General features: G+C 45.0%; 10 protein-coding genes, 2 long non-coding RNA genes, 2 other non-coding genes and 1 pseudogene across 20 annotated transcripts; 5 read left to right on the top strand and 10 right to left on the bottom strand.

Annotated features, from left to right (window-relative positions):
• Window positions 1-6,257: 6,257 nt before the first annotated feature.
• Window positions 6,258-8,145, bottom strand: LOC100822562 (protein PHLOEM PROTEIN 2-LIKE A10). Its single transcript, XM_003573707.4, has one exon. The coding sequence runs from the start codon at window positions 7,944-7,946 to the stop codon at window positions 6,855-6,857; it is 1,092 nt and encodes a 363-aa protein (XP_003573755.1). The 5' UTR covers window positions 7,947-8,145; the 3' UTR covers window positions 6,258-6,854.
• A 3,868-nt stretch (window positions 8,146-12,013) lies between these two features.
• On the bottom strand, window positions 12,014-13,668 carry LOC112271653 (annotated as a pseudogene).
• An 861-nt stretch (window positions 13,669-14,529) lies between these two features.
• On the top strand, window positions 14,530-21,152 carry LOC100822252 (uncharacterized protein KIAA0930 homolog). Of its 2 annotated transcripts, none has more exons than XM_010236312.2 (11): window positions 14,530-14,726; window positions 15,124-15,316; window positions 15,416-15,472; window positions 16,291-16,397; window positions 16,883-17,000; window positions 17,074-17,148; window positions 17,319-17,465; window positions 19,382-19,436; window positions 19,746-19,784; window positions 20,195-20,406; window positions 20,820-21,152. In XM_010236312.2, exons 1-11 carry the CDS (start codon window positions 14,629-14,631, stop codon window positions 20,841-20,843), a joined length of 1,125 nt encoding a protein of 374 aa, XP_010234614.1. In that variant the 5' UTR covers window positions 14,530-14,628; the 3' UTR covers window positions 20,844-21,152. The 2 variants fall into 2 exon arrangements, with proteins under 2 accessions (XP_010234614.1, XP_003573754.1); XM_003573706.3 differs by having other exon boundaries at window positions 14,531-14,726; window positions 19,662-19,784.
• A 6,166-nt stretch (window positions 21,153-27,318) lies between these two features.
• LOC112271451 lies at window positions 27,319-47,927 on the top strand. 3 transcript variants are annotated; one of them, XR_002964421.1, is made up of 2 exons: window positions 27,319-27,949; window positions 34,852-37,558. XR_002964421.1 is itself a non-coding variant. In XM_024460544.1 (2 exons), the coding sequence occupies exons 1-2, from the start codon at window positions 27,472-27,474 to the stop codon at window positions 47,437-47,439; spliced, it is 504 nt and encodes a 167-aa protein (XP_024316312.1). In that variant the 5' UTR covers window positions 27,319-27,471; the 3' UTR covers window positions 47,440-47,927. The 3 variants fall into 3 exon arrangements, 2 of the variants coding, with proteins under 2 accessions (XP_024316312.1, XP_024316311.1); XM_024460544.1 differs by lacking the exon at window positions 34,852-37,558 and adding an exon at window positions 47,414-47,927; XM_024460543.1 differs by having other exon boundaries at window positions 37,289-37,560.
• Window positions 32,104-38,546, bottom strand: LOC100822876 (NADPH-dependent diflavin oxidoreductase 1). Its single transcript, XM_024460545.1, is given in 13 exon segments — window positions 32,104-34,239; window positions 34,416-34,632; window positions 34,757-34,873; window positions 35,009-35,143; window positions 35,522-35,632; window positions 35,727-35,801; window positions 36,686-36,774; window positions 36,863-37,035; window positions 37,201-37,292; window positions 38,033-38,137; window positions 38,224-38,302; window positions 38,393-38,411; window positions 38,414-38,546. Coding segments are annotated over 13 exon segments (1,878 nt in total). The 3' UTR covers window positions 32,104-33,706.
• A 441-nt stretch (window positions 47,928-48,368) lies between the features above and the next one.
• Window positions 48,369-50,217, bottom strand: LOC100821511 (homeobox-leucine zipper protein HOX15). Its single transcript, XM_003571634.4, has 3 exons — window positions 49,695-50,217; window positions 49,446-49,525; window positions 48,369-49,285 (listed from the first exon to the last, which is right to left on the bottom strand). The coding sequence occupies exons 1-3, from the start codon at window positions 50,058-50,060 to the stop codon at window positions 49,012-49,014; spliced, it is 720 nt and encodes a 239-aa protein (XP_003571682.1). The 5' UTR covers window positions 50,061-50,217; the 3' UTR covers window positions 48,369-49,011.
• A 10,066-nt stretch (window positions 50,218-60,283) lies between these two features.
• LOC100821944 (inositol-tetrakisphosphate 1-kinase 1) lies at window positions 60,284-67,363 on the bottom strand. The gene is made up of 10 exons (XM_003573705.4): window positions 66,894-67,363; window positions 64,169-64,250; window positions 63,937-63,969; window positions 63,644-63,764; window positions 62,790-62,882; window positions 61,936-62,055; window positions 61,653-61,829; window positions 61,315-61,370; window positions 61,159-61,243; window positions 60,284-60,686 (listed from the first exon to the last, which is right to left on the bottom strand). The coding sequence occupies exons 1-10, from the start codon at window positions 67,079-67,081 to the stop codon at window positions 60,592-60,594; spliced, it is 1,050 nt and encodes a 349-aa protein (XP_003573753.1). The 5' UTR covers window positions 67,082-67,363; the 3' UTR covers window positions 60,284-60,591.
• A 24,760-nt stretch (window positions 67,364-92,123) lies between these two features.
• LOC104583612 lies at window positions 92,124-92,911 on the top strand. Its single transcript, XR_731465.3, has 2 exons — window positions 92,124-92,478; window positions 92,563-92,911. It is a non-coding gene; the product is annotated as an uncharacterized LOC104583612 (long non-coding RNA).
• A 1,803-nt stretch (window positions 92,912-94,714) lies between these two features.
• On the bottom strand, window positions 94,715-97,963 carry LOC104584099. The gene is made up of 3 exons (XM_024460462.1): window positions 96,186-97,963; window positions 95,977-96,091; window positions 94,715-95,154 (listed from the first exon to the last, which is right to left on the bottom strand). The coding sequence occupies exon 1, from the start codon at window positions 97,891-97,893 to the stop codon at window positions 97,282-97,284; it is 612 nt and encodes a 203-aa protein (XP_024316230.1). The 5' UTR covers window positions 97,894-97,963; the 3' UTR covers window positions 94,715-95,154; window positions 95,977-96,091; window positions 96,186-97,281.
• An 8,452-nt stretch (window positions 97,964-106,415) lies between these two features.
• Window positions 106,416-109,468, bottom strand: LOC104583611. The gene is made up of 4 exons (XR_731464.2): window positions 108,989-109,468; window positions 108,557-108,784; window positions 107,022-107,076; window positions 106,416-106,770 (listed from the first exon to the last, which is right to left on the bottom strand). It is a non-coding gene; the product is annotated as an uncharacterized LOC104583611 (long non-coding RNA).
• Window positions 109,469-112,423: 2,955 nt separating this feature from the next.
• On the bottom strand, window positions 112,424-114,127 carry LOC100846724. The gene is made up of 6 exons (XM_024461388.1): window positions 113,870-114,127; window positions 113,712-113,762; window positions 113,426-113,529; window positions 113,264-113,305; window positions 112,972-113,033; window positions 112,424-112,884 (listed from the first exon to the last, which is right to left on the bottom strand). The coding sequence occupies exons 1-6, from the start codon at window positions 114,125-114,127 to the stop codon at window positions 112,424-112,426; spliced, it is 978 nt and encodes a 325-aa protein (XP_024317156.1).
• A 9,566-nt stretch (window positions 114,128-123,693) lies between these two features.
• On the bottom strand, window positions 123,694-123,832 carry LOC112272089. Its single transcript, XR_002965786.1, has one exon. It is a non-coding gene; the product is annotated as a small nucleolar RNA Z247 (small nucleolar RNA).
• A 5,095-nt stretch (window positions 123,833-128,927) lies between these two features.
• On the bottom strand, window positions 128,928-132,085 carry LOC104583609. The gene is made up of 3 exons (XM_010236309.3): window positions 130,280-132,085; window positions 130,067-130,185; window positions 128,928-129,371 (listed from the first exon to the last, which is right to left on the bottom strand). The coding sequence occupies exon 1, from the start codon at window positions 131,986-131,988 to the stop codon at window positions 131,374-131,376; it is 615 nt and encodes a 204-aa protein (XP_010234611.1). The 5' UTR covers window positions 131,989-132,085; the 3' UTR covers window positions 128,928-129,371; window positions 130,067-130,185; window positions 130,280-131,373.
• A 1,299-nt stretch (window positions 132,086-133,384) lies between these two features.
• LOC100821626 (transcription factor bHLH18) lies at window positions 133,385-138,587 on the top strand. 4 transcript variants are annotated; one of them, XM_024462472.1, is made up of 5 exons: window positions 133,386-133,564; window positions 134,118-136,857; window positions 137,005-137,439; window positions 137,566-137,949; window positions 138,291-138,587. In XM_024462472.1, exons 2-5 carry the CDS (start codon window positions 136,822-136,824, stop codon window positions 138,357-138,359), a joined length of 924 nt encoding a protein of 307 aa, XP_024318240.1. In that variant the 5' UTR covers window positions 133,386-133,564; window positions 134,118-136,821; the 3' UTR covers window positions 138,360-138,587. The 4 variants fall into 4 exon arrangements, with proteins under 4 accessions (XP_014755614.1, XP_024318240.1, XP_024318242.1 ...); XM_024462474.1 differs by having other exon boundaries at window positions 133,386-136,639; window positions 136,795-136,857; XM_024462473.1 differs by having other exon boundaries at window positions 133,386-136,639; window positions 136,706-136,857.
• Window positions 138,588-140,047: 1,460 nt separating this feature from the next.
• Window positions 140,048-140,120, top strand: TRNAR-CCU. Its single transcript has one exon. It is a non-coding gene; the product is annotated as a tRNA-Arg (tRNA).
• Window positions 140,121-141,434: the final 1,314 nt, after the last annotated feature.

Genomic DNA, 141,434 nt, shown 5'->3' with positions numbered 1-141,434 from the left:
GAATCGATTACAACGAGACATTTTCTCCTGTGTCATCCAAGGATTCCTTTAGAATCGTTATGGCATTAGTGGCTCATTATGATCTAGAGCTACATCAAATGGACATTAAAACATCATTCCTAAATGGCGTTTTAAATGAAGATGTATACATGACTCAACGGGAAGGTTTTGTGGTGGAAGGAAAAGAACATTTAGCATGTCGTCTAAAGAAGTCAATTTATGGCTTGAAGCAAGCTTCAAGACAATGGTTCCTCAAGTTCGATAAGGTTATCGAAACATTTGGTTTTACGGAAAATGTTGTGGACAACTGCATATACGTCAAATTTAAAGGCAGTTGCTTCACAATTTTGGTCCTATATATGGATGACATATTGTTGGCATGTAGCGATAAGGATATGCTATATGAAACCAAGAATATTCTGTTATCTTATTTTGATATGAAAGATCTCAGTGAAGCCTCATATGTCTTTGGCATTGAGATTCATCGAGATAGGTCTAAATGCACATTAGGACTATCACAGAAAGCATACTTTGAGAGGGTACTGAAGAAATACAATATGCACAAGTGCTCCTCCTCACCTGCTCCTGTAGTCAAGGGCGATAAGTTTGGGACATTTCAATGCCCCAGAAACCAAATTAAAACTGATCAAATGAAGCATGTTCCTTACGCTTCAGCTGTCGGAAGCATTATGTATGCACAAGTATGTACACGCTCTGACTTATCTTATGTTACCGGGATGCTTGGCAGATACCAATCGAATCCAGGACCAGACCACTGGAAGGCCGCAAAGAAAGTCTTGCGTTATATGCAAGGTACTAAAGATTACATGCTAACGTATCAAAAATCTGATAACGTGGAAGTTGTTGGTTATTCAGATGATGATTTTGCCAGGTGTGTGGATAGTAAGAAATTCACGTCAGGTTATATATTCAGACTCGCTGGGGGAGCCATATCGTGGAAAAGCTCCAAGCAAACTTTGACTGCTTCATCTACGATGCAAGCATAATTTGTAGCATGTTATGAGGCCACTGGGCAGGCTGTATGGCTAAAGAATTTTATTCCCGGAATTAAAGTGGTACTCAGCATTTCTAAACCACTGGTGTTGCACTGCGATAATGAACCCGCAGTTTTCTATACGAGTAACAAAAACTCAAGTGCTGCTGCCAAGCACATTGACATAAAGTATCATGTTGTGAAAGATAAAATCCCGGATCAAACCATTGATGTCAAGCATATAAGCACTACTCATATGCTTGCGGATCCGCTAACCAAAGGCTTACCACCCAGTATTTTTCATGATCATGTTGCCGGCATGGGACTACTGGAAGCCAAATGATCCTGGAAATTTAAGGGACCACTAAAAGGAACCACTCCCAATAAGAAAAATGTTATCTTTTGAAACAGGCTGGTATAGTATAAGTATTGAGTTTCAAAGACATCTTATCGGTCATTGTAACACCTTCCTTTGGTACGATATTCCTGTGGAAAAGGATGAATGTAATTATGTAAATAAGCCTAACGATCAAGGGGAGAATGTTGGTTGATCTCGGCTTAGACCGAGTAAGAAGGGATTAGGATTAGGGTGGGGCCCACGAACCAACGTTCGTGGCCTTATCCAACTAAACGCACCCTGATCAGGGTTGCCAAAACCAATCGATGGTTCTGGTCCCCTATCGTGCAGTGCTATATAAGAAAGGGGGTATCGGCAGCAAACGGATTTGAAAGATTCGTTCTCGTTTTGCCTACGAACTCCCGAAACCCTAACAAACCCAAACCGATATGGGGAGCACTGACCACGACGGGAAGACCCGAGCTTGCTGCTCCCGTCCCGGGGCAGTGCAGGTGGAGGCCGGAAGGAAGGAGGAGCTTCACCAGAACACCTGCATCGACTACTTCCCCTACTTCCTCTACGCTTCAACTCTGCACCAACCCTACGACAATGGCATCCTCCTCCATCGCACGTATGAATCTCCCCTAATCCCTCTACTGTTAGTGCTCTATTGATGGCCAGTACATGTTTAAGTTTAATCTAATGAACATTAAGTTTTAACAAGTACAAGATGCGGCCAGGCGGAACGCCACGCACATGAGCAGCAGCATGCGGAGGAGAAAGGCGATTACGAGAGCGCGGCACGCACGGAGGAGTCTTGGTCGCGGACACGGCGGAGCACGGCAGCGAGGATCCGCGGGACGAGGAGCGTAACGGCGTCCAGCGGGTGGGATGTAGCGAGGAGCGCGAGGAGGCGGAGCGCGGCCTTTTCGGTCAGGCGCGCATCGGAGACGGCGGAGGCGAAGGCCGGGAGCTCATCGGCCGCGAGCGTTCCCGCGATGGCGTCGAGCTCGGCTGCCGCCATGGCCTCCTTTGTCAGAATAGCCCAAATGGATGGAGACTAAACGGGCTATTGGGTCAGTTTGGGTTGGTCCGAGGTGTCACCTTACAAGTGGGCCCGATTTGTAAGAAAAACTGTTAAATTGTCTAAACACCTCATTTCGGGCTTGTTGTTACATTGTGACTAAAAAACTGTGGTTTTCCGGAAAAATTAGCAAAAGTGGGTGCTGCGTTAGAACATTGCCCTGAAATGTGTGGTTTTGTGAAATTTACTCAAATTTTTATGGTAGTTTGTTCACTAACTTGCCTTGACTAGTTTAAGAAAGGGAGTGTCTTTCTTCAGTCGAATAAGAAGTAGTTATTTCTCAGTCGACAATGATAGTCATCCAATGAAGATTTTCTTATCCATCAGACTTACATTAATCTTACACGAATCTCAATGATTAAATCAAAAGGTTGTTATCGATTTAGAAATAGTTATTTCTCAGTCGTCTAAGAAATGGCAAATTAAACCGTTTAAGAAAACGTTTAAGTTTTTTTGAACATGACAAGTGAAACCAAAAATTATGGTAGAAAGTGAATTGGTATGAAATCAAAACATGCCTAACCCAATTTTTTAGATCAAAAGGGCTCCCAGCCCCTGTTCCATTCATCTCTGATGAACAAAACAAAAGTTGTGTCCATCTGCCTCAGTAGGGACCATTTTCAGTTCAGTTCTGGCCTTACAGGCCCTAATGCCACTTAGACAGCACAAACATCTCAGAAGCCCCTAACCCAGATCTATTACATATGATCTAAAGATTGAAGCACAAAAATAGGGGGTAAACACGTTGCAGTTATCAATCGGAGGAGAGTCTTTCATCCAGCACCATCCTGGAGGGTCATTGACGTGATTCCTTGACAAGCGGCGAACGTCAACATCGAAATGGTCTTGCATTTCTTCAGCCCGGGGGAAGTCTTGGAATTCCATGATCGAAGGTGTCACAGGGCCATATACCAAAGTACCTGCACCCCAAGAGGAAGGACGAAAAAATAGATTATTTCGACACTTTCAAATAGACCAAAGGACAGCAGCTGCAGACATACTGATCACTTCAAAACGTTTGTTCCTCTTCCAAAAGGATGCAATCTGTTCCAGATTTGATCCCATGGGTTTGTGAAACAGATCACTTAGATGGGCGCTGCTAACCCAATTAATTTCTCCAGAAATTTCTAGGTAGGGGAGTTTTTTTTAACGGCCAGGTCGAATATAGATGTTTAGAGCGATATATGCCACAACTATACACATTCATTTCAGCATGTAAGTAAATATGTCAGAAATATCAAATCCGGAAGAAGATTCTAGTAGTGCACCTGCAGTAATGCACTAGAGAATTTGGTAGACCGAGGTAAGGAACGGTCGAGGTAGGCGCGCGCGCTCTTAGCTTGGACGCCGGACGGTGCACGGTGATCGAACCGGAGATGGAGCCTCTGCAGAATAAGCCGGCGGCCAGCAGGTACTAATAGCTGAGGTCATCTCCTGCGTGCACCACCTACGTCGGTACGTGTCTCCCGACGACCCGGCCGCGGCATATATATGCACGCTCACGCACGCCTACACGACATTCATTGACTGCTCGTTGACTGAGCCAAATTTAGTCCTAGATCGACTGGTTGTAAGTCGTTGGCAAGCCCTTTCTGAGTACCAACCGATGGATCGACACACGACGCCGCAGCACGGGTTAACCGATGAGCAGCAGCGGCGGCGGCGGCAGGGCCCGCCGGCGCCGCCGAGGAGGAGCAGGACGAGGCGAGACCCCGGCGAGGATCACGTCCACCGCGTGCCGCCGCAGGACTTCGCCCGCACCGTGCAGACGCTCACCGGTTTGCGTGGTACGAGCACACAGCAGCAGACACCGGCGCCGGCATTGTCCGTGTCCGTGTCCATGTCCGCCGGCACGTCGTCGGCGGCGCCCAGGTCCATAGGCACGCAGATGCAGGAGGCCTACTTGGCCTGGTGCGACGCCAACGCTGTTCTTCTCAGCCCCGGGACGATGGCCGAAATGGACCACGCCGCCCGATTTGACTCGGATAATTCTCGGAATAATAACGATTAGCGCAGCTTAATCGATTGTTACTGAACGTGTAGACTACCCAGAACCAAGTGTTACGACTTACGAGAGGAAAAAGAAGCCAACTCCAGCGGCCAGGGCTTCCATCCCATCGGACGACGTTGCCCGGCCCGGCCCATCCCTGATGGCCTTCGGGGCTAATTGATGCGGCAGATCCTGGCCGCTCACCGTCGAAAGAATCTTCTTTTTTTTTTCAGTGTCCTCTTCAAGATGGTAAGACGGCAGCAACTTCTTGCAGTCAAAATAAGGTCTTCCCATCCAGTTCTCGTTCCGGTGGTGCGTCTAGCATCGGCGGAGGATGCTTGGAACTGCATGTCCAATGAACGCTTTGTGATCCAACCGGTTTTCGGTATTTCCGGCGTATCCCTTGGGATCCGGTTGATTTTCGTGTTCGTTGGTGTGGTTTCAGGTATGTCTTTTCCAATCTACGATTCTCATCTTGCCAATTGTTGGTGCTTTGGTCTTTTAGGGCTTTAGCACAACAACTTCCCAACCGTCTGCCACAGCGAGCTCTTAATTATTGGGCAAGCTTTGCCTGGCTCCGGTGATGGAGCCATGGAGGGACGAGAACGGTGACTTGCCTTCGGCTCATTCCAGTTCGTGTTACCGTAGCTAGGTGATACAAAGAACTACTTGTAATTTTTATTAGTTTTGTGTCGGTTTTACTACTGTTGATGATTATAATACATCTGTCTAGCTACAAAGAACTACTTGTAATTTTTATTAGTTTTGTGTCGGTTTTACTACTGTTGATGATTATAATACATCCGTTGATCTTTTCACAAATTTTCTTGTTACTGAACATGCATTTCAACTTTCAAGTACTCCATGTATGGCACGTGCCCCTTCCAGTCACGGAAGAAGGACGGTATACTACTCTTGTTCTAAACTATGTCAAAAAGCTCGATCATGTTTATGAAAAAATCCATTGCGATATGAAATTATTATTATTATTCTCAAAAACTGAATCAATACCAATAAATCCACCAATGAAATATGTATTTCTCGAAAACGGAATAACCACCGGCCTCTGCATCAATTAATACACACAATCATTTATTATTACTGAATATCATGTTTGACTACCAAAAAATTATGGTTATGGGTAGTGGGAAGGGTATGCTGTTCGAGTGGGTTTTTCCACCAATTTTTAAGTAGCTACCCCAAATATGTATAAACTGTTTTTTGTTTGTTTTGGCCATGTATAAACCGTTAGAGATGCTGTTAGTAGCCCTCTGACTCCACCGTGGAAGCTTTTATCATGCACGCATCCAAATATTGACGTGGGATCGGCTACAAGTTTCAGGTTTTTCCACATGTTTATTTCATCATTCCAAAACATTACAAGCCCCTACAAAGATCCTCACAACTTACCAGAAAAACATTCTCAAAACCTAAAATACCAGCCTCTTGACTCTGGCGAAGTATTGAATTGATGTATTTAACCAGTTTCATCCAAAGACTCCAACTGTTAGCCGCTAGCTATTGCGGCATTTCATTGAAATCCAGAGTTTCAGCAGTGATAGCTACTTCATTGCACGCATCAGTGTGACAGGTGTTCCTGCACCGTGGATGGTTCGGACTGAATTTAAATGTGTGTTCAAGAACACATTCCATAGATGCTTCCAGCGGGGCTAGTAAGTCAAATGGCAGACCATATGCTCTAGTGAATATTTTTCTCTAATAGTGGATCACATACGGCTTTGTTTTGTGGGTATAGCCGAATTGAATAAACAGAAGATGGACAAAAAACCTTCACTGTTGTCTGTGAAGCAGTGATAAGAGGCAAGTGGCGACAGATAGCTCAGAGCGATCATATCAATGGACTCATGAATTAGTCTCCCTGTCTTTTACAAGGCGCATTACATTCAACAAAATTGAATGAGATGAAAAAAAAATAGTCAGAAAAATGCAAGAAAACAGCAAGCACAATCCTCTCAATCTCCCTTTTCTACAAATCATAGCAAGAGAGCGCAAGCATAACTGCATAAGCACAGATGTTTCCTCCTGCTGCTACTGCTGCCCTAGATGGTATCCGTTAACACAGAATGCTGAAGAACATCACCAGCCAGCATCAATGAGATACGACAGCTACTTCCTCAAAAGAAAACATGGTGACAGCTACTAGGAAAGAACAACCCTTGTTGCATCAAACCTTAACACTACAATTGCCGAACTGGCCATTGTTGTTTTAACCACATATACAGCCCCAATCAGACAATCACCAACAACAAACCAACTACAAATCTCACTGATCTCTACTTCTTAATGCGTGTCAACAACACACAAAAGCCTAGTTGTAGTATAGGATCAACTTCCAATCTACACAATTTCACTCTGCAACTACAATCAGGACAAATGGAACGAGATCACCTGGAATCCCCCAAGCTAGCTTTCAGCCAAAAAGCCAGGCCTACGCCGGCAACAGGAATCTCATTCCGACCGAGATGTGCATGCACATTGCAAGGCAAATGGTGAAAATGGCCATGGACTTGGTGCTGAGGTACTTCACGGCGACGAGGCCCCTCTCGGTAACCTCATCCCGGGCAACGACAATGCTCTTCCGAGCACCATCGGACATCCGCTGCGCCGAGAACTCGAGGAACGAACGGACTGTCTCGGCGGTGACCCTGCCCGTTACATCCAGCACGAACCTCCGGTTGCTTGGCATGGCCAGGGTGCTCGACACTCTCTCCATCACGCAGCTGGGATCTGAATTGCGCACCTTTCGAAGCATGGAGTCCTCGTTTCTAGAAATGGAGGCCTCCTTGGCGACCTGCCGTGAGGTCCGGACATAGGACTCGACGGCCCCATTGCACATGGACACCAGCAGGTCCTTGAGCTTGGCCTCGTGCTTGGGGTTGGTGATGCCGGCGAGCACCTGGCCGGAGGAGCGCACGGTCACGGTCCGGTCGAGGTAGGCCGCGACGGCGGTGGCGACGAAGACCCGGACGAGCTCCGCGGCCGCCTCCTTTCCCCTGTCGCTGCACAGCGCGGCGAGCCACTCCGGCTCGCGGCCTGCCTGGGGCTGGGTGGAGGAGGGATCGTGGCATGAGAACAAGACGAGGTTCCTGGCGAAGCTTCCGAGCACGGCGGAAGCGAATCCGGTGCCGGCGGGGGAAAAGAGGCGGTCCAAGATCCGGTCGTGGAGCGGCGGGGCAGAAGGATCCCGGGCTGCTCCGCGGGAGGAGGAGGAAGAGAGCGCGCGGAGGATCCCGGAGGCGACGGACTCGGAGATGGTGGAAGCGACGGAGGAGACGTGGTCGGAGGCGGCGAGCTTGGAGAGCTGGAGGAGGCTGCGGGGGACCTGGTCGGAGTCGGAGCGGAGGAAGTCGGAGAGGTCGGATCCGACCTGGGAGAGCGCGTCGGCGAGGGACAGCACCGCGGCGACGCGGCGGCGGTGGTGGAGGTAGAGGCGGTAGAGCCCGTAGCCGGAGGCGGCGGCGGCCGCAGCGGCCAGGAGAAGGCGGCGCGAGCGGCGGGTGGGTGCAGCGAGCGCGTCCATGGAGTGGAGTAGAGTGGCGGGGGTGCGGCGCGAGAGGCGGGGGTGTGGAAAGTAGGCGTAGGCTATCTCGCCCTTGCCCGCTGGCTCTCGCGCCGCGCCATTGATTCGATCAGGTCAGCCCTGTGCTGCGCGTGAGGTGAGGTGGGGAAAGAGCAGAGAAGAGCAGAGAACCGGAGCCGACCGAGCAGAGTCGTGCTCGCCACTAGCTTTCTTACCTTGCTAGTATACTGCTAGTATTTGCTATACCCACGCCAATTCTATCCCCAGTTTAGTTCTTTGCACTTTTGTTTTTTAAATATATTTTTGAGCAGCATGGTACAAACACAGACGCTCGCAACACACGCGTACACTCACCCATGAACACACACGCGCATTCTACCCCTACGAGCTCTCCAGAGAGACTGATGCTGAGAGATTGATGAAGTCCCCACACGTGCCTCGCTGTTGATGAGTAAATCACCTACCACTGAAAAAATAGCGCGGATTAAATCCTAAAATAATCTAGAAAATGTGAGCACTGAAAAAATAGCGCCGATTAAATCCTAAAATAATCTAGAAAATGTGAGCACATGTGTCAACTCTATGACTTGAACCTGAGTGGGATGGTTTCACCACAAGAAACCAGACCACCTAAGATAGACTCAGTTCACTACTTTTTAGAATATTTGTGATATACTAGCATGCAACTTTTCCGCATGAATGCACATGTCAGGTATAAGTAGAAATAAAATTTATGTGAAAGTTTTAAATTTTTCTTAAGTTATTCTAGTATGGGCCAAACATTAAAAAGTAAATCACTTTCGTTGCAAAGAAGCAAACTAGTAGTAGCATTTATAAATCAATAAAATGTTATCCTATATGTTGTTGTTCTCGACAACAATTAGAGTAAGGAGCGCCAATGCTCGATGACACAAGTGCGGGTATAAAAGTAGGGCGTGTACGCCGGCCTTATAACGAAGGTTGCCGTACACTTGGACAAGTTGACACGTCGATATTTTTGAATAGGTTCGGTCAACCCTGCGGGTACGACTTAATCCTATGTTATGAAAGGCTTCGAGGGGGGTTGTTAGCCAAGTGTTTGGGCCGAGTGGATCTTCCCAAAACACCTTTAGCGAGAGATTCGTCGGGGCCGTCTCGTACTTGGACCGAACGCGTCTTTCCAAGTATCGAGGTTAGGATATCCTGAGAACTCTAACCCAACACTTTCTCCTTCGAGCCCGTGCTAACCAAGGTTAGCTCGGAACCTCGAAACTAGAGTCCCCGAGAAGGCTTCCTCGAGACCGGTCGACTTTTAGTCAAAGCGGCGCTCGAGAGCGAACCTTAGAGGAAGCACTCTAGCCCTCTCCCCTTGAGTTTATTCAAGTTGAGAGTGAATGATACATGCCCTCATGGGGATATTTATAGCCTAGGGGTCCATGACAAAAGGCCATGGCTACCCTTCAGAGAGAGAGAAAAGTGTGGGCAAAATGATAAAAAGTAGCTTTTTGGTCCATAACTTTTGTGTGCACCATGCGGGGAAAGTGAGGGTTGGTCCATGATCACCATGGACCAAAAGCCTCATCCCTACACCTTCCGTGCCCCCTACTCTAGCTCATTTCTCCCTTTGATCATGGCATGAGAGACTTGACTTGTTGACTTGTCTTCCTTCACCACGTAGGATTGACCACGCCACATGGGCATCTTGACTCATGTTTGGGAAATGTTGACTTAGTCGTCGCCACGTAGAATTTACGGCCCGGCCCATATAAGGGTTTTATTTTACTACAACACTATAGAACAAAAAAAGATAAATTATTTAATGAAAACCATTTTACACAAAAAACTCGGTGTAAACCACATAAAGAATTTTCTGAAAAAGTTATATCAAGGTCTTGAAATTTGTAGCACTAGCATCGATGATGATGCCAAATAAAAAAGAGAAATGTGGAGTACAAAGTGCACACACATAAATAGTACGGAGTAAAAATCATGATCAACCGATACAACTGAACGACCACCCCAGGAATGAATGCATCGACCGCCAACAAACGCAGAACGACAGTAAGCCGAAGCAAAACAAGCAAACAAGAACAAACACGACCCGAGAGACGAACCAACGACGGCACGGCAGGATCAAGAGACACGTCAACCTAGCTGAACCGCCATAAGCCCAAACACGACGAAAAGAGAACTAGCGAAGCAGGAACCAGAACCAGCACATCGCAAATACGAAACACCACGAGAGACCACAACGCAACCGGCCTTTTATATAGGCAAATGCAGACAGGGGAAACACGTACGCGAGACCAACGTGGAAAGAGCACGACGCCGCCCTCGGGCACGTGAAAAGCAGGTAAACCACGGATCGGGTGGCCACCCTGGGCAAGGTCGCTAACAGCGGGCCACCGAAAAAACCTACACTGTTGAGAAAACGCAAATATATGGGCACCTGCTGATGTGGTGTGCTGTGAGGACAAGAAATCCTCCCCCTTTCGGATTGAGAGTTATACGAACAAACAATGACAATATATTTGGCGGACATACAAAGTATTCAAAAATCAGAATCAACTGATGCAATCGTCAAATGATACAAGACAATAGTGGTGAAGATCAACGAGTAAAATACAAATATGTAAAAACAAATCAATTAACTACACTTTGGATGACGAACACACGGGTGATTAACATGTACTCCCTCCATTCCTTAAAGAATGGCATATTAGCTTAAATTTAAGACAAGGCTTTGACCACAAATTACTATGCCAAGGTGTGGTTTATATGACATGAAATTAGTATAGCTAGATTCGTTATTAAAAGTACTTCATCATACTTGTGGTTTCATGTCATATAAACTACACTTTAACATAGTATTTGTGATCAAAGCCTTGTCTTAATGAAATCTAATATGTCATTTTTTAAAGAACGGGGGGAGTAATATATAAGGTATATTTAATAATAATAGTCATGCGAACATCTAAAGTAAAACTAAGTTCGCAGTTAGGAACTAAATTTGGCATAACAATTGCTTAAGATAAAATTCAGAACATTGTCTAAAAATATAGATATTATAATGATGAAAAAAAATGCAAGAAACAATGCATCTTTTTTTGAAAGGAGGGAAATTACCCCCGGCCTCTGCATTGACTTGCTTTAAAAAATATATTTTACACAAGGTAGTAAGAACAAAACAATTTAGACTAAATAAGAAATACATAGTCTTAAACACCAAAATAAATACCTATCATATATAGGGTCTATAGCCTAAAGTAAAATCAACATTGTGTACTAAAATAACCTAAAGTAAAATGGTGTGTACTAAAAGAGACAATGAATGTGCAAGCAATCGCACTAGAATTCTCAAAAGGAAAATACTAATGGACCTGTTTTTAACAGCAACGAAACGACTTGATATATGGGCTGTGAATAAAACGTTAGGATTTATTGTTGTGTGACTTGTGTCTTGTGTGCCTAGCAATCTAGCATGCAGTTGCTGTGAATTGGGGCAGGAAAGGGTAGGGAATTAAAGACGGAACCAGTTGTTTGTTGGGAACTCCGGCCAGGGCAGAGCCAGAAATTTTGGCCAATGGGTTCGTTCAAAATTTGAGCATAAACTAACGATAATATTTATGATCTTAGACCATCTCAAAACAAAAGTATACCACTCAAAAGGAGCACAAAAAACAAAAATAACACATCGTGTATAATCATCACATTAAAACTAAAGGACAAAGACATACCGGTTGAATGAAATTCTATAACCATCTTTTTACGTATATGAGAAGTAGTGAAAAACAACTTTGTAGCTTTATGGGCAGCTTTGCTCTTCCTGAAAAATCAAACAAAAGTCAAAAACGATATTGTTAATTTCACAAGTATTAAAATAAATACAGTTAGGTGAAATATATGAAGTCACGCTGGTGTAAAGCACTCACATCTCAAAGTTTTTCTTGTCGATTTTTTGGCTTCGTTCTTTTCGGCTTCTAGTACCGGCTTCTCCTAGAAGCTGCCCTCACCCAGCTTCCTAGAAAAGCCGCATCATAGATTTAGCTAGACTTTCAAAATAGTTTAGGCCAAACTAGTTTGGTAGACTAATCAAATTTAGGTGGCGGCTTCTCCGTTAAGCTGGGGGAGGGCAGCTTCTCGGAGAAGCCGGCACAGCAAGCCGAAAAGAACTGGCTCTTTATCTTCTTGAAGACAGTAAGCACTTCTTCATCGGTAATGGTAGAAAACATGTCTTTCTCCACATAGCAAATTAGACAATCACTCATGAATTGGTCACCCATTTTATTATGCAATTTTTTCTTGACAACATTCATAGCTGAAAAGCATCTCTCCACTGATGATGTAGCAACCGGCAATATGAGTACTAACTTCAGAAGTTGATAGACCAAAGGAAAAGTATTATGCTTATTTGTTTGCACCATTAATTTAGCAAGGCCGGCAATACCATCCAAATTGGCAAACCGTTCATCTGCTCTTACATTGTCAATGTAAGTGCGAAGCTCGGGGACAAGATCATCCTTTATTGTTTCTGAACCAAACTCATTGGGATAAAAGTCAGCTAGCTTCACCAAGCTCTCCAAATTAAAAGAAGCAAATGAGTCTTTTGGATTGAAAGAAGCCATGTGACCAAGCAATGCAGAATTTGCCTCACCAAAACGGTCAATAAACTCTTGAAGTTGCCAATCAGTAACAGAATTAAGGCACTCTATTTGGTAGTGCTGGAGGTTTGTCTTATTGGTCTTTTGTCGTGGTTTATGCCAATTGACATATTGCTCATGCATATCTTCATTCTCAATGTGATGTTCTTCACTGAATGTATTTGCCTTCTCTAGAAGTGTGTCCCATCCATCCTCCCGTAGTTCTTGCAGCTCATTCCCGGTTGACTTCACACATGACATGGCATTCAGGATGTCTTGATCCTTCTTTTGTAAAGACTGTGACAAAGTATTTGCACTTCCTAATATATGCAGCATCATGTGCAAATAAAACACAAAATTAAAGGTCTCAAAGTATGCCACAAGACCACGTGCCTAGCTTTTCTTGTCACTCTTTCCTTCCTTCTCAACATATTTCAAAACTGAACCCCAACGCGTGTCACCAGCTCTTTGAAGAGTTTGCTCTTGATTTAACCCTGTGCCAGTGCTAATCCGTCCACTTCCTATGGCTTTTTGTACCTCCTCTCGATGTTTCTCCCTAATCATATCTTTTCTTTTACAAGAAGCTCCAACCACATTAAATAAAAGGGAGATCATATAGAAATCTGCAATATCTTCATGCTTCTTTGCTACTATCACAATAACTAATTGGAGCTGGTGAGCAAAACAATGCACATAATATGCTGATCTGTTTTCTTGCAATATCTTGGCTTTCAAGTCATTGAACTCACCACGCATGTTGCTTGCTCCATCGTAGCATTGGCCTCTGACCTGTTTTATGCTTAAGCCAATATCAGCGAATAATTTTTGGAGAGCATTCTTAAGACATATTGCTGATGTTTTTTTGGAGCATTTCTAATGGCCTTTTGAATAGCATCATTTTGTTTTCCTAAAGTCTGTACCAACTCTCGAAAGTTCCCCTTATTTTTTGACTCTTTTGATTCATCGTGGCCTCAAAAAGTTAATCCTTGCCGTAACAAGTATCTAACTGAATCAATTGAAGCATTAAGCCGAATTCGATTTTGTTTCTTTGTAAAATCAGTTTGCTTATCAAGAGCAGCCTGAATTGATTGATCTTGATTCATCGAAGCATCACATCTTTTTACTGCTACGTTATGAAAGCTGTTAACTTTACCATCACCCACATAGGTGACTAGTCTGTCTTTTTTGTTCCAACCGTTCCAGCCGTTAATTGCAAATGCATCATTCCCCGTCTGCCCCTCGTGTCTCCGGCACTTCCGCGCAAAGACCGACCGTGCTTGGAGTGGCTGTGAATGACGTGTGTACCCCACGAAAACAGCTTTAGCGCGCGTCATCAACGTGGATCCGATCCAGACTTGCGACACAAAAGAATTCACACCAAGCAATTGCACCGTAAGTGCATGTTTATGCCATGGAAAAAGACCATGCCACTGATTACCCGTCGGTCTAGTTCATACGGGATTACCGAATTAGGTAATGCCAGGCGTGGTGGGTGCTGTCAAGAAAAAGGTAATGCCTGCATAGGCCCGCTGTGTCAGCCCACAGCACAGTAACTAGCTAGGCCCTATAACCAGCGGGGAAAGGTGAGATGGACCGACAAGCTCGATTAGAAAAACATTAACCAAAGTGGCTCCACGCGCATGTTACAACACCAGCTCGTTACAAACAAGACCAAGAAAAAAACAACAACACGTAAGCTCATCCAAGACATGTTACAACATGTCACCTGCAAAAAAAAAATGTCACCTGCGATTTGTCACTGCCAGCCACAAAAGTAATTTACTCTGTTTTATGGAGTAAGAACAAGGTACAGGCCTTCTGCCTTGTGGTAAAAAAAAGGTACAGGCCTTCTGCAGCGGCAAATTTTGACCATAATGGGCCAAATGGGCACAGAAGCCCAGCCCATGCCAGAGAGCCGACGCGAGGGGATCTTCTTCCGGCCCATCCATTGGAATCCCATCACTCTCCGCTAGTTTCCCTTCCCAGGCCGGCTGCTGAGCTGGGCAACCGCTGTGCCGTGCCGTGCGGTTGCTTCCCACGCGCGTCGCCTCCGATCCCCATCCATGGCGGCGCCGCCTTCTACCTCCTCCTCGCCGTCCGGGGAGATCGCCGTCGAGAGGTCACCATCCAGCTTCGGTGGCGGCGACGCGGCGCCCTCTAGGTATGTCCCCACCCTCTTCCTCTTCCATGTAGTGGAATCTCGCGCCTGTCTCTCGATTGCTCCCACACCTGAGCAAAATTAGCAATAACTGTCCCTCAGTAACTCTGCTTTCAACTGCTGTCTTCAATTTAGGCTTAGCAGGTGCAATTCCATCTTAGATAAGCGAAAATCAGAGAGGCTAAGCTGACAATTTAAGAGTTAAGATGTGGAATTCGACCGGAGCATAGCTTCGTTGAACGCTGTGGTTCAGTTGACTTCTCAAAATATGGTTGTATCCTGCATTAGCTGTTTTGCAATGCTAATGCCATCATCCAGATTTATGAGGGCATCAGTTTAGTGTACCTATATGTTTCAGAGGGTATCCAATCTGAGGAGGTCTGCCTGTTTCTGTTTTCAGGCTCGAATTGCTTAGCATGGTGAAGAAACACTCGCATTTGATTGGATGGACGGTCGTTGAGGCTGAAGATGATGCATCCGATGTGGAAATGGACGATAAATTCTGGCATGAAATGCTTGATCTTTTCTTTGTGCGTGGTAGGGTGTCAAAGAGCAGAGAAGAGGACGACCTCGTCTTCTTTGTCAATAGCATGGTACTCTTGGTCCTGCTCATTTCCCTTATATTTGCCTGTCAAGTCTCTATTGTATGCAAAATGCATCTCACCCTTTGATGGTACTGGGTGTTAATGCAGAAAACACATGGTTTCGAAGATCCACCTCCATTTTTTGTGCGGAGATGGGCTCCTAAGGTAAATGAAGTTACACTAAATTTTCTTTACTACAGATCAGCTAGTGCATTGTGAGGCTTTCTTCATACTAGATTATAGTAAAATTTATACATTACACATTCTTTTGGCACTCCTTTTTTTGCATTTATATGACTGTACTGTTATTCAGTTGTAACCATAACAAAGTGTGCTTTTTATTCTGTTCTGAAGTTTTTGCACTGAATATTGGAACATGTGCTCTGTTATCCATAATGTTTCTCGTCTTCATTTTATTTAGCTGATGCAGCGTTTTTAGTTGTTTTCTTGCACTGACATGATAAATCATTGTGTGGAATAACTAAATGTGTACTATTACCCAGATAAGCCAATACCTTTCGCTCTTACTGTTGAAGCGGACTTGTTTTGACAGAAAAACATACATGTTATTCGAGTAACCCTCTGTGTATGGGAAGCTTATTCAATTCGTTTTTGTTCTTAACTTCTGTAGGAGATGGTACACACTTTGCGTGCATAACTATATGAACATGCAGTACTGCATCTTTTATATTTGTGAGTTGCATGACAACAATGTCAGAACCTATTGCGGTTTATGCTATGTATGTTTAACATTTATGAATGCTAGTTATGTTTATAATTCTGTATTCATGAATAAATGAATATACAGTACTGCAAAGTTTATGCTTATGAGGTGTAATTTGTAAGACAACTGTCAGTGCCCAAATCCTAACCATAGTTTCTTTATTTCTTATTTGTTTAACATAGTGTTGGAGAATCTCTGATAAGAAAAATAACTTTGTGTTGAGTTTAGTGGGCTAATATGTTCCTTTTGCAATTACCAGCTTGAAAAGCTCATCAATGTTAGTGCGTCTGAGATTGATTGGGAACGTTCCTTCTATTTGAATTTAGTCGCTCACACATCATATACTGTCACAGTTGCAATATGCAGGTATGTTTCTCTAACATTTTTGCTAAGAGTTTACAAGTTTTGTATACTCTGAGCAATTGGTTGTAATATGTATATGAACAACTAAAAACCTTCTTTTTGGGGTGATCTAATGAGGTAAATGTTCTGGTATTAATACAGCACTTCTGGCATGTTAGCCAGTAAAAACCTTTGGAGATTTCGCTTCCTGGTTTCTTATCCTTTGTTGATTACTCTGTTATTCAAGTTAGGGTCGACACTATTATGATTATTATCTCTTCAGAGAAGTGGTTGAGAAATGAGAAATGTGTTTGCTTTAGTGGTACATTCACAGTTTGCTCATTAGCTGACTGAATAATTTAGCATACCTTTGCGCTGGAATGTTAGGGGTCTCACGAATTTTAGGGCCAGTAGTCTCTACTGTCGTTATATAATGCAAAGCAAAACCAACTTTACCTCATTAAATATATTGTGGCCAGTTATCTGCTTCTTATAATCTACTTCCGCAGCATTGGGGATCTTCGCAATCGTGCAGAGAAAAGCAAGCGGTTGCCTCCAGTTTATAAGGTTTCCAAAACTGTATATGCATCCCCTACCCGTGTAAATTTCCGACTTGATCGAAGGAAGGTAATTTTTTCTGGTATAATCTTTGAAAGAAACAACCTTTTAGTATAAATAATCTTTCATATCTTGTTGACAGGCTGTAGAAACAGTACCTGCATATCCCAACATTTGTTTCTCAGTTGATGACTTCGATGACCCTTTTGATGCTGTGGTGAGTTCTTATTCCTAAATATATGATAATGTCTTCTGGCAATACTTCACAAATGTTGTAGATACTTATGGTTGTACCTCTGATGCCACATAGTATTTCCTTAGATGCCTTTTACCATGTACCTTCTAAGTTGACCCTAAATAGTAAAATGAGTTTCTAAATTGGAGCAGGTTTTATCAGATCCTGAACACTGCTATTGTGTGATTCTGAATGCGCATGATGGGGCAGCCTTTCCTGAAGAAACTAAGTCAAAAAATGACAGTTCAAATATACAATGCGGAGCAAACTCCGGGAGCAACCAAGTGAACCCACCAAAGGTTTACTCTCCATATGAAAGATTTATTTGCAACAATTTTTCATTCACTACTTTAGATCATCCTTTTCAACAATTGTCTCCGCTCTGTTGCCCGAAACAGCTCACCGGTCTGCCAGTCCTCACCCCCTTCCCTCTGTCTCTCCTCTGTCCTTCCTCTGTTTCTCCAACCTTTTGCATCAGTGGTTGTTCCGCCACGTGGTAGTGGGTCGAGCATGTGGGAGGTGAGGAAGATGCTTTCATTTACTAGGGATATGGAGTAGGTGACTGCTGTTCTTGTTGCAAGGAGGAGTGGATAGTATTATCCGGCTGAACTTGACAGTGCAGATCGAGGCCAGTGGCAGAGAAAATCAGAAAAACAAGCAGGATAGCCTTGTAAGAGCAAGTTGATGTTTATTGTTTGTCGTTATGTTAGCTGATGGTGGTGGTGGCTGTGTTGTGGGAGCTGGAGTGGTGGGCGCAGATGAAAAGGATGATGACAGTGGCGACCGGCAAGGAAGTGGATGGCAGTGACGATCACCCAGCTGGGTTGGCTTGGTCGCCGGTTGGAGTCAGGCACAAATCGTTCTTTGTGGTGTGTGGTGTAGAGAGAATAAATGAGGAGACGGCTTAGGTGTGAATGCCAGGTGGTTCCAAACGATGTCCACACTACGTCCATGTGGAAAACTGCTAACACTGTTCGTGTGCAAGTATGAAAACAACGACGATACTGCCTCAGGGTTAAGTAGACAGAATTGAGATATTTGGGTAGTCGTTATTAGACGATATTCTGGCGGTCAATTGGTCTTTTCCTGTTTTTATAGAGTGCTAATGCTGTCCAAGTGTCCATTTTACTAAAACCCTTTTTCCCTCTATTTGGAAATATAAATTTATCGAGCCTCACAGTTAAATATCTGCAATTTTAATTATGTCGATAAGATTATACTCCCTCCGTCCCATATTAAGTCACTTTCTATTACATGTATCTAGACACTTTTTAGATATAGATACATCCATATTTGGGCAAATTTGAGTCACTTAATATGGGACGGAGGGAGTATGATATTGATCTGAGGAATATGTATTACTCCCTCCGATCCATAATAACTGTCGCTGATTTAGTACAAAGTATTAAAGTTTGTTGAACCTACAGTAGTTTCTTGTTTTTAGTGGTGTTTTTTGTGTGGGGTGTTTTCAGTGGTGGGTAAATGCCAAATTTGTCATGTATGTGAAACTCTGAGATAAGTTGCATATCAAGATTTCGTAAATGCACCAATGCCATGATTGCCTCATTGGTGCATTTACCCAAGTCCCTTTTGTCTGCGGACTGGAGAATGTGCAAACAGCTTCGGCACTTCTTTTCATTAAAGAGGAGAAGAAACATATATACAAATTTAGTGGCAGGGCAAAACAAGTGGCCACTTTCTCCGCATGCACATAAACACAAACCAAACAAGTAACAATACAGCAACACTAAGAAAAGACCTAGTCTACTTCTCCTGGCTGTTGTAGCAACCCAGAATGACCTATCTCCACCAAACTGCCTGCACTTTTATGGTGTTTTGTTAGCACTGAATTCTGTTAAAGATGGAGTTTTTCTGATGCTGCGGAGGGCTTGCAGGTGGACACTTCTTTCTGTCTGCCCCTTCATTTTTTTTAGTTTTGTTAATCTATAATTCTAAATTTAAACTACTCTTAGCACACACACATTACTTTCTCCTTTAAATCGATATACTTCAGAATCAATCTGCTTCTGGGAGATCTGACTATTAGTATTTGCCAGCCACTCTTTTTAGAAGAAATCTTAAGCCATGCTGTACCTTCTCAAAATCCGCTTTACGCTATGCATTCAAATTAAACTAGTATATTTCTCATCTTTTTTTCAAAAACAATCCTGGCTTTCATGCTTATTTGTGGAGCTTACTATGATTGCCTTTGCAGAGAACTCTCTTCTCAGGCTATGTCAGCTACCAAAATGTCCGTGAAGCTTATGATGGTGAGTCTTCCATCTGTTTACTTTATTTACACAGCAGCTATTGGGCTCATGGTCCTATTATCTAGCGTTATATCTGCAAGTGTTATTTACATAGTATTCCAATACTGCCATGGCAAAGCAATATTACACAGTATCCTGATAACCCTTGTTAGATGGGTGATGGACACCTAACGTCTTTTCCAACTGGATATTATCTCCGAATATCTACTTCTCCTAATGTTATAGCTGGCAAATCCAAATTTGGGAGCTTCCTATCACTTGGGCAAGACAATACTAAACCTGATAAACTTTTTATGCGGGGCCCTGAAGGACGTGGTGAAGTTGAAGTTGCTGTTTCTGGGATTGCAGGTCTGTTATGTTATCCTTAGAGTGCTACTTTTATGTCTGGATATTTCACAAGCATTTTAATGATCCTATTGTAGTATTGTTACATGTTCTATTTATACTGTTTGATTTGAAAGAGTATCTCAGGTAAGCCAACGAGTGCATCTAACTCTGCTAATATCTGGCCCATCACTCCATTGATATATTATTTGCTCAGTATTTTGTTTGCAAACTGGACAACTTTTAACTCGTATCACATATTTCCATTTCGAATGATGAGAAACTACACATTCAGAAAGCTGTAACGGAGATAATTGATAATCTACAGGATATTAGTTCCCTTACAGAACCCTCAAAGTTGCTGTCCACTTTCTCTGAAACTGCAGTACATGTTGTTGACTTCTCAAACTGAAAATGATTGTTGTTTTAATTAGATCAGAGCCATGAGAGATCGAAGAAAGATCCAGGAGACAATTTCCGAGTCCTTGTTCATAGGGCGGCTTCTGCTGCATCAAAGCTAGCAAAGCATGCCTATGAAGCTGCATCTGCCAACAAACGATTGGATGATGAGCTTCTGCCACTGAAGTGTTGCTTGATGTCAGTTTCTCTTCCCTGGGACTATATCGCTCACGACCTGTTGCACAAGGTGAGGTCCTTGCATACATCATTACTCCTGAATAATGGGAAGTTGTGTTGATTTTCATAATTGGTTGGAAATAGTTTTACTTCTTTGCTTAATTAAGCATATTGCATTTTATGTTGTGACAACCATAACCTGTTCAAACAGTGTGCTTAACGGAATTAATTTACTTTTTTCATGTTATTGATGCAATTAAGCTTTCAAAACAACTGTTGTATACGTAAAAACTGACATGGCAGCCTTGGTGCCTCACATGCAGACATAGGTTGTATTAGCATCTGATTGAACGACTAGTGTATTAGTTTCTGCTCATATTGCATTGGATCTAATTTGCTCAAATAACTGTTAAGGTCAAATAAGATTCAGATTTTGAAACATGAGATTTGCTGCAGACCTGACAGATTTTGCTAATGCACCAGGAAACGCCTCCACTGGACTTCTGAAACTACCATTCCATTGGTCTGCTTTCATAATGATCGTGCAAAGTTTGTGGCTGGGTATCAGATGCTAGCAGAGGGAAGCTGAGTTATGATGTATATGTGTACTTTAATAGACCAAAAACCTGTAGAGTTTGCACTTCCCTGTGTGCAGATCTAGTAGAGCTAGGGAATGTAAATATACTAGATGCGGCGGTGCACCCCTGACGCAAGCTCCTTGTCTTCTCCTGGATTTGTTGGACCCCATCGTTACCAAAGTATTAGCGTTCTAAATATAAAAGTGACTGTTGGATTTCCATTAACCAAAATCCAAAACGAGCTCCTCGCCTGTCATATGGCCTTTATTTTCAAAGTAGTAAAGAGAGATGACTACAATCAGCTACCGTTAACAATTTATCCTTGATAAGTAGCCTAAAATATATAGGAAGTGTTCATCTCAAATAGCCTGCAATTACTGCGTGCAGAAAGGGCATAACTATTTTTTTTAGGGAAAGCCATCATGGCTACTTTATTGATTAGTGAATAAACTTACATCATCCACTAACAAATGACTAATAAAATCTGGTGGATCATCCAGCCAAACAATTCGCTGAGATCCCATTGCATGACTAGTTAGAGTATGAGCCACATCATTGCTCGTTCTAGGGGAATGCTCAAAAACAACATGAGTAAAACCACGAGTTAAAAGAGTACTCTCTTCGTACCGAAATTCTTGTCGCAAGGCATTCAGAAAGACCATTTTACAAAAATGTCCTCAGATTTACAATAATTACAGGTCCACTAATATTAACAATTTGAAATTCAAATCTCCACCATCTCCTCTCCAGGTCGCTTCCGCCTCCTCCTCCTCTCTCCTCTCTCCAGGCGCAGGTCGCCTCCCCCTTCATCTCTCCTCTCTCCAGGCGCAGGTCCCCTCCCCCTCCCCCTCTCCTCTCTCCAGGCGCAGATCCCCTCCCCCTCCCCATCTCCAGTTCGCCTCCTTCCTCTCTCCAGCCCTGCGCCTTCCTTTCTCCAGACTCCAGCTTTGAACTCCAGAAAGCAGCAAGATGCACACACCAGATTTTAACTTCAGCCCTCCTGAAGATGATGCTAGAGCAGCAGGTAACTGATCAGTGCCTTTGCAACTCCTGCAACAGAACAAGCCAAAATTAGATTGAGTATCCCTACAGATTTTTGTACTCTTGTTCGGCAAAATACTCCAAATACAGAACAAAGAATGTGCAGAATAGGTGTTCTTGTTCAGAATATATAGTTGTAACCATCACATGCTTAAATTGTTGAGAACATTGCATTTTCATTAAATAAAGAACACATCATGTTGAGATCACATCATGCTCCGTACTCCATGCATTTGGTTCAGAATTGTCTATGTGCAGAATAGAGCATGCACACACAGTTTCAGAATTGATAACACATCATGTTCAGTACCCCATGCATTTGGTTCAGATTTGTCTATGTGCAGAGTCTATGGTTTAGTAGCCATTACTCACATAAATCAGACTAGAGCAGTTGTATGTGTGGATTTAAATCTCTAATCTCATAAATCGCTCAAATCACAGGAGCAACAACCACAAGTTAAACTTACAGTGGTCATCCGACAGGAGCAAGATGCCGTCGTACGCCGCCGTCACCTCTTGCCTGCCGTCGCCCGCAGACGAGCTGCCGCCCGGCATCTCCATCGCCCCCCTGCAGGCATCTCGGCCCCTGCCTTCACGGGCTCATCCGCCACACCCTATCTCCGGCAGAGCTCTGCCTCTGCCTTTGCTTGGCGTGCCGCAATCTTCCATCTGTGGCAGAGCTCCACCTCTGCCTTCGCTTGGCCTACCGCCATCCCCCATCTGCAACAGAGACAAGTAGAAAAAGAAAGAAGTGGAGGAACAAGAAGTGAAGCAATGGAGGAAGAAACTGTACATGAAGCAGATTTTCAAGCAGATGCTCAGCAAGAACAACAAGTAGATGTGCAAGTCAATGAACATATAGCTCAGCAAGAACAACAAGTGGATGTGCAAGTCAATGAACATATAGTTCAGCAAGAACAACAAGTGGATGAGCAAGTTAATGAAGATATAACTCAGCAAGAACAACAAGTGGATGAGCAAGTTAATGAAGATATAACTGAGTAAGAACATCAAGTGGATGAGCAAGTCAATGAAGATATAACTCAGCAAAACATCAAGTAGATGAAGATATGCCCATAGAAGATGCAGATGTTGAAGAAGCAGGTAACTCAAATAAACTGTTGTTTCTTAACCATCACATGTTTGTGCATGGAGTACTATAGATTTGTTTCTTAAAGCTGAAAATGTAGGAGTAAATCACAACATGTACATGTTCAAAACAGCACGTACCATGAGTAACCACTACGGCAAGTTCTCCATGTATAGACATCAAATTAACACATGCATGTTTTCTTAAATGGAGTACAATACTGAAAATAGAGTTGTTATATGGAGAATAACTTATCTTTCAGTATTTTGCAGGTGCTCAACAACAACGACGAAGGGACCTGCCAAATGAACACAGATTTGGTGCTTATATTGCATTGAAGGCACTAAGCATAAATGGACAGATACTATTGAAGGACAAGGTGCATGTTGCCAATCTTTTGGATACAACTGTTAGAACGGTGGAGAGAATATGGAAACTCGCACACGAGTAGATTGCACAAGGCCTACCTCTTGACCTTTCTAACAAAAAAAGGGTAGAGTAGGCTGCAAGTGAGCTGATCTCTCTCTAGGATTGCTACAATACCGCTAAACAGAAGGAGAACAGTAAGAGCACTAGCTAGAGCTCTGAGTGTTAGTTGTACAACGCTGCACAGAAGGTTCCAATGGGGAGATATAAAGCGATGCACTAGCACCTTAAAGCCCACACTTAAGCCATCAAACAGAATATCAAGATTGAAATTCTGCGTTTCCATGTTGGATGAAGAAACACTAGGAAATGCAAGGCCAACCTTTAAAGATATGACCAACATAGTGCATATTGATGAAAAGTGGTTTGATATGACTAAGAAGAAAGCCACCTATTACCTCTACCCTTTAGAAACATGCCCCTTGCGCACTGTTCATAATAAGAACAGCATTGGGAAAGTGATGTTTCTAACGGCAGTGGCAAGACCTAGGTATGACGAAAATGGTTCTATAATCTTTGATGGCAAAATAGGGGTGTGGCCACTTGTGAAGGAAACTCCAGTAGCTAGGAGTAGTCAGAATAGAGAGAGGGGGACATTAGAAATTAAGTCAATTAATGTGAACCGGGAAGTCATGAGGCAGTTTATGTGTGGTAAAGTTGTTCTAGCTATACAGGACATGTGGCCTGATGAAGATATTGGGAGAACAGTTTTTATACAGCAGGACAATGCAAGAACTCATGTGCTACCTAATGATGAAGCTTTCCTACAAGTTGTAGCAAAAACTGACCTAGACATTCAATTGATGCAGTAGTCGACAAACTCTCCGGATATGAATGTGCTAGACTTAGGATTCTTCAGATCTATTCAATCCTTAACAGATTGCAGAGTACCTACAACTATTAAGGAACTCATAGAAAATGTGGAGGAAGAATTTGATAATTATGACGCGAACAAGTTAGCTAGAGTTTTCATAACACTACAATCATGCATGCTAGAGGTTATGAAAGAAGGTGGTGGCAATGGATACAAGATGCAGCACCTCAACAAGGATAGAATGAAGAGGGAAGGAAACTTATCTGCTTCTCTAGATTGTGACGCTGAACTGTACCAGAACACTTTAGCACTGTTCAACCAATGATGAGAAGAGAGATGAGATGAGAAGCTGCTGGACTTAATGATGAGAAGAGTAGATATGGTTCAGTTAATGATGAGATGAGACACCACTTGTATTGTTATTTTCATATGATCTTGTCATATGTACTGCTATTTCCATATGATCCATGTGCATGGCAGATTCAGAAGAGAATGCGAGAAGAGAAGAGATTAAGAGAGAAGAGGAGAGAGAAGAGAGTATAAGAAGAGAAGAGAGAAGAGAGATTGAGAGGAGAGAAGAGGAGAGAGAATTATGATACAGTACAATATAGGTCTTGTATGCAAAGGAGCTCTAACAGACAAGAAAAGATCATGGAGTACTACTCATGCTAATCTAGACAAGGACATCATGGTATACAAAGACAAGAACACTGTATAGATCTTGTATGCAAAAAAAATGCCATTCACATCATGGCCCTCAATCAGACAAGTTCAGGTTTAATTAAGCATGTATGGAGACAAAACATGTGTAGAGACAAAACTAAACATCATGGTATACCGAGTAAAAATCAGAAGAACATCATGCTTATCTACTCCACTCACATCAAACAAGATCGGAGAGCATAGCAAAAACAGAAACAAGACAGAGTATCTGAAAAAAAATACTCCATCTGTAGTCATGCAAAATCAACACATGACCAAGGAGTACTTAATCTAAGTGTACAGTACTCCTACTCGAACAAGAACAAGAGCATAGTACAGCTAAACAAGAACAGAGCCATCGCAAAAAAAAAGAACAATAACAGAGCACAATACACCTTGAGCCACTCCTCCTCGTCGTCGTGGCCGCCTTGAGGAGCTGCTCGTCGTCTCCGCCGCCTTGAGGAGCTGCTCCTACTCGTCGCCAAGAATAAAACATCAATCTACCGCCGTCGCCGCAACATGACTACAGCTAGCCAACCGAACAGAGAAACGGAGTAAAAAACCTAACCTGAGTACTCCTCGTCGCGCCGCCGTGAGTAGTGGCTGCTGCTCCAAGTCGCGTCGCCGTGAGGAGCAGCTGCTCCTCCCCTTCTATCGCTACTGTTGCTCCTCCTCGGGCTGTGGCGGCGGGCCACCGGATCTGGCCTCGGAAACACCGGATCCGGCCTTGAAGCCACCGGATCCGGCCTCGAAGCCACCGGATCTGACCAAAGGTGCCTCCTTTTTGGTCGGAGAAACCATCTTGGCCAGCGCCGACGTAGAAGAGAGGGGAAGGTGGAGGGAGCAACGTGGAGAAAGGAGGGGAAGGTGGAGGGGAGGGGGGTGGAGGCGACCGGAGCGCTGCGGGGGCAAGAGGGAGAGCGGCGACGGGGCTAGAGGGAGAGGGAGAGCAGCATTGGGGGTGAGAGGGAGAGCAGAGGGGGACGGGGACGAGGCCGAGAGGGAGGGGGGGGGGGTGCGGCGGCGGAGGTGGCCGAAGCGCGGCGGGGGGAGGGGGAGAGACGGAGAGGGGAGCTCAATGGGGAAGAGACGGGGAGGGGAGCGCGATGGCGAAGATACGGGAGTGTTCTGAGAGGGAGAGGACAGAGGGGTACATCATGCAGGGGACGGCGGAGCTCAAGTGTGAAAAATAGAGGGGGGGTTTTGCAAAATTTCCGTCACGTCAAGAATTTCGGTACAGAGGAAGTACATTCTTCGTGTATAGCAGCAGCTGGACCAATCGAGTTTCCGCCGTCTTGCATCGTCAACACCACGTCCAGGCAGTCACTGTTAACAACCAATCTGGAGCAACCCAACTCGCCAGCCAAAATGAGACCATCCTTGAGCGCTCGGGCTCCAGCGGAAGACGCGTCATAAATATTATCAATCCCAAAACAATTCCTAGCGAGGAAAACACCATGATGGTCGCGAAGCACCGCGCCAGTCGCACCCCTTTTCTCATCCGATTTGAAACTCACGTCGGCATTTAACTTAATATAATCTTCCTTCGGCCGTTCCCAACCATGTCGTCCGATACCAGCACTTTTCAGTTGTGCACGGAAAAAATTAGCAGTGAAGGCCAAGATCGCTTGAGAAGTTCTGCCGGCTTCGCAATTTGAAGAAGACATGCAGTGTATCTTCACCAAAAAACTTTACATAAAGGACATGTGCTGCTTGTCATGATATGCCGATTTGCCAAAATACAATTGCATGGGATTGTACCGTGAAGCAGCCGCCAACTGAAAATTTTGACCTTTGCCAGAGAAAGCTATACAACCTGCATTCATAAGTGGTTTGCACATCATTCAACCAAGCAAGTTTTGCTTTGGTCGTTCAAACACAGGTCGAGAAAATCATCCACAAAAATGATCAACCTTCGCAGATCAATTGCATCCGAGTTTATGGTTTCTTAAGTGTGTTGTGCTCAACTTATTTAAGTTGGTATCCAAACAATAAAATAAACAAATAAAGATGGAGCAAACGGCATTGTAAGAATCCACCGTAACTTCAAACTCAGCCTCGCTCATCTAATTTTGTTATACAGGGTATGCAAATCAGTACATATCAATAAACCACAAATCAACAAAATTAAGTGATCTGTCAAACTAAACGTCCAGTGTTCACCTGGGAGAGAGAGAAAATCAATCAGTCACCGCCGCATAACACCACCACGCTCAAGAGCAAACAGTACATTCATATCGTGGACATCTTTGGAAGCTTTAGATATTCCAACACATCTATGACAATCTACCCAGAAAGAAGGGACCACGGCAATAGCAGTTTCTCTCCCAAGTGGGCAACCGAAATGAAGCTAAATTTACAGAAGCTGAAGCCTGAGAGGCGACCCAAACCCTAGCACCGCCCGCCACTCCGGCGCCGGCGCCCACCTTCCTGGACGCCCCTCCGCTCTGGCTGGCGGTCGGTCTCACCCCCCTCTCTTCCTCCATGGCGCCTCCCTCCCCGGCGTTTCTTTCCTCTAGCCCCCCCAGCCGCGTAGATCTGAGCCCTTCCTCCTCCGATGAGGGGGGCTCGGCTTGTTCCTTCTGCGAGGTGGTTCGCGACGGCGCCCCTGCCTCCCGTGCTCTGGAGGTGGCTGGTGGCTCGCGTCTCTTTGGCGCGACCAGTGGTTCCAGCAAGGCGCCGCCGGTGGTGGGTTCCCTCCCCTCGCGACTTGCTTCTATGGTGGTTCGCCCGAATGCTCCGGCGAGGATTCCGGTCGCGGAGCGTCTGGAGCCGGTGGTGAGGACTGAGGAGGAGTGGCATGTGACGGGCAAGAAGCGCCCTCGTCAGCGCCGCAAGGTGAATCCGGTCCTTCCCTCCCGTGCGGTGCCCAAGGAGATGGCTCCGCTGATGGCCGACAGGTGCTTCAATTGCCTCGGGGAGGACCATGTCGCTGCCCTCTGCCCCAACGAGACGCGTTGCCGTAAGTATTTCTCCTCTGGCCATCGGGGTAGTGAGTGCAGGAACGCCTACGCCTCCCCTCCGCGGATTCTTGCTCCTTGTTCGAGGGTGTCTCGGGCGGCAGTGGCGGCCCCTCCTGCGCCTGCGGCGCCCGTGGTGGTGGCGAGGACCCCGCCCAAGCCTGCTACTTCGGCGGAGGTGTCGGCACCGGTCTCGGTTCCGGTGGTGTTGGCGCCGGCAGCGAGGGTGTGGCCCTTGGCTCCGGCTCCTCTAGCTGCTCCTTTGGTCAGTGGGCCACTGGCGCGGCCTAGCTCTGGGCACTGCATCCTTCCCCGCTCGCCGGCTCTCAATGAGGCGGAAGCTTCCGTCTCGTGGAGCCTGGTCGTCAATGTTGTGGCTGGTCGCGGTCGTGTGCCGGTTTCAGCTGCTTCGGCGCTCATTGCGCGTTCTGTCCCCGAGGCGGCGGAGCGTTTCTCCCTGCATAGTTTCTTGCCGGCGGAGTTCTTATGTGTTTGCTCTTCGGAGGCGGCGAAGTCAGCGATTCTAGAGGCGTGAGTGCTGCAAGGCAGCGGCTTTTCGCTCAGGTTCAGCCGATGGAACCGGCAACTCCAGGCCACGCTCCGTCCTCTGTGATTCAGAATTCATGTCGAGATTGAGAGCATTCCTCTGCATGCTTGGAGCATGGCGGCGGCCGAGACCATTCTGGGATCGGCGTGCAAGATTGAGCGGCTGGGGACTTCGGCTGCTCTTCGTGAGGACATGGGAAGTTTCTCAGTGGTGGCGTGGACCGATAATCCGGATTTCGTGGTTAGGGCGACGGTTTGGGCATTCCAGAGCCACCGGCGCCCTATGATCCTGAGGAGGACGGCCTCTTCCTTACGGCAGATGATCTAATTCCTGAGGCGGTGAGTGCTGGACTACCCCATCTTGGTGCACTTGCTTCAGATTGAGGACAAGGAGGCGTTCTCTTCGGGTGGCGATTCCTTGTCGAGTGATGGTGACGGTGGGCCGGCCAGGGATTGGAGTCGTGGCCCTTCCCGTCATCGATTCCACACTTTTCCATATCGTCAGTGTGATGGATGGCTCTGCCCCGGGTGGTCCGAGTGGTGTGGCTACTTCTTGGTCGCACACCGTGCTTCAGCCAATGGTTCAGGTGGTGGACTGGCCGTGTCCTCAGGTGGTTCTGCCGACTTTGGTTTCCAAGGTGTTACCTGTGGATCCAATTGTTTCTTCATTCCATCTGGTGGATTCCTCTCCTTCGCTGGATTCCCTTGATCCTATGCGCTGGGAGGCGGGTCTGCAATTGCAAGGGTCGCGTCCGAAGTTGGTGGTCTATCAGGCCCGGGGGAGGCGCTCTACTTCTGACAGAGTGATTTCGGGTTTCTCTCACTGTGTGGAAGCGTTCTCACCGCCGTCTGCGGCGGAGGATCTGATGCTGGGGGTGGGTTCTCTGTGTTCGGATTTACCCATTCATGCTTCTCCTGTGGTTGAGGTGGATGGGGGGATTGCCTCTGATTTCTCGGGGATGAGGTTAGACACGTTTTGTGTCTCCGTCTCGGCGGCATCCTCCATTCCGGCTGTGGCGGCTTCTTCCCTTCTCTCGGCTGCGGCGATTCCTTTCTCCCCTGCGTCCCCTGCGTCGGTGAGCCGGGAGGAGTAGTCCATCCCACGCGATCTTGGTGAATTCCGAGTTGCTTGTCAGTGCTCGTTGGCGGCGGTGCTGCCGATCCCCCCTCCCTGCTCCCCGGTGGTTCGTAAAGGAGGTCGTCTGCAGCGGCCGGCGCCCAAGCCGGTTTGTCGTAGCGCTAGGGTGGCTCAAAGGCGTCGGGCTGGTTCTTCTGTCAGCAGGCAGCAAAAGCTCCTTATTTCGCGCCTCAGTCTGGCCAACGAGGGTGAAACCATTGGGGACGAGGCGCTGGCGGCTTACATTCGCCTCTTCGAGAAGCCTCTGTCCAGTGAGCACATGGCGGCCATTGTTGCCTTGTTTGGTTGGGAGCCGGACTTGCTGCCTCTTTTTGGGGAGGATCAGCCGACGTTGCTGGTGGTTTAGACGCCTTCGCACGTTCGGTGGGGGCCGGTTGTGGAAAATTTTCATGTCTAGTCTTAAAATTCTTGTGTGGAATGCCCGTGGCCTGAACTCGCCGGCTAAACGGAGTGTGGTGTCTCAGGTGGTGGGGGCGTCAGGTGCCAATTTGGTGTGTATCCAGGAGACGAAACTCCAATGTATCTCTTTGGATGTGGTGCGACAATGTCTTGGGAATGAATTTCTTAGTTTTTACTTCTTGCCGGCCGTTGGAACTAGGGGTGGTATTTTGTTGGCGTAGAAGGGGTCCGGGATTTCTGCTTCGAACCCGCACCTCACGGCCCATTCGATCACTGTCCGTATTGCTGTGGAGGGCCACTCTTGGTGGCACACGGGGGTCTATGGGCCTCATCGGGCTGTGGAGAAACCCGACTTCCTGCGGGAGTTGGAGGAGGTTCGGGACTGGCATGTCGGCCCTTGGGCAGTGATGGGAGATTTTAATCTCATTGTCAATCCAGAGGATAAAAATAACTCGAGACTTCACCGTGGTTTGATGAACCATTTCCGCCGTCTGCTCTCGGTCTTGGAGCTTAAGGAACTTTATCTCAATGGGCGGAGGTTCACCTGGTCAAGCGAACGCTCGACTCCCACCTTGGAACGTTTGGACCGGGTGTTCTCTTCGGTGGACTGGGATTCCATGTTCCCTAATGCTTACTTAGCTGCTTCCAGTTCGGCTACTTCGGACCATGCCCCGTTGATCCTGGACCTGGATGCGGATCTTCGGGTGGGGAGACGGTTTCATTTTGAGACGTTTTGGCCTAAAGTGGAGGGGTTCTTCTAGGTGGTTGAGGATGCTTGGTTGGCTGATGAACGTGTGATTGTTAACCCTTTCCAACGTGTGGCTTCACGGCTGCGCCGTACGGCGAAGCGTTTGCGAAGCTGGAGTGATCGTTTCATTGGTAACAACAAGCTCCAAATTCTTGTGGCCACAGGGGTGATTTTCCGTTTCGATGTGGCGATGGAGTCTCGTTCTCTTTCGGTGGAGGAGCGTGGTCTCCGAGCACTTCTTAAGAAGCTCCTTGGCTGGAACGGACTATCGACAGGCAGTGGTCACGGCTCATTTGGCATAAGGAGGGCGATGCCAACACTCGCTTCTTCCATCTTAATGCCAGTCATCGCAAGAGAAAAAACTTTGTGGCGGCCGTGGAGAGGGACGGCATTCGTTTCTCTTATCACAATTCGATGTCCTTGATTGCTGATGACTTCTATCATTCGCTTTTGGGCTCGGGAGTGGATCGTGAGTTTGGCCTTGATCTTGACTTCTTGCAAGTGGGCTCGTTTCAGTTATTGGGCCTCGAGGAGGCCTTTTCAGCGGAAGAAATCTGGCAGGTGGTCAAGGAGATCCCACCGGACAAGAGCCCTGGGCCGGATGGGTTCACGGGCCGTTTCTACACTTCCTGTTGGGGGATTATTAAGGATGACATTGTGGATTACTTTCGTTCGTTCTCGACACTTGACTCTCGTGGTCTTGAGGCGGTGAATCAAGCGGCCATCTGTCTACTCCCCAAAACTCAGGACGCAGTGGCCATGCAGGATTTTCGCCCTATTAGTCTTGTTCATGGGGTTGGTAGGATCTTGGCGAAGGCCTTGGCTAACCGCCTGGCACCGGAGCTGCCTCGTGGGTCTTCATCAGGGGGCTTTCATTAGGAGGAGGTGCTTACATGACAATTTCCAGCTTGTCCAGGGTATTGCCTGACGTCTGCACTCTCTGCGCACGTCAGTGGTGTTGCTCAAATTGGATATCTCAAAGGCTTTTGATTCCTTGCATTGGTCCTTCGTGTTTGATGTGCTGCGACGTCTTGGATTTGGCAACAGGTGGATTGGTTGGGTGGGAGCACTGTTGGGAACATCCTCCATTCGAGTTCTTCTCAATGGTGTTCCCGGTCGGATCATTGCTCATCGTCGAGGAATTCGCCAGGGCGACCCGCTGTCGCCGATGCTCTTTATCTTTGCTATGGATGTCCTTAATTCTCTTTTCGTCAAGGCGAAGAATTGTGGTCTTCTTGGAAGATTGGCGCCCAGAGGGTTAGCTCACCGAACCTCTCATTTTACTGACGACACAGTGGTCTTCCTCCGGCCGTGGCTGCAGGATCTTAGGGTGTGTGCAGCACTGTGAGGCTTCCGGTCTTCGGGTGAATGTCGCTAAAACCTTCGCCCATCTGATTCGGTGCTCGGAGGCTCAAGGTGTGGAAGTGGGTCGTGAGCTGGGTTGTGCGGTTAAGACTTTTCCTTGCACATATTTGGGGCTCCCTCTTGGGTTGCGCAAGCCGTCGGCCCCGCAATTGCAGTTCTTGGTGGATAAGGTGGCCAACAAGCTGCAAACCTGGTCGGCGCCCATGCTCTCTTCGGGCGGCCGTCTCGTTCTGATCAAGTCCACTCTTTCGGCCATGCCTATTTACGCCATGTTCTCTCTCGACATCCCGGCTAAGGTTGTCGGCGGCATCGACAAGATCTGTAGGGGCTTCCTTTGGAGGGGTTGGAAAGAGGCGCGTGGTGGTCATTGCTTGGTTGCTTGGGACAGGGTCTGCTCCTCGGTGGAATTTGGTGGTCTTGGTCTGCCTAACCTCCGCCTCCTGAACATCGCGCTCAGGGCGAGATGGTGTTGGTTGCGCAAGGTCAAACCTCGCACGGGCCTGGGGTGAATTCCGGCTGCGAATCCTGACTGCGGCACAAGAGATTGTGGATGCGGCGATTACCGTGGAGGTCGTGTGTGGCACGAAGGTTTCTTTTTGGTCCGATCGGTGGTTGCCGGGTAGCTGTCTAGCAAAACAAGCGCCGCTTTTGTTTCAGCATCTTACACCGACGGCTGCTCGCCTGTCTATGGCTGCGGCTCTGTGCGATCATGCTTGGGTCCATCTTATTAACCCTAATCTCCCGGAGCAGGCTATTCTTGAGTTTCTGGAGGTCTGGTCTTTGGTCAACCAGGTGGTGCTCTCTGATAGTGTGGATACCTTCCGATGGAGCTGGAGCCCTAATGGAAGATATTCCGCTACCTCGGCTTATGCGGCATTTTTTGGTGGTCGCGAGGTGGTCCCTTGTTCGAAGGATCTGTGGAGTTCGAGGGCCCCCATGTGCTGCCGTTTCTTTGTCTGGTTGGTTCTTCAGAATCGATGCTGGACCGCCGATAGACTTGCCAGAAGAGGACTGCCACATCCGGCTCGTTGCCCCTTGTGCAATCAGGAGCCGAAGACCATTGCTCACTTGATGCTTGGTTGTGTGTTTTCGCGTCAGGTCTGGGCGGTTATTCTCAAGCGTTGGGGTAAATCCGAGTGGATTCCTTCTCAAGATAGTCTGCCTGCGGACCGGTGGTCCACCAGATTGGTGCCTTCATCGAAGTGGCATGATTTGTCTACGGGCATCATCTTGGTCTGGTGGACTATTTGGAAACACCGCAATGCCATTGTCTTTGATGGGGCTCGACCGGACGTGGCCTCGGTTACCCATCTGATCGAGGCGGAGGGTAGGCTTTGGTGGAAAGCGGGGCTCTTTAAGGGTCTCGGGTTAGTTTTTTTAGTGGGTAACATGGAGTAGGTGTAAGTAATCGTTTTGTATCCACGCCTCTTGGCGGTGTAACTGCTCTGCAGTCTTTTTCTTCAATATATGATACATCCGCCTGGATGTATTCTAGAAAAAAAAAGCCTAGAAAATCTCTCAAGGTTCTCGTAAACCTTTTTATGATAGAAACCTGATACTCGATTATGACCAGGTCTCAGCGATAAACTTACCAGCCCTTTTCATATCCATCACCCATCTGGAGACATCCTTTTCTGGAACACCACCCCGTTGGCAAAAAACTTCTTCCAGTGCAGCTGTAACGTCAGCAGGCATTCTGGTTGAAGACACAGCAACGTATATTGCAGCCTCAGAGCATACCATGTTGAACACCCTTGCACCCTGCCCCCTTATTTTGTCTTGAACATACACCTTTTGAGGTTGATCCCTACAAAAAGCAACAAAGAAACCACCACCACCCTTTTCATGGGACAGCACCCCCTGATCCTGCGCATGATTTAGCCAGAAGTCCTTGTACAAAAAATCACTATCTTCATTTGTACAGCCAAAGAAGAATAGAACAGGAGCAGTTGGTTCGGCCACCCTCTGTGCAGCCCTTTCCTCCACAAATGCACGGAATGGTGCGCATCCTGTTCCTGGTCCAATAAGCACGAGAGGAATTGATGGTCGAGGACGAGGCAGGGATCCTCGGTGTATCCAACATGGTATAATATTCTCTGCACGTAAGTACACTGTGAGAGAATATTGATGGTTGTCTTTCTAGTGTGATTATATGTGAAGTGGAGTACATATTATTATTAGAGAAGCAGGAGTGTCGTCCAGGAAAAGAACATAAGGAAGACAAGATAATATAGAGAGGTTCCCAACTTTAGCTAAAAGAGGCATTGCATACCTTTGTTTGGACAGAGCCCCGCTAGCCATGTAGAGCAGAGACCATGCCGTGTCCTCTTCAAAGGAGTACGCCATGATACAATACTAACAGTCAAGTGTATCTGATTTGGATGGACTAATGAGGATGACGATATGGAAAAGGCTCTTTTCTTCAATGGAGGCGTTAGTTGCACCAACCATTCAAAAGGCATCTGCACCGAAGGAAACTCAACCAATACCTAAAACAAGTACAAATATATGTCACTTTCGGACCACAAAAGTTGAAGTCAAAGGGCAATAGCATGCAAACGTATGTACCACAAAAGCTTTGTTATTAAATTCAATGGTAAAGACATTACTTACTTCCAAAACAGACCGGTTCTCCTTTTGATTGTACCAGTAAAGGCTGTCTCTTCCTTCAGGAGAAGTAAGCTGCTGAAGTTTTTTCTTTTCTTCAGCTTTTGCAAAATAGCTCATGATCTACAGAACAACAATGGAGTTGTGTGAGCAGAGGTGGCATATCAGTCAGACATAAGGATATCAGAGGCCAATATACGATATCAAACCACTACAAAATGTGTATGAGATGAAGCATTCAGGATAGTTTGCTCTTGCCTCAAAGAAATATCGCCGGGGAGAAGCTGATGCCACATCCATTGCCAACGCAACAAAGGTCTTTAGCTTGATGGGATCCATCGAACTGTTCATAGGCGAACCTTTGGAAACTTTGTCCCCACCCTTTGCTCGAATCTGGGCAGAGAAAATATTGTTTCCTCTTTGGTTAGCTAGATAACTGCAACAAGTTGACTAGTTGAAAAGATATATAGAAAGGCACAACTAAATCTAGATGTAACCCTTTTAATGGATAAACTCAAGAACCATGCATTGAGAAAGACAATGGTGTATTCTCTAAACCATGATAAACTGGTAGCTATAAAGCAAATAATCCTGCTGAAGGCAGTTATATTTGATTTTCCAACAATGGGCACATAGCTACCAATGTGTGCCGCAAAAGTGTTGAGCTGCCTCTGTAGCAGAGAAACAGCACGCACACACAGTGTTGAGCTGCCTCTGTAGCAGAGAGAGAGAGAAGCTAAATCCACAAGGCAACAAAACAGATCCACATACCATTATATAACATTCTGGATCCAAGTTACAACGTTTAATGAAAGCATCGACAGCTGATGGATTCTGGCTTGGTAGAATTTCTAGGGCATCACCAACTTGATAACTGATGGGCTAAAATCACAAAAATGAAACAACCTTTTAGTCTCTTCCATGTGTTCAGAAGATGATTGCAAGCGAATGTGATCTTATGGATCATAGAACATACAGAACATAGATCTTCCAGTTCAAAATGCCGGACATCTCTGTCAGAATCTCCCTTAGTCAAACGTTGATTTGTTACCTAAAATGGTTAGCAATATCATCAACAACAAAAATAAGTAAATAACAATGAATAAAATAAATTATAATGCAATTATTACATCATTATTATATTTTATAGTCACAATACAGATGAAGCTCCCCATAATGAACCATGACTAATTTACTATCCCTGGTCGGAGTTTGTTACACCACAGCCCAGCTATTATTTGTTTAGGGAAATCCCAGCAATGATGTAGAGATTCCTCAATGGTACACTTTCTTTGAGAATGTTAAACATCTGTCCATGCCAATTGAACTTCGGAGCAAAAGAACATGACAATCACAACAACAAAAGAAAATTTAAGTTGAGCTCGATCATGCATAGTTAGGGGTAGAATGGACTGCTTAGTTGTCTACAGAACAAGCAAATGTGCATCAATTAGTGCTGCGTAGGCTAGCTTTGCATTCAAAGCTTGCATATATTGTTTGCCTGTTCAAAGGAAAAATGGCAAAATAAGCCAAATCCAGCATAAGGTGCCGCACGCGATCGCGCCTCACCAGTCAACATAAAATCTACTATGCAGGGGGCTTGTGCATAATACTACTGTACAGCAAGATCGTACAAAAATAGCACACTAAAGTATAGCCTAGAGATTAGGAAATCTACTTCTATACAAATAAGTTCAAGCCCTTTCAACCACTAAAGAATTCGGGGTGAGTACAGTAAATAAAAAGTTTCTGACGAGCAAATAATTCGGCCGCCTAATACACAAGATAGAGCAATATCTTATATGTGAATGCATAAGATTTCCTAAAGATGAATGTAATATCCACATATACAATTGCTGGATCAGCTAAAGATTCATAAGAGTAAAATAATTACTGATTCAACTGTTAAGCTCTTACAGAGGGTACAGAACATACCATTTGTAACATGTACTGTGGCTCTCCTTCGTTATGGCACTTTAGAGCAGGGGACATTGAGCGTGTTCTCTCAACTAATAATTTGGAGTCTGGGGAAGAAGACATACAGAATCTATAAGAAATATTACATGCACCTTATAGATTACTGGTAAACAATAGCAAATTGAGATCTCCTACCTGAAATGGTGATATCTTGTGTAGCCGAGTAATAGATGACTTCTACCTTTGCATCCCCCAAAATATTCAAATTAGGATGAATGGCATCAGATATTCTTGGTAACAGTGATGGATTTGTTTGATTCAGGTATTTCCACAAAGACAGCAACCACGGATCTAGCGCTCCTTTGTATCTGGTATACAATAACAGAACAATTCCTTGGTAACTTTGAGGAATTGCTTTAGAACGCCCCACAAAAGGTGCTGTTGGGAAAAAACATGTCATTTGATTTCTCCAAAGCTCACATATGAATATAAAAACAACAGCAAATAAAAAGAGGATGATATTAAAAGCATACCCTGAAGGATGTTGATCATCCCCCAAGCCTTTTTCTATGATTCGTTCTGCACCAAGACCTAAAAGCCTTTGATCAAGCTTCTTTGCAGGAAACTGCAGTGCAAACACGGCTGTGAAGAGGAAAACAGAAACAAGAAGCATGCACGATTTTAAAAACCATAACGGTCATGATTTATGAGTAACAGAGGACAATCTACTAGCTGAGAGTAATGAGAAATCGGCATTGTTGATGATGCAGCCAAAAATGTACAGTACGTTTAGAACATACAGAAAAAGTGACCTCCTTATTGTGTAAAACTGAAAGTGCCAGCATGAACTTGTTATTTTAATGATGTTTCCAGCTAAGCATTTGAATATGTCATAACTCTAGCAAGCTCTGCAACATTTTCTGAATGTGCTATAGTAACTGAAAAAAAACACTGATTAATGATAAAAATACAGGTAAGGCTCAATCAAGTTGTATCTCGCAAATCATTCTTTGCAACTGCCACCACAACAGGTGAACAGAGTGTTGTTATAGGCACATACTTCTTTCAGTAACCCTGCGCACCATCACGTGTTGCTAGAACCATGGAATGGTATATCCATAATTCCCCAAAACTAACGAGATACAGATCATTTCCACAAATCAGCATAAATTATTGTACTCCTTCCGTCCAACAAAAGATGTCTCAACTTTGTCAAAACTTGGATGTATCTAGATATGACTTAGTGTATAGATGCATTCAAATTTAGTCAAATTTGAGACATCCTTTATTGGACGGAGGAATATTAAAATTTAAAAGCAGCACATGGCGCAGTAGCAGGCTGTAAAATCTAGTGCGAAGACTCACATTGTACTTCGCATAGCTTGAATCTCCGAGCCCAAACACAGCATAATGTAACCCTTCCAGCCATCGTGCGCCCAGATGCTTTCTGGGAAGGTATTTCCAAAAATCCTGTCACCCAAAACCCAAACAAAAAATGGCAATTAGAAAATCAACATTCTAAAAACTACTGGTACCAAGCCCTTCAATCTCCCTACCTTCATGGAATCTGGGGGATCGCCCTGCCCCATGGTGGACACAACGAAGACCACATACCTTTCGCCTGGCAAGCAACTCCGCACAAACAAGTAGAATCAGCAGGTCATGTTCACAAGACGTCAGACAGAAGGGTTTTGGGGCGGGTTTTTTTAGGGTTCCCAGCTTACAGGATTGAAGCTATCCATGAGAGAACTTCGACAGCCGGGCAGCCTCCACGGTCCGCCTCTCGGCCTACACGTTCGGCAGCATCGATGGCGTTGCCGGTTTGCGATGCATAGAGTACGACGAGACGGCTGGGCAGCGGTGATGGCGAGAGCGCCATGAACAGCAGGGAAGGCGAGCGGGGAAGGCGGCGCGCCGTGACAGTAGGTCGGGTCGGGCGCAAGCGCAAGGAGAGCGAACCGAGGAGTCGGGGCCTCGGGGGACGTTTGATCTGGGCAACGGTTTTAAATAACGCTGATTCTGGGCTCTGGCCCAACTCTTTCCTTGTCCTCACGACGTTTGATCTGGGCCCAGGCCGGCCCAGGACATCCGCCCCTAAATCTTCTTCTTCCTCTGCGATTTTTCCCCCAATCCCTCGCCGATCTCGCGGACGTCGGAGTTTTCGTTAGTTGCCGACTCGTAATGCGGCCGCCGCGGGCACGGCGTCGGCGCCGCCAACGCCAACGCTCCCCCGCATCCGCGAACAAAGGCTGGCTCTCCGTCCGCCGCAGGCCGTCCAAGGGGCGACCGAGACGTGAGCACGGCGACCAAGCGGTGCCCTTCGGGGACGAGACCCTCCTCCTCGTCTTCTCCAACCTCATCGACGCCAGGGACCTCGTCCGCTGCGCCGCCACCTGCAGGCGGTGGCGCCGCCTCGTCTCCTCCGACGCGGCCTACATCTGCCGCCGCGGGCCCCCGCGCTGCGACCGCTTCATCCGCCGCCTCGCCCTCGGCGTCTTCATCCACACCGAAGAATCCCACGGCAGCGACGGATTCATCCCCTTCGCAGCCTCGAAGAAGAAGCTATCGCTCGCGGGGCTCGTGGGCGGCGAGTGCCTGCGCGTGGTGGCGTCGCGCGGCGGCCGCGTCGTCCTGGACCTCCGCCGCGCCAAGACGGCCTTCGCCCTGCGGCTCTGCGTCTGCGACCCCATGACCGGCGACGCCCACCACCTCCCGCCCCTCCGCGGCAAGGACTCCCCGGGCCCCTACGCCTGCACCCTCCTCACGCCCGGCGACGGCCTCCTCCTCTGCAACACCAACCCCGCGTCGTACCGCGTGCTCCTCCTCTACAACCACCGCAGCTACTCGGCGCTCCGTTTCTACGACTCCGTCTCAGCCGCCTGGGGTCCCGAGGTCCGGGTGAAGGGCGCCAGGATCGGCAGGAACCGGAAGCTGGGGATCAGGGCGCACGCGGCGCTGGCGCGCGGCGGCGTGGTCTGCTGGCCGGGGCTCGGCATCGGCGTCCACCTCGGCACGCTGCACACCTCCAGCGCGCCCTACACCGTCCAGGGCTTCGACTCGCCGAGCCGCGACAACAGGCCGCCGGCGTTCAGCATGCATCTGGAGCGGCTGCTGGGGCTGATGCCCGACGGGAGGCTGTGTGTTGTGGAGTCCAACTCCAAGGACCACACGGTGCGCGCCTACGTGGTGGTCTACGCCGACGTCGTGGACGACGGCGGCACGTCGGGGAGGAAGGCGTGGCGGTGGACGCTCGAGCTGAGGCCCATGGGCCTGCGATGCGTCAGCCTGAGGTGGTTCTGCGAGAGGAGCGGCGTGGTGCTGTTCACGGCGTGGAATGTTGAGGAGGACAGGACGCTGGTGTACGCGGTGGACCTGGAGACGAAGGAGGTGGGCAGGGTGGACTGGTCTGGACACCATGACGACCACTTCACGTACATCGACGTGTGTGGATACGAGATGGACCGGGTCTCCATGCTCGCCGAGCTATGACGACCGCACTCCATCTTGCTCATCCATCGGCCAGCCGCTGTGGTTCCTCATTCGTCTGACTCTTAATTTCGTTGTTCAAAACGCCATGGATTCGAGTTCAGTGACTTTTTCTGATTTAGCAGGTTAGTAACTTTTTTTTAGTTACCAGCTCAATGGCTCCAAAGATTAAGTACTGAGTACTATGGTTTGAAACTTTTCTCTCCACCGCGCACTCTCTCTTTTTCCTGAAAATTCTAATTTACCAGGTCTGGAATTTACCGGAGTTTTATCGTCCGTTGGTTTGCTCGTGCGACATTCGTGCATCTGTTTTCAGGTTATGTGAATTTTGTTGTACAAATCTAGAAGTGGGTCCGGCAACAGCGAGCGGCAGGCGGACAAGGTTGCAGAACCTCACGTGGTGTTGGTTGGGAAGGCAATGATACACTAACGCAGTTTGATTTTGTACAAAAATTTTGAGGGTCGAAACGAACTCAGAATTTGGTGAAATTTTGAGGGTTTGTCTAAGATGGTGTTATCCATCTACAGTAAAAGTTTCAAAAAGTTTCGAGCAAGTTCAAAATCTCGGCCGATCTTCACCGATACTAATACTGCACTAACACGTTTTGATAGTCGTACAAATTATTTGGTGGTCCATACGGACTCAAAATTTGACAAAAATTTGATGGTTGGTTTGAGATGGTGTTTCCGGCCTACAGAAAAAGTTTCAAATTTTTTTGAGCAGATTCAAAATGAAACTTTCATTGAAACAGTAGAGCTGCAAGTAAAAAACGACAAAGCCGAAAATGATGTGTTTTACAAAGGTTTGAAATAGAATCTAACTATTGAAACGTTAGTGTCCTAAGTATTGCCGATTGAAACATTGGTGTCTCAATGAAACTTTCTTATACCATTTCAATCTATAGGAATAAGTTCAAATCTTGGCGATTAAAAGAGCAGTGTTTCAATAAATTTTCATATATACGGTCAATGAAAATATTTGTGTTTCAATGTTAGTTCCATATTTGACCATTAGAATAATGATTGGTGCTAACAAAATTTCAATGACTTGTCAATGGAAGTTCAATGATACACACATATTTTCATATATACGGTCGATGAAAATATTTATGTCTCTCAAAGAAACTAGTGTTTCAATGTTAGTTCAATATTTGACCATTGAAATAATGATTGGTGTTAACAAAATTTCAATGACTTATCAATGAAAGTTCAATGGTACACACGTATTTTCATATATACGGTCAGAAAATATTTATGTCTCAATGAAACTAGTGTTTCAATTATAGTTCAATATTTGACCATTGGAATAATAATTGGTGCTAACCAAATTTTAATGACTTGTCAATGGAAGTTCAATGGCACACACATATTTTTTAAATGATGCATCAATGAAACAATCGCATGTTTGGATTTTCAATGAGGGTATTTTTAAAATTTCAGAGCTAGCAATATCTAGCCATAAATGCTCACATGCATGCAGTGGTCAGAGTTAACAGTAAAGTGTAAAACAATTAAATACTTTCCTATGCATGCACTGTGACCGGTCCCGCGCCTGCACCTACATGTGGTCAGGACAACGCCTTCCAATGGAACATGTTGAGAGACAGCACCTGCATGTGGTAGGGACAACGTCTTTCAATCAAACATGAGAGACAGCACGAATCTTGACGAAATTTATGGTGAAGACAGATCCCGGCTCCGGTAAAAAATTGCTTTACTCCTTTTTCCCCGTCCAGTCGTCCTTGTCTCCGCCTCGTCTCCACACGCGCGCGCGCGCGCACCTCCCTCTCCACACACACACACGCACGCACCTCCCTCCAACTGTAAAGCAAGCCGCTGGATTGAGCGGTAGTCAACAATTTCAGCATCATACTAACGATCAAGAGTTCCGTGTTTATTTTTCCAGATGACAGGTAAATCCAACCCATCCTACAGGCCCAAATCCCAATAGGGCAGCCCAACCCCAGCCCACCTAACGATCTTTTTTCTTATTCCACTTCTCATCCATCTTATCAAGCCTTGATCTAGCCGTCAGGAGAAGACCTAGCCGTTCTTGTTGAAAGAAATTTCAATCTCCAGCGGTTTTCCTCGTCTCTGACTGCCGTTTCGGCGTTGAGAGATGGGGGGAACCACGGATCAACGTCTAGCATCAGTTTTGCAGTTTTCTCATTAGGTTTGTGTGTTCTTCGCGGTAAAATCTTGACGGTGGGGATGACGTTGTCTAGAAGATTTATGTCCTGGCTCCGTCCCCGTCCTGGCGTAGGCGTCGCATCCTACTCATGGAGTCAGCGGTTCTCGCAATTCTTCTTTTGGTGTTTTGGGATTTTTTTTCTTTGTCAATTCATCAACGGAGAAGCAGTTTCACAACTTGCCTTGTACGGGGTGTGTCCCCGGTCATGGAGCGTTCAACGATCTTAGGTTCCCAATGTTTGAGGTGGGCGACTCAAGCGGCTTTTTAAAACCTATAAGGTTAGTCCAGCTTGTGCAAGCATGGTGTTCTACAATTCCGTTACCGGTTACATGGAGAAACGTCAAGATGCGGAAGATGTATCTAGAGATGTTGATTTCGGAAGACCATGATGGAGCTTTTAGTTCTATAGCGGATTTTCGTTCCTTATGTTCGTTTAGCTTGTTTCGACCTATTGTACTTTCTTCTATGAATCAATAAAGCCAGACGGTTCTCAAAAAAAAAATCAAGCCTTGATCATTGAGAGCTTCCTTTTCGTCTTCCCATCTCGGTGTCGACGGAAAAAACCTAGCCGTCAGCCGACTAGATCTTGCAAAGAGGCAAAGTTGTAGCTAGCGTGGGAATTTGTTGTTCCCCTCGCCTCTGGCGCTATCTCGGCGCTGTGAGGTGGGGGGAACATTAGATCTTCCTAGACGTTTTTAGAAGATTTTAGTTTTATAGATTGTGTGTTCCTCGTTGGCGAAGCTATGGTGGAGGATGCGGCGTCGTTGAGAATAAAGGTACTATGGTTCTTCTTCTTCTTCTGCGCCGGCACCTTTGCGGGTGAGGCCACGGAGCAAGAGAGTTTTCCCGTCCGCATGTTCGGTGTGTCCGATCTTGCGAGATTTGGGTTTGTGTACTCGCAGATCTGTTCACACGGATCTGATGAGTTTTTTTTAGCGTGTCGTAGTGCTTTTATTGGCATTTTTTTGTGTGGCTTTGGAGTCCTTCTTTGGTGTTCCAATGAAGATTTTGTGGTTCAACGACCTGTACCTTCAGGGGATCATCACCGGCCCAAGTACGTTCAATGCTCATGGCTTCTCATCTTTTTTTGATGAGCGAGTCAAGGGGTTTTCTAAAACCTTCAGAGGTAGTCAAGTTGGTGCAGGTGTTTGAGTAGCGGTGTCGTTGCTCCAGTATGATTGCAGTATCTTTACCGAAGCCTTGGCAGTATTTCGTGTTGTGAAAATTGATACCATGAAGAAGATTTATTTGAAAGACTTCAGTGTAATTTTTAGTTATAAGAATTACTTTGTAGTTTTTTGGGTTTTTATCCAAATCGTTGTACATGTAATAAAATTACAGGTGATTCTAAAAAAAAATCAAGCCTTGATTATTCACAAAGAAAAAAAAATCAAGCCTTGACGAATTCACGAACATAATAGGAACAAAGAGTCATCAAAATCGATGTCCAGCCTTACTCCATGGCACGTTACTGCCTTAGGAGCACAATTTAGATTGTAGGGAGACCGCTTAGGATTGTAGATTTGTTTATTTTGGCTAGAATAGATGTCATGGCTTATGTGTGCTATTTTTGGATTAAACATGATGAAAAATTGCTAACATACCTAAATATGACTGTGTTTTTGTTTGTGTCATTTTTATGGGAGTGCCTATTTTTCAGTCGACTTACAAATAATTTCTCAGTAACAATTTATCAGCCAATGATCGGATCAAACGGGTGTCATTGACTTAGAAATAGTTATTTATCAGTCATCTTAGAAATAGCAAAACCACGTTTTTATCGCTTCATGCGCAGTCAGTGGAGAATTATTCAGAACAGATGCAAACTAAATACTGCTACGTAGGACACCATTGCCGATCGAATAATTTGTCAAATTAAACATGAGTACTAAGTTTTTTGCATCTATCAACATGTGCCCATGTGACGTTTGTGACCACCGCGCACCGAAAGCAACATCTATCGCCGTCTCTGGCCTCTCCCGCTCCTGAGTGGGGCTGGCAATGGGTGGTCTACCGAGCGCGGAGATCCGAGCGCCGAGACGATGGGAGACTCGGTATGCAATCCTTCTCCGGAATCCGGACAGGCTAATCTACGAAGGGAGTCTTCTTCTCTTCCTGTTGGAGAATCGGATCCTGCTTCTCGCGGTTGATGGCGCAATCATCGATGAGCGTCTGTTACCTGCGGGGGAGGTGATTTGTGAAGGGGGAATTGTAAATTCCCTTTGCCACCGGGCGGAGTTTCGAATTGTAACTTGTTTAGATATGAGAACTGTTGGGTGGAGAGGGATGGTTTCCATGAGGTGGTCAAGGATAGTTGGCATGCCCCAACTTACTATCTATATGATATAGACAAGTGGCAGGAAAAAGCTAGAAGAATGAGGAGACATTTGAAGGGATGGCATTTTAATGTGGAAGGTGCCTACAAAAGAGAAAAGAAGGATCTTCTATCTAAGTTAGATCACTTAGACAGGAAGGAGGAAACCACTGCACTTTCTGTGGTAGAGAGAAGTCTGAGAATGAATTGGGATTTTTCCCTAAAGAGGATTATGAGAGATGAGGAATTGAAATGGAGACAGAGATCTCATGAAAAGGATCTGAAGGAAGGTGATGCAAATACTAAATATTTTCATCTTAAGGCTAGTGGGAGAAAGAAAAAGAACCACATTTCTGTTTTACAGAATAATGGGGAGGAGATTGTAGGGGACAAGAATTTGGTTGAGCATATCACCAACTTCTATAAAGACCTCTTTGGTCCCCCTAAAGTCTCTTCACTTAGGATTGATGGAATCGAATGTGATCAGATTTCTGAAGAGGATAGACTAATGCTAACTGCAAAATTCACTTTGGATGAAATTTAAAAAGCCGTGTTTGACATGAAACACAACAAGGCTGCTGGTCCTGATGGATTTCCCATTGAATTTTACCAGGTCTTCTGGGATGATATTAAGGGGGATCTAAAGGAATTATTTGATGCTTTCCATGCTAGTAATTTAGATATTGCTAGACTCAATCATGGAATCATCTCTCTTATCCCTAAGGTACCTGATGCTTCTGTTATACAGAAATTCAGGCCAATATGTTTGCTAAATGTAAGTTACAAAATACTTACTAAGGTATTGGCAAATAGATTGGGATTAGTTATTTCAAAGGTCATATCTGATACTCAAACTGCCTTCATTAAGGACAGATTTATCATGGAGGGGATTGTATTATTGCATGAAACTGTGCATGAAATACAACAAACCAAAAAATCTGGTCTACTTCTCAAAATTGATTTTGAGAAGGCGTATGACAAGGTTAAATGCCCCTTCCTATATCAGATGATGCAGGCGAAAGGCTTTGGTGATGTTTGGTGTGACTGGGTTATGAAAGTGGTGAGAGGTGGGAGAGTAGCAGTTAAAGTGAATGATACTGTTGGACCATACTTCCCTACTTTCAAGGGTGTCAGACAAGGGGATCCCCTTGTCTGACACCCTTGATATAATTGCTGATGGGCTAGCCATGCTCACTAAGAAAGCTCAGAGAGAGGGGCTCATTGATGGGTTGGTCCCTAATCTGGTGGAAGGTGGCTTAGCAATTCTGCAATATGTTGATGACACCATCTTTCTCCTCCAAGATAATTTGGAGAATGCCAGAAATCTGAAGTTCATCTTGTGCCTGTTTGGGCAGATCTCTGGTCTGAAAATTAACTTCCACAAGAGTGTGATTTTTTGTTTGGGGGAGGCTTGTGACAGAAAAGAGCAATATAGTGAGATCTTTACCTGTGGGGTGGGACACTTTCCTATTTCCTACTTAGGTATACCGGTGGATGCAAAGAGATTAAGTAACTCTAAATGGTTGCCTACTGAAGAAAAGGTTGCAAGGAAACTGGCTGGATGGAAAGGCAGCCTTCTTTCCATTGGGGGAGAGCAGTATTGACTAACACTTGCCTAAGTAGTGTTCCACTGTATATGCTGTCTTTCCTAGAGGCACCAAAGGGTGTGGTCAAGAGATTAGATTACTTCAGGGCAAGATTGCTGTGGCAAGAACAACAAGGAAGAAGGAAATACCACCTGGTAAACTGGCCAAGTGTGTGTCTGCCTAAGGATTGTGGTGGATTAGGGATTCTTGACTTGACAGCAATGAACCAAAGCCTGCTGTGCAAATGGCTGTGGAAGCTAGAAAATTCTGTGGGCACATGGCAGGAATTATTAAGTAGAAGTACTTGCAGAAAAGAACCTTGTCACAACAAGCAAAAGGAGACGGTAGTTCTCACTTCTGGCAGAGTTTATTGGGAGTCAACCATATCTTCCAACAGTATTCTGTCAGAAAGATTGGGAATGGTGCTAAGACTCAATTCTGGGAAGATTTTGGCTGGGCAAGGAGACTTTGGCAGCCCAATTCCCCAGGTTATACAAGATCACCTTCTCCAAGCATGTGACAGTTAGGGAGGTAAAGGAACAAGGACTGAATTGGATCAAGTTCAGAAGAACCCTCTATGGGGAGACTGAGGAACATTGGCAATTGTTGTGCCAGATGGTGAATAGTGTCCATTTATCTTCTGATCCAGACACTGTCACATGGAAACTTGACAACAAAGGACATTCTCTGTTAGGTCCTTGTATTTGCAGCTGAAGGCAGGATGCATGGTGGGGTACAGATTTTTATGGCAGTTGAAACTTCCCCTGAAGATCAAGATTTTCCTCTGGCTCATGCTAAAAAACAGTATACTTACCAAAGACAATCTGTTAAGGCGTGGCTGGGCTGGATGTGAGCAGTGTCACTTCTGCCTTGCCAAAGAAACAGTAGACCATCTTTTCTTCAGATGTACTGCTGCCAGATTCATATGGCAAGTGGTGATCTGTGCGTTGGGCATTACTAGAGCCCCTGCAAATACTTTGGACATGTTTGATGCCTGGTTTTACTCTTTCGCAGCAGGCCAGCGCAAGCTTATGTTTTGGTGCAGCTGTGGTGGTCTGGACAATTTGGAAGACTCGCAATAATGCTTACTTTCGTGTCGTTTCCCGGGCGACCCAGCGGCACTTATCTTTACCTTGTGTAACAATATGCATTCCTGGGCCTCTTTGCAGAGCGAGCCAAAGCGAAGAAAAATTGAAGCTGGAGTCGCTGGAATCAAGCTGGTGGTTGCGGAGGCCTGCTCAAGGAGTCACGGCTGGAATATGGCGACAAAAAGAATCACAGATGGATGTACCTGAAGCTTTGCTCTGGCTGTTACTGTCCTGTGCTGGGAAACTTAGGACTTTGCCTGACTGATAGGTGGCCGTTGTTGTTTCCTTTCAGATCGATCTGGGCTTGTGTGTACACACTATTATTTTGTGCTGCTTGCTGTTAGCTGTAGCATCCTTTTTGTGTCATGTTTCCTTTAGGGCATGATACACTGTTGTAAGACTGTTGGGCAGTTTCTTTAATGGAAATCGATGGGAGGTGCCCATTGTTTTAAAAAAAAAGTTTTTGCATCTGCAGCGAAAGAGCGCGTGCGCGCTAAACCGAAATAACAAACAGGATCGACGACTGTTTATATTTTTCGAACAGAAGATGGAATAGTACTAGTCAAAGAAACTTGCCCTGGAGTCCTGGACGACCGATCGAGTAGCTGGCATGGAAGATTGATGATGGGAACGTGTGGCGTGGGCGACGGGGTCATGAGGAAGCCGGAGAGTCTGCCAAAAGATAGGGAGGCAGCAATCAGAATGGTGTGATTGTTCAAACAGAAAGATCATTGTTTGTTTGGTTGATTGTGTGGGTGTGTCCCCTTAGCTTGCTGCATACATACAACCCATGCCTCACAACCCACCACCCAACCTCCTTCCGCACCATGTATGTCACACCTAGTTCATGCCCATCTCTCGTCTTATTTTGCTCACATTATTTGTGCCCTTTGTATACAATGAAATCAAGAAATCATTGACTAGTTATTTTTCAAAGAAGAGAGGCACCTGAATTAAGCAATGCATTTACTGTATTACACAGACGTACTCAATTTGATCACTGGTATTACTTTTCACAGGAGAGCAATTAAATAGAAGAGAGATAATATATATGCTTGGTTATTCGATTAGTAGAACACATATCCAACAGAATGTTCTGAAGCCACATAGTACATAATTTTCTGAAACAAATCAATACATATATTACAGCACATGCATCCCACACGCATGCATGATGAATGAATACATAATAGTAACACATACGACATCTCTCTGCTGCGTACATCCGAAGAAACCGGGATGTATACATGTGAGGTGTCATGTCATCATCATCAGCTAGCACTTGATAATCTCCTGACACTAAAATTCATCAGTGACTCTCACAAAAACAACAGCAATAACAACAACAGCTTAACTAATTACACACCTTAATCAAATAATCTCTCTTTATCGTCCTAGCCACCTAGCTAGCTAAATGCATGCATGGTTATATGTACCCCCATCCTCCTCACACAGTAATCTATCAATTAACTTGTGAAAAAGACCAAGCTAATTAACCATTTGGGTAGGGGATAGGACCAACATATATCTATATACACACTTACTGGCAACTAAAATTGTTATGATTTTCGAATGATCTAATAATTAATTGATTAATTAATTAATTAAATCATGGACGGATTTTAGCATGGATAAACTGGATCATGCATGTATGGACTATAGTCGGATGAGGTGGTTAGCTAGCAGGCGGCGGATTTGGTGGCGAAGAAGCTGCGCTTGGCGGCGGGGCGGTCGGCAACGACGGAGGCTGGCGGTGCACCGGTGGCGGCAAGGCGGTCGCAGGAGGGGCAGACGGAGAGCGTGGCGGCGGCCGGCACGAAGAAGGCGGAGTGATGGTGGTGTATGGCGCGGAGGTTGTTGAGCTCGCGGTGGAGGCGGCGGTTCTCCTCGGTGAGCGTCTCGCAGCAGCGCTTCAGCACCTCGCAGTCCACCTCTGTCTGCTTCAGCTTCGTCCTGCATATAAATTTGTAAATTTATTTACTGTCATCCATGTACCTAACTAAATATTTGTAATTCGTCAATTAATATTTAGCTGATTGACAAAAAAATTTGTAATCAATCAATTTTTTAGCTGATGAGAAACAAACAAAATAGGAGTACTACTTAGTTATACCTGGCTCTTCTGTTTTGGAACCACACCTCAACTTGCCTTGGCCTCAGGTTGAGCTGCCTTGCTAAAACTGCCTTCTGTTTCTGCTCATCCATTAACCCAAAATGGATAATAATTCCAAATCAAATTCACTATGAAGAAACCAACAATTCCAATAAATTTAATTGTATAGATTTATGCAGTAATTAACAAAGGGGAATGATCATCTAAAAAAATTAACAAAGGGAAAATTAGCTGTAACTAATTACTTACAGGGTTGAGGGTGCTGTGCTCCTTGAATCGATCCTCCAGCAGCGCCGACTGCTCCTTGGTGAGCCTCAGCTTCTTCCGGCTGCTGCCGTTGCACCCGGCCTCTCGGTCGACCACATCATCGTCCGCCGCCGAGGACGCTGCCGAGTAGTAAAGGAAGGCCCTCTCGTCCTCCTCCTCTTCCTCCTCCGCCGCCTCCCTCTTCACGGCGGCGCCGGCCTGCAGGCTCAGGGTCAGCGACGGCAGCGCACAGTGCTGCTGCGGCGCTGCTGAAGCTTCCTTTTGCTGAAGCCGGTGGTGGCCTCCGGCGGAGCCTAGAGAAAGGTCCAGGGCTAGGCCCGCAACCTCTTCCTGCGCCGCCATCAACATGCAGGATGGAGCTAGCTACCTTTCTCTGTCTTGCTAGCTGTTGTATATCTTTGGTCTGTGTTTTCTGTGCGTTCAGAGTAAAGAGAGAGGCGAGGAATGAAGTGCTTGGAGAATGAGGAAGTGGGGGAGGGAGAAGTGGGGGAGCATGGAGCCCAATACATATAGGCAAGCAGGCAGCACAGGCACAGTACATCGGCCAGAACAAACAAAGAGTAGTATACTTGGCACTTACAGGTTGACAAAAAGAAAACAGGAGAAAAGGTCGGCCATCCCTTTTCTCATATCTTTTTTTTTCCTGTCTGCACTACCTTTTTTTTTATCATGTCCTTTGTTTTTGGAGATCTTACGTTGGATTAATTATTTAATCTTGTTCAGAAACAGACCATGTTTTAGGCCAAACTAGCTTCTCTATATTAGTAGTACTCGCTCTGTTTCTTAAACAACTATGCCTACGACGACGTATTTCAAAGTTTAATTTCGACCAACAATTAGGCTAATGGTATGTGGGTTACGTGCTACAAAAATTACATCAATGGATCCACATTCTAAACATATTATTTGTCTAATTGATGGTAAAAGTTCAACCTTGAATGTGTTGTCATTATTTTCTGAGAAATGGAGGGAGTATGAAAAAGTATCATGCCTTGTCACAAAAATATTAATATCTCGTTCCCAAACTACAAGGCGGAAACATTTTGAGATCTAACTTTAATGGCCAGTAAACAATTCATACATGAATTTATTCAACCAGTTGGAGATATTCCCTTGAGATTTCTTCAACGAGTTTGGTTGACGTGTTAGCAATTGGCTCTGTGAGTCATGAATGAATGATTTTCTGCATTTTTTATGTTTCTTGTAATGATGATGATGATGATTGCATTTTATTTTATGATTATGTACATGAATCGATGTAGAGGTCATAGGTGATTCTTCTAAAAAATAGATGAGTTATTCCACATAATTATGACATCATGGAAACTTCTTTCGAAAGCAAATTTAACGAGTGATATAATTTTGTGGTACATAATCCATTTTATTTTTTGGTCAAAGTTGAATCTCAATAATAATGAAGAGCTCGTGATATGCATTCGAATGTGAAAGGCATGAGCTGATCTTGGAGACCGTAGTTATGACTAGGAATCTTCGTAATTGATTGGATAAACACACCTAGTAGGCTAGTAGTGGAGAACAGCTAGAATTAACTTATGTATTTTTACATGGAAAGAATTGAAGGACCTACATGTATACTGGGCCGGGGCCAATGTGCCAACAACACTCGTCATCCTCTCTCCAATCTCCAATCTCCAATCTCCACTTACACAACCACACATGCATGATGACTCCAAAGCAACTTTTTTCCTTCTTATCACAGTGGATAGTAATAGCATGCATCAATCTGCCAAGATTGGTCCATCTTGCTGCTCTAGGCATGCAGAGGTCTTTGCGCTCTTTCCACACCATCTCATTGCTTTCCACACTTGTATATTGTGCTAATGGAAAGGTCTAACTGATTGCTGGAGGGTCACATTGGATGTCATATATTGTAACAACTTTTAATAATAAGGGGTCAGAGGTCACAATATTGGATCTCATCAATCTGCATTCTCCAATTGGGGTGTTTAGGTATGGTTCAGTGAGGTAGCTAAGTTCTTTTCCAAGTCACTTTTTTGACAAAAGTTCTCAGTTAGTTACTCTGATCTACTTGTGCAGACATGGATAATGCTGCTCTTTTCACTGTGTTCTAGATGATTTTTGCCATTGTTTTCATGTGATTGAATTGGTTACTTGTGTACATTTTATTGGTCGAGGTTTTCAATTTACATACATAGTTGGGACTACAATATACATAACGCATATTAGAGCATTGACGCCGCATGACGCTAATGGAAGCCAATTAAACGGGGAGGGGAAATGATATGGCATCGATTGACTTTAAGCCATGGGATAGTACCAATGGCCGAAAGGGAAAACATCAGACCCAAACCAACCATATGGTGATGGGAACAATACTTTAGGGATCGATTGCCAAATTATCTTTTGTTTAGCAACAAAATTCAAGGTACGAAAGTAACATTTTAGAGGGAGGGGCTACTTCATGGAGCTCGACATGGTAGCAGCCCTGCGGTCGAATTCCGGCCAGGCGTCCCCCCGAGCTAAGCCGAGTCCCCAGAGATACAAAGCTTCTTTGGTCTTTCCTCTTTTCTCTTTTTTTTTCTTTCTATATAACAAGAAAGCCAAAATTTTCGTAACAACAATGACATGGTCTCTCCAAAGACCACGTGCATTGTGTGACACGTGGCTACTAGATTAGCCTTCAAACTAATCTCAAAGCATTAGGAGCGAGAGAAAAAAAGTTGCCCTACTTTACTTTCATGTGTGATTTACAGGGGTATCGAGCCACGTGTAAAAGAAACTGGAACGAGCCACGTGTAAAAGAGACTGGAACGGGACAATGATCGATGCGTGATTTACATGGGTATAGAGCCACGTGTAAAAGAGACCGGAACGGGACAATGATCAAACTCCAAGTAAAGTGGGGAAAATGATCAAATCCCTGAGAAAAAAAATGATTAAATTTCACAAAACCACACTTAACAAAAAACTGTCCGCAAAACCACATTTTTTTAGTCAAGTTGCCTTAGTTAGCTCCAAACCGGGTGTGTAGGTGGTTTTACTTGAATCTTTACAGGTGGGACCCACCTATCGGACGCCATGTCGGCTCCGAAAACTTGCGGGAGTGGGAAAAAGGCTAGGGGGTTTAATCGTGGGCTAATGGGTCAGGTCGGATTGGGGCCGATGTGGTATCCGACGGGTGGACCCACCTGTAAGAAATCAAGCAAAAAGCCCAACCACTCATTTTCGGATTGACTGATACAACTTGACTAAAAAAAATGTGATTTTGCAGACGGTTTTCTGTTAACTATGGTTTAGCGACACGACTACCACCAAAAACAGTATAACAAATTAATTGAAGCAGTTGTATGTGCGTGACTCGATCGATCGGAAGAACGTACGTATCACTAGAGCTTTTTGTTATGTGTCCTCCCCTTTGGCAAGAATTCATTCCTTTGATGCCAATTTGGTCACCTCGTTGGGAGGACGAGGGATATGGACGGTGCAGCTTGCGTTCGCTTTGTCTTATCTGATCTCTCTGCTTCGCGCTATCACCGACTGACTCGTGGAGACAGCTCGCCTCTCACGGGTACAGGTTCTGACGGCATCGTATCACCGATGATGGTTCCGAGCCGGCGTCCGGTCCTCTACGGTGAGTTATTTTTTTACTTTTCCGCGAATTAAAATTAAAAATTAAAAACAAAAGGCTAAAAATAAAAGGTTGAAAATTAAAAGCTCAAATAAAAAATAAAAACTTGAAAAAAAACACTTGAATTTTAGCAGGGCAGAACCCGGGTTAACGGGCCGAGTCAAACACCATAGCAAGTCAAACCGCGAAACCACCAGGTTTCGGATTGATCGAGACAAATTGACTCAAAATGTGTGGTTCGACGAAATGACTGCCCAAATTATGCTTTTCTGAAATTTACATCATTATTTTTTGAACATGTTGTTTTAAACCAAAATGGAGTAGTTATAAAAGGCGATATTTGGCTAGTATATTGATTGTTGATAGACAAAGACCATAGCACATGGTGCCAACAGGGAGCAGACTCAACTGGTTGGCTGGCTTGCCTCCGGGCGAAGCAAGTCCTTTTTCTTCTTTCTCCTTCTTTCTTTCTTTCTTTCTTGAGATGTGAAGCCGTACGTTGACGTTTTGTTGCGGCTGTTTTTGACACGTCCGTGCGCTTGATGAGCATCCACGTGGCCCCACGAATCAATGATTTACCATCATTCGTCAAATCATTCGTTAGATCTCGTTCCGAGTTCCGACGGTGGAGGATGGATGCATGCATGACATATCTGGACCGAGCTTCTTTTTTCTAGCGAATACATATGTGCTGGAATGAGCTGATCCACTTGGATATATATTTGTCTCTTGAGATATTCTCGGCGCATGCCTCCTCTCCAAGCAACCGTGCCCCTGGATGAAAGTGCTGGAAGAGAAAGTAAAAAAAACACATAATAAAAGACAAATGATAAATGTAAGGTTTTCAAAGAGCAAACCGATGACGACCCTCAACACTATGGTTAACAACTTCAACAATGCACCCTGACCAGAGACCATCCTTTCAGTCTCCAATCTCCGTGGACAAAGAGCATGCATAATCCAGACTGAAGTACACCCTCCTCCACCGGCCTGCGCCGGCCCCACCAGATCCAAAGGACTTTTTTTAGAACCCATGGTGTGGTCACTTTCTTTCTTTGAGAATCCATGGTGTGGTCACCTGTACATGGTTTTAAGCATATAATCACATACTCCCTCTGTCTCATATTAAGTGACTTTTTATTACATGTATCTAAACGTTTTTATGCATAGATACATTCATATTTGAACAAATTTGAATCACTTGATATGATACGGAGGGAGTAGTAAAAAAACAACATGCATATGAAACAAGGTTTCTTTTGAGGAGGTTCGCTTTCCAACCATAGTTCATGCATATATAACCTCAAGAGAATACGTCTCTAGCCCAGTAGTTAGGGGCTCTAGTAGCCCTTTTGGTTCTAGGTTCAACTCCTTGGGGAGACAAATTTCAGGATAGAGGGTTAAAAAAATCGCCTCATCTGTCCCATACCTCCCATACCAAAGCACAGGTTTAAGACCGGCTTTGATCTCACGTGGCGCCGCGGTGCCGCTGTGTATGGGTGGGACATGAGGTTCGGAGATTTTCTAGCCCTGTGTGAAAAAGTCTTTTTCTTTCAAACGATACTCGGAGGTTTCTTCACCCCGCTGGCCTAGTTTTTTTTAGAGAATACGTACGTCTCTAATAGCTCGTGGTCTAGAATTCTAGAATTTTATTTTGAATATCATAAACCAATTTGTTTAGTTTGCATAGATAAGGTGGCCATAACAGGTATGTGAGTATGTCTATCTTTTGACATCTTTTCAAACCCAACAAGAAAACCTGAGCCGACCAATCTTGTCTCAAATGCTCGTGTGCTGTCACACCCAATTACAGATGGACACATCACACATATGAGGATGATTGGTGATGATATCATCTAGCAACTACTCTATCTCCTATTTGTGTAAAATCTTGTTTGGTTCGTAGCTCACCGCTACTTTCCTGTGTCTTCCTCCGTGGAATTAAAGTAGCCTTTCCATCCTCTACTTTTACTCATGGCTAAGTCTGACAAGTTTTTCTCTCATTGTAATGATGGTATAGATATTTTCCCTCAAAAAAAATGATGGTATGGATATTTGCGTCATGAGACATAAAACTCCCATCAAAGAGAAAAAGTGGAGAATTGTCAAGCATTATTTATTATGGCCTGATCCATATGAATAATGACCGTTAAGCTAACTTTTACGGTAGGGATCGTCAAATATGAACCGTCCCTCGGGCTTATCCAACGGCCCAGCTCTACCAATACTACTGGAGAAGATGAGTAGTATTTATTTAGTCGAGGGCAAAATGGGAAGATGCAATCAAGAGCTAAACCAAATTAGTCAAGGGCTTGATCATCTGCTCACAGCTCCCGGCCGGTTGGTACTAGCTACAGGGCCTGAGCTAATTGGTATTATTTTCTTCGTCCAACAAAAGATAAAAGATGTCTCAACTTTGACTAATTTAAATGCATATATACACTAAATTATATCTAGATACATTCAGATTTTAACAAATTTGAGACATCTTTTGTTAGACCGAGAGAGTATTGCTCGCTAGTAATATAGTTTCTGCTGATCGATTCAATGCAAATCCAAGTAGTCGAGCGGATTGTCCATGGAACAATCTCTAGGTGCCCCCCACTCACCACTCAGTACAAGCCACCATCCTGGGATCAACACCAATACGGCCGGCTTCTTGACCAGCCAATTAATCGGGGCGTATAGATGCAAGATGGTACGAGTACAACCATGACAGACGCGAACAGAGTATGGATGACCATCGAGGGCAGGGTGGGAAAGGCTGCAAGCGAATATCTAGGGACATATCCGCCATGCCGATATTAAGAAATGTCCAGATTACCCTCACAATCAACGGCCTAATACTACTCTCTTCCGACACTAGTAAAATGTACGGTAAAAAACCTCTAAGCTTAATAAAGGACGGATTATATATGTATTGAGGGTGTATCCTCTTTAGACTACTACAAAGTTCGTCATCCTTAACCAGTCATCAGTGACGGCCTGGAAGCCATCGTGAGCCCCAAGAGTTTTAACCGATGAGCCTTATAGGATGTGTCAGCAAACAACTTCCCACAAAACGCATTGACGAGTCATCACCGACACGTCCACAATGGACGCGTCAGTGACGGCGATCTCTGCCACCTTCAGGTAACACACACTTGACGGCAGGACATCTCTGACAGGCCTTAGATAGGAAGCGTCATATGTGTCGAGGTCTCCTCTAACGGGCCGCGTATATAACACGTCAGCGATAACTTAGTTGCCGCAACAAATCAATCCACGGGATGTGCCGCTCGTCATGTATACGTACTAGCATTAAACCACAGCAACCCCAGAGAGCGACTATCTGACTAGATAATTCGATGATTAACATATTAAAATTATAAAAATAAAATTGAAAGTTTGTCATGACGATTAACATCAATGGTAGCTGGCTCGATCATATGTGTATGCATATATAACAACAGTGATAAGGAAGTGACATGCATGGCTGGGAAAGACTGTATGAGTGTTCCTGATGATGACATAATGGTTAATGGTCAAATTTCTAATCCATGATAAGGAAGTGACATGCATGGCTAGGAAAGACTGTATGAGTGTTCCTGTTGATTAATGAAACATAGCCTTCCAGTTCAAAAAAAAAGAGAGAAGATGAGATCTGAATGATACAAGTTCCAGTCCCAATCACCGAATACTCCATGATGATATGTCTAATTTCTGAAGTAGGCAATGCAAGCAATGATGCATCCAACCAACTATCCCTATCGATCTCCTCCCTCGGCGCCGGCCATCTCTTCTGTCATGGATCGATGCTTTTCACTCTTAATTAGATCCAAACCTTGCCACCGATCGAAGGAAAATGAAACTTCCTCCGTCCCATATTAAATGTCACAATTTTGTCTACATAATCTATACACTAAAAGATGTTTAGATACATGCGCATTTAGACAAAGTTGTGACCCTTAATATGGGACGGAGGAAGTAATTAAAGGAATGTTACATGCTTTTCACGACTACATTCCTTGCATCTAACATCGAGAAATACAATATCTCGCCACTAGCTAGGGTAGGTTACCAAGGTCCAATTATCTTGGAAGCTTAGAAATGACAAAAGGTCAATACATATTGTTGGTAGATGATGCACGAACCATGGCATGATAACAAGATTGCATCTTTTTTGGTCTCCTAACACATGCGCACAAACTCATAGAAGCAGTTGATTTCCTCCTCCAACTGGAAAAAAGGGATAAAATCGGTAGCTTTTCACACTCGGGCAAAAAGAATTAAACAATCGAGCCATGCATCGATGTGAAAGGGTGCACCTAGTTCTTCAATTAACAGCCTCTCCTATATGCATGGTGATAACGCATCAGATCACAAACGATGCATCGATGTTCTTTTTCTCCATTCTCCATGTATGCTGAAATTAAGTGCCTCAAAAATAAGCACCCTGAAAGCCGAAAAACGGGGATTAATTGAATCCTAGCTTTGCCGACGAATAACTTTTCAGAGACAAGCATGATGAGGTAGAGGGAAAATTCTGATTTTCTCTAGATATTGTATCAGATAGAAAGAGACACAACACAGTATGGAATCTCTTGGCCTAGTCTGCACACAAAAATTCCATCTGAACAAAATTACATAGAACTACTCCATCCGTTCCATAATTCTTGTCGAAATATTACATGTATCTAAACATACTTTAGTAATATATACATCCATTTTTAGGCAATTTGAGACAAGAATTATGGAACGGAGGTAGTATTAATTTTGAAGCAACTATACTTAATTAAAGAGACTTGATTAATTTTACTGTGATCAAATTACTTCGGGACCAGTATAAGTAACTAGAATTAACCTGCACCAGATAAGTAGAGTTGAGACCTTGTGTCTTACAGCAAGTAAGCATGAGAATGATTGCTGATAGCAACCTATCACTAGGTACAAATCTTTTTGTCTGCCTTCATGTGCGGCCTATATGAAATTGAGATTTTCCCAGGGTAAACCAACTAATTATTTAACATCCACCGATGTATATTTTTGCAATAGCATATGACCAACACTAATCATTGGGGTATTCAGAGAGGGACTTTAGGTTCCTCAATAGCATAAAGAAGAATTAATGGGACCTTTTTTTAATCTTGACCTAAGTTGGCTAGGATGTGTGTCACACGCTTCAGGCGATATTATGCCCAAAGTTTAGTTGGAAGACTTTGAAATTAATTAACAAACAGTACGATTGATGTTTACATCTTCTCCTATGCGCAAAGCCATGAGTTGACTTCAAATAGTGGGTGGCGGCAAAAGTTATATTGATCGATTTCATTAAATTAATTAGTGCGAGATAATTAACTCCATTCCATAATTGCGCTAAGATAAAATAGGTGATCTGGACCGAAGAAGATAATGAAGAGCTCGTGATATGCATTCGAATGTGAAAGGCATGAGCTGATCTTGTATATTGTCCAAACTTAATTTATTCAAGTTAGTGCTTACATGGAAAGATCCATCTTGCGACCCATGATTTGTATGCTGTGATGAGATAATGTTGCAATAAAATGGCTATATGCATCGCTTTAGAGGTCGGGGAGCTCCCATTTTTGAAAAAAAAACGCAGTACGTGTTGATGAAGGTGGATTTCCCCTCTACTCTGCAAATTAAGGTATTTATTCTTGACGACAGAATTTCTGGTCTTACTTTCACGAGGGATTTTAATTGAATACGTCGCGGGTGGAGACACATACCTGGGAAGATTTACGCCACCTCTTCCCAATCCTTGAAGATATGAAGCAATTTGCGTGAGAAACACTCTCTCAACTAGTCAATCATGGATGGAGACTTCTGTTCACCGTGTTGTGTCACTCCCAGTCCCAGAGTATATTAGCATACTGATTCATAAATAAAATACAGGCACAATTTACATAGTTAGTTCCATAGGATCATGGTTAATGGCTTCATCCATGATGCACATGGTTTTGAACGATTCTTTCAGAGCAAAGTGATCCTACGTAATGAGCTAGCCGGATAATGATTTTAATTTACAGGATGAACTAAACAAAATGATTTGATCAGCCAGGTAAGATAAATGGTTGTGCAGACTGAAAAGGGCCTGATCAGCAGCGTCATCCAGATCTACGCATCCCAATATGACCAACAATCACCGTCCAATCGAAATTTATAATTGTGGAGGAGGTATGAAAGGATATGGATGAGAAGAATTTAGACTGACGGAGAGATGGAGCTTACTTGTGAATGAGACAGGTGCAGAACGTGATGACATTAATAAACATGCTTATTTAGGTGATGACATCTTGATCTCGGTTAACAGGTCAATTTAAACATGAGGGAAGTTGCTTCTTTGATATATTTTTTCTTCCAGCAACGTTCCAGCCAGATTGTGATGTGCATACATGGGCTGCTAGCATAGGGTTGTGAACTTGTGATATGCATATATAGAGTGCTAGCACAGGGTATTGCTTGGATTAGATAGTACTACCAAGGGTAGCCACAAATACTACTTCCTTCAAATTAGTTATCGCAGCTTTATCTAGGTTACGACAATTAATTTGAACTGGGAGGAGTACTAGTATTTGATAAGAAAATTAAGACCACTTGGTATTTGATAAAAAAAAATAAGACAAGGCACCATACTACTTGGCTCAGACTTAACTCAATGCTGTTGACAGTTCGTGGATCTTATTAGGTTTAGGTCTTTCGAAAAAATTTCATTTAGGGCATGTATTATGGGCCAAAAGCCAGTGAACCATGAGCTCATCAAGCATATTGTGGTGTGGATCATGCTTCTTTCATCCTGAATCTTGGTTAGAGGCCAGTAATGGGGGAGCCCGTGGGTGACAATCTTTTCCAGGGGAGCGAGCTCTTCGCCTGACGTAGTTAACCCAAAGAGTCAGAACGACTGACATATTGCTTGCAAATCTAAAAACTTTAATGACATCAATGGTAACTGGGGCGATTGTTAACCCTGGCTTCTCTAGCAACTTTAACGAGCTGTTGCTAAACTTTATTCAGTAATACTTCAAATCAGCGTTGCAGTATCAAGTATCCACTTCATGGATAACAGGGGTTACACCAGTTTTGTTGAAAAGAAGCCTTCGGATGCCATTTTTCTTCTTTTCTTTCAATATCTCAGGTGGAGCCTCAGCAACAAGCTAATAACATCCCCCCTGATATGTACAGACTGGAAAATCTATCTATGCTGCCACAGTTACACGGACGGTGTTTTGTTAATTTCCCCATCCTCGGGCAAGAAAGCTTGGCTACACTTCAGCTCCCGCTTAAACGCCTTTTATACTTGCTTTGCACAAGGCTTAGTAGGAAGTCGGTGAATACGTGCTCATAGCCTGGCATTTTCCCATATCCTGTGGAGTTTGAACTAGAACTATTAGGGCACGGCACAGAGAAAAAATAGATAGCACCCAAGTGCTTAGGTAACAGAGTTGAAGCAGCTGACATTGACCATTGAGAAAGTGCAGTATTATCTTGAACCTAAAATAATTCACCAAGTAAACAAAGAACAAAGCTTAAGCAATAGCGCGCAATCATAAATTGGTGTTGATCCGCAGAATTTACCTACTACAAGACTATGTAAAGCCCATGTTATACATATGTTATACTTCCATCCATAAACACCATACTACACCTATACAAATGGGATGCACTAAAAAACGTATACAGAGGCAGTAAGAGGAAATTGGTTTAGCTGTTATACAAACAATAGCTACGCTCCCTACCATAAAACAATCTAAACAATGTTTATATCCTAGCAAGTGACAGGATAAGGCGTAAAGGTTAAGAGCATTAGTAAATCCAATGGAGGCTGAAATAACTCACCAGGGAAATAGTTGATGTCAATGACATAGTACCGATCCTTGCTTCCATGTTCTCTAATCATGTCTAAATTAAACAGTCTAAGACCCTGAAATTTCACTATGTCAGGTAGAAGGAACAATATGAGTTGCATATAGTTAAAATGAAACCTACTCATACCAGTCGACGCCGTAGTTCCTTGCCTAGCTTCTCCAAAAGTGGCCTTGGAGGAAGTTCTGTCATGTGACAGTTGTTCAGCAACACGCACAAAGCGATTAATGTGAAACTTAGGAAGAGGGAACTTATTATGTCAGTCTGAACAACTTCAGCACTTGAGCTTTTTCATAGACAAGAAAATGGCAAATAGCTATTCATTGAAATGTACAATAGAGTATCCAATGGCACAAATGCCATTCCAAGCAAGAGAACTCTGGTGTGGTGTGCCCACAAAGCAAGCTAGATGCAGTAGTGTAAACCAAAAGGAAGTTAAAACTAATGCACCAGCAAAGAAGCCTCGCCTGCAATACAAGGGTCAATGTCTGCATCTTCTGCATTATTTGTAGCACATGAGACTCTTGGGAATCGGAAGATGCCATCATTGTTTTCCATGTCATAGGCGTTAACATCAGGGAGTGAAAACCGTCGTACAACCCGAATTGTTTCACCAACAATGTACACCTTAAATAGGATCCCGCCTGTATAGACACTAAAGTGAGATCTAGACTTCCACTACTTGGCAGGGAGTTTCAGGATAGATCAGATATCAAAGAACATATATGTTGAACAAGAATTAAAAGTTACCATGGTTTACAAATTCCTGGAGAACCAGAGGAGGATCAAGCATTGACAGCGATGTATCCACATATGCAAGAGATAGTTCATGAGATTTCGATGTTCCATCAACCACCAAAGGTTTGGCAACTGCACGAAGAGTATTATCCACATCAGAAAAGGCGAGGCTTTTATCCTGCCTATTTTGGAAACACAACACATAATGCATGACAAACAGATAAAGATGCAACAAAATGCAAGATAAACTTAAAATAAGTAAGCAGCATCAACTAAAAACATGGAAAATTCATCAAAGTATCAAACTATACAGCACGGCCATCATCTGTAGTTGAACTTAATTAAAGGGCAGATTTAACAGCAAGACATCATCACACTCAATACCCAGCCGCACATTTAGCCCAATGTCAATACTAAACACCAGCAGTTTAACATCACGCATGAAAAGCATTTTCAACATAAAATTTTAAAAATACTTTTTTAAAAAGAATACTAAAGGGGAAACCCAAACAGTAACCTGAATTCGCACCAATGAGGACTTGAACTTACATGCTTGGGTTGATGCATCAAATCCCCAACCAAGTGAGATAGGCTAACCTCCATAAAACAATTATGATGTTGCAGACCAAACCCCTAAAAACCTAGATAAGCTATGCAAAAGACTTTTTAAAATTATACCTGATGTAGGTAATAACTCATACACGTTTTAATCAAATTAATATATCTGGCATGACCATAGAAAAAAAATCAAAATGTAAAGTAGTATTACTAGTACTAAAAATCAAGAACGAAACCAAAACAGAATAAAAGAACACATGTATCATTTTTATTAGTAACCTAATGATCAAAGGGTGCGAACTACTCACCCAAGGGCAAGGTTAGTCCAGCCTTGGCTACTGCAGCTGGTATGGAAGATGGGTCTTTCATGATGACTAGCTGTCGTGGGGCACAAACCTCACCTGTAATTGTTGAACACACAAAAAAAAATCAATGAAAAGCTAGATGTTTTTCCATAATATTTAAACCAAAGTTCTACATATTCAGCATAATAGGGTAATATTTTGCGCCTTCAAGAACCCAACTAATTATTTGTCTCAAATATCCCACTAATATAACATAGTTTGAAATAATTCCACCCAATGGTTGCTAATCTTAATTTGACATTAACAATTAACCTAATATCCGTTAAGTTTGAGAGCAAATTAAGCATTACACTGTTCTTTTGCCTATGCTGTCACCGTGAGCAAAGGCTCTTTCCAAGGATCAATATAACTGTATTATTGGGTACACAGGACTACAGGAGTTGGACCAAGAGAGACCAAAGGTTAACTTACACAAGGAGTGAAAAGCACATGCAAGACCTATAACATAATGTCACAGGTCAAACTCCAGATGGCATTTCTGAAGTAGGTCTGAACATTAGGTTACAGCAGCCAAGAGGCCCTGAGGCTTGTGGAGACAGATCCCCTTTACTTGGTCATTTCTTTCCTTCTCCATATCGGTGTATCTCCTTTATACATAGAGCCAGCCCTAACTAACAAACCAAATCTTATAAAAAAGGGAAATAAATTTTCTTTAATTTTAACCGATATTTTCTCTCATGAAAGAGGCCCTGACAAATCTTAGTTAAGGCTGCGGATATGAATTTTCCATGGGCCAGTTCATGGAATATAAAACATCTTGGGGTCCCTAGTATTAAATGAATATATACTAAACTTACCATAGCTGTTGGACAAGTTCAAATCAGTAACTTCTTGAAGCATCGACTGCCGATTGTGTAAATGTTGGATAGCACTTGGTGGGTCAAGGATGGTTACTTCTGGATGCTCTTCACGATAATCCTTAAAGAAAATGACAGAAGTTTATTTAGAATAACTCCAGAGAGGATTCTGAACTTCTAATCATCATATTGCTAAGCTGTATTGTTGCTAACAGAAGAAATATATAAGAAACATAGCTATTTGTATGTAACCATTTACACATCAGAAAATCTGCTTTGTATTCATGACTTACCTCCAGAACTTGCTGCCACTCCTTGTTAGTACGCTGGTAAAAGGAAAGCAACAAACTCAATCAGAAACAAACAAAATCTTAATGAGCAAAGATGCTTGATTATTCGCTTAAAAGATTAAATAGGTGAACTTATTTTGGTTCTTTCACTAAGCATACTTAATATATGGAGTATTCGTGTCTGCATTATCAAGTATTTGATTTAGTACATATCCAGAACCGCATGGAGGCTAACCTTGTGCAGAATAATGTCAAATGGGCCTTGTTCAGAGAGAGGACAAGTCTCATCAATTGATACAAAATTAATTCCCTTCTTCCTGAAAAAAAAATCAGTATAAGGAGAATTCATCAAATTGACATAAACAAAAGGCTGGGAAATACTCAAGCATTAGCAATAGCAGTATTAGTTTAAAAGCAACATGATGAAATTATTTCAGCCAGCTTCAAGCTTTTAGTGTAGTCACGGACAACTTGGGAAGTGAAATTTAAATTAATCCCGCATATATACAGGATTTGATTTTCTACAACCAGTAGAGACCTCACATTATAATTCGAATATCTGGAATGAAATTTCATGAACATGGTGACCTCTAGGGCAACAAGTGAAGGAGGATCCATCATACTGATGAGCAAAGCATGAGTGCACAACACAATGACATTAACCAAATAGAGTCTTCCTAAATCCATACCTAAATATGTGATAGATCAAGTTAGCAGATATTAAATGACAGCATCGCAGTAACCAGAATACTAAACTTCACTGATTAGTTAATGACCTGCTGCTTAAAATATCTTGAAAAATGCCCTGCAATTTCTCAAGGACCTAAGTGGGTTGAGAGAGAACTGCTAGAAATATGAGATAATCGGGAGCTAGTCCCTTGATTTAGTTATCAAAATAAACACAACACCTTTCGCCTAGAATTAGACAATGACATAGTTACGCAGCTGCTCTACTACAAAGACAGGGACAGAACATCTGTTACAGCCACCAGATTTACTATACAATCATCAACGTGCATTAACCAATTTTTTGGCTGAGAAGCAATCAACCTAACCACTGTTTTAACTTTTAAATAAATTCTATGGCGCAAGAGTAGCAGGCAGGTGGCTACACAGCAGCTGCCGTAACATCTTTGTACAAATGTAGCACCTTAGCATTCTGCTAAAGATGCTAGCCTGTAGTGCATGTGAGCCGCTCAGTATAAATAACCATTAAGGATTCTGCCATGCATTGCATACTCTAGCCATCTTACATTTTGACTTGTTTCTCCAAGACTTGACATAGAAACCAACAGTACTAACACAACGTAAACAAGTTGAAAGCTAGCATTCTTATCATGGGCAGCAAATAAAGAATAAAATGGTTGTCAATCATCTTCAACAGAACTAAACAATTGACTAATGAAAGTATTAGGTTGGTCTTTGTGTCCTGGATGTTTTACTATAGGATCCTTTGTTCACTGGTTTCAGTAACTTCATATTACAAATAGTATGCGCAAAACTACACTATCAAAACTATCACAAACATGCTGTTTCCTATTTTCAGGTCAATGAGCATATTATGGTTGCAAATAACAAATGAGTTTCCAACAGTTAGGTTTTTTTACTTAGGTCATATCGCAGTTCTCATACCCCAATATGTTTAATAAATGGAATAAAGAACTGAATTGGAAAACTGACGCCAATGATAATTCTACTAAAGCAGGAAAATCTGCTGTACCAAAGTTATATTTTCTTCTCTACCAAATCATAAGATAACAATGAGAATAAGTTCAATATCACAGAAAAATACCCAACTCCAGGCTCATTTCAGATATTCAAACTAAGTAGAAAACATTGAGAAGATGGTGCTTCAAAGAAGTATCACAGAGAAAAATGCAATCTATTGGATCTGAAATAGATTATACGTGTAATTGATAAAATGCAATATTAACCTGTGAAAAATTTGTTCAGAAATACTTGCTAGAAATTAACAGAACAGCACACAATAAATTTAGAAAAATAAAGATCACAGCTCAGATTTGTACAGGACTCATGAAAGAGGCAAGAAGCATGTTCCATTTCTTTAATTCTCCTTTACTCCATCCTTGTTGATACGGCATGTATCAAGTTTTAGTACAGTCAACATGCCGCTACTTTACTTTATTTCAGCAACAATCAAGTCTTACTGGTACAGCCAACATACCCCTGCTTTACTTTATTTCAGCATGAAGCTTAACTCAATGAAATGGTTAAGACTTTTGGTGAACAACCTAAAGAATTTGTTTCTTTCATCCATGGTCATTTTAAAGACCTAAGACATGTGATGCGTTTCTGTTTACCCACGAGAATATTCCAATCTCTTGAGATCTCAGATATCAAACAAGAGCAGTCGCATATGAAACACCCACATCACCAAGTTAACAGAGTGTTAAGCCATCATAAACAGTCAACATGACAGTCTGACAGAGACACAACGGGCAGATAGGGATTGCTGGAGACCATAGAACAAGCGTACCTCCCAGTTTCCTTCCAAAAGTAGTAAAATAATAAGACCAACTCTAAACTATCATACATGAATACATGATGCAGAAGACACCCTTACTGTCCACTTCCAATACTTTTTACTGATGAACCGAATAGCAATGATTGGAGTACCTTACAAATCAAGTCAGTTTCTGATGAAATCACTGAGTACTTTATTTGTGCCCAACTTCTCAATCAAAAATCTTTTTTCCTTAAAGAAATGGGCAAGAGGGCAGCGCAATCTGATCATGATTCCCCCACCAATGCACGTCAAAGGTCCGAAGGCAACTCTTCTATTTTTGTTTGGTTCGGAAAAAACACATAGTACATGAATAAAAAAACATACTGTTCTCTCTCCCCCGAATCAAATCCCTTGCCGGACGGCTCCCGGGAGAACCACATAAAAGATTCTAGTTTTGCCGCGGGATCAAAAGAGTGTTTCTGTTCGGTTTTACCTGGCAAGCGCAAGCAGCTTGGGCTGCAGGAAGCTCTTGACCTTCTTCTTGGTGAGCGCGTACCCAACAACCAGCCGCTGCGACCCCGAAGAGGCGGCGGGCGGCGGCGACAGCGCCACTGGCGCCAGCATCGCCGAGGCCACCGGCTCCTCCACCTCCTCGTCCGACGCACCCTCGTGCACCCTCATCCCGCCAAACCCTAACCCTAATCCACCCGGGGACGGCGACGAATGACCCCCAAAAAATACCTCGTAAATTCGAGAAAAAAGATCTAAAAAATCGCTGGGGGCGTCTGCGGAGGGGGAATCGCGGACGCGAAAAGGTCTGAGAAGTCGGATTTAAGGCTGATTTGAGGGAGAAAGGGAAAATTTCGCAAAGTTTTTTCTTTTTCTTTTGTTTTGGAGGTTTGTGTGTTTAATGGCGACGAGGAGGCGAGTGGAAGGGGAGAGAAGGAGAGCAAGCCAGCCGAGAGCGAGCGGGAGGGTATTTGTAGACGACGAAGGGGGTCAGGAGCTCAGGATCCTGTGTGGCCACCCGTCTATGTGGTCAAATCACTAAGTACTCCAATATTCAGTTATCCGAGTGAAAGAAAGACCCAATATTGTTTTTCAGACAACAGATATTACACCAGGCTTTAAATTACTCCGTAACATAACCCAAACGGCCGAACAAGATACAGGGTGTGGGAAAAAACAGCTTACAAAAGAAAGAAACAAGAACAAGCACAAAAATAAAAATAATAAAAATAAAAAGAGAAGAACAGTTTGCAATGGTCAGACCCCTCGACAACAAAGGTTGAGGCTAACGCTAACGTATAATCGTATAAGAGGAAACACGGACACCATAGAAGGAAGAATGCATCTTGTGCTCTGTTACAATGACATTTGTGCGCCAAGGGCGTCGTACCTGATCAAAACCATGTAAAAGCTCACCCAAGTGCGCGAAATGGAAATTGATAGCAGGAATCAAACTTGACCAACACTAAGACGGCTACCCCAGGAACAATATCAAGGCGGTCAAAACTAGCGGTAGTGGGAATCTTTAAAATCAGTGCAAATTTGAGTGGCATAGAAGTTTTTTTAGAGGCAACTGAATGTCCCCTTCGTTGTTTTTCACTGGCCTAAATTTTTTGTTGGAATTATTGCTATAGAAAAAATTCAATTGCCTTGAGTTGACTATCTGGTAAATTCTACGGAATGTGATAGTTGACGTGCAACCGGAGAAAAGAGACACAAAAAGGCTTGTTTCATTAGCAAGAAAATAGCACAAAAGGTTTGAACTTATTCTCTTTATACGCCAGCATATTCCTTCAGGTATTTATGGGCATTGAAACCATATGATGGCACAAGAATCTTCTAGGCATATTTCCCACCTTTCGGGGAAATCAAGCTATTGAATTCATATAATATTTAATGGACGGTATTCAAATACTAAGTCCAGTATGATATGTATTCATATGCAACCTTCATGAGTTTGTCCACTTAAATATTCAAAAAATCATGTTACTACAAGATGTTAATTATATGCATATACAAATTTAACAAATAAAACTGATCATATGTACATTGTACAAAAACAAAAGATACCAAAAGTCTCTCTGTGAGTAATATCAGATCAATATTTGTGCAATACACATGCGATTATATTTTTATCATGATTTTAATAAGGTTTCAAAAAGTGCGCTATTTTGCCGTTATAGCATATCTCAAGACCCGACGCTAAGTTAGAGACTTGACGTTAAAGGGTTGATCAAAAGTCACAAGACATGCCTAAAACCGTCCAGACCTAACCTAAAACTGTTCAATCCTTTAATCTTAACAATTATGCCTCATACTCTCCATGGATTTGGTCTTGCAGGAGAACTTTTTTAGCAAGTGATTATGCTAAATCCTTTATTTGGGGGCTATATTTGAGCGTGTGTTTTTGCAAAATGCTATTTGAAATAGCACGTATAGCATCTGCAGCAGGCCGACGCTATTTAAAACCTTGAATTTTGTGTGTGTGAATTTTCCGAGAATCTTGTTTTAGAGTAGTCCTACATTATATTAAACAAACAGACTACCATTAGTAAAAACACACGCAAAATTGATAGACTGAACAGGAGAATACAATAATCCGAGAAGCAATGCAGAAAAGACTCCAATGAAATAAAAATTACACATAGTTTCCTCAGAGTTTTTGTACACATCGAAGCCAAAAGCCGTCGTCAAACTCCAATGATGTTGAAGCGCCCATCGAAAGAGAAAAAGTATAACTTCCAACAATGCAAGATCCAGGAAGGACGTCCCCACGGTGAGGAGGATATCAAGGAAAATTTATTCAACTCGGAGCAACCCTCCGAAACCAGTACCACCAAACGAAACAAAGACTCTAGCTTTATGAATACCATGGAAGAGAGGGGATTTGCCCTCCTCCTCCGACCGATGGAGCGGTGGACGAATGGAGACGGAAGACTCTAGCTTTGATATATATATAACTTGCTAAGAAGCCCACACGAACTTATGTTCACAATCATGTTTGTTCGTACTCTTCTGCAAAAATTATTATCTAATTTCAGTATTTTCATGGTACCATATATGTTGAGTGGTTATTTCGTTTCCATTTGACTTCTAAATGGGAAAATTCACCTAAGCATCTTATACTACTACCTGTCACTTCATGCTACGAGTGGAGCTAGGATTTAATTATAATAGGATAAAAAAGAGAAGACATTTGAGTTTAGAGAAGATGGACTTAGTATGGCCTCCCAAAAACTGGTTAATACAGTCATTACTTACAGGAGAGAGAATATCCCAATTTACCAATAATAGTAATCCTCTCCAGCTAATACTTCTTGTTACGAAACTAACAACTGTGTGAAAAGGTAGCTCACATGGTGAGCTTTTTTGTGACAAAGAGGTCTCTTGTAGACTAAAAGGTTGTTATTATCATCTTGACACACAAGCCGAGTAATTTCTCCATAAAGAAACGGTTTATTTCTCTCTTTTCTCCTTCACATCATCCAAATTATGATGCAGCATGTTAGTAATAATAACTGCGATAAGGACCGTTGAAGAATCCTTGATCTTCGCGTGTAAGAAGATTGATGGGACTTGACTAGTGGGTAACGATGTCCACAATAGGAGAGTTTATACCGACTCTCCACATCATTTAGAGTCAACAGTAAAATGGCACACGTACAATGAGTTGCGTATTTAAACTGACTCTAGATAATTTGTTAACATTATAAATGTGATGTTGTAGAATGATAAAAAGGCTAACTCTTAGTTGACCTTTTAGTGACTCTTCAGGAAGAATCGTTTCTCTTCTATCTCATGTTTCATTTTCTTCCACAATAGCAAAGTCTAAATAAGATTTAATTAAGAGTCAGCCTTTGCGGATATCCTAATAACTACTATCACATTATACCACTCAGAGGCACTTGGGCCCACGGTACCATAGTGCAATATCGTTGCACCTTAAGATAATACTAATTTTAAAAGAACTCAAACTATAATCCAATTCCATGCACCTCGTATCTTTTTATTGCAAATAATTTCTTTTTCTTTTTAGGAATTAGCAATCATTATCTTTCAACTAAAAAAGAAGTGATTTTGTCTACGGAGGAAAACCAGATAAAACCCATCATATTTCGACAAGAACTAACTGGTTGTGAAAGTTTGTGCTAGTCAAGAAATACATATGTTTACGATAACGATAGATATTACTCCCTCCGTTCGTAAATATAAGATGTTTTAACTTTGTACTAAGTCAAACTTATTAAAGTTTGACCAAGTTTATAGATAAAAATACCAATATCTATAACTCTAGATTAGTTTTATTCAATATGTTATTATATATATCTTCATAGTCACTACATGACGTCCCAGTTCGATTTCGCCAGCAATCGCCTGCCCTACTCGATTTTTCCCGGCAGTTAAATTTTCCCGACAATTAAATTGCCCTCTAAACTAGACTTTCGCCGAAGTTGACTGCCTCCACAAATGGGTTGTCCTGCAGTGAGTATACTTATTTGATAATATATATAGACTTTTTCGTACTACCGGGTGTAGTTACTCCCACGTACGTTCCCACGTACGTTTCACACAAATTTGGGAGAATATAGCGCAATCGGAAGAATGTAGCATGTAGAAATATGGCTAGTATGTAGTATGTAGAACATAGAATATATTCTACTTTTTAGGTAGAATATGCAGTTTTTAACATACTCTATCGTATATACAAATATGAAGACATTTCTAAAACATAGTAAAAACTACGTGCCAACTTGCAATTTTTTCATGTAGTTCGCTTTGAAGTATCTTATAAATAGTATCTGAATTTAGAATATTCAACATGAGAGTAACTACACCCGGGAGTACTTTGTAATTTAGTTACTCCCACATACGTTTCACACAAATTTGGGAGAATATAGCGCAATCGGGCGAATGTAGAATGTAGTATACGGGTAGTATGTAGAACATAGAATATATTCTACTTTTTAGGTAGAATATGCAGTTTTTTTAACATACTCTATTGTATATACAAATATGAAGACATTTCTAAAACATAGTAAAAACTACGTGCCAACTTCAATTTTTTCATGTAGTTCGCTTTGAAGTATCTTATAAATAGTATCTGAATTTATTAAAAGTGATAAGGTAGAATATATTCTATCATATCGTAGAATATTCAACATGGGAGTAACTACACCCGAGGGTACCTTGGGTTTTCTCTATATATATATTAGTGTATTTTTCTATAAGTTTTGTTCAACCTCGAAGAAATTTCTTTTCTCGAAAAGGAGGATGAAACCCTTGGCCTCTGCATCAGAATGATGCACACACCATCTTTTTATTACAAGGCTGACAAAGCAAATACATTAGTCGAAGCCCCAAAGTCACCAAGCTATACATACTCCTCATGAAGGGTGTGGCCATTATCGGAGTCATATGCCCTGATCGCATGCCACCACCCAACATCTAAATGCGGAGGCCACAACGGCACAACCAGACAAGCTAATTCCCAGCGTGTACCGCGTGCGCACGCTTCAGAATCAGCCCGCCACCGTTTTCCACCAACCCATCTTCAGAACAAAGAGCGACGCATTGAAGTTGCCAGACCTGGCAATGATGGCACAAACCAAAGCCAGGACAACATTGACCAAGATCACTTCACCCGCAAATCAAGCGTTCCCCCAACGGCGCCTCCAAGGGGAGAACGATGCCGTTGGTGCTACCGCCCAGTCTGAGGACTTTGTTTTTCACCCAAAACCATGAAGCGAGGGTGGTTTGGGAACACCTCGACAATGCCTCAAGGAAGGGAGAAGACGTCCGAAAACACCACCGTCGTCATGGCCGGGCAAGCCGACCGAGGGTTTCCCTCGATACCACACCCGCACCACCAGCACATATCCTTCACCAAAGCCGACGAAGCACCGACTCAGAGATCTTGAGAGGTGAGAGCCGCAGCCCCAGCCGGACCGAGCAAGCCCCACTGCCACCAAGGATGCAGATAGCGGTTAGGGCCATCAAAGCCGCAGCAAGGGCAGCCACAGCTGCCGGCGCGGCGAGCAGACCGCCCACTACTACAAAATAGTACCCGTCACTGATGACCATCATGAGTGACGGGGGTGATGATGACCACTCGCCAGTGACGGGCGTGCAGAGTCCGTCACTGATGACTACTCATTAGTCACGGGCACGGGAGGCCCATCACTAATAGTTCAATATGAAAAATAGCAAAATTCACACAGACACACATTAGTGGCGGTCTTTTCATTTAGGCCCGTCACTGATGACTCATGTAGACATTTGAAGATTGAAATAATCATAACTTATTCATAAAAAATCAGAAAAATGTGATTCTTTTTGCTAAAGTCTTGTTTTTTCTTGCTTAACATGATGGAACAATAATATCATATGTTAGTATTTCCCACAATTGAAGTTTATGGTTTTAAGCCAAATGAACCAATCAGTGTCCTTTCTATGTCTTAGTTCATCATAATGTGTCCATTATATGCACAAGGTGCATCTTTCCATGCCAAACAAAGGTACATCTTTCCTTTCTATGTTTTCTTTTTTAAATTAAAAAAAATCATATTTGGACCGTTAGCGACGGGTTTTATAGTAAAGCCCGCCACTTATGTCTATTTGAGGCCAGCCTTTAACTGGGCCGGCCCAACAGGTTTTAAGGTTTGAGGGGGTGGTATAAAATACCCCTCCCCACCTCTTCTCTCGCCCTCTCTATTTTCTCCTTCAGCCCTGCCGCCACCCCATCTTCTCTCCCCCAAACGCCCTCAACTCTCTTCTGCGCCCCCGACCCTAGCCCCGCCCGTCCGCCTCCCACCCCGGCTCCGCCCGGCTGCCTGGATCCGACCTGGAGGCCCTCGGAGCAGCAGCGATGACCATGGAGCCGCGGGCTGGGAGGCCGTGCACGGCGTCCGCCCCGGTGCCGCCTCCCCACCGCCAGCCACGCCCGCGGCCATCTTCAGCCGAGTCGCCGGATCTGGTCGCGGCGGGTCCGGTCGCTGCCGCCATCGGGACCTGCCGCTGCCATGAAGCCACTGTCGCTATCCTCGCGCAACACACTCCACCACTGATACGTTCTCTCTCTCTCTCTTTGGGTCTCTCCCTCACTCTCTCTCTCTCCCACGATGGTGGCCGACGTGGGGAGGAAGATGGGGGTGCGGCCTAGTGCGTGCGGCGGCGCCAGCTCCACCCGGATCCAGCTGCTGCAATCGAAGCGTTGAATCGTGATGTAATTTGTAGTTTTAATTGTGTTCTCTGTTGTGAATCCATGTGACGATGTAATTTTGATTGCAAATTGTGTTCTGCTGTGAATAATGCATCTACGATGTAATTTTGATTGGTAATTGTGTTCTACTGTGAATGCATCTGATGATTTGATTTTGAATTTTCCCTTACTCTGCTAGCTACTATCTCTGCTGATACAGTTATGCGAGCATAATTTGTATGCAATTGGAACAAAATAACATGGCTAGTATAATTATATGCTAGTCATGGCCTTTTTTTTTATTTCGGTCAAAACACATCAGTGTGAATCCCATAGCAACGCCCGCCACTATGATGGCATCATCACTAACGGGTGGACCGACCGTTAGTGATGGTGCCCATCATCACTGGCAGGAAGTTAGTGGCGGGCATCTTGCCCGTTAGTGATGCACTTTTTCGACCGTTTCTGTAGTAGCGGCCGCCCCCGCCAAGACAGCCTGGGCCGCGCGCGACATGAATCTGCTGCTTAGGCCTGGCCTGTGCTGCCGCAAGGACCACGCAGAGTCCGCCACGCGCATAGGGCCCGCCAACACCGCATGGGCTTTGCCTGGCGGCACGAGCCAGCGGCGGCGAGGGAGGAGGAGGTCACTGGTTTTTTTGGATCGGGATCGCTGAGTTTTGGGTTTGGTCTCCAACCTTGAAGAAGTTTGATCTAAGATGAAGTTAGAACATTTTATATTTAAAAGGCCAAAACACATGGTGCAGACAAGCGTAATTATAATTATTTACACATTTCTGAACAAAGAATAGAACGTCCAACATCATTCTACTCTCCTTCACAAAGTGCTACCGGCACCACCCTTGGATCAAAAACCGTGTCGTCATGAATAAGCCAATCAACCTCTTGAAAATGCAGCTCTCATGTTTGCCCATAAAAAAACATGATTAATCAATGATGTTTACAATTAGCAACACAGGCCCGACCGGATCTGTTACGTTTCATTGACAAGTCGATCGGGCAAATTACTTTGCGTATGATCACTCAATTAGGACCCTTACAGCAATAATATTTCCCCTAGCTTCTTAGTTCACGGAGAAGGGCCGGGGTCTCAATCGATAATCATTTAACACGTGCAGAATAGGGTAATCATGCAACGCATTCATATGGATATACAAGTTCTGTTTGTTCAGAAGGCAGGATAAAAATAATACGGAGTATATAGTTCGAGTGATGGCATTGTTTCCTTGGTAGCTAAGGATCGACCTAGACACCTAGTTATCTATACTGGCCTAACTAATTGGTGGGCTCGAGCTAGTTTCAATTATTTGGCTGGTAAACATTGTTTAGTGCCTAGATTCATTTCAAATCAAAATTTGGTTGTACCTTTGATTCTCATATTGCATATTGCGCTCCTTTCTACCGGTTATCTATTTTTCCTCGATAGGGATACATCAATCGTCTAGACCTAGAGTTATTTACTTACCGATATAAAAACCATCACGCTCGGTGATTTGGTTAGCCAGAACTGTCACTTCTGAACCGTCCCAAAATAAGTGATGTGAATTTGTATAAATTATTATACAAATCCACATCACTTATTTCGGGACGGAGGAAGTAGTAACGAACCATATTTTGCAGGTCTGGTCTCACGGAGGGTGAGGGGGGAGATCGAAGAGGGTTAGGTCTGGTCTGCCATGTCGGTCCTAACGGCCGGGACTTACCTCTCCCGTCTGGTGGACCCGTGTTGTCGGAATTGTGTTTAGATCCGCAGATACAACTTTTTGGGTTGCGAGCAATAGATTACCTGCAAAGGGTGGACTGCTGGTTCGTTGAAGTAAAATTGAGTAGTAGTTGTTCCTTGTAACTAAATTTCCCAAAGTGGTGGTTTTAGACATTTTACTCTAACACCTATTCTGCCGTATATATGAAAGGCACAAAATAATACCAAAATAAATAAATAAAGATCTATCAAAAATTATACTCCTTGAGGAGCAAGGTTCTAAATTTAATTTTAGAAGAAAAATCATATGCGATAGATGTGTCTTTTTTCTTCTAAAATGATGTCAAACATTTGAGTAATTACAGTTGGACCGACAAAAACTATCCTAATTTCGTATCCAAATACTATTTAATTTTTTTTTCCGCTTCTTGTTGATATGAATTCATAAAGTGGAAAGTCTTGGTCAATTTTGTTTCCTTAAAGTGGTTTGTAACAGGATACTATTCAATTTTGTTTCCTTAAAGTGGTTGCTAACACGTTTTTTTCCTAAATTTAATGTACATAGCCTCTTGTGAATATTCATCCTGATCAAGTGATCGTGGAAAGCCGGAGACAATAAACAATGGGGGTTCCCACCAAACGTACCTACACTTTATCTAAAGACGAGATAATTGCAGCTTCTCATTGGTTATGTGGATAAGCATGGATCAAAATTGTACAGAAGGCACCAAATAGAGTGCCTGCCACTCCCATTTTCTAGTGCACCTACCACTAACGATAAAGAGTGTGCAAAGTGCTTCACTTCAGTGTCCCTGTTGGCGTACTACATAAAAAGTAAGACTTCGATCTATCATAAGTGTTTTGTATTCTCTCCGGCTGGAATTACTCATCAAAATATTACATGTATCTAAACACTTTTTACGCATAGATATATCCGTATTTAGACAAATTTAAAACAAGTAATACCGGTCGGAGGGAGTAGTATATATTATACTCTACCCCACCTCCTCCCCTCCCCTCCCCTCATGTATGCGCGTAACCGTCTATGTATCCTTCGTCTATGTATCCTTCGCATTGGGGGCAAAGACAGTATGTATCCATTGATGTCAAATTACAGCAACAGTGGCGATTTGACGAAGCTCACTTTTACGGCGTGATCAAGAATTAACCAGCTTTGACATGCATATGTGCACTTGTATGTTTTCCGGTCCAAACTACTTGCCGGCGTGTACACTAGTGTGACAGGGATTGATGGTTCTACTATGATAATACAATGGTGTTATGGAATCAGTACGTCAACACGAGACATAAGATAAAATCGTCGGACACAAAACATACTCACTCTGTTTCTAAATTCTTGTTTTGGTTTTAGTTCAAATTTGTACTAAAATTACGTCAAGAATATAGGAATGGATGGAGTAGTATGGAGAGTAGCACCTTTGACATATAGAAAAGAGAATTTATTTTGACGCGTACAGAAATCATTATAACGTTATTTTATATATACTCCGGTGTTAAAAATAATTGTGTCAAAGGGACACAACTCATTATAGCGTCGTTGACCATGGATATACCATGAAGCTTGTCATGCTTGCAATCAGGGGGGGAACCATCTTACAGAGGGGCACATGCCCCCATTTGATTTTTCGGTTTAGTTGTATATGGCCTAGAATTAAAAAAAGGGTTTTTTATTTCTGTGTCCCTCCTTCCTTAGCTGTACTCAGAAATAACCAGGCCTCATAACTATGCTCGCTTCTACCCTTGCCCCCTTCGGCGATTCCTCGGAAATGCCCTCACGGAGCACTTCCTAACAGTCAAGCCCCTTTGACCGTTTGCTTCCGACAGGTGGGGCCAAACCGGCGTTCTGACGTGTGGGGCGACGATGATGCCGCGCAAGTGGGCAGGGGCTTAACGGGTCTGGTGTCCTTACATGCGGTCCAGGGTGTGGCATGATGGGTGGGGGCGGTCGGATGGGCTTACATGTGGGCCGACACCAGGGATGACAGGTGGGGGCCGGGGTTGACTTAGCTAACATGTGGGCTGACGCCAGGAATGACAGGTGGGGGCGGTCAAGGGAGCATGTAGGATAAGTAGAAAACTTTGACAGATGGGCCGAGGAACGGTTGACAGGTCGGACGTTCATTTCACACACAAAAAAAGACAAAAGATAGCCATTCCATATATAGTGGACAAAAGTCCATAGATTTATAGATGAAACTACTACTAGACGATACTAAAAGTACTAGATGATACTAAAAGTATTTTACATAGATAGTTAAAACTAATAGATCATCTTCTCGGAGTCCAAATCCAAGCAGATGATCGGCGGAGGAGGCGGGCTCCAGCACTCCAGGCTCGGGGAGGCTGGCTACTAGGCCGACGGAAGCGACCCCTGCTCGTCCGGCGCCTCCTTGACCTCCACGAAGGGCGCCGGCGTAGGTGGCGCAATGAGCGGCGGCGACGGCGGCGCATTTAAGCCGGCGTCGCGCGCCGAGACATAGAGGGCGCGTTCGAGGTCTGGCCACATCCCGAGCTCGTGGAGCTTAGAGGCCTCCTCCGCCGCCCGCAGCTGCTCGACTTCCTCTTCGGCGGTGAGGGGCTCGGGCCGCGCGTCCTCCTTCGACGCCTCCAAGGTGGCGAGGTACTGCTCCTCCTCGTCGTTAGCCTTCTCCTTTGTCTCCAGCATAGACGGAGCATTGTCCTCCTCCTCCTCGTACTCCTCCTCCACATCCTCATCCCCCTCAGCCGGCACCGGCGGACCAGGCTCCGCCGCAGCGAAGAAATAGTTCCGTCGCCGGACGTCGTGCTCCGTTTGGAACCAAACGTCCCAGTTCGTAGAGTCCGCGGTGAAGGCAGGGTCGTGGCGGACGTTGGGGGGCAGTGCCACCCGACGGCGCCGGATCTCATCACGGCGCGCCCTGTCGGATGCCGGCACCGGAGGCACCGGAACCCTAGCCGGGTTTAGGTGCCAGCTGTGTGGCAAATGGATGTCCGGCCATGGCACGGGGGCGGCCTGCTCCCAAAAATCCCGTGCCATGGCGACCGTGAGGTACATCCGATCGCGAATCCTCACCGGGGTAATGCGGAAGGGCACCAACGTCGAGCGGCCACGGCGAGGTCTCGACAATGACCCATCCTCGTGGTCGTTCCTCGACGGCGGCCAATAATGCTTTGGGGCCATGGAAGCTCTAGGGATTCGGCGGTGGAGAGTGGGTGGGGAAATGGGACGACAGGGGTCCCCGTTTATTAAAAAAGGGTAAACCCCGGTGTTTGGCTGATGGGTGGGGACATGGAAGGAGAAAGGGTTTGACTGCTTGGACCAGCAGGACCGCCTGGTTGACGAAAATCGGGCCAAAAATTGCGGCCCAAAAGCGTCCCGACGTACCACAAAGCTGGGCCGGTTAGGACGATGACATGTGGGCCATGTCTAGTTAACTTACACGCGTGCCAAGGGAGTGCATGACACGTAGGGCCGGTTGACTAGTCTTACGGGCGTGTAATCGTCCGGGCATGACAGGTGTGGCCTAGCATTTCTCTCTCCCTCCTACTCTCTGCCCAGCGAAATCCCAATCCCGACCAGTTCTCCAACCCGCGAAGAACCCTAAATCAACGGCGCCAGCAGTGCGGCGGGGTTGCGTATGTGTACAAGCGAGGGGGAGGCAGCGATGGCGAGCACGAAGCTGTCTCCGTACCACAAGGTTAGAAGTTGCCTTCGATTTGGCCAAGAAATCTTTTGCCGTGGGAATCCTGATTTCAGGCCCGATGTTTCCGAGCTCGTGCTGTCCCGCACCTCCGGAATGGAAGAGAAGCAGGCTCAGCTTCGAGGTAAAGCCCTCATTGTCACTATCCATACTGGATGTGCGATCAATCTGCCAACCACTTCGATTGAAGACGTCAGGGCAGCCATCGAGAAGCACTGCAAAATAAGTAGTGGAGTAAGCATGACGGTATGTCCTCCGCCGGGCCACTTTTTGATTCAATTTCAGTCCGATGTAGAATGCACGGATGTACTGCGATATTCAATGCACATTCGATGCCCTGCCGGCTATATCTCGTTTCGCCGCTAGACCTCTTACTTCAGGGGAGCGGAGTCAGATCTGTCGTTTAGCTGCATTCTTAGCTTGGATGGGTTAATGGAGGATACACAAGAAACATAATTTGTGAAGAATCTGGTTAATCAGCTAGGCGGCGAGTTGGTTGAATTTCTGATGCTGGTTGATCCGCGCTGTGTGAAGCTCAGGGCATGGATGCGTGATCCAAATGCCATACTGAAGCAGTTGAAGATTAGAGTGCCCAATACAGCTAGTCAAATCCCTCCTCGGTACCCTCCCTATGATAGTGATGATAGCGACGGGTCAATTGTTGCACCGGTTGATCCAATAAGAAGAAGGGCAGTGACATTTGACGTGATCGTCCATGTCCATGAAGTGGTTGTTCGATTTCATCTTCTTCCTGATGGCCCTGACTACACTGAGTACTCAGATTCTTCTGAAGATGATGACCCTTTTACTGAGTATGGTGGTTCTGGTCCTGGCCTTGAAGATCTCACTCACCTGCATGAGTTCTGCTGTTTTGTTGGAAGAGTGGATGGATCTGGTCCTCCAAGAGAAGGGGGTAGTCATTGTTGAACCTGTGTTCTGTAGTAGTCAGTTCATGTTGAACTTGTCCATGTATCTTTTGTGAACGGTGCTTTGTTATGTGGAGACTAAATGCTATGTATGGGGTCACTATATGTGCTATCTGTTTGTTCTCTCTAAGACTGATAGTGAATTACTTGAGTTGGGATAAAAACGGTCTCATTTTTTGGCGGTCAACAATAGTGAACGTATTCAAATGGCTTTCAGAATTAAGTGCTGTCCATATTTGCAATGTACATTCAATTGCTGCTTTCTAAACGGGAATTTAGAGAATCTAGAATTCTCAACCTGCCTCCAAAATGGTCAATTCTTGGATGCTATGGGCTAAAGATGGTATCATTTGTTGGCGGTCAACAAAAGTCAAAGTACGCAAATGGATTTCAAAATCCAATATCGTCCATAACTTTCAATGTAGATACCGTTTCTACTTTCTGACAGGAATTTGGAGAAACTTGATATCTCATCTAGCCTGCGAGAAGATCCATTTTGGTATGCTAAGGGCTAGAATGGTCTCATTTTTAAGCGGTCCACAAAAGTCAAAGTAGTCAAATGGATTTCAAAATTGAATACTCTGCGTAACTTTCAATGTAGATTCCATTTCTCCTTTCTAAATCGAATTTGGAGAAAGTACAATTGTATGCATGGCACGGAAAATTCCCTTCCCTATTTTCGTACGCCAAGGGCTAAAAGCTCTCAAAAAAATGCGTCGTCAAGCCAGGGTGGGATTTGCAAGAAGTGAATCCTCCTTTGCAAGAAAGAACGGATGCCCTCACCCGACCACCCCTGTGACCCTGTCCAAGCGCTTTCCCTTTCCCTTCCCCCAAACGACGACCTAGCCCACCGCCACCTCCGCCGCCGCCAGCAACCACACCTCACCCTTAGAAATGCTTCCCGCAACCTCCAAAGTTCAAAGGGAACTAGAAATAGATACTAAGCTCCACAGAGTTCACCCCAATTTCAACTATATTTTGGACCCTAAGAACCCTAGATCGTCCTGCCTTGAGTTGGGACACAGTGGATCAGAAGAAGGGGAAGCATCAATGAATGTGTCTCTGCTTGCATCCTCTGCTAGCAGCTCAATTTCAGTCGCGAAGGTGATAATTTTCTGACCAGACCTAATTAGGGTGTTTTTTCTCTCTACTTTTATGCAATTGAGTATCCCTTTTGACTATGAAACTATTGGGTTGGCTCAGGCTGATGAGAAATCTATGTTGGTGAAAGAGAGTTGTAATCTGGACAAGATTATCCTGCAAATTGAACTGGCTTACCAGGAACAAGTAATAGAGGATCTTGATAAGAAGATTGAGGAGATGAAAGTTCAGCAGAAGAAAAGCAAGAAGAAGATTGAAGATCTGACAATATGTTTTGCTGCATCCTTCAGTGTTGCACTAGCGTTCGGTGCCGTGTTGTTTACCCTGGGTGAGAAGCTGTAGTCCTTATCAGATGGTCTTTATAAGGAATGTAGTTTGAGTTTATCAGTGTGGTAAAATGTCTGTATTTGTGAATTTCAAATTGTGAGCCTTGTGTAGAGAAGTATGTGTTTGAGACCATGAGTGTTTGAATAAAGGGATATGTGCGGCGGTATGGTTATTCAACATGGTGCTATTTCTATTCCCACTTCTATGAAATCTCATATCTATAATCCAACAGTTCATATGAATCAAACAGAGCAATCATATTAGTACAAATTACCAAAAAATAGGGGAACATCAACACGGACTGCATAGAAGTGATGACATACATATAGGTACTTCGTAGTTCAAACACGAACACACTAATAACATGGATAAATACCTGCCTTGCTTAGATACGGTTAACACTTGCTTAGCTGAAACCAAACACAAAAGAACATCTGCTACTTCATAGCTGAAACTAGACACAAAAGACCATTCTCCTACTTCACCATCTCCTTGACTCCTTGCCCATGGCCAATCCAAGCCCCTCAGTTGTGGTGCCCACACACCACAGAGCATGCCACAAGCGTGCCGATTATGGCAACGGCTGTTGCTCCGACCCCCACTGCCTGAGTTACCCCAAGCGGAGTAGAAAGGTGCTGCTGCAGCTGCTCGGCCACAGATCCGGCGGCAGAAAGCTCCTCCAGGAGGTACATCGGGCCGGCGAGCAAAGCCATACGGAAATGGCGCTTCTTGGTGTTTCCAATGAAGACGATGCTCTCATCCTCTCCAAGATCCTCGCCGGGTGCTTTGCCATCGATGTCGCGACCAACCTGAAAATGAAATTTAGGGGAACCATACGCGGCGTGTATCCGGTGGGGAACGATGCTTCGAGACGCAGTGTAGCCGAGGGTGCCCGCAACCGCGAGCGATGCTAAGGACACCAGCATTGGCTTCGCGACGGTCGACACACGGACTTGCTCGCCGGCGACATTAGCAAGCAGCACCAGATCATTGGGGCGTGTCTTCCCCTTGCGCTTCCTAACGAGCTTCTTGGACTTCTTCTTCAACGCCTCCGGCTCTGGCGCAAGGCGACGAGGCTGGCTGCGGGCGATGACCCCAACCAAGAAGACCACACGTGGCTTCCCACCTAGGCCCCTCTCCACAATGCCGATGCGAAGGGATGGCTTGATAGTTGAAGAGAGGAGGGCTAACATCTTGGCGAGTTTCGCTCCGGGACAGTTTTCGTGAGGATTTGCCATAGCTAGGGTTTGGTGGTGTTGGCGGCGGCGGTGGCCCGATCTTGGGATGGGGAATGCTTGGTTGGGGAGAAGAGCAAGGGTGGGAGAGTAAAAATAGCGGCGAGTCAAGGGGATGGTAAATGCGTTTTCTTGCGCGGGGGGCAAAAAGGATACTTCCTTTCGAAGGATTGCTCTCCCGGCTAACCGGCGGTGGCGAAGCTTTTTTAGTGAACCTAAGAACTAATCAGAGAAGACAGTAATACTGTCAGGCCGCAAGTTAGAATAGAATACAAGCAAAAAAAAATGCCCGGCCTCACTCGAACCCACGTGAAAGGTATGCGCAGTTTTATAGGACTTTTAACTGGTTTAACTGGTTTTCAGTCTTCGTACAGAGAATCTGGACGACCTCACTCGAACCCACGTGAAGGGCTACGTGTACGAAAGCAATGTAGATTCAAATGTGCGAAAATGAAATTTCGAATCGTACCTATGACATAATGTCCAACAGAAATAAAGGGAGTCAACACTTTCGTGAAAACAAAAACTTTGTATATATGAAGGTTGCACTAGTGCTTATGTTGGAGATATGAAATAAATTTGAGAATGCCATCCCATTACTATCTCCAGATGAAGTGAAATTTTGCACACAGGGTACATGTGTGTATTCACACAACCATCTCAAAGGGTTTTCATTTTTTGAAACTATTTGCTATTTTTTGAATTTCATATTCACTAAAATTTGATCAAATTATGCTAAATGATGGCCAATCTTTGCAAGGTTCATCCCAATATTTATACAGAGTACTTGTGGGTACATTGAAGATGTTTTGACCAAGTTTCAGAATTTCTTGACTTGACACACTATTTTTTGTGCATTCTTTGAATTACTGCCCTTTTCGGTTAATAAAGTATAACCTGATGCCAACTCATTGGAACTTCGCATAAGTGAGTGTGTGAGCAATGACAGAAAGTTAGTTTTCGATCATTAAAATTCTACAAAGCTGGAATGGGCAAGTTTTGAATGAAATTTATACCTACTTTCACCTCTTTAACCTGGATTTCCGTTATCAACCCATAAGGAAATAATGAAACTTTGCACATTGCCCTGACATGTCATCGATCACAATTCCCTTCTCCCAAATGTTGCTCATTTATTGAAGGGACCTTTATTAAATGGGTCCCTTTATTAAATATTTTGCCGTTTTTAATTTCAAATATGTTTCCATTAGGTAACTGACATGCGGGGCCTAGGCTAACCGTGTCGAGGAAGCGTGAAACCGTGTCGAAGGCCAAAGGGAATGCCGGTGCTGCCATGTGGGGCTTGGGCTAACCCTGGGGCAATATATGCCCATGTTGACCCCTCGGCGTCCATTTCTCCTCCTCTGACCTAAAAAACACCGCCGCCACTTCTCATCTTAGATCTGACAGCGACAGCAACCGCAGCCATGGACACGATGGAGGTACGCTTTTCATCTTATCCCAATATCAAATCATTAGCATCCATATCCGTCGCCGGCATCCAGATCTTCCCTTTTTTAATTGATGGAATGCGCTTTTTGTGGACGAACGTGGTCTAAATCCACTTTCTCTTTATCTAATCTTAGGCGCACGTTGGGGGAGCTGGCGGTGGTCCTCCGATCCGGAAGGTAAGATCTCGTTTCCATCGCTTTTTTTGTCGCCTTCCCCTTTCCCTTTCTAAATTGGGCTCTCTGGATCCAGATAGGACCACCTTTAGGGGGTTACTCAGGTCGTACCCTTTCTATGTTCTGATGGATCTATGTTACTGTTACCCACCTCGTACCCATCCTCTTTCCAGTTAGAAATTGCTTTTGTGTGCATCTGTGTTCCCTTTAGAAATCGGTTTAATGAGGATATGTGTTCCATTTAGAAAGCGATCTAATTTTCCAATCTAGTTGCATTTATTTAGTTGGATCTCATAATTAGTGTACGATCTGGATTTAGAGGATTTATTTAGTTCGATTTATTAGTTGGATTCATTTACTTCGATTTATTTAGTTCGATTTATTAGTTGGATTCATTTAGTTCGATTTATTTAGGCGGATTTATTTAGGCGGATTTATTTAGGGGATTTATTTAGGGGATTAAGGTTGGATTTATTTAGTTGGATTTATTTTTCTCGGCCTCAGGACGAGGAAGGAAGACAGCCTATCTGGAAAATCATTGCGCTGGAGGACTACAAAAACCTTTCCGAAAGGGAGAAATCCCGGGTTTGGAATGACTACATCAGGCAAGAGCAGGTAATTTGGGACCCCCTTTATCTTCCATTATTGAACTGATCCTTTCTGTTTAAGCAACTAAAGTCCCATATTCTATTGTCGCAGAATGTCCACGGCCGATCCACCCTTTGGAAATTCATCAGCCCCTTCTTTTGGGTTCAGCTACAACCTGAGGCTAAGGCAATCTCTTCAGCAGCCACCTGAAGTGGCACGAAGCTAGCTAGGTGCCCATGGAGTGGAGGATGATCTGCAGCGATGAAGTGAAGCTTCTGGAGCAAGTCCAACCAAACGTTCAGGTATCAACAGTTCTCTTCACTTATATCAATACAAAAAGGGAACTTTTGTGTTTTTGTTGCTCTCGGTTGCTTAGTGTATTCATCACTGTTTAAATGATGTCATCCATATTTTACAGACTTGTTGGACTATGCCCCCTGCTCATGAACATGAGCTGGAAGATTACGAAGAAGACGAGATTCAGGAGGTAGCCACTGAGATCTACGATCTGCTAACCCTGGGAAAGGGCCTGAAGAGGTGGGAGCCGATCAAATCAGACGGAACCGTGGCTGCCCCTTCTGTGACAAGATCATCAACCAGACTTTCTTGAGCGTCCTTCAGCACACCAACTGCAGGCCAAAGGACCCAAATGCCGGGGGCAAGAGGGCCCGGCACTTGGGGCTCAAGTGGTTCCTGCGAGCCAACGAACCGGCCGATCTAGCTGAGATGTTGGTTGAAAGAGATCGGAAGCTGCGGAGGGCGGGGGCAAGAAGGCTAGGTACAATCCTTACAAGAAGGCCAGGCACCATCCTTAGGGAACCATGTTCCACTGTTGTCGTACGATGTTGCACTGTTGTCGTTTATGTTCCGCTGTTTATGTTCGTACAATGTTCATGCTGTGTCCATACTTGGTCAGCTGTGTTTGGGATCGTACTTCTCCAAGGGCTAGACCCGGGTCCTCAAGTTCTTAGCTCCTTCTTGACATAATGTCCAACAGAAATAAAGGGAGCCACAATTTCAAATCCAACCAGCATACAAACTTGAAATTCAAAATAAAGTTCAACTTCGTAATCAAATTCAAATACTACAAAATCAAAAACAGATCCTTTTTTTTTGCTCCTTGTGTTTCTCGCAGGATTCACCATTTTGCTCCTTGTGTGCGCGTGAATGGTGCTTTGAGTCACCTCTTTTTTTTATTCTTTTGGGATTCACCTTGGGTGCCGCCTCATATCGTGGTGTCGGTGTACTTCCAGTAACAGATGCTATTCTAGTCTCAGCACATGGAACTAGTTCTCTTTCCTCGGCATCTATAGCTTCGAAACCTTCCAGCACCAGTTCTTCAAAATCATCATATGATATTGGTGAATCGGATTGCTCACCTTCAGATGATGCCAAATAAACTTGTTCTAGTTTCTTTTTCTTGCCTTTTCCCTTTCCTTTTGGCCTACTTATTCTTGAGCTGTTCATAGAGATTACAAATTAATTAAGGGAATGGGGATAATTAATGATCCCTAATTAATTAAGGAATTAAAGAAATGTGAACATACCAAGCTGTGCTGCCAATTAAATAGGGCTCAATTGCTGGTTCTGCAACCTCAAGATCCTCTTGTAGTTGAAGATCCTCAGCAAGTGCATGATCCTCTGCATCTTCTTGCGTGGCCTCATGATCTTGTTCTTGTCCTGCAGTGGCTTCATGATCCTCTGCATCTTCTTGTGTGGCCTCATGATCTTGTTCTTGTCCTGCAGTGGCTTCATGATCTCCTGCATTTTGTGCACCCCACTCCACTTCTTCAAAAGATGGGTCTACTAGATTGGTACAAAGCCTTGCTATGTGACCTAGTTGTCCACATCTTTGCACTTACGTCTTCTACGTACACCACCCTCTGAACTTGCTCTTATCTTGTTCTTCCTTGGCCTTCCTGTTGGTCTAGTCAGAAGTGGAGCATGGAGCTTGAACCCTGGATCGATGATGGTCCATTGGTCTTTCCCCAACAAAGCAGGCACATTCTCAGCATATGTTGCCCTCAACCTGGCAACAGAGAAGTAATCAGACATGTACTGGTCAACTTCACCTTGTTTACCACCGATTATAGACATGAAGAATAGTGCATGTATGCATGGCTGCCCTCTGATCTGCCATTGCCTACAGCTGCATGTCTTACTTGCTAAATCCACTGGATATCTCCATTCCCTATTTTTGCTGTCAGTATAAGTGACCTCAGCCTCTTCGCTTGATCTTCTAATGCATTTCATCCTCAATCCTCTAGCCTTGGCATGCAATGACTTAATCACGGATGGGAGAATGGAGTGGCCAACATATTTTGTGTTCACAATTCTTTTACGCAAATCCATCTTTATCATGATCATCTGCCTAATCTTATCAAATGCTTGCCATATCATAAGTCCTTTTACTGACCTGATCTTTGCATTGAAGCACTCTGCAAGGTTGCTGGTAACATAATCTACTTTGCAAATTTCATTGAATTTGCTTCTAGACCAAACCTTTCCATGATGTGAATTCAAGTATTCTTGCACCAATGGACTTTCTGAACATAAAACTCTCAGGTGGTGCTCATGCTTCCTCAGGCTGCAAGTCTATGCTGCTGTCCAAAGGTTCTCATCATACACTTTACCCCTGAATTTTTTTGTGAAATTGGCAACAAGGTGTCTCATACATTCCCTATGCTCCACTCCACGGAAAACTGCTTCAACTGCAGTCTCTAAACCTTTGCAAGCATCTGTGTGTATAGACAATCCTGTTGGATGGCTAATAATGTTTCGCAAGTTCTGCAAAAACCAGACCCAACTCTCCTCTGACTCTACCTCCAACACACCATAAGCAACTAGGAATAGCGAGTTGTGTGCATCAAGTGCACATGTAGCTACAAGCTGTCCTCTCCATCTTCCATTCGGAGCTGTTGCATCCACAGCCAAATAGGGCCTGCAACCATCTAGAAACCCTTGCCAGCAAGCCTTGAAACAAACAAAAGCCCTCCTGAAGCATTCCTTCTCCTTCCTCTTCCTCTTGTAATTGTACCGAACTGTATGCTTGTCAAGCTCTACAACGCTCCCTAGACTAGCCATCTCCACTTTAGCTTTGTAGGTGTAAAGCAACTGAAAACTATCATTCCATGGTCCATTGATCCTGTCAAGAGCTATTTCCTTAGCATAAAAAATCCTCATGTAAGGGATGCTCAACTTGTACTTCTCAAAAATCTTTTGGTGTAGTGCTGTTGGACCAAGTGTTGGTGTTTCCCGGAGCCAATCCATGATTGCATCTGCCACCCACCTGGTCTTTGCTAATTTGGTAGTGGTCCTCCCCCCTCCAGATGGACAAGTGTGCACATGTTTGTTGATTTTAATCTGGTGAGTTCAACAATGGGGCAAACACATAAGTAGGTCAGTTTTGACTCTAGAACAAATGGGATAAACAAATTTGACGAGACTTATTAGAATGCAGCTGTAGCACCAGAATCAATTTGCATTTTCGCATGCGGGAGGCATGCAACCTCCACCTGCACCTCTCATAGGGACAGTATACTGTCAACCTGCTTGGCTCACTCTTGACAATCACAAAATCATTCTGACTGAGAATACAATATGTAGTGAGTGCATTCCTACAGTCCACCATCGATTGAAATATGGTTCCTTCGGTAAGCTAAGGATTTTCTCTATCCCACTCGATTGTAGGCATGTCCTCACCCTCGTATTCATCAGGAACCAACATGTCATTGTTCTCCTCTTTCTCTTCATTGTCAGTGTCATCAAATCTAGCAGCAGGGGTGGGTTCCTCCTCGTATTCATCTTGCATCACTTGTTGGCTGAATTTGTCCACCAATTCAGGAAACATCGTCTCATCCTCATCATCTCTTCGAGGGACTGCCACGCCAGGCTGTGCGTCGTCATCTATGTCGACTCCAGTACTGGTTTGGCTTTCGCTACATGTAGGTTTACAGGGTCTGGACCTAAGAGGAGTTTGTGGGCATTGAGTATTAGTAGAGTTAACTGAATCCCTAACTGTAATTCTGCCCCCATCTCCTGATTGCTTCTGCCATTCTTTGTGTGGCTGTAGCACATCGATTTGAATTTTACCGAAACGGGAGACAACATTCAAACCAAATAGAACTCCGAGATGTTCATCGCAAGTTAGAGGGTCAAATCTTTGCTCGGTAGTGTTGAAATATCTGAAGTCAAGTGCATCTTCCTAGCTCCAGGGATATGCAGAATATAGCGAATTTCAAAAATCATCGAATGATGTGCTAGTCTCTACCACCTTTGGATAGCAAAATTTGGACAGTAGATGCGCTTTAGTTCCACGCAAAATTCTAGTTTCCATAAAAACTGCCAGCCGAAAAGCAATCGATGGATCAATCCTAGTCGATCAAAGAAAAGAGAGCGGGTTAGGCGGCTGAAGGTTATGCCAGCCATTGTAAGCATTCATGCACGAACCTTAGTCATTCTACTGAGTTAGCTCTATCGTAGCGGGGGGGGGGGGGGGGGGATTCTCGTTACTTACCCGTCAGGAATCCACGATTCATGTGCGCCCGGTTGGACCCAATCTTCCCCATTGTAACTGCTACGGGCCGCGCTGGCCGAGCTGCTCCCCTATTGCGTGCTTTCCATTGCTTCGTCCTCGCCGTACCAACCGCCGGCGCTGCGCCCCCGAAGCTCCTCCTCAACAGATCCTGGTGGGCGTTGGCGTCAGGAAAGGTAGATGGGTGGAAAGCTAGATGGCGAAGGAGACTGTGGGTATGTGCGCCCGCTCAACTCTGTTTTGCTCGCCTGCCCTTCCGAATGGTCGGCGGCGGCGGCACCGGCGGGCTACGGTCTAGCTGCTCCTGCTCGGTCCGGATCCGGATTTGGGAACGAATGGGTAATACGCTGGCCCACATGTAAGATTAATCTACATGGCAATTTCTTGGTCCCACCTGTAAGTTGAGTCCACAGGACCTACCTGTCAGCATATATATACTGTAGCAAGTCCCGTCCGACATGTCAGTTTTTTACCGGTAAACTTGTAAGAAAACGGACACATGCTGCCTATGCCCCACCAGTCGGAAGAGACCCGCCCGACCAGTCGGAAGCTATTCGTCGGCCCGCATGTCAGAAATTGCATCGGCTTCCTTGGCGCCCACAAGTCAGTAGCGACCATCGGTCCCACCCGTCGGCGCACAATCGGGCCCCACTCGTCAGGAGCAAACGGTCAAGCCTGTTTGATCGTCAGGAGGTGCTCCGTGATGGCAAAAGAGAGAACTCGAACAAGGAGCCGAGTGTAGAAGCGAGCATTGCTTTGTGGCCTGGACAAAACAGAGCACAACTTAGTTTTGAGGGGCACGGAAATAAAAAAAACCCTTAAAAAAATGCCCACAATGAGCCCATGTACATGCCACCACTCACCCATGGATACATTCGGCCGACTACTTAGGGCATGTACAATAGTCTAGACAAATCCTGTCCATAGTACTCATCCACGTCATATATAGACAACACTAAAGATAACCAGTACAGTAAGTTGTCTTTTTCAATCGTCTGTAGATTCCGTAATTATCGGGAATCTCAACTGATCCATCGAGCCAACGAGGAAGAAAAAGTATAGGGAGTTGCAGACACTCTACGTACAATGGCAAAAGACAATCTGTAACAAGCGATTTTTCAGGACTACCGATTGTCTAGATTTTTACAGATAGACTGACTCTCTTTCTCTCTTCCCTTGTTCTCCTCCACCTCAGCCTAAATCCTTATTGTCACCTGTTATAGACAGCCGACGTTTGATTGTTGTACATGCCCTTAGCCCACGAATTCTGACGGGTTTTGTTTTACTGTAGGGATAGACAAATATGGTCCATTTGTACAATTGATCTAAAGGTTCAGATTCATCAATACTAGGAGACAAAAGGAGTAGTATTTTTTGTTGGAAGGGCAAAATAGGAAGGGAAAAAGGGGAAACGAATCTAGTATGCATTAGGATTGTGCAAAATAGGAAAGAACAAAAATACAAATAGAGATTTTTTTTACGTACCCGTACTCCAAAAACCACTACTGGAGTACCAATTAGATGTGACCGTCTATATCTAAAGGGCAAATTAGAAATTTGTGAGAAAGAATATTTATGGTCTTTTCAGCACGCATTATCCCATCCTAATCCGTAAAAATCACCATCAATTTAGGCCGGCTGTTGGGGCCACGTTTCCCAATTACCTTGGACATGTTTCCTAATTAATCAACTATTCCTTAATCAAAGTTCATCTCTCTCCTCGCTGCGGCTGCTCCCAGCAGCTCCTGCTGGCCATGGTCAGACCGCGCACGGCTCAATGGTGCAGGCAAGAACGTCTCACTTCTCGTCTGCTTCACAGTTAGAAGAACCTATAATGCAGCCGGCTCCCGCGAGGAACTTGTTCCAGCACAACGCATGGTGGTGACGGTGCCGGATGCTTTGGAGGACATATCCGGCCATGTTCCGTCGTGCTTCGACGGCGTCCACCTGCCGGCTTAACGTCGAGGACTGAAAGCTAGCATGGGAAATGGCCAAAATATCATCGCGTAATTACAATTTTGCCCTCCAAAGTAAGGTACTCCGGTGATTGTTTGTTAGGTACTCCATTAAATTGATGATGGAGTACAAGACAACATCGACCATTGGATCAAGATAAATAAACGGTTCACATTAAATCTGGGATACCGTAAAAGAGGTCAATTAATGTCCAGAATAATTCTGATACTGATTCATTGTTGAATTGATGCTACGTCTCTAGTTAGTGGCTTCGTTGCCCATGAATGAATGATATAACCGATTAACGAGTATTACAGTTCGAGTTGGGGCTAGACAGAATTCAATCAAGAGAACATTCACCGCCTCGTCGAGAAATCAATCGGCCCCAATAGCTGGCTGGCAAGGATGGCGCGGCGGGGATGTGTGCCGTCGGGTGGCTGGCAAGGAGAGATCGATTTGGAGTTGTTCTGATTCTACATACATGTATAGCTTTTTCGAGATCGATTTGGTGTTGGACATGAAATAAATTTCCATAACCACTAGATTTATAATGGAGATATGGTCAAATTAATCACTGTTTTTTTACGTCAGGAGGCTCTCAGGATGTTCATTGTCATCGGGACAAAATTACTCCTATAAATCTGGTCAGAAAAAATTCAATTCTATAAAACCCAACATGAAATTACTAGCCGTTGATTTAGTCCAATACTACTCCCCTCTAGTACTAGTAAGTTGTACTTCTTCCGTCCCGAAAAGGTTGGCGTGGCTGGTCTTTTTATAAAAACGCCCCCGCCGTTTCTTCGAATCAACTCGTGCTGCAAGACTTTAATACCCGAAACCCATGTTTTCTTCACTTCCTCGCCTACTCCCGTGCTCGTCTCCTCCCCTCTCTGCTCATCCTTCTCCTCTCCTCTGCGCCTCCGCATCTCCTCTCTGGTTGCCTTTGCCACGCTCCCTCTCACCTCCGCGCGCCGTGCTCGTCCACCTCCCCTCTTGCTGCGCCCCAACTTCCCCTCCCCAGTGTTGCACTCCCTCATGAAGAATCCGGTGGCGGCGAGTCCAGCTCCGGTGGCGGAGAGGCCAGATCCTCTGGTGGTGTGGCCGGATCCGGTGGCGGAGAGGACCGATCCGGCGGTGGCGAGGAGGGTCTCTTGCAAGGTTAGTCGTTTGTCATGTTTTCTGTCGTTTCTTTTCTTCTTGTTGTTGCCGAGAGTTCTTCACTTCTTCTTGTTGGTCTCGTAGAGGATAGATCCACCGGTGGCAAGGCCGGATCCGGTGGCGGAGAGGATGGATCAGGTGCGGCATCTGGCGGCGGCCGACGACATCGCCCTCCTAGAGTCATTGTTGAGTGTAATTGTAATATTTTGAAAAGTGTAAGACTTAATTGCAAAGTTGCCTTGTGAATGAGGCCGCGCCAATCTTTTCGGCACGAAGGAAGTACCATAAAAGAGCGCATTCTGACAGCCCAAAAATGGTTCGTAGCAGGAGAGTTTATTTTTGCTTTTTCTTGTAACCCCTCTTATTTTCAATCTCTTGACTTTTAATTTTATTAGCTTTTAATTTTAACTTCTACATCTATCAACTTTTAATACCTCTTTCGTTGTCATTTTCAACTGCGTCGTCCGTGCCCCGGTGGATGAATGGATCCTTATCATATTCTCTCCTTCTACTTTATCTCTTTCACCGCACACAGTGCCTTTCTCCTCCACGTAGCAGCGCCCTTCTACCCCTTTCTCCTCCATGCAGCAAGAAAGCAACACCCTTACTAATTTTATAAGTAAAATTAAAATAAAAATGAGAAAATTAAAAGTTAATAAATGTAAAAGTCAAAAATTAAAGTTGATAAAATTAAAAGCCAAGAGATTCAAAATAAAAGGTTGAAAAATTAAAAGTTGATAAAATCAAGAGTCAAGATATCGAAAATAAAAGGTCACCAGAAAAAACCTCTTCCGATGGTCCATTTTTGGTCCTTGGGAATTGGCCCGCTAATTCTTTCCCTCGTGGAGCTCCGCCAATTAGCATCCCCGATTTGCGCGTGGTGTAAGGCTGGTCATAGTGCATAGTAACATAAAGTAATAACATGTATATGTTACTAGTCTATGTTACCATGTAAATAGTGAGGGTAACATAATTTGTGGTAACATATAAACCTCATTAATTGTCTTATAGACTCATTCTATCTTGAGAAATGTGATGTGATGGTAACATATCTAGTTATCACCTCTCTCTCTTTCTTCATTAATTATCATGCCATGTTACTAAAATGTCTAGTTGGCACCTATATTACTACTTAAGTTACATGCACTATGACCAGCCTAAAGACTTGAAAATGGACCGGACCTGGACACATTAATTGAGCTAGCCATGAAGGTCGATCACTGTCACTAGTCTTATAAGCCAAAAAGAAAGCAAGGCAACCAATTAGCCTCCACTGTGTATATATCTGCATGTAGGAATTTTTTTTTTGAGGAAACACAGTACAGACACGGACGCTTACAGGTATGCACGCACACTCACCCCTATGAACACACGCACGCACACCCTACACCTAGGAGCACCTCCGAAAGACTGGTCCGGCACATCATCTTGAGATTGACGAAGTCACGACAAGCGCCTCGTAATTGACGGGTACGTCACTCCCATTGAAAACACAACGCCGGTTAGGTCCACGTAGGAAATCTTAACCATGTGAATCACGCGTTCTCTCAACCCATGCATGTATGCACATCACGGGTCACTGTTATTGGATCGATATTTTTGACTGTATTAATTTTGTTTTCTGCGGGGCTCCAACCAGGTGTAATTTTAGAGTATTTCTTTGCTTGTTACTCTCCCTCTTTCACAATTCCGTGGCTGAGGATGGTTTCTATTTTACACCCCTTCCGGCCGCCACTCTTTGTTAAAAGAAAAAAAAAATCCACGTCTTTTAGTCAATTCATTTAGTGAATGCAGACCTCAAGTTCCACGTCGTTACATAAAACAGGTCATTTAACCTAGACGAGTTCTTGTTTCTAGTGTCTAGCCAACCAAATTGACATTTCAGACTTGTCCTGTTTTACATCTCACAGTTGTCTTATATTTATGTGTTTTTGTATTTATATGATTAGCAACATACTGCATTAATAGTAATCAAAGTAGTCTGGAACTCACAAAAAAATTGATCGGAATCTATCAGCATCAGATCTAGTTTTGAATATCTCGTTGCGAGGAGTGCAATGGTGAAATTTCATAATCTGGATGATTTCTTTTTTTGGAGGACGGGAGGGGGACTAGTACAAATATACAAGGCTAACTATGTGAGGTGTGTCCACAACACACGTGTTTTTCCACAACTCAGAGATCAAAACAATGCGATTTACTTAATGGACTTCCCCAAAGAGAATAACTGACTTGATAAAGGAATCAAAGCAATTTCAGGCCAAACTGGTATTAAGAATCTCAATCAGTATTCTCAGTTCATATATGTACTCACCAGTCCAAAATAAATCTGGTAACTGCGAAAACGTCCCTAGAGCAAAGAATTTGAACTATCAACATTTTATACAACTAGTCGTATGATGTGGCTAGCTACTGTATTTTGTGAACAGTTTCATGCAAGATCCCCTTCCATGTTTGGACATGACTACAGGTTTTGAATCTCCTAAAGCATCAAGGTTCTTCAAGTAAGATCTGAGCGCAATTGTGACGATTGACATACATATCAGATAGAAAGATCACAAATCATCCATCAGTGTTTTCAGAGAATCGGTGCTCTAAAGCCTTCAGGATGGCACCGACAAACATATCGATACCAATAAGGCCACTCACCAACTTGGAGAAAGCATACGCGTTTACCTGCAGCAGCGCAGAAAAAACATCATGACTCTCAAGCATAGCTAAAATTTCCATATTGCAAATACTAGATAAGAATAAATAAATAAATGATTTAGAATCCTATGACAGGCTATTAAAGATCCTAAGAAGATAAACGGTTAAATCCCCGCACAGCTCGCTGTACTACTTTAGTTTTCTACTCAAGCTAGATAAGAAGAAGAGAAAGAGCTATAAGCTGTGGCTATTTTTCCTTCTTCACAGTAAAACATACCCTTTTTCATTTGTGAATGTGAAACTAGCAGGCTTGCTATGCATTACATTAAGAATGAAGTATGGAACAATAGAATTTGTTCTACAGATAGTACCCACCACTCCCTTCGATCCTAATTGTTGTCGAAATATTACATGTATCTAGATGCTTTTTAAGAATAGATACATCCATATTTTGGCAAATTTGAGTCAAGAATTTAGGATCAGAGGGAGTACTATATAAAAGAGAAATAGAAAAAATTAATTATAATGCTGTAAACAGAAGACAAGCAACCAGTTTAAGTAAATGATCTGCTAGCACACAATAAAGCAAATAAAGTTTTCCTCCAATATTTCTCCACCATAAAACAAGGGTGTTCTTTTTTCTTTGATTTGTCTCTTGGACAGTCCTGCAAAACTAGTCACACCAACACAAACAGTGGTAAATGGTTGCATGCCATGTCTCCATCCTTGTGAAAATTCTCTATTCTGACATCTGAGTCATAGAGAGAAATGTGCCAGCCAGTAATCCAAGTGAACTATCTAAATGAAATGAAATGTTCAGAAAAAAAAACTTTAAAAGCTGTTAATTACCGTGTTACTATCGAACAAATTGTCCAAAAGCTGCAACTGAGAGGACGGCAGAACCCTCTTGATCTCCTTGTGCAACTTCTTCAAGTAACACCATTTCAGACAAGTACCAGTGATCCTAACACCAAGTTCAAAACGCAAGAGACAAAAGTTACATTTAGACAAACACTACGAACTCCAGTAACATAGATCACACCATTTCAGACAAGTACCTCAACTTGGGCCCACTGGGCGTTTCATGAAGCTCACCATGCACATTGGGAGAACGCACATGTTCATGTCTTCAGCCCATACAACGTACCAGCTTGGATTGAGCATGTTGTCAAGACTACCAGCAGACTGGAGGCCAGGGCCAGGTAACATGTTTTGGGACTGGTTTGATCCGGCATGGATGGCCGTTGGCACGCCCTGCAAGATGCGGCACAGCAACACCCATGCTTCACCGCTGTGATATGCCTCAGCTATGGCCATGCTAATTGAAATGAAAATTTCAAGTTAGCTCATCGGGTTTCTCCGCTAAGTGTTGCAACCGTACACATTCAGAAACTGTCTGGCACTCATTACAGATCAACAACTCAACTTGGTTTCCCAAAACTCTGCATTTATCTGACATATCCAAATGTTGGTAACATCATCGGACTGAAATTTGGAGATGCACAACTTAACCAAATAGAAACTAGCAACAGTTCCTCCATTGCCATTAACAAACTCATTTTATGAGACGATGCAAAAGAAATTGCAGTTCCTGCACATACTATTACTATTTGATTTGTTCAACTCAAGGACTCCCCTTGCTCTGTCACTACTGCAGACTTGCTACAAAACCGTTCGGTTACAAATCGAACTGAAGATGCTGTAGCGAAAAACAACTATATCCTTCTCCCGTACTAGAACCGGAAAGCAGAGCAGAAAAGAGTCCCAACTTTATTAGATTTCGAGGATATGCAAAGCTTGTTAATCTTCTTTCAAATCGTAGTTCTTGCTCATGCTATTTCTGTTTGGCATTTCCTCAGACCAAGAACTTATGTCGAATTATCCCCATTACCGTACTCATGTGAAACATGTTACTAATTTTAGGTAATCAAGGAACTCTCCATTCTTGTCGACCAGCCTATCATTTGATTGATTCTTATACGATTCGAGCTGCGATTTCGCAGTTCTTGAGCAATATCACGACCACCCTCCATTTGCTCCAAGAAATTCAGAACCATGGCAGCAGACAAAGAGAATCAAGAACTCGTGTTGCAGACCAGGAAACACCCCCAATTCTTGTACCAATCGTTGAAGATCCAATCCAAGAGAACGGGCTCACCTAAGATGCGGGAACCTGAGGGGTGAGAAGTGCAGGCCGCGGCCGTGCGCGCGCTGGGCCCCGAGAAGGTGCCAGTTGGGGCTCCGGAACAAGCCTGCGCTGGCCATCCTCACGTCCCCGGGGGAGGCGCCGTACCAGCCGAGCTTGACGCCGTTGAGCCCCATTACCATCTCCTTCTCCCGGAACATGCGCAGCGCCGACTTTCCTGGGACGGAGATCTCCGCTCCGGTGACCGCCGCCATGTCCAGGGTCCAGCTGCGGACGACGCTGACGGCATCGTGCGCGCTGACCGTGCAGCTCTCGGCGCTTGCCGCCACCGGGACGCCGGCGGCCGGGCCGGGCGGGAAGAAGGCGGTGCCGCCTTCGTCGTACCAGGCGAGCGGCACGCTGCTGGTGGGCTGGGCCTCAATGTAGCGCCTCATGAGGGTGAAGTCGTAGACGTGGAAGTGGCCACCGGCGAGGGGCATCCTGGTGACGGTACACCCGCGGGCGACGGCGTTCTGGAGGTAGGGGAGAACGCGCACGGAGACGTCGGTCCACCTCTGAGCGCCGGGCTCCAGGCAGAGCACCCGCGAAGGCACGCCGCTTCCTTGCAAGTCGGCCGCCATTTGGCGTTTCTTGCGCGGAGGAGGAGGTGGGTGTCCTCCTGGGTCGGCTGGGGGTTGGGGCTTTTTTACCTTTTGACCCACCAGGCAAGTTTATTTATAGTGAAGGCCTAAAGGGGGTTGTTAGTAAATTTTGTTGTGTGGTTATTTTTTGTTTGTTTTTCTCCATTCATGTATTATGTCTTTTATTTCCACCGCAAGCGTTTTGTGTATTTTGTTGGCTTTTGTGTATATTGTTTTTTGTTTGTTTTTCTTCATTCATGTATTATGTCTGTTATTTCAAGGAACAGAACATTTCAATGGCTTCGTGAAGATTTCTTTACTTTGGTGGTGCAAGAGGATTTAAGTACGATGTTTTATGTTGAGCCCGAGTTGGGGAGGGGAGACTCACAAAGAAAATGGTTTGCAAGTCTTGTGTTAAAAAGTACATGGTCTTTGTCTTGGTAGATGCCAATAGTCTTGTCATGTTTTGTTATTTCCAACTTTTAGTTTTTTTTTCACTAATTGTTTTTGTTCAAAGAGCTCAGCCCATCATAGACAAAAAGCTACTATGCAGCTTATGCCAGGTTTTATTGCATACAAAAATCCATCGCATGGGAATTGGGAAAACCAGAGGGCAAAGTATGGCCTATTCAGACACATCATGCGGCCACGTTTTCATACGGTTCTCCAGCGTACTTCTGGGTTATGTTTGGTTTCAGAACCAAGTGGACCATTCCATTCATATAAGAACGGGATAGAATTGAATGGTTCCATCACAGTGTTTGGTTGGGAAAAATAGAACAACTGCGAATTTTGTTCGGTTCGTGGAACTAGAGAGAACGGAATGGTTCTTCCTCAATTTCATCTTTCATCAATATTGGGCGCACAGGTTTCCGTCGACCTGCTCACCGACGTGCGCTGCCGATTCCCCAGCCATGGCAGACGCCTCCCTTGCTCGCTGCTGAATCCTCCCCCCTCCCCGGCTAGGGACCACGGACCCTTCTCGCCGTCGATTCCGGCGGACGGAGAAGCTTCCTTTGCGCGCTGTCGATCCCGTCGTCGGTCGTGCGTGTCCTCTACAACACCCCCTGCGCCTGCCTCCTCTACCGCAGCCGCTCCGTCGGCCTTCTCTCCCTACAGCCCCCGCTTGCGTCCTCTCCGTGCAACACCTGCCTCGCTGCCGGTTCTTCCGCTCCCTGCAACACCCCCAAGCAGACCCTCTCTGCCGTGCCTCTGTCGCCGGCCGCCCTTGAAGAACCCCCCGCCGCCGGCATCCTCTCCGTGAGGAGACGATGGGGAGACAGAGAGCCAAAGAGGGTCAGGACGGAGGTGGATAGGAGAGAGAGAGAGACAACGGGTCGAGAATCATCTGGGACCCACCAGTTCCACCAGGAACGAACCAATACCTACGTTTACGAGTTATCACTTGGTTCCGCATATTGAAAGAATATTCCTGTTTGAGGGGAACCAACTGGTTCCATTCTACTTTTGCATGTTCTACAAACCAAACACAAGAACCACTCAAAAAGCTGGAATGGTTCTATTCCATTCCACCATATTCCAGCATCCAAACACACCCCTAATTCACCACTTTTAGTTTAGGCAGTCTGGCCTGACATTCTTTACTGCAACCAAAACAAATTGGAAAAGTTAAGCCGGTAGCACCGGAAGAAGCCTTTTATTTTCCGCTCACAATACAAATAAGTTTGTTATATAATTCATTCATACACTCACTTTTACTTAGACAACCAAATGTTTACTGGAATAACATCATGCATCTCAGGGAGCACTAGCATCATGGATGGGTCAAAGAATGTATGAGGCAGATTTAACAAATACACATGGAAGGCAGACCAATCCATGCACAGTTGGGACAGGGAATCTTTCTTGCTGTTCAAGCTTTAAATGGTTTGAAAAAAAAAAAGAACTGTTCCAGCTTTGAAGGAGAGAATATATGTCACCCATTATTTATATTGGCTAAGCAGAACAATAATTCAGTTATTGGTCTCAAGCTTGAATGAAGGCTTTAATAGTTCAGTTAGAGAAATAGTTTGATCCATAACCCATGGCAGGCACGAGAACGCTCTATATTTTCCCTGGGTAGTGAACTGGAGAAAGAAAGGAGCAGTGACGCCGGTCAAGAACCAAAGAAAAATGCGGTAAGGACAGCGTCTGAACTCCACACATCATTAATTCATCTCACAGTGTCAGTACATACATTGAGGCTGGTTAGGCACTGGTCAAGGGTTTGCTCTGGCGATTAGGTAGGCGACGCGGGAGGCGATCCCCACCCCCGCCGCCGCCACTCCGGCGACGGCGTCCACCCCCGCGCCGGCGTCACTCCGACGACGGCGCCCACCTTCACCTCTCTCTCCCCGTCTGCCTTCGCACCCTCGCGTTTCCATGGAGTTCTCCCCCCTGCCGAGTCCACCGGGTGGGCAGGAGCGTGTGGATTTGAGCCCGTGCTCTTCCGATGGCTCCCGCTCGGCGCGCTCCTTCTGCGAGGTGGTCCGCGGTCAGGTGGAGGTCCTCGCCCCTGCCGCTGGCGAGGCGCGGCTGGCTTCGGTGGTGGTTGGGCCTGCTGGGCGGATTCCGGGGGCCGAGCGCCTTGGCGGCCGGGCTGTGTCGCCGGAGGAGGATGGTGGCTGGCAGCGGTCTGGGAAGAAGCGGCCGAGGAGCCGCCGTCGCTTGAGCCCGGTGCTGCCGGCGCTTGTGATCCGGAGCGACTTGCCGCAGGTGATGGCCGGCAGGTACTTCAACTGCCTGGAAGAGGACCATGTGGCGGCCTTGTGCCGGAATCCATCTCGGTGCCGTAGGTGCTTGAAAGAGGGGCACGTGGCGAGGGATTATCGGGGGCCGCGGAGCCCTCCACTGGCGCCGCCGGCGAGGCTGGTCGCCGCCACGGTGCGCCGGTCTTCTCCCCCTTCCGCGGTGCCTGCCTTGCCTTCTGCCCCTGTCGTGCTGGCTACCCGGCCCTCTGCTCCTGCTCGGGCTGTTGGTAAAGGCGCCGCCTTGCCGGCCAAACCGGCCCCTGCGGTTCCTGCTGTGCGGGTCCTGTCGCCCTCCGCCCCAGTGGTGCCGGTGGTGGAGCTGACGGTGGAAGTGGCCCGCCCGGTTGGTGCTCTGGAGAGGAGGGCGCGACTGGAAAGATGCATCCTTCCAATGTCGGCGGCTGTGGACGAGGCAGAGGCTGCTCTGTCTTCCAGTCTGGTGGTCCATGTGGTTGGTGGTCGGGGGACGGTGGCAGCATCGACGGTTTCTGCCCTCATCGTCCGTGCTTGTCCCCTGGCGGCCGAGAGCTTCACAATCCACCGGTTATGGCCGGCCAATTTCTTGTGTGTATGCTCCAATTCGGCGGCTTGTGGTGCCCTATTAGGTACTGGTGTCATCCAGGGGAGCGGCTTTTCGCTGAGCTTCAACAGATGGAACCGGCAGCTAGGTGCTACTTTGCGCCCCTTCCGTTACAGGGTGCATGTGGAGATGGCCGGGGTTCCGGCGCACGCGTTGGTTACGGGCACAGCGGATTACATCCTGGGTCCTTCTTGTTGGGTGGAGAGAATCGGTATGGAGACTGCCTCGCGAGCGGACATGGGTCGGTTTTTGGTTATTGCGTGGACCGATAATCCGGAGAGGATCGCTCGGGAGCTGTTGGTGGGGGATCCCGGAACCTCCGGCTCCCTATGACACGAGTGAGGATGACCTCAGGGTGCCTCGTGAGGCCATGGTTCCGGTGGCGGTCAGCGTGCTGGACTATCCGGTGGTCGTTCACCTTCTGCGCGTCGCGGACATGGAGGCGTTCACGGACGTATCTTCGGAGGGTGGTTCGACCTCGGGTGACAGCAACGACCCTGACAGGGATCCGGGTGGCGGCCCTTCTCCTCGGCAGCCGCGCACTCACTCCTTCGCCTGTCAGCGTGGTGTGGTGGATGGGGAGTTTGGGGGCAGCGGCACGGCACGCGGTGGACAGGCTGGTTTCTGGCGCCGGGCGGGGCTGCCGCCGGTCATCCAGGTCGCTCCTTGGCCCTCGGCAAGGTCCAATGCTTTTGATGCGGCTGTCGTTTGCTCCTCCCCGCCCCAAGTGGACGTCCCAGACAGTGGGTCTGATCCCATGATGCTGGAGGATGGTATCAGGCCGCTGGTCATTTACTCGTCGAGGAACGTGGCCGCGCGTCAGGTGCTCACACTTCCTGACCCGGAGGTTGCGATGTTTACCTGCTGCTCTCGGAAAAGGCCTTTTCGGTCTGCTCTACGGTGGATGTGGGCTCCCCTCTCTCATTCCCCCCCTTGGGTGTGGATGAGCCGGCTATTGCCCAGCCGATGATGGACACTTTTTGTGTGAGTGTGCCTACGGTGGCTTCTGCTCTTTCGGCATCGGCTAACTCGGTGGAGGGGAACTCAGACGATGTGGAGACTAGGCTGGTGGATTTCCGTCGGGTTTGTCGGCGGCCGAGCGTGGCTGTCCTTCCTCTTCCGCAGCCTCGCTCCCCGGCGTTTAGGAGGCGCCAACAGCCGGAGGCCAAGGCGTGTCCGGCTCGCCCCCTGCGTCGGAGCATCCGGGTGGCGACACGACGTGCTGGTGGTTCTTCCGTCAAGAGGCAGCAGAAGGTTCTTATCTCCAGGCTGGGCCTTGCTCTTGAGGGGGAGAAGATCACCGAGGATTCGTTGTCGGCGTACATTAAGCTCTTTGAGCGTCCTTTGTCTTCGGATCATATTGGGGCCATTTTGTCTTTGTTTGGGTGGGAGCCTGAGGTCTCGCCTGACATTTTGGCTGAGGAGGCGGCGGTGACGGTGGTCACCTAGGCTGCGTTCGGCCGGTTGTATGGTGGGTGGTCTTGTGTAGATTGTACCTATGTCGTCGTCTAACCCGAAAATTCTGGTGTGGAATACGCGTGGGCTTAACTCTTTGGCAAGTCGTGGTCGGTTCGGGGGCCTCTGTTGTTTGTTTGTAGGAGTCTAAATTGCAGGTGGTCACGGCCGATCTTGTCGCTCAATGTCTGGGCCAGGCTTTCGCTAGAAACTTCTATTTCTTGCCAGCGACGGGCACTCATGGGGGTATTATTCTCGCGTGGAAGGCGAGTGATGTGGTGTTGTTTAACCCCCATACACTGACCATACTCTCACCGCTCAGGTTAACTCTCCTGATGGTTGCTGGTGGTTGACGGGTGTGTATGGGCCGCATCGGGAGGTGGATAAACCGAACTTCCTTCTGGAGTTGAGGGATGTTCGTGACTTGCATGCGGGGCCGTGGGTGGTGGCCGGTGACTTTAACCTTATCGTTAACTCGGAGGATAAAAGCAACTCCCGGGTGCACCGTCGCATGATGTGCCGTTTTCGGAGGTTGCTTGCGGATTTGGAGTTGAAGGAGCTTTACCTTGCGGGTCGGCGGTTCACTTGGTCTAATGAGAGGTCGGACCCTACGCTTGAGAGGATTGATCGTGTCTTCTCCACTGTGGATTGGGAGGCGATGCTCCCAAATGCTTACCTCTCTGCTTTGAGCACCGCGGTCTCTGATCACTGTCCTCTCTTGTTGGATCTGGCGGCTGATCTCCGGATTGGTAGGCGTTTTCACTTTGAGGCTTTCTGGCCGAAGGCGCCGGGGTTTTTCCAGGTGGTTGACCGGGTTGTCAACCCCTTCCTGTGAGTGGCGGCTCGATTACGGTACACCGCTCGGCGTCTCAAAAGTTGGAGTGACAAGTTTATTGGCAACGTGAAGTTGCAGATTCTGGTCGCCACGGAGATGATCCTTCGTTTGGATGTGGCCATGGAGGGGCGTCGCCTTTCGATTGATGAGCGCCGGCTACGGTCGATGTTGAAGCACAAGTTGTTGGGGCTGTCCTCGCTTGAGCGGACGATCGCTCGGCAGAGATCTCGCTTGCTGTGGTTGAAGGAGGGCGACGCCAATACCAGGTTCTTCCACTTGTGTGCGAGTAACCGCAAGCGGAAAAACTTCATAGCGGCGCTCGAGGTGGATGGTGTGCGAACGTCGGGGCATGATGAGATGGCCGGTGTGGCCGCCTCGTTTTTCTTGGCACTGTTTGGGTTCAGGGGTGGATAGGACTTATGGTCTTAACCTGAACTACATAGGTGGTGAGAGGCCCGGCCCGTTGGGCTTGGAGGCGGATTTCTCCGAGGATGAGATTTGGTCCGTGATCTGGGAGTTGCTGCCTGATAAATGTCCAGGCCCTGACGGATTCACGGGATATTTTTTCACTTCGTGTTGGAATGTCATGAAAAATGACATAGTGGATTGCTTTCGTGCATTTTCCCGGTTGGATTTTCGTGGTTTGGAGGCTGTGAACCAGGCGTACATTTGTCTTCTGCCAAAAAGGCAGGGAGCGGCTTCTATTGGGGATTTTAGGCCCATAAGCCTGATTCACGCAGTGGGCCGGTTGTTCTCTAAGGCTTTGGCTAACCAGTTGGGCCCGTAGCTGCCAAGGTTGGTGGGCCCGCACCAGGGGGCCTTCATCAGGGGCCGCTGTTTGCATGATAATTTCATGCTCGTTCAGGGCACGGCGAGGAGATTGTTTAGTCTCAGACGTCCGGCGGTCTTGCTCAAGTTGGATATTGCCAAGGTTTTTGACTCTCTGCACTGGTCGTTCCTCTTCGACTCGTTGAGATGGCTAGGTTTCGGCGATAAGTGGTTGGGATGGATTGGAGCACTGTTGGGTTCCGCCTCCACGCGGATTCTTGTTAACGGCGTCCTAGGGGAGACCATCTTGAACCAACGTGGGCCGAGGCAGGGTGACCCGTTGTCCCCCATGCTTTTTATCCTCGCTATGGATGTTCTTAATTCGCTCCTTCGGAAGGCGGAGGAGGCCGGGTTATTTGGCCGGTTGGCCTCGCGTGGTCTATCGCAAAGGGCGTCCTTTTTCGCGGATGACGCCGTCGTGGTTCTGCAACAGGCCGAAGGGGAGCTGCGCACTTGTATGGCCTTGTTGGAGGACTTCGCGGTGGCCTCGGGATTGAGGGTTAACTTCCTCAAGACCTCGGCTCACCCTATCCGATGTACGGAGGAGCAGATTGGGCTTGTCCACCGTGTTCTTGGTTGTGTGGTTTGTCCATTTCCGTGCACCTACCTTGGCTTGCCGCTTGTTTTGCGGAAACCTTCGGCTGGGCAGCTTGCGCCGATCGTGGAGAAGGTTGAGAGACGGCTCCAAATGTGGTCTGCGCCCATGCTATCCTCGGGTGGGCGGCTTACGCTGGTTCAGTACACACTTTCTGCCATGCCGATCTATGCGATGATGTCGCTTGATCTCCCGGTGAAGACTGTTTCAGCTATTGAGAAGCTTTGCCGTGGATTTCTGTGGAAGGGGAGGAAGGAGGTCCACGGTGGCCATTGTCTTGTCTCCTGGCAAGCGGTTTGCTCGCCAAGGGAGTTCGGCAGATTGGGCATCCCAAATCTCAAGGTACTCAATGTGGCGTTACAAGCTAGGTGGGGCTGGCTTCAACAAACGGAGTCATCTAGGCCGTGGGCGGAGTTCGATATTCAGATCCCCCCTGCCTCCCGTGAGCTGTGCAAGGCGGCCACCTCCATCGTCATGGGGAACGGACGGCGCGTGAGATTCTGGACGGATGCGTGGATGGATGGTGTGGCCCCGTGTGACCTAGTGCCAAACCTCTTCATGAAGGTCGCTAGACGGGGTCGGCAAATCTTTGTTGCGGAGGCTTTGGTTGACCGGTCTTGGGTCAAGTGGGTCAAACCGGATTTGTCTTCCTTGGCCATCGACGAGTTCCTGCTCATTTGGGACATCGTCGAGGGTTGGGCCCTCTCGGACGAGGACGATGTGTTTCGTTGGAAGTGGGAAGGGAGTGGTATGTATTCAACGGCATCGTCATATGCGGCCTTTTTTGGGGGGCGCACTTGCATGCCAGGAGCCGCTGAGGTGTGGGGCTCTAGGGCTCCTGGCTTGCGCTTAAGGAGTGTTGTTGGACAGCGGATCGTCTTCGTCGTCGCGGGATGCCTCACCCTCCTCGCTGTCCTATGTGCGATCAGGTGGAGGAGAACATCAATCACCTCCTTCTGGGGTGTGTGGTCGCCCGGCAGGTGTGGCTCGTTGTTCTTGGGCGTTGGCAAAGGCAGGATTGGTTGCCTGGCGTGCTCGACCGTTTGGAGACTTGGTGGCCGGGTCGGGTGGTTGTGGCTAGGAAGGACCAGAGGAACCTGCATACTGCCGTTAGCCTTGTCTGCTGGTGTATTTGGAAACACAGGAACGTGGTTGTCTTTGATGGGGTGACGCCAAGTGTTACTCACATCATTAGGGAGATCAGTCATGAGTCGTGAGGAGGATGCTTGGCGACGCGCGGGTTTGTTCGATGGGTCCCTTCTTTTTTTTCTGATTTTGGTGCAGTGGATGTTCGGTGGATCTTGCATGAGTAGTTGTAATTGTATCTTGTACTTGCCGCGTCGCGGTCTTCTTCTTTAATGCATGATATACCCGCCGAGGTATATTCTAGAAAAAAAAAGTGTGAGTGCATTGATACTAGTTCAACTGGAATAGTACGGAGTAGTAGTTAGTATGGCGCTTTGCTGCGCCGCTAACTGATTTGGATCAATATCATGGGATTTTTGTTATAGCTGACCTGTATTTGGTTCCTTCCCAATTTCACAAAATCAATCAGGTTACAAGAATTTTGCGACATAATAGACATGAAGATACATGCTAGATATTCACCAAAGTGAACATCCGTCATCACTAACTGAGAGCTAAAGGTAGGAGTGACAAACGCTACCCTCGACGAACAACACTATTGTAAGTTTATGTAGCTATTTATCTTCAGGCGATACACACCCCCATGGGTGCCCGTGCCCATCCTGTCGATCGATGGAATACTACACCATCAATTTTCCTCAAGGCTTCAGCTCGCTCCTGCTCTGAGTGTGTCGCGAATGTTTGATTTCTGCAAATCAACAAGCCTCAGAAAACTTATCTCTAATACATGAAATATGTCGAAGAAAGCCCAGAGCAGTACATGCAAAAAAGCAGCAGCTAATTAATCGCTACAGAGAACCATGTAAATGTCACTAAAGAAAAAGAGAAGTTGTGATCTTGAAATACCATGTAAATAATTGCAAAGCAACTTAAATCTAGATAACATGGCAATTAACAACACCGTGGTAAGAGGTAGAACAACAATATTCCAGAAAATACCTGAAGAGTAGCTCAATCCATAGATTATCCACAGACCATGATGAGTACAATAGACCTGTTAATCACCAATTAACGCGATACCCTCATGTTCAGGAACTACCATCTTTTAAAAGCATGTGCTAATTGAATATGTTGGTCTTTAACAATCTCACAAATTCCAGCTTCATCTATATGCACATGTATTCAGAAAAAAACACTATAAAAGATAATGAATGAAGATGAAAAGACAATGCAATAAGGCAAGTAGGCAACATCACATACTCCGCCATACTCTCCTATCTCACCATCTCGATGAATAGCTCTAAGCTATGTTCAACAAATAGGACACAGAACCATATTTCAGGGAACACATGAAGAGTACCCCAGTCAATAAATTCAATACAAATCCTATTACCAATAAGGAATTTTTTTTTGATCAACCGAGCATGGTGAGCACTATAGACCTGTTAATTACATATTGACCCGATACCACAATATTCAGTAATGAATGACTCACCAGGCTTCAAAACCGAGTGCAGACATGTTTCCTAAAAGAAAATGGTTCTCTTTTTTTTTTGCGGGTACCTAAAGGAAAATCATTCAAGGATATGCTGAACCTAACCTAATAGTGAGCAAAACATTTACTAAAAGTTTACAAGGAAACCACCTCACGCTTCTGTAATTGAAATAAAGCAGAACTAATAGGGGTTCATATATCTTTCTTATGATTCTTCTATCACCCAAAGTAAAATATTTAGGAGAGATTTGTCATCAATGTTGACAACCCAATTCTCAAAACAACTGAGACGACAAAAGGCTATCAGTCATAGTCATCCTTGGGGTCAGGATGCAAAAAATATAGATTTGTTTTTTATATAACTTGCTCATAGACTCACCGGAGAATTGGTGCCTGATGTTTTTGCCTCTATATTAGTGCACCTCTATATTAGTGCATCAAAGTGGATCGATTCGTAGTAGTTGGTGTGAATATCTTCTCATACCAATAGATGTGAAGTGATCACAACTCTACTGATGGGCATCAGTGCCAACGACAGGTTCTTTGAGTCAAGTTTTCTTAATTATTAAAAATCTACTCAATACAATTGAACTAAGGTCTAATAAAAAAAATACATGAATTAATTAAAACATTAGCAGGTATGCTTGATACTGTAGTTTAGTATACTCACATATATTGTGTTTAAACCTTGAAGAAAAACTAACCTAGCTAGACAAATCTCTAGGATCTATAAGCTACTAAAATTTGATAGCTTTTCCCAGTCTCAATCAATCAGCGCAAAAATAATCATTCCCAAAAAACAGCAGCGAGCACGCACAAGACATACATCTTTCATAAACCAGTTCCCGGCAGGGGATCAAAGACACGCACCAGCACACAATGGATAGACCACAGAATAACAAAAGAAATTATAGGGGCTACAAGTACAGGGTAACAACAACAAAGGTTCATGATCAGTAAACAATATGTAACAGAAACTTCAGCAGTATTAGTAGCTAACAAAACTCTGAAATTTAAATTGAGTCCTCATTAGCGGTACCTCATTCTTCAGCTCCAACACCTCTAGGTAGACCTATAAACCAGCAATCACCAACGGTAGGATGGAGTTCAGACAGGGGAGCACCCATGAAGACTTCGTCCACCTTTCTGCGCTTGGGGCCGTGTCTCGGCCACCCAAATCTTAACCATGTAGAGGGGAGGACCAGAAACATAGATGAAGAGTTGAACACTGAGACATCAGCGACTCATTTCCATGGATGGTGGTGTCCTGTAATCACACAATTATCACAGCTACACATAAGCTTCTTGTGTTTTGACAGTAGCAAACGTAATTGTTCAAAAATCGGAACCACAGTCTAATTGCATATCGTCTGTATCGAATCCATCAGTTTACCCAAACCAACAGGGGTAGAATACCACGGGCATGGAAGACTCCGCCCTAAGAACAAAGGGGAAAAGCAGAAAAACGAACCAATACATTCGATTCCGGAGTGGAAGGCGCCGAAGCCGAGCCAGTAGAGATAATCGTTGACGGGCGTCACTCGTCAGGTCATACACGTTCAGCAACACCAGCGGCAGCGTGTCGCCCGCGGTTGCGGACCGTGACTGAGCGCGACCAGAAGGAAGGGATCTGGGGAAGACGCCGCCGGAGCTGGTCGGCGGCGGCGATGGGCAAATCCCAGGGGAAGAGAGAGAGAGAGAGAGAACCTTGAGAGAAAGGCCGCCGGCTCCGCACCTCGCCGGAGAAACCCCGACCAGCCTCAATGCCCACCGAAAAAGCTGCAACACGGCAAACAAACAACGACAGATTATATACGCCGAGATACCACAATAGAAGAGACCGGGAGAGAAGAAGAAGGGCCGCTGCGCGCCTGCCTCTGGAATGCTCTGCGCGGCCAGTGCACGAGTCACAGAACACGCGTCGGATTGCATGCCTGACCACAATACCCATCGCTACAGTAACCGGCGGTGGCACCCCGTCGTAATTATATTTTGGCTACAGTAACCATGAAAGCGATGTCCAGGTCGACGAGAAGTAAATTGCACGGAACGACCGCATTTCGGTCCTCATTGAGCGTTTTGCTAATTTTCACGCACAACCACTGCAATTCAGTGAAGTTGTTGCACATAACAGTGATTCTGTCGAAATCGACATATAAACACGTTTTTGACACCTCGGGCCCACACGTCAAGTTGACTGGCTCAACATGGCGTTAGACGTCCGTTAGCAAGGTATGTCCTGGCCTACCTCTTCTATCCTTGACCGCGGGCCCCACCATCCTCCTCCTAATGTTCCTGGCTTCCTGCATCCGCCCGCCCCTCCTCCCCATCAGCATCAGCGGCCCCAGCGCTGCCCCCCACGGCCGTGCGCCGCCCTGCGCGTGGTCCCTGCTCCGCCTCCGCTGCCTCACCCCGCGCGCGCCGCCCTACCGCCCCCGAGAGCGCCCGCCCTACTGCCCCTTGTGCTGCCCCCTGCCGCCCCTAGTCCGTGCCTCCGTTGCCGCCCGTCACGCGGTGCGCGCCTCCGCTGCAGCCCCCGCGCTGCCGCCCCTGCTCCGCCACCGTGCGCGTCTGCGCTGTCGCCTGTCGCCCCGCGCGCGTCCCCTGTTTCGCCGCCGCGAGCGCCTCTGTCTTTCTCCACCTCCGCCGCGCGCACGCCCAGCTTCACCCTCCATCCTCGTTGTCTCCCTCCCCAACCGCGGCGGCTCCTTCGCGCAGGAACTGCTCCGGCGCCGGATCAACGCCCGCCGCTCCCCCGCGCGGGGCCTGCATCGCCGCTTTGCTTGCATGGAAACGAGAGAGAGCTCTTGGTGGTAGAGAGCTTCAGAAGGATCTGGCTCTCGTGCTAGCCCCCGCGCGCGCTGGGCTGTGGGATCGGAGGGAAGGTGGAGGAGATGCGCGCGCTCGTGCGTGTGAGGAGGTCGGGGAAGAGGGGTGGGGAAATGGAGGGGGAGAAGCCGTCGTGGCTGCCTGCAATGGAGGAGGCCTCTATGGCCAAGCTACCCCACGAGGTCACTGACACGTGTGCCCGAGGTGTCAGAAACACGCTTATACGCCTCGACAGAATCAGTGCTATGTGCAACAAGTTCACTGCATTGCGGTGGTTCTGTGCGAAAATTAGCAAAATCAGTGGTTTTCGAAACAAGTCACCAAAATGTGGTGGTTCTGCACAATTTACTCGGTCGACGAGAAATCGAATAACTCTTCGGCTTTAGGTTTGTAGAGTTATGCGGTAAGTGTAAGAAGAAGAACATGATGTATCATCACTCAATTGCTAGTATAATAGTGTAAGTTTCGGAATTTGAGTCACAATCTGGTAAACAAACATAGCTGCCCATGATGGCTCAAGATAGAGCGCCGGTCTAGCGGTTTCGATGGCCCCGGGGCGAACTTCAATGAACGGGCCCGGCGGCTATATAGTGCCGTAAAAAAAATTCAATTCCATATATCATTGGCAAAATCAATACAGTATAACATCAATGAATTTTCATTAAAAAAAAAGGTGACAGACTACCTTCAATAACTATTTGAAACGACTGCTTTTTGCATTTTTTTTTAGGGACTGTGGCAGTCGACTGAGAGATTAAGCACCCCCTACGTTTTGCAGCCGCCATGCATGTGTGATTAAGCTCCCCCTCTGTTTTGCAGCCGCCGTGCATGTGTGATTAAACTCCCTCTCTGCTTTCAGCCAGCCATGCATGCACGTGTGTTTGTGTTTTCAATGTTTGAGATCACAACAAAAATCATTCGTCCTTGTAGTAACATAAAACAAGACCCTATTTATATGCTTCTCATGTGTATTGCTATAAATTTTAAAACGGTGCTAAAAACATGAAATTTAAAAAATGACCGATCCCCACAAATCACACTTGTACAGCACAACCAACGCCACAGAGAAAGGAAAAAGCCAACAAAAATAATAACAATTAAATTTTAAAAATTGCAAGTAAAACTTTATGCGTGATTTTAAAATTGCAAGTGAAACTTTATGCGCGATTCTAAAAATTGCGAGTGAAACTTTATGCGAGATTCTAAAAATTGCAGGTGAAATATTATGCGCGATTCTAAAAATTGCAGGTGAAAGTTATGCACGATTCTAAAAATTGCAGATGAAGGTTATGCGTGATTCGAAAATTCGCAGATAAACCTTCATGGACGATTCTAAAAATCGCAGGTGAAACTTTATCCGAGATTCTAAAAAATTGCAGGTGAAAAATTATGTGCGATTCTAAAAATTGAAGGTGAAAGTTTATGTGCGATTCTAAAAATTGCAGGTGAAATGGGAAGGATGTTTTAAGAAAAAAGAAGATTTTTAAATGAAAAATATTTTACATTGTTGACACGCGAATTACCCACTAAAAAGAAGTGTAAGTGATACGAACTAATATATCGGGCTAGACATTGATATAAAAAACTTGCACATCCACATATATAATATGCTATTATGGTATACAGAATATCCAACCCGTTCAAACAAAAATCAGAACACAGAAAACAAAAAATAATGACAAAAAATGGCCGTCCAAACACACTCGAACTTGTGACCTACACAGCTAGACCATACTAGACACGAACCACCACACCAACCAGCTGATATTGTATAGACTCAGTTGTTGCATTATTTAACATTATCACCCTCGTCATTAACTACAACACGAGTCTGACACATGATCCAACGGCCTAGACCATCGACTGAGAAATACCATTTCTCAGGCGACTGAGTACTGACAAATCCGTTTTTTTTATGCAAAATCATCGATGACGCTGTCAAGATTAATATCATCCAACACATTCTTCTCAATAGAACACAAGGCCGAACCATTCAGTCTTTCCTGTGACATAGTTGACCTCTAATAATTCTTCAGTAACTTCAGTTTTGAAAAGCTTCTTTCAGCTGATGCCACGGTCACCGTAAGAGAATTCTATAAGCAATAGAGACATTTGGATAACAATCTGCGGCTCCAACAAACTCGAATATCTCATCCGCTGACATGATTGTGCTCGGCACTACCACTTGCAACACTTTCAGTTCAGAAAAAAAATCATCCAAGTCAACATCTGCTGAGTTACCATGAGAAAAACTTTTTGCAAATTTAGTGCAACAGCTTCTTGGATCATCATCTTCCAAGGACTTCAATTTTTCAGAGTTAAACAAGAAGCCAAATATGCCCCCAAATGACTTCAGCTCCTCAAATCTTTTGGTAAGGGAAGCAATTGCAACATCTATCATCACCAGAAAATGTTTAATTCTGAATGATTCCTCCTCAAATGCCTGCGCTTCTTCATTTTGATCATTTTCTTCATTGTCATTATTTTCATCAAAGTGTCTTGTTCTTGTAACACGTCGCTTAACAGGAAATGCAGGCTCTATACCATGTCAGATGCAATAGATTTTGCAACAATCAAACTAGATGTAAAACCATCATTTCTGTCCTCCCTAAGATGAGATGGCACCTTCGATTTGCTTAAGGGTTACATCAATGAACACAATTTTAGACTGCAGCTTCTTACTCCCCCTGTTAACAGTGAATAAAACATCATGCCAAATGACCATACCGACTAAAAATTCAAATTTCTTAAGTGCAGCAACCAAAGATTTTATATCACTTTTAGTTGTGGGGTCATCATTACAAGTTCTCCGTAGTTCCAATAAAGCTTTTATAACTGGGGCGCTTGATATCTAATAGCTTTAACACTCTTTATCTGACTCTCCCAACCTCATGTTTGGAACATTATCAAGCAATACCTGCCACCTCTTAGTTGAGCTCCAAAGAAAGTAATAGCTTTGCTACAAGATTTTGCCATAACACACAGAGTAAGATTCAGTCTTCCTCATGTATCATCCACCTTTAAGAACTCCAGGAAAAACTCTTCTATTTTTGTAGCGGTACTTGACATGTTTACACACCTCAGAATTAGAGTCATTTGTTCCTCGTGGCTCACATCAGGGGTACAGTCTAGGATTACGGAGAAATACTTGGCATCCTTAACTAAGATAGGATCTTGAACACTCTGAGCAAGAAGGGAAATCAACTCATTTTGTATCTTATGGCCAAGATAATGATAGTGAATTTCACTATTTGAATGCGCCTAAGATGCTCTTGCATTATAGGATCAAAGTCTGCGATCATTGTTATCTTTTTTTTAGGAAACACAATACAGACGCAGACGCTCACAAGCACACACACACTCACCCCTATGAACACATACACGCACACTCTACCCTTAGGAACACCTCCGAGAGACTGTTCCAGCACATCATCTTGAGATTGACGAAGTCACCATAGGCGTCTCGTAATTGACAGGTACGTCAGGGAAATACGAGCACCCACGTTAAGTTGAAGACTTGAACCTGGGTGGGCTGGTTCCACCACAAGAAACCAACCACCTGAGCTACGCTCAGTTCGCAATTCCCATTGTTATCTTGATACAGCTTCTCATTTGATCCTCGAAAAGCCAAACTATGCTTAGCAAGAAACTTCACAGCAGCAATAATTCTAATTAAAACTTGTCTCCATTGCTCTTTCTCCTTCGCAATTTCTTGCTGCAAATCTTTATCACTTGTTTCATTTTTACTTAACCTTAGTCTTACCTCATTCCAAGTATTCATGTTAGCGATATGCTCCACATTGTTCTCATGTAATTTGAGCTTCTCACTAAGATGCTTCCAATCCCTTAGTCCCTCGGATGCCAATAAACTTTTGCTACTTTCAGACTTGAACAATTTGCAGCAAAAACAGTAAACTTTATTCACATGCTTAGAGTACACCAACCACTTTCGATCACTGACCACCATATTACTTAGCTTTCTTCAGTAGTAAGCATATGAAAAATGACTGCCAATATCATCCTTTTCAAACACAAGATTACACTGTTGGAAATTTTGGTGGTCTACCCCCTATTCCTCTGCGTTTTTCCGTGATGCCGCTCACAATTCCGCAATCTGAGGTTAGGCGGTAAGGACCTTCTTATACTGCATCAACAGATTAGACTTCTAGTTTTAAATCCTCAGATTTAAACTAGTTTCCAGATAGAGTATAGATTAAACTACCAACCACGATATAGTTCATCCGTTAGGGACTCTAACTGTGGGTCGTCGGAACACGCACCTGTGAGTAATGCGTCATGATCATGTTTAAATTCCACTAATCATGTACGTCGGCATTAGGGCTGTAATCTAATCAATGACTTAGCTCCTTCCAATTATCAACGTGTCCGGACAGTCTTTCCAATATTCATACAAGATATATTGTATTCCGTTGATAATCGTCAGCTTTCTTAAAACACGTAAGTGCATTTAAGTACGTTCCAACAAGAATATATTCCATGCATCATGTAACCATGACCACGTGATTCCATAAGGAGGTAACCGAGTATTAATAGTTCAATAAATAATAGTTGCAGGACACAAAAATCCTACATACACTCCCTTGTAGGCCCTTTTTCAATTAGAATATCTCCGGATTTATTTTCAAGATTATCCCAAGTTCTAGGGTCATTGTTGGCAAACTACAGGCGTCGCCCCTCAACGGATTCCTCCCGAGTCTACCGGCAACCAGATCGTGGCGCACCTGGCCACGCCCAGAGCACGATCACCGCGGCCAGTACGCATGCATGCGTCCTTATCCCGCACGTAGCCTCTCCTGTATAGGATTCCGTTGTAACAAACTGCTGTAAACTCTCGTGTATATAAGCACACATGATCGATGAATACAGTCACTAAGTTTTCGATCATTCAACTTGGTATCAGAGCCACGAGCTCCTCTACCTGCTTCCGCAATGGGGGACACTGAGCTCTCTCCCAAAACCACCCCACCCACCTCTCCCACTGCTCACGGAGCTGCTACTACGCCGTTTCTCAACCCCTTTTCTCTGGCGATGGCGCCGGCCGCTGACGCCGGCCTTGGTGAGACCACCGTTCCCAGCGCCCTTCCCCTTGCGACGGCCACTGCTGATGCCGTCCGCGTGCCAGCTGCTCAGACGCAGTCCATGCACACCCTTCCCATCACCACGGTGATCAACTTCAAGCTGGATCCTGCCCTCGACAACTACTCCAAGTGGTGCCGCTATTTCCGTTTCCTCCTTCGCAGGTATGATGCGTTGGACCGCATCGAGGAGCAGCATGATCTCCTTCAGCAGTCCGCAGAGTGGCGCAACGCGGACATCACGATTGTCCTCTGGCTGTTCTCGACGATCTGCGACGAGCTATTTGACATCGTCAGCTCGCCGGACAACACGGCCTACACGGTGTGGGAGATGCTGCACACATTCTTCCGCGACAACCAACCGGGCCGTGCGATCCACATCGGTGCTGAGTTCCGCGCCACCGTTCAAGGAGACAGTTATTCCAGGCTTCCAGCAGAAATTGAGGAATGAGAAACCAATTGGAGACATCCACAAGTCAGATCAAAACAATACGATTTGCTTAATGGACTTCTGCAAAAAGAATATTTGACTTAATAAAGGAAGAAAACAAAAGTTTCAGGCCAAACTGGTATTAAGAATCTCAATCAGTATTCTCAGTTCATATATGTACTCACTAGTCCAAAAAAAAATCTCGTAACTGCGAAAACGTCACTAGAACGAAGAGTTTGAACTATCACACATTTTATACAACTGACCGTATGATAAGGCTAGCTACTGTATTCTGTGAACAGTTCCATGCAAGATCGCCTTGCACTTTTGTACAAGACTACAGGTTATGAATCTCCTAAAGCATCAAGGTTTGCCAATTAAGATCTGAGCGCAATTGTGATGATTGACATTCATATCAGATAGGAAGATCACAAATCGTCATCAGTGTTTTTCAGAGAATCAGCACTCTAGAGCCTTCAGGACAGCACCGACGTACATATCGACACCAATAAGGTCACTCACGCATCTGAAGAAAACATACGGGTTTGCCTGCAGGAGCCCAGAAAAAACATCATGGCTAACGCATAGTTAAATTTTCCACATTGCAAATACTAGAGAAGAATAAACAAACAAATGATTTAGAATCAAGAGGACCTATGACAGGCTATGAAAGATCCTATAAGAAAATAAACAGTTAAATCCCCACACAGATCGCTGTACTGATTCGGTTTTCTACTCAAGCTAGATCAGAACAAGACAAAGAGCTAAGCTGTGGCTATTTTTCCTTCTTCATATCAAAACCTACCTTTTCATTTGTGAAACTAGCAGGCTTGATATGCATTACATTGAGAATGGAACGAGAGAATTCGTTCTATAGATAGTACCCACAACTATATAAAAAAATAGACAAAATTAATTATAATGCTGTAAACAGAAGACAAGCAACCAGTGGTGAAATACGCAATCTGCAAGCACACAATGAAGCAAATAAAGTTTTCCTCTAATGTTTCTCCATCATAAAACAATGATGTTCTTAATTTTGTCTTCGATTTGTTTCTTGGACAGTCCTCCAAAATTACAGTCACTCCAACACACGCAGTGGTAAATGGTTGCAAGCCATGTCTCCATCCTTGTGAAAATTCTCTATTCTGACTTCTGAGTCATAGACAGAAATGTGGTAGCCAGTAATCCGAGTGAACTATCTAAATGAAATTAAATGTTCAGAAAAAACTTTAAAATCTGTTAATTACTGTACCATGTTAGTATCGAACAAATTGTCCAAATACTGCAACTAAGAGGACGGCAGAACCCTCTTTATCTCCTTGAGCAAGTTCTTCAAGTCTACATCTACCGGACTCCAATCTACCAGTGATCCTAACAACAAATTCCAAACGAAAGAGACAAAAGTGGCATTTAGACAAACACTGCTAACTCCAGTTACATATATCACACCATTTCAGACAAGTACCTCACTTGGGCCCGCTGGGCGTTTCATGAAGCTCACCATGCACATTGGGAGAACGCACATGTTCATGTCTTCAGCCCATACAACGTACCAGCTTGGATTGAACATGTTGTCAAGACTACCAGCAGATTGGTGTCCAGGTAACATGTTTTGGGACTGGTTTGATCCGGCATGGATGGCTGTTGGCACACCCTGCAAGATGCGGCACAACAACACCCATACTTCACCACTGTGATCTGCCTCAGCTATGGCCATGCTAATTGAAGTGAAAATATCAAGTTAGCTCATCGGGTTTGTCCGCTAAGTGTTGCAACTGTACACATTCAGAAACTGTCTGGCATTCATTACAGATCACTCAACTTGGTTTGCCAAAACTCTGTATTTATCTGACATATCCAAATGTTGGTAACCATCATCGGACTTAAATTTGGAGATGCACAACTTAACCAAACAGAAACAGTAACTAGCAACTTAGCAAGAGTTCCTCCAGTGTCACTGACAAACTCATGTTGTGAAACGATGCAAAAGAAATTGCAGTTCCTGAACATACTGTTACTGCTTGATTGTTCAAATCAAGGACTCGCCTTGCTCTGTCACTAATATATACTTGCTACAAAACCCTTCTGTTACAAATCAAAACCATAGATGCTGCAGCGAAAAATAACTCTATCCTTCTCCCGTAAGAGAACAGAAAAGAGTCCCAACATTATTAGATTTCGAGGTGATTCAAATCTTGCTAGAATCTTCTTTCAAATTCGCAGTTCTTGCTCATGCTATTACTGTTTGGCATTTTCTCAGATCAAGAACTTATCTCGAATTATCCGCATGACCGTACTCATAAGAAACATTGCTACTAATTTTAGGTAATCAAGGAACTCTCCATTCTTGTCGATCAGCCTATCAATTTGATTGATTCTTATACGATTCGGGCTGCGATTTCGCAGTTCTTGAACAATATCACGACCACTCTCCATTTGGTCCAAGAAAATCAAGAACCATTGCAGCAGACCAAGAAAATCAAGAAGTCGTGTTGCAGAGCATAAAACACCCCCAATTCTTGCAGCGATTCAATCCAAGAGAACAGTCTCACCTAAGATGCGGGAACCTGAGGGGCGAGAAGTGCAGGCCGCGGCCGTGCGCGCGCTGGGCCCCGAGAAGGTCCCAATTAGGGCTCCGGAACCAGCGTGCGCTGGCCATCCTCACGTCCCCCGGGGAGGTGCCGTACCAGCCAAGCTTGACGCCGAGCCCCATTTCCATCTCCTTATCCCGGAAGATGCGCAGCGCCAACTCGCTTGGGTCGGAGATCTTCGCTCCGGTGATGGCAGCCATGTCCAGGGTCCACATTCGGACGATGCTGGCGGCCCCGTACTCGCTGACCCTGCAGCTCTCGGCGCTGGCCGCCACAGGTACGCGGTCCAGGTCGGGCGGGAAGTAGCGGCGGCCGGCCTCGTCGTACCAGGCGAGCGGCACGCTGCTGGTGGGCTGGTCCTCCACGTAACGCGTCATGCGGGGGAAGTCGTAGATGTGGCAGTGGCCACCGCCGCCGGCGATGGGTATCCTGGCGACGGGACACCCGCGGGCGACGATGTGCTGGAGGTGGGGGAGCACGCGCACGGGGACGTCGGTCCACCGGTCAGCGCCGGGATGCAGGCAGAGCACCCGCGAAGGCACGCCGCTTCCTTGCAAGTCGGCCGCCATTTGGATGTGGGTCTCGTCGGAGGAGAGCCGGAGAGGTTTAGGCGATGTCCTCCTGGGTCGGCTGGGGTTTGGGGCTTTTTTACCTTTTGACCCACCAGGCAAGTTTATTTATAGTGAAGGCCTAAAGGGGTTTGTTACGGAGTACATAGTATACACAAAATTTTGTTGGCTTTTGTGTATATTGTTTTTCGTTTGTGTCAAAGAATGTATGAGGCACTAGCATCATGGATGGGTCAAAGAATGTACTATCTCCGTTCATAATTCTTGTCTCAAATTTAACTAAAAATGGATGTATCTATTCCTAAAATGCGTAGATACATGTAATATTTCGACAAAAATTATGAAACGGTGGGAGTCTAAGGCAGATTTAACAAATACACATGGAAGGTAGACCAATCCATGCACAGTTGGGACAGGGAATCTTTCTTGCTGTTCAAGCTTTAAATGGTTTGAAAAAAAAAAGAACTGTTCCAGCTTTGAAGGAGAGAATATATGTCACCCATTATTTATATTGGCTAAGCAGAACAAATAATTCAGTTATTGGTCTCAAACTTGAATGAAGGCTTTAATAGTTCAGTTAGAGAAATAGTTTGATCCATAACCCATGGCAGGCACGAGAACGCTCTGTATTTTCCCTGGGCAGTGAGCTGGAGAAATAAAAGGAGCAGTGTCGCCGGTCAAGAACCAAGGAGAATGCGGCAAGGACAGCGTCTCAACTCCGCACATCAGTAATTTATCTCACAGATTCAGTACATTGATTCAACTGAAATAGTAGTAGTAGTTATAATGCAGTAAGTGTAAGAAAAACACAATGTATCATAACTCAATTGCTATTAAAATTTTGCAGTTTCCGAATTTCGGACAAGATCTGGTAAAAAATATAGCTGCCCATCATGGAGATAGATTAGATGAATTTGGCGTGGGCAACAAGCCTTGCCGGCTCTTGTATTTATACACACACGAGGGATTAGATTACAAGGTACTTAGAATCTCAACTACAAGCTATTGCCGGATATGCTACAAAGGTTACAAGGGATATACATCGAGAGAGATATTCTAGCGTTAGTTTTACATTCCCCCTCAATCTTGACCAGAGGTTCTGAGGTGAAGATTGCGTCGCATTTTATCCACATCAACTTGGTAGCTGGCTTCGTGAAAGCATCGGCGAGCTGATCTCCAGACGATACAAAACGAACCTCCAAAGCACCGAGTGCTACTTTCTCACGAACGAAGTGAAAGTCCACTTCGATGTGCTTAGTGCGGGCATGAAACACCGGATTAGCAGACAAGTAAGTCGCTCCAAGATTGTCACACCAAATTACCAGAGGTCGAGGCTGAGGAATCAATAGTTCTCGAAGTAGCGACTGAACCCACGAGACTTTAGCGGCGCCATTCGCAAGCGCCGTATACTCCGCCTCCGTGCTAGATCGTGAGACTGTAGGCTGCTTCCGAGCACTCCACGAAATCAAGTTCGGGCCAAAGAACACAACGAATCTGCCAGTAGAGCGCCGATCGTCGGAGCAGCCTGCCCAATCAGCATCAGTAAACACACTGAGAAGGGTATAACCGAACCGGAGAATGTTGATCCCGGTTGTCATGGTGCCCTTGACATATCGAAGGATCCGTTTCACAGCTTCCCAGTGTGTGTCCGTAGGAGCAGCAAGGTACTGGCACACCTTGTTAACTGCAAAAGAGATATCGGGACGAGTCATGGTGAGGTATTGGAGACCACAACCATGCTGCGATATCGAAACACATCTTCATCTCGTAAAGGAGTACCAACATCACGAGCCAACGGATCTTGCACAGCCATTGGCGTGGAGACCGGACGACAGTGTTCCATGTGGGCGCGATGAAGAAGATCGACGGCATACTTCTGTTGGCACAGATTCATTCCCCCTGAAGTGGCGGTCGCCTCAATGCCGAGAAAGTAACATAGAGGGCCGAGACCCTTGATGGGGAACACCGCTTGGAGTTGTTGCAGGAGATGAGCAGATGCCTTGGAGCACGAGCTGGCAATGACAATATCGTCAACATAGACGAGCATGTAGATCATCACCGGTCCTTGAGCAAAAATGAACAAGGAGGTGTCAGCCTTCGATGGAACAAAACCAAGTTGCTGCAACTTGTCGCTCAAGCGAGCATGCCAGGCTCGCGGCGACTGCTTGAGGCCATAAAGCGACTTATGGAGGCGGCAAACATGCTCGGGAGAGCGTGGATCTTCAAAACCAGGGGGCTGCTGCATATACACTTCTTCGGTGAGCACGCCGTGAAGAAAAGCATTATTGACATCGATCTGGCGAAGGTGCCACCGCTTGGAGATGGCCCCGAACAAGACGAGGCGAACGGTGGATGGCTTGACCACCGGACTGAGTGTGTCGAGGTAGTCGATGCCAGGGCGCTGCGTGAAACCACGAGCGACGAGCCGCGCCTTATATTTGTCGATGGAGCCGTCGGGCTTCTCCTTCACTTTAAACACCCACTTGCAGCTGACGACATGCTAGCCGGGAGGACGGGACACGAGATTCCATGTGCCGTTGTCCTGCAGGGCTGAGAACTCCGCCTCCATCGCAGCACGCCAGGCTAGTTCGGTGAGGGCAAGACGATGTGACGACGGTACGGCAAAGAACGCATGCCGGTTGGGGTCGTACCGGATCGTCCCATCCGTGGGCTTCAGTGGCATGCAGATGTTGTTGCGGAGGCGGGTCACCACAGTAGACCGGCCCGGAGCCGGGGGCGTCATCGCCAGTGGAGATGGAGGCATGTGGTCTGTGGCGGCAGGATTTTCCGCGGCAGGAGTCGATGCCGCGGAGGAGTTGCAGGAGGCGACGCGTCTACGGTGACAGGCGACATGGTAGGAGGAGTCGTTGCCACGGCAGGAGTCGTTGCTGGACTCCAGTCTGTCGCTGTTGTTGTGGAGGGAGTCGCCGCAGATTCAGGGCCTGCACTAGGGTTAGTGTCGCAAGAATGATAATGACGCATGGAGTCAAGGTGAATGACCGGCTCGGATGAAGGAAAGGTGGATGGCTTGGAAGATGAAGAACCAGTGGAAGAAGATGCAAAAGGAAACACATGTTCATCAAAAACAACGTGGCGAGAAATGTAAATGCGGCTGGTCGAACGATCTAGACACTTATAACCCTTATGCATGCTACTGTACCCCAAGAACACACACGGCCGAGATCGAAATTCTAGCTTACAATTGTTATAGGGTCGCAAGTAAGGCCAACAAGCACAACCAAAAGTGCGGAGAAAGGAGTAATCTGGAGTGATATTCAGTATGCGAGAAATAGGACTATCATTGAGCAAAACCTTCGAAGGCATGCGGTTGATGAGATAGCATGCGGTAAGAACCGCTTCATCCCAAAAACGTAAAGGAAGAGAGGCATGAGCGAGAAGTGCGAGCCCTGTCTCGACAATATGGCGATGCTTCCGCTCGGCAATGCCGTTCTGGGCAGATGTGTGTGGGCAGGAGACGCGATGAGCAATGCCAAGTTTCTGGAAGTGTTGGTGAAGACGATGATACTCGCCGCCCCAATCAGATTGAACAGCGTGGATCTTGGAGTTCAAGGAACGTTCTGCATGTGCTTGAAAATTGTGGAAAGCAGCTTCAACATCAGATTTGCGCTTAAGGAGATAAACCTAGGTAAAACGACTGAAATCATCAACAAAGCTAACATAGTATTTGAAACCGCCTACAGAAGTAAGAGCAGGCCCCCACACATCGGAGTGCACAAGCTCAAGAGGAAACGTAGACACACGAGTAGAATCTGGTAAAGGGAGTTTATGGCTCTTTGCTTGTTGACAAGCATCACACACGGATGGATCTACGGCACACGATATTTTATTGGACCTAAGGATAATGTCGGCGACAGCTGAAGAGGGATGACCAAGCCGCTGGTGCCACTGACGGGAGGTGATACTGGAGAGGCCTTGTCGACTGATGAAGGAGGAGGAGCTACAGTATAGGGGAATCGGGTAGAGGCCGCCCTTGCTCCTACCGAGAAGTAGGACCTTCTTCGTGATCTTTTCCTTAACACAGAAAAATTTAGAGTGAAATTCAGCAAAGACATCATTATCGGAAACAAGTCTATAAATGGAGAGAAGATTTTTGTGTATGTGAGGCACATGCAGAACATTACGAAGGTGCAACTGGGAAGATGAGCCGGGCAAAACACTATGACCAACATGCGAAATTTCCAAACCTGCGCCATTGGCGACCTGGACTTGATCCTTGCCGGTGTACCGCTCGTGCATGGTGAGCTTGTCGAGGTCGCTGGTGAGGTGGTCCGTCGCGTCAGTGTCGGCGTACCAGTTGGTGTCAACATGGTAGTCGGTTGGTGAAGACGAGTTGTCGGTGCGCGAGCTCTCCACGGAATAGGCGTGGTTGAAGCGGTTGCGGCAGCGGAGGGCGTCGTGGCCGTACTTATGACAGATCTGGCAAGTGGACTTGGGGCGCCCATTGCCTTTGCCTACCCCGTTGTTGTCGTAGCTCTGCTGGCCACGGCTCTGCTGCTGGTTGCTGTTGCCACGATCACCACGGCCACCGCGATCACCGCGGGTGGCAGAGCGGGAACGATTGTTGTTGTTGGATTGACAAGAGACGCTGTTGCCGGATGATTGAATCTCCAGCCCCGCACTGTTCAACTCAAGACAAGTTTTGAAGATCAGAAAATAGGAATAAAACTCGTTAAGAGATACCGGGTTGGTGCGGGTGGTGATCGACGTGACAAGGGGATCATACTCAGGACCAAGTCCAGCAAGCATGTACCCCATGATCTCCTCGTCATCGAGCATTTTGCCGATGGACGCCATGGAGTCGGCATGTGCTTTCATCTTGTTGAAGAAATCAGCAACGGACATGTTCTTCTTCTTCAAGTTGGACAGCTGGTAACGGATTTGAACCACCCTCGCTCTATTCTGGGAAGAGAACATGGCGATGAGGGCGGCCCATACAGTAGCGGAGGTCTTGAGAGTGATAACCTGCGCAAGGATTCCCTCCGTCATCGAGGAGAGGAGGACGCTGAGGACAGTCTTGTCCTGTTGGAACCAGCGCATGTAGGCCGTGTTGACGACGCGCCGAGCAGCATCACCGGTGCCTTCGATGATCATGTCATCGGGTGCAGCGATGGTTCCATCGAGATGGCCGAACAAGTTCGGCCCGCATAGGGCTGCTTCAACCTGCGTGCGCCAGAGCAGGAAGTTGTCGCGGTTCAGCCGGACGCTGATGAGACCACCGAGGGACGACACAGACATAGTGGCGCCGATGGGAGACGAGATTGCGCCAACGAGCTAGGAATCGGAGGACGCAGAAGTCGACATGGTTATAGATGGATCAGGCTCTGATACCAAGATAGATTAGATGAATTTGGCGTGGGCAACAACCCTTGCCGGCTCTTGTATTTATACACACACGAGGGATTAGATTACAAGGTAGTTAAAATCTCAACTATAAGCTATTGTCGGATATGCTACAGAGGTTACAAGGATATACATCGAGGGAGATATTCTAGCGTTAGTTTTACACATGGCTCGAGACAGACATACTTCGCCTTATAAACACACCGGCACCATCGGTAGCTAGCTAGGAGTCTAGGACACATCGGCATCAATGACACGCGGAGCAAAAGGATGGCCTGACGGGAGCCAATAGGGCTATGGATGACAATGGGTACCGGATCCCTAAATACCCGACGGGTCTAGACCCGATTAGCATACGGGTCTGGCAAAGAATTAGACCCGCAGGTTTTCAAATGAGAAATTTTTGGACCCGTCGGGTCTGGTAGTGCCAGACACGGCCCCTGATACCCGCATACCCGGTTCACAAATTGGACCTCATATGTCAGTGCACAATGAGTAAGAAAATTTGGCCCAGCCCAATCCATAGGCCCAAGAAAAAACCCTAGCGCCCAAGCCATCTGTACTCCCCACCCCTCAGTCGCCGCCAGGCGCCCAGGCCAGCCGCCAACCCTTCGTTCTCTTCTCGCTTTCATAGTCTCCTTCTCTTCTCACGACCACGCCACGTGCCGGTCACCCCTCCGCCGCCATCCCGCAGGCCGCAACCAACCACCGGTGGCCGGCTCCCGGTGGCCAGTCGCCGTGCCGTCGTATCCTCCAGCCCCACCGAGGCGCCGCCCCTTCACCAAGTCCTCCTGGGCGCATCAAACATGAACTGTTGTTGCGTGTGCTTTTGCGTTGCTGCTCTGTTCTTACTTTGATGGCTCAAAATTGTGTGTTTCTTCTTTGATGGTTGTTCGATGTTGTTGTATGCAGCATGCATGTGCATATATTTGATGTTATTTTGCTGCTACTTTGCTGAGGCTCTTGGACCTGACCCAACGGGTACCCGAGACCTGATCGGGCCGGGTCCGGGTCGCGGGCAGGTGACCGGGTCCGGGTCTGGTATGCCAGAACCGGCTCCGAACCTACCGGATGCCATCCATAAGTAGGGCTCCTGCTTCTTCCTGCTCACTGCTCAGTGCATCCGCGTACCGCTGGTGCTAATTTTCCATGACCTAAGATGGACTGACGTGCCCACGCGACTACAAGATGTGGACAGGGGATACCTCTCCCGCTGCCGCTCTGGCTTAATATCATTCGGCGCGCTGCTCCCACCCCTCCCTCCTCCACCGGCGACACCCTTGCCCACGCGAACAAACAGCGCCACAAGCCCCAGGAATAACTCCTCTGTCCTCACTGGCAACAACTTCTTTCTCATTCACCGGTGGAAGAGCGGGCGGCGATGGGTCGGCATCACGGACGAGGTGGATGCAGAAGCGATGCGAGGAGTCGTGGGAGACCTTGTGCACAGCGACCCGGTGCTGGACCTTGCTGCCGGCCGTTGGATCTAAAGGGATCAATCAAAGAGCAGCACCTTGAATTTTATTTGCAATTGCATCGTGACGAGGGCATCCCTAGTCCTTTGTCATCTTTGCCTAATGATGATCTTGCTGTTCAAGATAAACCCAATGATCTACGCATTGGACCAATTACACGAGCAATTCACCCCATATCACTCCTAGCTGCACCTAATGTTTATATTGATGAGAATTTTATACTGCCTAAGTCTTTGGATCTTTGTGTAATCAGGTTTGAAGCTGAGGCAACCGTGGAGCGTGGATGAGAGGAGGCCGCGTGCGAGGATCATTATGTGCTGTTATACAACATCAAGATATGCGCGAGGGAGGAGAGGGAGGCAGGCGCACCACAAATGAAGATAGAGGATACAAAACACTAGAGGAGCAACTTGTGTGCAAGGGGCAGCCAACGACAAGAATGATCTGCCCACCACAAGTTGAGTACGAGTATGAGGCGCACCAGGACAGCTTACGACGAGCCCGACACGTCTAAGGGGTGCCCGGACCTGCGAGTCCTTGTTTATGCCAAGTCCTATTCGGATTGGTTGTATGAGTTTGAGTCGAACCTAGTTTGAGTCTGAGTCCGTTTGTGTGTTTGGCTTCCCCTCGCCTATATATACAAGGGGTACGTTTAGGATTAGAGTTAGACCACGTTTTAGCTATTTTTGAGACTCTTGTTGATTGCGAGAAGCATTCATCTGGAATCCTATACACCATATTCGTTTCGATAGAGTGTTTGTTATCTACTGAAATTTCGAGCGTAATCTGTCGTTCCACTGAGAATTGGAAGATTGTGGTCGGCGGACTACTGCGCAAGTGTGTGGCGTTGCGAATTTTCATTGGGTTACAAGTTCGTCGTGCGGCGACGGGTGAACAACCGGAAGATTTGTAGAATCATACAAGTTATCCATGTTGCTTCTCTGAAAAGATCGGGCCACCCCATATCACATTGGGTCATCCAGCATTGCGGAACCGGGTCTAGTGCTAAGGTCGCACGAGACTGGGTTGTAAATGATTTTCTTCCGACCAGGTGGATGCAGAAGCGACGTGAGGAGTCGAGCAAGGTGTCCTGAGGTGAACTCTCGAATTGGATGGCCCAAAGATGCGGGCCAAATGGTAACAAAACGTTGGGCAGTTTGGATGGTCCCGCTTGCAAGCCGGAAGCAAAAATGTTAAAGGGATCCATGGACTATTTTCTGTTTCAGTTGGTACACCAATCACCATAAAGGTAAGGACTGAAATGGTGGAAATCACGAGCCTGTCATGAAACCTCAGCTTAAAAATACCTCTTGCAAAAAAAAAAACCCAAGAGGTCATGCATCATTCACGTTCACTTGAGTAAAAACTTAAGGACAGAGGCCTAGAGATTTCGAGGGAACTCTAGTCCTAAAGACCGAGCGATGACATTGCTTGGGAGTGAAAGAATTAGGTTAGAGTCTGGAGGTTATCCTTACCTCGATGTTCGTAAAAACCTGTCCGGTCAGAGCACGAGATGGCAACAAAGGATTCCTCGCTTGGTGTGTTTAGGAAGAACCGTTCGGCCCAAAACACTCGTCTAACAATTCTCTCGTGACTCTCCTAATTTAGGACTAGGTCACGCCCCTCGCGGGTAGACAAAACCGTCTCAAAAAAGGTCGTTGTGACAGCTTTGCGCAATTGTAAGGCCGGCGGACACACCTATTGTTTCATTCTAACCCTCTTGCTTTAGATAGCGTGTGTGCCAAGTGTTATTCGACAACAACAACACATATTTTCCAAAAAGGTTTTGGCATTGATCGCAATGGTTAATTTGGTTTCCATTAAAAAAAAAAGGGCCCCAAATAAATTACGAGCACCACTAGTTTTCATTCTCATTTTAACGGGTTTCTATTTGTTATAAACTAGCATGTTTTGAAAATTACCGTTGCACAAATAATACATGTGCAACACTAGTTTTAGGAATAATAGACAATGAAAAGTTGCACATTTATAAATTTAAGAATGCACACAGTCCTATTTCTTTATTCACCGGATGCACATTTTAAAAATTATAGTTGTACAAATATTATATGTGCAACTCTAATGTTAAGAATTTACCAGCATGTAAGTTTCACATTTATAAGGGTAAGATTGCACACAATTATACTACCATTTTCTTTCAAGATTTTGTTTTATTTTTTTCTTGATGTCGTGAATTATGATTGGCCCATGCTTTTGGAAAAAAGTTCTCGAAATAGTTTATGATGAATAAACTTTGAGTTCTCATTTTTCATTAATTTGTATAAAAAAGCCCAAAATAACGAATGAAGCATTGCTTTGATTTTGGACTCACACATTTCAAAAGTAATAGTTGCACAAATAAAATACGTGCAACTCTAGGGGTAGGAAAAGTGCAACCGAGTTTGTTTCAGGTAATGTGCAAACGAATTAGTTGCATGTTCCTAACACAATTTCCACATGACCTACTAAAAGAGAAAATTCTCATTTGTATAGCTTACAGATGTTGCATTGTCTTCCTAAATATTGTTTTTAGGTCTTTGTTTGATGTTGTTCCACTTTCTTTAAAAATATAATCTAGCGGTTTTCCATAAATATGTTTTTCAGTGATTTTGAAATTAATATTTTGGTTGGATTTTTTAGCCTATTTCGTTCGGCTTCTTTTTTAGTTCTCGAGTCTTTCCTATTGGTCTAAGTTTCAGAATAGATTTATTTTCTGAATCGAAGTTTCAGCCCATTTTCTTGGTAAAAAGAAGGCCAGAACAATCAAATCACAAAGTTCACAAAGAAAAGCCCAGAGTAATGCCAATAAGCTAACACAGTCCGAGTAACAAAAATAAAGAGCCCACACAGCCTGAACAAACACAAAGACTGAACCCACACTAGGTAATAGGCAAACACATGAGGAAGAAGAATAATAGCATGATTTCCCGGAATTCCATCAGAAATTGAGAAATGAGAAACCAATTGGAGACATCGACAACTCAGAGATCAAAACAATACGATTTTCTTAACGGACTTCCGCAAAAAGAATATCTGACTTCATAAAGGAAGCAAGCAACTATAATTTCAGGCCAAACTGGTATTAAGAATCTCAATCATTATTCTCAGGTCATATATGTAATCACTAGTCCAAAAAAAATAATTCTCGTGACTGCGAAAACGTCACTAGAGCGAAGAGTTTGAGCTATCAAACATTTTATACAACTGACAGTCTGACAGTCTGATGTGGATAGCTACTGTATTCTGTGAACAGTTCCATGCAAGATCCTCTTGCACTTTTGTACAAGACTACAGGTTATGAATCTCCTAAAGCATCAAGGTTTGCCAAGTAAGATCTGAGCGCAATTGTGATGATTGACATAGATATCAGGTAGAAAGATCACAAATCATCATTAGCATTTTTCAGAAAATCAGCGCTCTAAAGCCTTCAGGACAGCACCGACGTACATATCGACACCAATAAGGTCAGTCACGCATCTGAAGAAAACATACACGTTTGCCTGCAGCAGCCCAGAAAAAACATCATGACTCTCAAGCATAGCTAAAATCTCCACATTGCAAATACTAGAGAAGAATAAATAAACAAATGATTTAGAATCAAGAGGACCTATGACAGGCTATTAAAGATCCTATGAGAAGATAAACAGTTAAATCCCCACACAGCTCGCTGTACTGATTCAGCTTTCTTCTCCAGCTAGATCAGAAGAAGACAAAGAGCTAAGCTGTGGCTATTTTTCCTTCTTCATATTAAAACCTACCTTTCATTTATGAAACAAGCAGGCTTGATATGCATTACATTGAGAATGGAACGAGAGAATTCATTTTATAGATAGTACCCACTACTATATAAAAAATAGACAAAATTAATTATAATGCTGTAAACAGAAGACAACCAACCAGTGGTAAAATACACAATCTGCAAGCACAAAATGAAGCAAATAAAGTTTTCCTCCAATGTTTCTCCACCATTAAACAATGATGTTCTTATGTCTTCGATTTGTCTCTTGGACAGTCCTCTAAAACTACAGTCACTTCAACACACAAAGTGGTAAATGGTTGCAAGCCATGTCTCAATCCTTGTGAAAATTCTCTATTCTGACTTCTGAGTCAGACAGAAATGTGGTAGCCAGTAATCTGAGTGAACTATCTAAATGAAATGAAATGTTCGGAAAAAAACTTAAAAGGTGTTAATTACCATGTTACTATCGAACAAACTGTCCAAATACTGCAACTGAGAGGATGGCAGAACCCTCTTTATCTCCTTGCGCAACTTCTCCGGGTCGACATCTACCGGACTCCATGATACCAGTGATCCTAACAACAAATTCCAAACGCAAGAGAAAAAAGTGACATTTAGACAGACACTAAAAACTCCAGTTACATATAACACACCATTTCAGACAAGTACCTCGACTTGGGCCCGCTGGGCGTTTCATGAAGCTCACCATGCATATTGGGAGAACGCACTTGTTCATTTCTTCAGCCCATACAACGTACCAGCTTGGATTGAGCATGTTGTCAAGACCACCAGTAGATTGGAGGTCACGTAGCATGTTGTGGGACTGGTTTGATCCGACAGGGATGCCCATTGGCACGCCCTGCAAAATGCGGCACAGCAACACCCATGCTTCACCGCTGTGGTCTGCCTCAGCTATGGCCATGCTAATTGAAATGTAAATTTCAAGTTAGCTCATCGGGTTTCTCTGCTTAAGTGTTGCAAGTTGCAACCGTACACATTCACAAACTGTCTGGCCTTCATTACAGATCAACAACTAAACTGTGTATTTGTCTGACAAATCCAAATGTTGGTAACCATCATCGGACTGAAATTTGGTGATGCACAACTTAACCAAATAGAAGCAGTAACTAGCAACAGTTCCTCCATTCTCATTGAGAAACTCATCATGTTAATTTTGTGAGACGATGCATAAGAAATTGCAGTTCCTGCAGATACTACTGCTGTTTGATTTGTTCAAATCAAGGACTCATCTTGCTCTGCCACTACTGCATACTTGCCAAAACTCTTCTGTTGCAAATCGAAACTGAAGATGCTGCAGCGAAAAACAACTCTATCCTTCTCCCGTACTAGAACAGAAAAGAATCCCAACTTCATTATATTTCGAGGTGAACCAAATCTTGCTAAAATCTTCTTTAAAATTCGCAGTTCTTGCGCATGCTATTACTACTGTTTGGCATTTCCTCAGACCAAGAACTTATCTCATATTATCACCATTACCGTACTCATGAGAAACGTTGCCACTAATTTTTGGTAACAGAGGAATTCTCCTTTCTTGTCGAATAGCATATCAATTTGATTGATTCGTACCCAATTCGGGCTGCGATTTCGCAGTTCTTGAACAATATCACGACCACTCTCCATTTGTTCCAAGAAAATCAAGAACCATTGCGGCAGACCAAGAGAATCAAGAACTCGTGTTGCAGACCAGGAAACACCCTCAATTCTTGCACCAATCGTTGAAGATCCAATCCAAGAGAACGGGCTCACCTAAGATGCGGGAACCGGAGGGGGGAGAGGTGCAGGCCGTGGCCGTACGCGCGGTGGGCCCCGAGAAGCTCCCAGTTGGGGCTCCGGAACAAGCCTGCGCTCGCCATCCTCACGTCCTCCGCGGAGGCGCCGTACCAGCCGAGCTTGACGCCGTTGATCCCCATTTGCCTCTCCATCTCCCGAAAGATGCTCTCCGCGAACTCGCCTGGGACGGAGATCTCCGCTCTGTTGACCGCCGCCATTTCCATGGTCCACCTGCTGACGATGGTGACGGCCTGGTGCTCGCTGACCGTGCAGTTCTCGCTGGCCGCCACCGGGACGCCGGCGGCCAGGCCGGGCGGGAAGAAGGGGGTGCCGCCCTCGTCGAACCAGGCGAGCGGCACGCTGGTGGTTGTGGGCTGGTCCTCCACGTAGCGCCTCTTGTTGGGGAAGTCGTAGACGTGCCAGTGGTCGCCGGCGAGGTGTATCCTAGGGTCGGGACACCCGCGGGCGACGGCGTGCTGGAGGTGGGGGAGCGCGAGCACGGGGACGTCGGTCCACCGGTCGGCGCCGGGCTCCAGGCAGAGCACCCGCGAAGGCACGCCGCTGCCGTTGAGGTTGAACTCCTCCATTTTGTGGCGTCCCTTGCGCGGAGGAGGAGGAGGAGGCTGTTGCTCTCGCCGGAGGAGGAGAGGTATGGGTCGTACCACGGCTCGGGATTCGGGAAGCCTCGGCGATTGGTTTTTTACTGTTTGACCGACCTGGCAACTTTATTTATAGTACAGACCTAAAGGGATAGCTAAATTTTTTTTAAAAAAAAATACAAACGGACTACACTCACCCTTATAACATTTCACTGACCGGCAAATCTCAAGAGATTACCTCCATGATACTGGACGGGAAATCTTTAAAGATTGAAAAAATCATTACATCTCGCTGTTAACGGGTACGTTGAACCTGTGTGGGCTGGTTCCACCACATGAGATCAGACCACCTGAGGTAGGCTCAGTTCACATCTTTTTTTCTCTTTTTTGATAAGGGGGTTGCTAAATCTTAGGGCCGAGCCGATTCGGTGACCGTCTGATTTGTTTCCATTCTGAGACTCGTGCTTCCTGAACTCTCCTCTTGTAGTCAGTGCATGGGCGCTTTGGTTGTGTTGCTCGGAAAATAATCTTAAGAGACACGGCTTCTCCTCCAGGCTGAAAGACCACGTTCCTTGTGACATGTGAGGAATCCACAACATTATAATTATGGTTGTTGTTATTTTCTCACCGCAGATGTTTTTTTCTCACCGTAGATGCTTTGAGATTAATTTTAAACGCTAATCTATCGAAGTGGCATATCATGCACAGGGTCTCTCAAGAGACCGGGTCTTTTAGGATTATTTCCGTGTTGGTGGCCCTTATTTCTTCTTTAGTTGGGCTTTGCAGATCTTTTTTGTGTTGGCTTGTGTTATATTGCACTTATTTTTGTTTGCTTTGGTGGTGCAAGAGGATTTTAGTAGGTTGTTTTTGCTCAGTTAGGGACTTAGAAAGTATAAACTTTATTTTGAGGTCTAGTTCTCATTTTCATTAGTATATGAAAAACATAAAAACAGAGCTCAATAAAATGCAACTCTGTGTGTCGGAATGTGAGTTTGTTTTAGTAATGTGCTTGGACATCCCTAACACAAAATTCCACGTGACCTGCAAAAAAAATCTCGATATATATATATAGTTTACGAATTTTGCATTGTGTTGGCAAATCCAGCTATTTGCCTGTAAACTTCAAACGGATATTTTGTTTGGCCTTTTTAAAACTACTCCTATTTTGTCCGGCTTAGCCCAGTTTTTTTATTAGAATCGGTTTCTTTTTTTCTAGAATCAGTTTTTTTTTTTTGAGAATTTTTTTAGAATCAGTTTGTTGGTAAAAAGTAAGGCCCGACAACAAGGAAATTACAAAAATAAAAAGCCCAAACACAAAGCCCACACGCCACACTGGGCCGCTTCGGTGGTAGCCAGCGAGGGTTTTCTGTGGCTTTGACGACTCGCAAGTCGCCACCTGCATAGCTCAAGCGGAGAAGGTCGTCAGATCATAGAGGAGGAGGCGGAGGAGGTCAGGTGCTAGTGGCGCAGCCCGCAGCCGCATTCACCGGCGGGGGCCTGCGCGATCGGTATGCTTTAGTAGTTTAGTGTGGAGACGTTTAAGTGCAAGGTCGTCAAGTACTTGGTGAGTGCGCTGAAACTCTGTTTTCCTAAATCCCCTTTACACTTCCTTTAGAAATCACCTCAGGGAGCAGCTGGTTATCTCATGCTTGTCCCTACGGATGGCGCCTTGGGACTAGATTTTTGCCTTTCCGGATTTCCTACATGTTCCAATAACATTCCCCTAAATGCGGTCATTATGGCGAATTGGAATAGTGAAAAGAGTTTTATGCTGATAAGTTTTTTTTTTTGAAAAAATTTAAGTTAAAAACTGGTGTCTACTGTCTAGTACAACACATTTTGACGCAATAATTCATCTGAAGATGATATAAATGCTTGCTTCTGTATTACCTGTTACTCATTGGTAGTGCTTTCAGAATTAGTAACTTTTATTTAGGAGACTGGCTCTAGCAGTGGCTCACCATTTAGTGAGAAATATGTCTATGCAAAGTGTATGCTTTATCATTTTAGATTAATCAGTGAAATATTGAGTTTGGTCAATTGCAAGAACAGAAAATGTCAGTAAGTTGTGTTGTTTGTGTAGTTTATTATATTACACGTTTGCTCTGTGCTCACAGGAATTGATTCCATGCTGCCTCCTGCAGCCATCTTCTTCTGGACCTCAAGGGAGGTTTGCATCCAGGTATGATTTCTGGAGATTTATTATCAAAGGACATGGCAGATTAAGATATCTTGCTGAGATATCACTCAGGAGAAATGCATAACATTAACTTTTGTTTTTGTAGATAAGAAACAAATCTTCATCAGAATAAACGGTTCATATTCCTTTGTATTGGGATACGGTTATGTCAATAATATGTGCTTATTGACCCTTTATGCATTAAAATCTGAGAACATAAAATGTGCAATAGCCTGAATTGTTTCTGAAATTTGGTCATTTCCGCTACATTGTTATGTTCCTCTGTTTCTTTTTGTTTAGGGAATGCAAACCACATATGTCATTTATGAACTAAGAGATTAATAAATTGCAATCACTAGATTTGTTGAGCCAGGTCCATTTTTATTTCTTTTAGAGAGTATTAGTGCCTCTTCTTACAAAAGTTGTCTCCAGCTTTTTCCTGTTTTCACTTTCCATCTATATATATGCCAAAATCTGGTTTGCACTTCTGGTTTGTGCTATATATCAATTGGTCTTGTATACAAATAGCACGCTAGCTAATATGTATTGTGGTGGCACAGGGGACATCTTCTTTTTCTGACAAAGAACCGTTAACTGCTTGTTCTTGTGCTTTGGTTTGTTCACTATTATCATGGCACAACGCGGATGGTGGGTGTGCACAATTTCTTTTTCTTTTTTTTTTGTGGGGACGTGGGTGTGTACAAATTGATTAGTTGAATTGGCGTCGCTGACTAACTTCCAAAGCCCAGACGGCTAATGCTAAAAGGTTAATAACTCCCCTGAAAGTTAGTTCCATTTCATAAGCTCTATACAGTATCCGCTGCTCAATTCTAATGTATCTACCTATGTGCTGCGCAATTCCGTCTTACATGATCGTAGCGATGAAATCTTCATCTCAAAGTAAAGGGAGTTGCAGTCATTGAGCACATGGGAGATCGGTCAGTGTCATGGCGTATTATATATTCAGGAGTAAATAATACATGTAGTATGGTGCTACTATGGACGTTGCCAGCAGTCAAGCAGAGCTCTATATAGGCAAGAATTGACATGTTTTTAGTAGTTGCAAGCGTGTGATCCTTTGTCTATATGCTTGAAGGCGTTGTGCATGCCTTATGCTTAATTTGTCTTGGAAATAATTTTGCTCGTCGAATAGGAATTAAGCTTGATTACACGCATTCGCATTGTCATGCATAATAGATGATTACGACATCAGTGTCATCAGGATCCATAAATGAGAACTGGAACCTTTCATGTCTGTCTCCAGGGCAGCGAAATGCACTTTTCTTTCTAATTTTAGTTTGAAGGTGGTATGAAAAAATATGACATTCATCTAGTTGAAGTTAGTTTTGACACCAATTTAAATATGATTTTCCATGTTTCCGGAAGCTACTACTCCCTCCGGCCGGAATTACTTGTCGCAGATTTAGTACAAAATTGTACTAAATCTGCGACAAGTAATTCCTTTGTACTAAATCTGCGACAAGTAATTCCGGCCAGAGGGAGTATTTGTTTTTGTTGGAAGTTGATTCCCCAGATTTGAAATGCCTTCAGTATGTTCCTTTAGTTGGAAGTCAACTGCAGTATGGAAGTTTATTTATAGCCGGTGCTCATCTACTGAAGCGGAAAAGCACTTTGGTCAGTTTTCCCCCCACCCCCCTGCACAGGATGATAATGGGTAATTGTGCAAGATTCCTTCGGTAACTTATATAACTCTGCAAGATTCCTAGTTTAATCACTTGTACAACATACTTTGTGGTAAATAAAGGCTATGTCTGTATATGAACCAGACAGGCATGCAAGGAGACACTGCCATATTTTTAGATAGTGAGACACTATGTCAGAGGTAGTCGTTACATGCAGGCACACATGGTATCTAGATTTCAGGACTTGCATCTAGCTTGCATATCCATAAAGATCTTCCCTGCGCCTCAGAATCAAGTTAATTGTTAGTTAGCTATGCAATAAGACATGTCTATGACAACTTAATTAATTAGATATGATAAAACGTGAATAACAAATACCATGTTGATGTGTTGTTGGATATGTGTACTAGTACTCCACTACATATAGGAGTTCTTTACAATATAGCTTAGGTGAGCATTCAATGAACAAAGTCTAACTCCTAACTGCTAGCATATGGCAGTTTTGCCTCAAAACTATGCATAACACTGCTAGCTAGCTCTGGCTAAGAACTTGTCGAGGGATTAAATAACAGTAGCTTTGACTAACCCGTGCATGCATGTTGATCTTAAAAATATTAGAAAGCAAACAAGCTAGATGCATGCACCAGAGATAAGTCAACCCAGGGCAAGACTTTATGTATGCATACTGTTGCAGAAAAGTAAGCTTCCATAGGATTAGCTAGCTAGGATGTATATAGTGCTTTTAATACATAAGATCGAAAACTGCTGCAGCCTAGCTCCTCGAAAAATTCATCGACAGCATCAAGTCACCAGGAAGGTACATGAAGCTTGTTTCCTAATCCTAGCTAGCTCCCTTACTGATCTCTTCTTCTTGTTCTTTCAGTTTTTTGTGATGACTTTCAGCTAGCTCTTTGCCATGCTAGCTAATGAATTGCGGAGACTTACAATAAATCTCATATTGTTTTGGTCCAGTATTGCATCTGATACTTAGTGCTAATTATGGACTCTTCTAGCAACCAATGGCTCACAGAACTGGTAAGAATTAATCCATATATAATTTTAATTTCCCCAAGCATTGTACTGTATATAGTAGCTCTTCTACTTTAGTTTGCACCTGACATATTTATCTTGCAGACTATATATGCAATTAAAATGCATGGTGCGCGTACATTTGTTGTGTAGGAAAACGTCGAGCTTGTTGAAAATCTTGATTTGGTGGACGAAATTAGCATGCAGCAACTCGCCGAATCCCTTGCTGAGGAGCTCATCCCCCGGGATGATCAACCACACCACAAGTCATTGATGCCATCTCTGGCAGCAGGCATCCCCTTCACCGGCGGCTTCAACAACAGCACCGAGTCCTTTCCAACGGGTGCTAACAGCGTCTTCTCCTTCAGTGACGGCTCATCAGTAAGCTCCCTAAACTTCTCGACGCCACTAGAACCTCCAACCACCGGTGGTAGCTACTATTGCCCGTCGCCATCGTCGGAGAAGAGATTAAGTGGTCGGAGAACGAGCCTGAGCATCCAGGAACATGTGGCCTCTGAGAGGAGGCGCCGGGAGAAGATGCACCACCAGTTCGCGACGCTTGCCTCCATCATCCCCGATATTGCCAAGGTGAGAATGATCTAGATACCGAGAGTGTTAAATGCCATCGGTAATAATTATTATCTGGATGGCTATATATACACACACACACAACATTAGATGTCTAACACTGTCAGGAAATGAGAACTTTCTCAGACAGACAAGGTCTCCCTCCTAGGCAGCGCGATCCAGTACGTGCACAAACTTGAGGAGAAGCTGAAGGCCCTCAAAGAGCACCAGAGCACAGTGAGCACGGCAGAGTCAGCACCAATGTTCGACGTCCACTGCTGCATCGGCAACACAGGTGATGGCAAAGAAGATGACTGCGAGAAAGGTGAGAACTCATCAGTCAGGCCAAAGATAGAGGTAAACGTACGGGGTACGACGGTTCTGCTGCAGATTGCATGCAGGGAGAAGAAGGGGGTGCTGATCATGGTGCTCACGGAGCTGGAGAAGCATGGCTTGTCAATCATGAACACCAGTGTTGTGCCGTTTGGTGACGACGATTTGTCGTCTCTCAACATCATCATCACTGCTGAGGTGAGAACTATGTACACAATTGCATTACATTCTTTTTTCAGCATTACAACTGGATTTTGCAATGTATATTTGCATCAATTAATCGATGCGGGTAACATTTGTAACACCTGTTCTTCTAGAAAACAATTGAAATTATGTATATTGCACTACTTGCTGTAGTTAGTAGAATAGTTGTAATGAGGATGCATTGCTTGTCCATGCATGGCAGATCTTTATTAAAATGTATATAAGTATTTTATTGAATTGGAGTAATAATCAACATGTTAATCCTGTATTGTGTAGTACACACATATTTCAGCGGTTCAATAATAAATTCATCTTTTTCCTTCCTAAAAATGCAGATTGAGAATGGTTCTTGCACTACGGCTGAACTTCTGAAGAACTTAAATTTAGCTATCAGGAATTTCTAGGTGACAATGGAAGTGAAGAAACAATATGTTGATATGTATTTTTGTATAACTGGAAGTACCAATGCGTGATATAGCTAGGTTTGTAGTAGCTCATGTTGCTTAGAAGGAGTGATCGTTATTTGTTTATTTCTTTGAATTGTAAATAGGTGTAACTAAGTAAATAATCTGCACCAATTGTGTTTTCAATTATTTCTAGACAATAATGGATAGGATGCAACTTGCAAACTCTGACCAAGGCCTATAGGTCCCAGATTTCAGGGGGGGAAAAGGCCGCTAGGTCACTGATTATTAAAAAAGGGCCACTAGCTAGGTCATTAGGACTTTTGGGGACATGCATGTACCCGCAGGAACCATGGCCGGATGCAATGTACTCCATACCTACCTTGCTAACCAGGAGGTTGCACCTTCCTGGAACAATCAAGTTATTTAAAAAAAAAATTGAATCAAAGTTGTTTTAGTACTCCTTCATTTGGGTTTGTAAGGCATGCACAGAATCTTAAAATAACTTTGATCAACAATTAGAGTAGTGGCCGGTATGGAGTACATGTGACGTAAACATGATTTCTACTGAGAAACTCTTCAAATTTACAACTATTGTTGAGATTATGTGCTCGTGCTGATCTTACAAACCGGAATTGAGGAAGTACAAACTCCCTCTGACTCCAATTTGCCCAAATATGAATGTATCTATATCTAAAAAACGTCTAGATACATATAGAAAGTCACTTGATATGGGACGGAGAGAGTATATGTTAGGAGTTAATTAATGTCACCAGTACATTGTTCATTAAGTCTGATTAGATGTGTATCAATTAGTTGTGGATGTAACGTGCATCTTCGGCTTTTACCTCGTCACGGTTCTCTTTTTTAATGCATGATATACCCGCCGAGGTATATTCTAGAAAAAAAGTTTTTGGTTAAACGTGATAAGATAACATAAAACTTAGTTAGATGTATATGCCAAATGTGATTAAGAAATACCATGTGAGCTACTACGTTAAGAATTTATAAGCAGTATATTCTACACAATGATCGATAAATAGATATGTATTACTTGTGTAGCAGAGAGTTATGCTCGAGGTCTAGATGTAGGCTATGAATTATTTTGGTCTTAGATAAAGCTTGCTGCTTCTCTTCGCACCGTTCCATATTAATTGGCATGGATTTAGTTGTACTAAATTTGTGCCGATCGGAGGGAGTACTAATAATTGGTTGTGTGCATATATTTAGATGGTGCAAACGCTAATGCAATAAAGTTTTTATTTTCAAAAAGAAATCCCTTAGCAACAAGAAATTTAAGTTTTATTATTTCCATTAAAAATTGGTACTCCCTCTGATTCATAATATGTGTCACCAATTTAGTACAGAGTTGTACTAAATAATCTACACTTATTATGAATCGAAGGAAGTAATAATTAGACTAACTAAATTAGTTTACTTAGCTTAGCACCGGCGCTAAGCATTTTGGTCTTCTTTAGCATCTACGTTCTGTATCATTTAGCACCGGTGTTTTATTTTTGACAGCAACATTTAGCACTGGTGTTAGCTAGTCTCTCTCACCTCAAATGTTTGTTTAAGCATCTAGGACGTTATAAAGCCAGAGACGGTGGCTGTCAACTGGTCGGAAAAATGAAATAAAGAACAAATTAGCATATATATAGGTTTTACAGCACAAGCACATGCAAGCAGCGCCTGTAGCTCAGTGGATAGAGCGTCCGTTTCCTAAGCGGAAGGTCGTAGGTTCGACCCCTACCTGGCGCGATTCTATTTTTCTTTTTCATCCATCTCGTTTGCACGTTACACATATAAGCTAACTATTTGGTGGAATTGGCTTTTCAAATCATTGGCGTAATTCCAAATTGGTGAATTCAGGATATCAATGGAGCAATATTTTACATACATGCCCCGATGCCCACCCTGTGAGTTCGAGGGTGCCCTGGATCTATGGGGCCAAACCTGCGACATGCACATATTATGTGAGCTCGGTGTTAACCATTGACATCCGGAATAATATCTGGGTGTGTGCTTTATAATTCACCGCTCCTTATAAATTTTGTCTATTTGGTATAAAAAAAACACTTCACAAGAAGACAATCATTGCTTTTTATTGTTTGAAGTAATCTCTAAAACTGTTATTATTTGTTACAAATTGTTCTCGTCGCCCAATAAAATGTTCAAGCTGGTAATTTTCTGCTTCCATAATAATCGCACAAATTGTTCCTGGTGGTTAAAATAGTGTTCCTAGAACTATTCTCATCACGATGCTACAATATTCCCCATAATAATCATTCGTGTTTTGTGATAGAACATTTGTTCACTGTTGGTTGCATTGTTGTTCAACAACTTTATTTTTTGTATTATCATGGTAATTTTCTGAACATTGTAGTATTGTCACTGTCGACCATTATTTATGTTATTGTTCTCAGAAAGAGTGTATCTAGTACAGATCAATGCATTGCTCAGAAAATTTACTAGAGCAACTCTGCAAGCATAATATATATTCCTTGGGCAAAATCAACAACTGGAGTAATAAACAGCCATATTATAATAATTATAGATATAAGTGTCGGGCATTTAGTACAAAGTTGTAAATCCCCCACACTTATTATGGATCGGAAGGAGTTGTTTGTAGTGATGTTTGTAATATTATATTGTGTAGAATTGATTGATGTACTCCCTCCGACCGGTATTACTTGTCTCAAACTTGTCAAAATACGGATGTATATATGTGTAAAACACGTCTAGATACATGCAATATTTCGACAAGTAATTTCGGCCGGAGGGAGTATATTTATTTTAATCATGTTACCATCAGGATAGAAACTTCCTATAATAATCCTCATACGTACAACGAATAACGGTATGACGACCTACGTGGCGCAGTGAAAGAACGGGAGCAAGCAGGACTCGTGTCCGTTCCAATCCAACCGACTTGTGATATGTTGCCACAGGGTTTTTCAAGGACCCATAAAATTTCTGACAACCATAATATCAGGTAGAAGGTATGTGTTGAAGGATAGAAGTGGATGCATGAAAGATTTTCTAAAATTCTTGGACGAGTGAAACATTGCCGCA

The sequence above is a fragment of the Brachypodium distachyon genome, chromosome 3, assembly GCF_000005505.3.
Source record: "Brachypodium distachyon strain Bd21 chromosome 3, Brachypodium_distachyon_v3.0, whole genome shotgun sequence".
Taxonomy (NCBI): domain Eukaryota; kingdom Viridiplantae; phylum Streptophyta; class Magnoliopsida; order Poales; family Poaceae; genus Brachypodium; species Brachypodium distachyon.
Note: the sequence above shows the minus strand (reverse complement) of the source record. Positions and strands in the feature narration are given on the sequence as shown.

Bases quoted from the DNA above. Each gene is read 5' to 3' on its own strand.
- LOC100822562 (XM_003573707.4), bottom strand. From the start codon at position 7,946: ATGGACGCGCTCGCTGCACCCACCCGCCGCTCGCGCCGCCTTCTCCTG.
- LOC100822252 (XM_003573706.3), top strand. From the start codon at position 14,629: ATGGCGGCGCCGCCTTCTACCTCCTCCTCGCCGTCCGGGGAGATCGCC. The intron at 16,398-16,882 runs GTATGTTTCTCT...CTACTTCCGCAG, and splicing joins GTCACAGTTGCAATATGCAG to CATTGGGGATCTTCGCAATC. The intron at 17,466-19,381 runs GTTTACTCTCCA...TTGCCTTTGCAG, and splicing joins ACCAAGTGAACCCACCAAAG to AGAACTCTCTTCTCAGGCTA.
- LOC112271451 (XM_024460543.1), top strand. From the start codon at position 27,472: ATGGCGCCTCCCTCCCCGGCGTTTCTTTCCTCTAGCCCCCCCAGCCGC. The intron at 27,950-37,288 runs GTAAGTATTTCT...GCTTCTTTGCAG, and splicing joins CCCCAACGAGACGCGTTGCC to GAAACTGCAGTGCAAACACG.
- LOC100821511 (XM_003571634.4), bottom strand. From the start codon at position 50,060: ATGTTGATGGCGGCGCAGGAAGAGGTTGCGGGCCTAGCCCTGGACCTT. The intron at 49,526-49,694 runs GTAAGTAATTAG...ATGGATGAGCAG, and splicing joins AGCACAGCACCCTCAACCCT to AAACAGAAGGCAGTTTTAGC. The intron at 49,286-49,445 runs GTATAACTAAGT...ATTTATATGCAG, and splicing joins TTCCAAAACAGAAGAGCCAG to GACGAAGCTGAAGCAGACAG.
- LOC100821944 (XM_003573705.4), bottom strand. From the start codon at position 67,081: ATGAGGGTGCACGAGGGTGCGTCGGACGAGGAGGTGGAGGAGCCGGTG. The intron at 61,830-61,935 runs GTAACTTTTAAT...GTGTCTATACAG, and splicing joins CCAGGAATTTGTAAACCATG to GCGGGATCCTATTTAAGGTG. The intron at 61,244-61,314 runs GTATGAGTAGGT...GTGAAATTTCAG, and splicing joins AGGAACTACGGCGTCGACTG to GGTCTTAGACTGTTTAATTT.
- LOC104584099 (XM_024460462.1), bottom strand. From the start codon at position 97,893: ATGGCGGCCGACTTGCAAGGAAGCGGCGTGCCTTCGCGGGTGCTCTGC.
- LOC100846724 (XM_024461388.1), bottom strand. From the start codon at position 114,127: ATGAATACTTGGAATGAGGTAAGACTAAGGTTAAGTAAAAATGAAACA. The intron at 113,306-113,425 runs GTGTGTAAACAT...AAAATCTTGTAG, and splicing joins CAAATGACTCTAATTCTGAG to CAAAGCTATTACTTTCTTTG. The intron at 112,885-112,971 runs GTGCCATCTCAT...GACATGGTATAG, and splicing joins AACCCTTAAGCAAATCGAAG to AGCCTGCATTTCCTGTTAAG.
- LOC104583609 (XM_010236309.3), bottom strand. From the start codon at position 131,988: ATGGAGGAGTTCAACCTCAACGGCAGCGGCGTGCCTTCGCGGGTGCTC.
- LOC100821626 (XM_024462472.1), top strand. From the start codon at position 136,822: ATGGACTCTTCTAGCAACCAATGGCTCACAGAACTG. The intron at 137,440-137,565 runs GTGAGAATGATC...GAACTTTCTCAG, and splicing joins TCATCCCCGATATTGCCAAG to ACAGACAAGGTCTCCCTCCT. The intron at 137,950-138,290 runs GTGAGAACTATG...CTAAAAATGCAG, and splicing joins ACATCATCATCACTGCTGAG to ATTGAGAATGGTTCTTGCAC.